The sequence below is a fragment of the Plutella xylostella genome, chromosome 28 (assembly GCF_932276165.1).
Source record: "Plutella xylostella chromosome 28, ilPluXylo3.1, whole genome shotgun sequence".
Taxonomy (NCBI): domain Eukaryota; kingdom Metazoa; phylum Arthropoda; class Insecta; order Lepidoptera; family Plutellidae; genus Plutella; species Plutella xylostella.
Window position 1 is genome coordinate 2,572,797 of NC_064008.1, and position 114,336 is coordinate 2,687,132.

General features: G+C 37.6%; 6 protein-coding genes and 3 long non-coding RNA genes across 10 annotated transcripts; 7 read left to right on the top strand and 2 right to left on the bottom strand.

Moving 5' to 3' along the window:
• Positions 1–9,343: 9,343 nt before the first annotated feature.
• On the bottom strand, positions 9,344–12,014 carry LOC119692852. The gene is made up of 4 exons (XR_005254367.2): positions 11,873–12,014; positions 11,403–11,536; positions 10,912–10,971; positions 9,344–10,572 (listed from the first exon to the last, which is right to left on the bottom strand). It is a non-coding gene; the product is annotated as an uncharacterized LOC119692852 (long non-coding RNA).
• LOC125490898 lies at positions 10,572–11,693 on the top strand. 2 transcript variants are annotated; one of them, XR_007267959.1, is made up of 2 exons: positions 10,572–11,181; positions 11,581–11,693. It is a non-coding gene; the product is annotated as an uncharacterized LOC125490898 (long non-coding RNA). The 2 variants fall into 2 exon arrangements; XR_007267958.1 differs by having other exon boundaries at positions 10,572–11,046.
• A 16,154-nt stretch (positions 12,015–28,168) lies between the features above and the next one.
• LOC125490899 lies at positions 28,169–29,780 on the top strand. Its single transcript, XR_007267960.1, has 2 exons — positions 28,169–28,588; positions 29,201–29,780. It is a non-coding gene; the product is annotated as an uncharacterized LOC125490899 (long non-coding RNA).
• Positions 29,781–46,069: 16,289 nt separating this feature from the next.
• Positions 46,070–58,969, top strand: LOC105385205 (trichohyalin-like). The gene is made up of 9 exons (XM_048631163.1): positions 46,070–46,285; positions 54,563–54,657; positions 56,147–56,332; positions 56,462–56,612; positions 56,911–57,094; positions 57,327–57,505; positions 57,853–58,029; positions 58,319–58,531; positions 58,796–58,969. The coding sequence occupies exons 1-9, from the start codon at positions 46,070–46,072 to the stop codon at positions 58,967–58,969; spliced, it is 1,575 nt and encodes a 524-aa protein (XP_048487120.1).
• A 1,555-nt stretch (positions 58,970–60,524) lies between these two features.
• On the top strand, positions 60,525–69,413 carry LOC105385187. Its single transcript, XM_048631164.1, has 13 exons — positions 60,525–60,763; positions 61,232–61,375; positions 62,009–62,575; positions 62,758–63,242; positions 63,675–63,820; positions 64,225–64,381; positions 64,822–64,868; positions 65,213–65,305; positions 65,741–65,835; positions 66,636–66,731; positions 67,357–67,469; positions 68,430–68,562; positions 69,221–69,413. The coding sequence occupies exons 1-13, from the start codon at positions 60,662–60,664 to the stop codon at positions 69,380–69,382; spliced, it is 2,340 nt and encodes a 779-aa protein (XP_048487121.1). The 5' UTR covers positions 60,525–60,661; the 3' UTR covers positions 69,383–69,413.
• Positions 69,414–71,243: 1,830 nt separating this feature from the next.
• On the top strand, positions 71,244–77,565 carry LOC105386017 (golgin subfamily A member 6-like protein 4). The gene is made up of 12 exons (XM_048631420.1): positions 71,244–71,350; positions 71,616–71,767; positions 72,381–72,461; positions 72,942–73,106; positions 73,610–73,772; positions 74,076–74,256; positions 74,637–74,824; positions 75,143–75,301; positions 75,838–75,918; positions 76,521–76,649; positions 77,093–77,184; positions 77,374–77,565. Exons 1-12 carry the CDS (start codon positions 71,273–71,275, stop codon positions 77,468–77,470), a joined length of 1,566 nt encoding a protein of 521 aa, XP_048487377.1. The 5' UTR covers positions 71,244–71,272; the 3' UTR covers positions 77,471–77,565.
• Positions 77,566–79,905: 2,340 nt separating this feature from the next.
• LOC105386014 (mucin-5AC) lies at positions 79,906–83,028 on the top strand. Its single transcript, XM_038111087.2, has one exon. The coding sequence runs from the start codon at positions 80,180–80,182 to the stop codon at positions 82,454–82,456; it is 2,277 nt and encodes a 758-aa protein (XP_037967015.2). The 5' UTR covers positions 79,906–80,179; the 3' UTR covers positions 82,457–83,028.
• On the bottom strand, positions 82,846–84,743 carry LOC105386015 (adenine phosphoribosyltransferase). Its single transcript, XM_038111104.2, has 3 exons — positions 84,428–84,743; positions 83,977–84,214; positions 82,846–83,700 (listed from the first exon to the last, which is right to left on the bottom strand). The coding sequence occupies exons 1-3, from the start codon at positions 84,514–84,516 to the stop codon at positions 83,476–83,478; spliced, it is 552 nt and encodes a 183-aa protein (XP_037967032.2). The 5' UTR covers positions 84,517–84,743; the 3' UTR covers positions 82,846–83,475.
• A 1,181-nt stretch (positions 84,744–85,924) lies between these two features.
• Positions 85,925–111,651, top strand: LOC105386013 (myb-like protein X). The gene is made up of 9 exons (XM_048631165.1): positions 85,925–86,237; positions 90,258–90,437; positions 104,013–104,189; positions 104,567–104,728; positions 105,320–105,431; positions 108,100–108,212; positions 108,572–108,666; positions 109,929–110,031; positions 110,265–111,651. Exons 1-9 carry the CDS (start codon positions 86,136–86,138, stop codon positions 111,099–111,101), a joined length of 1,881 nt encoding a protein of 626 aa, XP_048487122.1. The 5' UTR covers positions 85,925–86,135; the 3' UTR covers positions 111,102–111,651.
• The last annotated feature ends 2,685 nt before the right edge of the window (positions 111,652–114,336 follow it).

Consider the following 114,336-nt stretch of genomic DNA (forward strand, 5'->3'; position numbering starts at 1 on the left):
GACCCCCTGTCTCACTTGTTTTTACCCGACTGTCGAAGGAGGAGGGTAATATTTTTCGATTGTATGTTTGTAAGTATATTTTTTGGTGGCAGAATAATATTTTTTCATATTTTTAGAGTTTCGTACCTCAAAAGGAAAAAAGCAACCGTTATAAGATCTCTTTGTTATCCGTCTGTCTGACTGACTGTCTGTCACTGCCCTTTTTCTCAGAAACGGGTAAAGATATCAAGCTGATATTTCGCATAGATGAGGAGTACCCAAAAAAAATTGGGGTACTCCCTCTCCCATACAAGTAAATTGGGGCTGATATTTTTTCCGGTTATTTTGATGGTGTAGGTAGGGTATCGTTGAATAGGTCTTTTAATATAATAGGTATAAAAAAAGGTTAAAATATAATTATTTGGCTTTTACCCTTAAATTTGGGGACCACACCATAGACAAATCCTAATTTAAAAAATGATTTCAATAGATGGCGTGTTTTTATGTTGGGTAACAGAATAAGAAGTGATGATATCTCAGAATAATAATGGTTAATGGTGCTATTCCGCTAAGCATCGAAACTGGTGGGACGCTAATGAAAAGTGGTCATGGAAATGCACCAGGGTAGACCCTGCTCCTAGAACAAGGCATGAGTTTGTGATTTGTGTGCGTGAAAAGCGAGGATGGAAACTTTGAATATTTTCTTGATTTTTTTATTATTGATGCAATAACATATAATTAGTATTATTCTGAGTTACCCACCGAAGTCACCCCGTGGCAGGTTGACTAGATAGGTACTTTTGCAAATCACGCCATATATCGTTGTTGTTTTTATTAGTGGCTACTGTCTATAGAAGAAATTCCGTCATTGACAATTTTACGTTACGAATGAATTTAGTAAACCCAGTAAACCTAACTAATCCAGAGAAAACCTAAAATATCTTTCTCTCTCTCTTTGAAAAACATACTTAATAGCCCAAACTCGATTCTATTCTATTCTCTGTGGGGGTGTAAGTACCTGCACCTGGCTCTCTCGAGTGGAACCTTTGTTCATATCCCCAAGGTCTAAACTGCCTTCCTAAGCTTGAACCATTTCCCACCACGCTGGTCCACTGCGGGTTGGTGGGTTCACATATCTAGATGTACTAAATCTAGATATGCAGGTTTCCTCACGATGTTTTCCTTCACCGTTAGAGCGATGGTATACATTGTACTTAAGTTAAAAGAACTCATTGGTACATGTCAGCGCCGTGATTCGAACCCGCATCTCTTGCGTGAGAAGCGGGCGCTTACCCGACTGAGCTACCACCGCGCCCAAACTCGATGCTTTTAGCTATTAAATCTTTGAAATAAAAGTCAGTCACCTCCGTGTTACTGCCCTCATCAGATCCTCACGAGACCATGCCTCAACCAGCACCATGAGACTGTGTTTTTGAATCCTAACCTAATCTTCCTACATATTGTCATCACTTAGATCCATTCACTATATTCCTGCTCCTCATCTCAGGGCCGTGGGGACCGGAGGCACGTCAGCTTTTTAAAGACATCAGCAGCAGACTAATAGAAGTCTCAAGGGACCCTAGGGCTGGCACTTACCTATCACAAAGGCTAAGCATCGCTATATAGCGGGGTAACGCGGCCAGCGTCTTGGGTACCCTACCCGACAGTGGCAACGATCTGGCCAGCATCTTCTTTTTAGTTTAATTTTAATTTTATATTAGTTAGTTTTAGTTAGGCATTAATAATTATAATTTAATCAAGAAGTACCATGGACTTAACTAATAAAAACATTATCATTTAATTTATTGAATATAGTATAAGAATTATGCTTCCTCAATTTCAAATCAAATTATGTTGGTGTCATAAAAGTTGAAAAAGTGCAATGACAACCAATGTGCAGTGATTTTGTGTCTGTACACAATTAGATCGCGAGCTGTCAGTGCCGCCTAAACCGACGTGACCCTTCTTTGGAGGCCACCGGCCGACTGAGTCAAACGTCGCTTGTGTTTATGATTTTATAACACAGAAAGCCGCCATAGATATTTGTATGAAGATTTGAGGGAAAAAAATTGCTCAAGTTTGAGATTAATTTACACAAAATAGGTGTGTGTTTATTAAAAAACAAGGTATTTAGCGCCTAGTCCAAGCATTTATCTTTATAATTTGATAAGAATCATATGAAAATTTTTGATAATTACGACACAGTTGTTACAATACGGGAGTGTGATTTACTGGTTTTTCGTAATTAATTTACAGTTATCCATAAGCATTTACTTAAATTCGAATGATTCAGCACCTAGCTAGACTCTTCGGCTACCTGTGTGATTTTTTTCAAGGCTGTAGAGCATCATTTACTACATAATTCTATGACAATGCCAACCCTCGATTGCCTATTGCAGACCCTTAAATAAACGTTCTACTTGCGTTCAAAAGTCAATTATTTATTTTAATGCTTTTTTTAATCATTGTTCAGTTTTCTGATTGGTTAATTAATTAGACAGCTCCAGTCGGATTTAATTCACGACCCACAACGGGAAATTTAGACGGTAAGCCCCTTCTTTTACATCTATTGAAAACAAAAATGGCGTGTTTTACACGCAAATCCTTTTTAACGCAGTCTGTATTTGTTTATACAGGGTTCGATGACAGCGTCTGAATAATGTATGGAGATAATCCTATGTATGGAACAGCGTCCTTTTAGGCTTTGTGCCCAAATGTGTGTGTCAGAGAAATATACCAATAGGATTGACTGAATAGCTTTTACTAGGCTCTGGTATCCTAGTACCTATCACGTGAGTATAAGTAGTGCGTTGTATTGAACTAAGTATCCTGTGCTTTTCCGTAATTCTCACGTGAATTTCAGCACTGCAAAAAGGCTTGTACTGAAACTACAGCAATTTTTTATACGTATCACTTATTAACAAATACACATTTTACATATATTTTCTGTTTTATTATTACTTAACACCTCAGTCTAGCACACACTTCTCTTTTCACTAAACACCACTTTCATTATAACCCCAACAACCCCATCGTTACACAGGTATTAATATCTCAGGTACCAGGGGCGCAGAAAACAATGGAAGTCTGAGCTGCGGATTAAGAAGGGTGAAAGGGTCTAGGGCGGCAAAAGACGGCGTATGGAACCTTATGCCTCATAGCGCAGTATTACTTCAGGCAGAGTTTTATAAAAGTGAGATAAAACTTGTACCTACTCTTATATATATACTGACTAGCTGTACCCGCAAGCTTCGCTTCGTCTTAAAAAGTTTTCCCGTGGGAATTCCGGGATAAAACTAGCCTATGTTCTTTCTCAGGGTCTAGACTCTAGACCATATGTATACCAAATTTCATTCAAATCCTTTCAGTAGTTTTGGCGTGAAAGAGTAACAGACAGACAGACACAGTTACTTTCGCATTTATAATATTAGTTAGGATTACACCTACCGAGTAGAGTGGCGAGACAGTATTCTCGGCCGAGCACTCGGTCAATTTCCTAGCCGTTCATTGGCCAACGATCGGCGGAGGATACTGTCTCGCTACTCTACTCGTAGGTGTAATCAGGGTATTGCAGCCTTTGCCCTATTTAAAACTAAAGTCGATGTTAGATTTATATTTAAATATATAATAGGAATGATAACTATATTTAAATATACTTAGTTAAATAAGCACACTGTTGGCCAGTGATAATAGGGTGTCATTTGTAAATTAAGGGGTGAGGCTAAACCGTAGTTTATACACTTTTAATTAAGTTCCTACAATTATAATAATCTTTGTTAATAAAACTGTAGATTAAAGAAATACTCAAAAAAACTTTGATTGATCAATAATATTTATAGGTACTTATTCGAAGAAAAGGAATAATCTATCGAAGAATAATGTTTACAGATAGCGGCGAATTGCTGGCAGAAGCATTGAAATAGCTTTTGTTATCGAATGAAATATGTATTTGTATTGATCTAAGCTATTATTTTCTCAAAAATATTTTATCTGCTATGTCTTGAGAACATTTTTCTTTCTAGGAAAGCGTATTGTCTGATGTTAGTTACAAGTTATTATAAATACACCGGTAATATAATATATTCCAGTAGTTCCATAACCTATAGATAGGCCTACGCCGTGGTCGTAGCCCGTAGCAAGGCCGTAGCAATCTCGTAGCTCGTAGCTCGTAGCCCGTAGTAGAATAAAATAAAAAAAGACCGCCGTGAACATAGCAGCAGAAGCAAATTTTTTGTATGAGTGAATTTGTTTTCATGATCATGAAGAAATAAGAAAAAGTAGCAAAATTCTGTTATCACTACATGCTAGGGGATGCTGCAATTTATTTATTTATTTATTTATTTATTTGGCTAACAAAACGGTTTACAGACAAATTATGAGATAATTATGTATGTAGTAGTTGTGTACTGGCCTGTAGACCAAAGTATGAAAGCACATATATAATAAAAAATAAATGTTCTAGATCTAGACGTTAACAGTTATACAGTTTTAAGAATTATTCTTATTCTATCTTAAAAATACTTATTCTAACATGCGTAAAATTATACAAAAAAAAGTAAGTATACTATTATTGTTACAATTGAAATGTAATGTTGAAATTGAAATGTTGTTGAGGACATTAGGCAGGTATTATTTCCCTTATTATTTTAATAAATGCGGAAGGTCTCCTTTCGAAGATATCCAGCTCTTGGTGTTTTAAAGTCAAATCATTGTACAACCGACACATTCTACTAATAGGATTATAGAATGATGTGTTGTTTTTATAAACTTTTAAGCTAAATGTCTTGTATAGTCTGGTACGGGTAAAACAGTTAATATTTAGTTGTTGTAGTAAAGCAGGTGATTTTATGGCATAATGTAAAATTTTATGTAACAATTTAAGATCTAGGATTTTTCGACGGGACTCAAGGGATATCATATTAAATTTTTCGAGCCTTTGCGTGTAGTTAGTAAGAGAACGGCCAAGGTTGCAACGGTAGGATAAAACTTTTAACATTTTGTTCTGTATATTATCTATGTTTTTTATATGAACTTGATAGAACGGTGACCAGACTTGACAACCATACTCTAGGATGCTCCTTATAAGCGTGGAGTAAAGGTAGATGAGGCTACGTTCTTTTTTGAAGTTTTTAGTGGATCTTATGATGAAACCTAATAACTTTCGGCCTCGTTCTACTATATAGTCATAATGTGATCGGAATGATAACTCAGAGTCAAACAGTATTCCCAAGTCTTTTACTATGACTTTGCGCTCCAGGGTAATGTTGTTAATAGTGTAATCGTAAATAATTTTATGGCGTTTTTTTGTAAATGATATAACAACACATTTTTTTGCGTTTAGTTGCATAGAGTTATCTTTGCACCACTTCTGTACTGCCATTAGGTCAGACTGAAGTTTTATACAGTTCCGTATATCATATATATTAGTAAAAATTTTTAGGTCGTCAGCGTATAAGAGGCAGGGATTGTAAATATGATCCACCAAGTCATTTATAAACAAAATAAACATTAAGGGCCCTAAGTGTGACCCTTGAGGGACCCCAGAAGTGACAGAAATTGATGTTGAGATATATCCCTTCAGAGCAACTAATTGACTTCGGTTTTGTAGATATGATCCTATCCAACGTAGAAGAGACCCATGTACACCAAAGGATGAAATCTTTCTGTAAAGAATTTTGTGGTTGACTTTGTCAAAGGCCTTACTGAAATCCATGTAAATGGAGTCAACCTGGCCACTGCTTGCGAAAGAAGAGCATAGGAACTGTTTATATTCAAGAAGGTTTGTTATAGTTGATTTATTTTTGACGAAGCCATGTTGATTATCAGAAAGATATGGTTTGACGTGATTGTAAAGATGTTCATATACAAGCGACTCAAAAAGTTTAGCTATACAAGACAATATGCTAATTGGTCTATAGTCTTTGCAATTAGATTTGTCACCAGATTTAAAAACAGGAATTATGTGCGCTGTCTTCCAAACTTTAGGGAAAGTGCCGGACCTGAGAGATTTGGTAAATATAATATGCAATGGTGTGACTAGCTCTAATTGACATGATTTTATGAAACTAGGTGGAATGCCATCTGGCCCTGCACATTTATTTTTATCAAGTTCTTTAATTTTTATCATGATATCCTCAATTGTGATGGTAATCGTTGAAAGTACATTTTTACTATATGATTCGTTAATAGTTTTTTCGTTACTAGTATCAGATGCTGTATTATCGAAAACTGAGGCAAAATAGCGGGAAAACATTTCACAAACTTCTAACCCGTTTGAAGATGATTCTTGTCCAAGAGTCATATTCTGAGGGATCGATACGTAACCCTTTCTGCTATTAATAAAAGTCCAAAAAGCCTTGATACTTTCATCCAAGGAATCTTCCACTGATTCTATAAATTTGTCATAGCATTTTCGAGTTAAGAATTTACACCTAGCGCGCAGCATCGAGAATGTGTCATAGTCCCGAGGGTTACCATGCGTTTTGTATAGTTTATGGTATTTATTTTTTTCTTTTAGGCAATGTTTTAAAGAGCTATTGTACCATATAGGATATTTGTGAGAATCACAGTTAGACAACGGTGTATGCTTCTGAATAATACTATTCAATTTATCATAAAATGCATCGACACACTGGTCGACATCCTCCATGTAAAGAGTCTCATACCAGTTAATACTACGAAGCTCTAATTTAATTTCATTGAGGTTGCATTTCTGAAATTGCAAGCGTTTTTTTGTGTTATTTTTTAGAGCCTTTTTTATTGTAATTTTTGGAATATCAACTACAAATGATGGATGATGGCGATCTAACCGAGATAGAGCTTCAGCCCCATACACGTTAATACACTCCATGGATGAAAAAACCAAGTCCAAAAGTCGACCATTATGGTTCGGAATATTTTGGTACTGTTCAAGATTACAGGTATTTATTGTGTCAATGAGAAGATTTGATTTACGATCATGGTGATTACTGGGTAACAATACCGGACGATCCGGGGATCGGGTCCATGTGATCGGGGGGCAATTAAAGTCACCCAGTATTAGAAAGTTATCGATTTCATAAGAGTTAAGAATGTTATGTTGTACCTTTTTGTAAAATTTATTTAAGTCTTCAAATGGTAAATCAGGAGGCAAGTAACAAGTACAAATATGTAAGGGCAAAGCATTATTTTCGTCGCTAACAACACTAACCCAGATGTCCTCAACATCACTTTCCCAGGATTTCTGACGGACGACATTAATTTGTTTTTTGACTGCTATGAGAACACCGCCTCCGTCCGTCTTAGCAAGTGCCACCGAAGTTGAACATCGGTCACGTCGAAAAACATTGTATCTACTGTCAAACACTTCATTATCATAAATACTATCATCCAAATTAGTCTCCGTTAAGCAAATTATATCATAATTAGAGCTAGTTAAATTCAAAAGAAAATCATTCGTTTTAGATCTTATACGATTTACATTTTGATAATACAAATTAACCATTATAGATATTACAGGAGGGTTCCAGATATAATTGTTTTGATGTAGGATTACTTAAATTCTAATTTACAATCAGACCATCAAGAACAGCTTGATTTTTGACGTGAACTGGCTTGCTCTCGTCAGTTTTACGCAGGTATATTTGGCCAAATCTAACCCAGACAAATCTATAGTTATTGTCTTTCTTAAATCGTCTGGCCGCGGCATAGAGCTGTTTTGTTTCCGGAGACAGATGCTCAGACACATAAATACGCGTTTTGACATCTGTAATTCCAACGTGAGAGGTGTTCAACATATCAGATGAGCTATATTTCTTGTTAAATCGTGTAACAGCTGAGATGATGGTATCTCGTAGGCGCGGAGAGGTCAGCGTAATCAGTATATTTCTCGGGCGTTTTGATGAAGAGTCAAATTTGGCAGTGCGACGACAAGCTCTGATTTCGTTATCGGTAATAGGTACTTCCAGAGAGTCACATAATTTTTTAAATATACATAACGGATTTTCGTTTCGACTTGAACGTATGCGACGCAATGAACCTATATACATATTACACATTTAACAGTGTGCTCGAAATTAGTCAAAATTATTAATTATAAGGACACTCAATACGGCCAAATATTATTCATGATTATGAAGAAATAAGAAAAAGTAGCAAAATTCTGTTATCACTACATGCTAGGGGATGCTGCAATTAACTTACTAACTACTATTACACCATTCAGAGTGCTCCGGCAGATTAATTACATTACAAGTTAATGTCACTCATTAAAAAAAAAATTACAACTAAATCTACCCACATGAGTGTGTAAATAACGGATAGACGATGGTAAATACATTATAAATCTATATATGTCATCTTTGTGTTTGCTCAATTGACTTCAAAATAATCAATCAAAGAGAAAGCGCCTGAATACATTGTACAGCAAATTGCGCAAAGAAGCCGTAAATTTATCGTGGTGTAATTAATCTCTCGGAGCACGTTGGTAAATGTGATATATGTCTATAAGTTCATTGAAATATTCTCTAGCATCTAGTGCTAACAGAATTTGGGTAGATTTGCTTGTTCTTCAAAATCATGAAAAAATTGTCGCTCATATTTGCGGTTATGTCGCTAAATAATGTAATTGTGACGTAATTAATCTCTCGGAGCACGTTAGTAAATGTGTTGTATGTCTATAAGTTCATTGAAGTATTCTCTAGCATGTAGTGCTAACAGTATCCCGCCACAATGGGTTATTTCTTCATAATCATGAAAAAATAGTCGCCCATATAGGAAAATATTATGTTATGTTAATCAAGTTAAAACTTGATAAGAACTAAATCTACCACTCATCGAGTGTATGTAATGGATAGACGATGGTATATAGATCGTAGCAATAACTACTTTATGTACGTATATGGTCAAGGGACTTCAAAATAATGAAAAGTGTAAGCATCTGAAATATGTATTAAGTAAGTTGTCGGCTAGGGAAGAAAGTGAAGGAATTTTTCACTAAAACAATTATCAGCACCTCAGCCCAGTTGGTCACATCCTCGAACTAGATCCCTGTGGTCTGTGGATCGAATCTAACTAAAGCAACTAAAGATCTTTTTTCTTTTTTTTATTTTAATGATGGTTACTTTTAAAAATACATACAGTAATGAATGTAACCAGTTATATTACAGACTTATTTTGGGTTCTTAATATGTAGGTAAATAAAAGATGCCAAGACAAATTTATTTTATTTTAAGTATACAAATCCACATTAGAAACTACATCAACACAATCATGTTAAATTATTTTATATTGTTATAAGTAGGTATGATTAAAATCACAATGATATTTCTAAATTTATTATTTATCTATCAGAATATGGATACAAGTAACAGTTAAAATCGATAGCTTGAATTATATCATAGCTCTTTTAAGTAAGAGCATACTTTATTAAATAAAACAGAATAAAATGTGATCTACTAATAAACCTAAACTTAAATAGAACCTATAAATATTAAAATATATATAAATAATATAATTGTTACGTTCACTTCACTCTCACTGCACTAACTCATTGTTACTACTACTCGACAACAGGTGTCGCTATTATTACCGCTACTCGGCAACAGATGGCGCCATGTGTCCAAAGAGTTAAAATAAATACAGCTGTTTTCATTTTTATAAACATACGTATTCTTTAGGGTTTTAATTTCTGTCTTGTTAAATATTCTGCTAATTCAATTATTAAACTACAATATTGGAAATAATTAGTGCGCATGGCATTAATGAAGGTCAATGCGCATAGTCAAAACATTGCGCATTCGCATTCGAGTCGATCGACCTGCGAACGGAACGGAACTGTCAGTGCTAACAAGAGCCTCTTCGTTTCGTTGTGCTGTTTTTGGTGCTGAGTGTTTGTAAAAAGTTACTAGCTTTTGGTTTTGTTTTGGTGCTTGTGTACAATAGAATTACAGGTAAGTCAATACAAAACTTAATAGATAATATCCAATTTTTACATAGCATTGATAAGATCTTTGTAATTTCCCCCGGTTTAATTTTTGAGAAATGCCACATCAGTTTCGGCTATTGTGGTTATAAACAGTCATTCCCTTTCTTATATGACTGTCTCTGAATATGTAGGACTTGAGATATGTGTAGGAATTTGTTTACCTACGTTGTAAATGCTCCATCAATTCTGACTGTCCCTTTTAATTCCGTGCCTTATCATTAGCAAGCAATTTGTTCACCAACTATAAATACAGGCTACTCCCACTATTGTACCCATAGGTAGAAATACATTATAACAATAACATGCAATGATAAAAGATAGATAAATTATTTTTCATTATTACTTGCCTTATCTGGTAACCTGTATGATATATTTTGTTGATTATGTTTCTACCATTTCTTTTGGGATAGGTGTTGGTTTGTTTTATTTAACATGCTCTCGGTTTTATTTTCTAGTAACTGTTAAAATAAAACTTAGAGCTAAAAAGTTTTCTGGTAGTGATTCTAGGATTTTTAAAAAGTTGCCTATCCAGGTTGTCTGTTGATCAAAATCCATTTAGTAGTTTTGTCGTCACATTCGCTGGGTACTTCGACATGTCGATGTTGCATCGTCATCTTCACCCAGGTGATCTGTTGGCAAGAAACGATACATTAATAAATAGGCGTGCCAAATAAATAACATTGCTGTGTGAACTAAAAACTATAAAAGTTTCAGTTTTCTCGCAAACAAAGTGGCGCCTCTAGCGGAAACTATCATGAAACTTTTGACAGATAATCTATGCAGGTGACAGAAGAAAACAAAAAAATTTTCGTTTACGTAAATTGCAAAACCCGTACTAGAGGCCCTGATACAGGATGTGCTGCACCATGATTTTATTTATTTGGCTTTCCTATGCATTATGCTGGTCTTCAGTTTCAATATCATTTAAATGACTTTATTGTTTTAAAATAATGTATTTCTACACTTACCTTCTCATTATAGAGGCATGGCCCGGGGGCAGCGGCGGTATTCCCGAAAAAATAGGAAAGCTGAAATTTAGAAGAAAAAAAATATTAAATAAAGATATAAGAAGAGATGTAAGAAGGCAAGCTGACAATGGGATGGTATGTCTGCAAAGCCAATCATAAAGAACCAAATAAACTGCTTATGGGCTTATGGTTATATTAAACCGATTGCATGTATCTATATACTCTAAGCATGTATCATATTTGTTTTCTCAGCCTCACACTTTAACTCAGGTAAGTTCTGAAGCACATTTACTGATTCTACACTATGTTTGAATTCAGTTTCATGAAATTGATTATTCAGTAGACTGTGAGGATCTACACCTCTTGACAGACAGTCAGCTGGATTTAATTCAGTAGGAATATAGTTCCCTTTTTCAGGTACCTGCTCACATTCCCAGAACATATCTATTTTCCTATTTAAAGACTCTGTTGAGACAGCCTCAGATACTGACTTGCAAAAGTTACTTGGTAGTGATGAACATCCCTCGCTGTTCAATGGTGCAGTGCCAGCAACAATGTAGCCGAACTGAGTGTTGTGTAGAAACAGCTGACCTGGTATCACTGGCAGTCTCTCACGCAGTAGGATCTGAAACATGATGTCACACCCAAGTAAAATATCTATATTTCTAGGTTCGCTGAAGCATCGGCAAGCTGAATGTGAGATGGTATGTTGATGTCCTGTACATTGACACGGAAATGAGGCATTGAAGATGTTATGTTGGGGACAATGCATGATAGAACAGTGAGTTTATAATCACTGTTGGCTGACTGGATAGCAAATCCAAAGTTTGAAATGTGATGAATTGATGATTAGAGATGAGAAAGCGTTTAAACTGAATAATGGTTAATTGATAAAGGATAATATGAAATATTATAATCATTATATCAAGATTTATAGTCATCAACAAAAACTAGGAAATACCTGGATCCTCCAATCTCCATTGGCCCACAGACATCGGCATGTTTATTACATCCAGGGGTCCACTGCTCCTTGCACCGTTGTGACCAAATGGCAGACGAGACTGCTTTCCTTCACAGAATACAGGCATAATAATAAGGCATTAGTTTTCTTCACTTGCTGCCAACTTTTTTTTTTTTTTTTTAATCATTTATTCGCCGGAAACAAGTCCATAGGCATACAAACATACAATAAAAACAGAAAATAATAAACTAAACTAAAATAATTACAGATAAAAACACAACAACATTAAATTTGTTCAACAGTAGTTGATATAAAATTAAATAAACACTTATACAGTTTTTGGTTTGCTAAAATATCTTGAACGCGGCGGGGTACAGCATTCCGAGGATGACAGGTGTCAGCTGTCATTATCTGTGCAGGCAAATCAGGCATTGACATCAAGTTTGAATCAACCGATTCAACCGTTTCTTCCAAGGCATCCGAAGCCGAAGTGTTCGTGATCTCGTTCTCCTCCTCTGTATTTAAAGCTTCTCGTATATCAGCCACAAGAGCTAGTCTCTGCATGTTAAATTTGGGACATCTCATAACAATATGGGTCAAGTCTGCCCCATCAGCTTCACAGTAAGTGCATTTGTTATTGTCAGTTATCTTCATGCGATGTAAATGGGCAGGCGTTTGGCAGTGTCCAAATCTCAGGCGATTTATAATGGTTATATATTTTCTCTCATTGGCATCCTTATGGTTATGATACCATGGTTTGATTGGGAGTTCTTTTTGGATCTCTGCATACCATCTTCCTTTCATTTTCGAAATATCCTTGTAATATTCATTCCATAGTCGTCTTTTATCGTTCTTTAAATTCGTGTATAGGTCGGTAAAAGGAATCTTGCATATGTTGCTATGATCTTCATCGTGATTAGAATTGACTGCTTTGTCAACCACTTCATTGCCTTTGATACCTCTGTGAGACGGTACCCATTTAAAAGTCACACTAATATTCAGATTATATACAATATTTCTAATCTTATACACAATATAATTGACCTTATAATTAAAACTGAAATTTTGTAATGACAATAGTACACTTTTAGAGTCAGAAACTATTATTATTTCATTGTATTGTTCAATATTATTCAAGTTTTGTACATATATAAGAGTTTGATAAATTGCATATGCTTCTGCTGTATAAATACTACAATTTTGATTCAAGTTAAAACATTTAGTTGTCTTATTTTGAGGGTCATAATAACCAGACTTTACAGAATTCAAAGACTTTGACCCATCTGTGTACAAATATAAACTATTAGTTTTATTAGAACAATATTCTTTAAAATCTATTTCATCTAGAATAAAACTAGTATCTACATTTAGTTTACATATTAATGCTTCATATTTACATTCATATACTGGCCATAACTGACTCTTGTGCATATTTCCAGACAAATCAGTGACAAAACCCATAACCCGGGAGATTAAAGGATATTGACTGTTAAGGATATCCGCTGCCGAAACATAAGGTGTTGTTTGTAAAGACGATTGCAGAACCTCAGGTAAACAGATCCTACTACTAACTATATCATTATTTATTGCTAAGACTTTCAAACAGAATTTCTCTGTAGCATATAAACGCCTTATACATAAAGGTTGTATACAAGTCTCTGCTTCCATATTATTTATAGGAGTTGTACACATAGCACCACTAATAATGCGTAATGCCATATTTTGTATTACATCTAATTTTTTCAATAGAACTGGGCTTATGTTCATGTATACAATTGCACTATAATCAAAGTGGCTGCGAACTAAGCTTTTGTATAACATACTTAGGACTTTAGGGTCTGACCCCCAAAATGTACCAGCTAATGATCTCATAATATTTATACCCCTCATTGCATTTCTACAAATATAATTTATGTGTTTTTCAAATTTTAATTTTGTATCAAAAATTACACCTAGAAACTTTTTTTCTTCTGTTTGTGGTAATTGGATATTATTATATTTTATATTTACAGACCTATTGCTACCAAATACTAAAACTGAACTTTTACTTGAGTTAATACTTAGCTTTAATTCATTTGAGTAATAAGAATTAAGCTTATCTAAAGCTAAATTAATGTTTCTTTGAGCAACCTGTACATTACTATTTACACAATATATTAAAATATCATCAGCAAACTGTAATATTTTAACATCTTTGGGTAAATGATGGAGAATTTGTGAAGTATATAAATTGTAGAGTATTGGGGACAAGGAGGCACCTTGCATTAGACCTTTGTATGCGTTTTTTGGGCCATGTAAAATATTATTATACTTAACATATAATGTACGACCAAACGAAAAGTTAAACAGCCACTTTATTAATTTTCCAGGTAGATTCAACGAATGAAGAACCTTTGCCATTTGATGGAGATTCACATTGTCATAGGCTCCCTGCACATCAAGGAACACACACACTGCTGTTGACTTAGACAACAAACAGTTCTTCATATCTATCAGGTATGTAGTAAAACTTTCTACTGCACTTTTCCCTTTCCTAAACCCAAACTGGCATGAAGGAATTATATTCTTATTTTCAACATAATAGTCTAGTCTTATTTTTATCATCTGCTCACATAACTTTCCTATACAAGAGGCTAAAGAGATAGGTCTGTATGAATTAGGATCATCATCCGGTTTATCTGGTTTCAGTATAGGTATAACACACTGAGTTTTCCATGACTCTGGAATCAGTTGTTGTGACCATAGTGAGTTAAGAATCTGTAATATACTACTTTTAGCTAATATGTGTAACTTTTGTATCATAATATATGGAAAACTGTCTAATCCTGGAGTAGTGTTCTTTCTTAAAGCCAATGCTATATTAAATTCCTCATCTGTAAATGGTTGTAACAGAAAAATTGATGTATCATCCTTACTATCTGAATTAAAGATATACTCTAGATCTATATTAGTAGCATTATTTGCAGGTTGTGCCAATTTGTCTATGAAATTACCAATCCATTCATCATTCTTAGATATATTTCTATTTGTATTTATTCTTTTAAATCTCCGTATATAGTTCCACACTCTAGAAATTGGTGTATATCTATTAAAAGATGTACATAACTTTTTCCAACTTGAGCTTTTAGCTTCTTTAATAATCATTTTTTTCCTAGCATCTAATCTTTTGTAGTCAATATAATTTTCAATTGTCATATCATTCCTATACTTAGCTAACGCATCTTTTGATTTATTTACAGCTTCAGCACAGTCCTCGCTCCACCACGGCGCGGGAGCCCTACATGTTTTACCAGCATGACATCTATACACAGGTACACACACATTCCTTAAAGTATTAAGTATTTTACACATTTCATCATATTTTTGTAACGGACTATCTGAATTAGAATTAAAATCTGTAAACAATGCCTCTGATAAGTTATGGTAGCTTTCCCAGTTTGTTTTATTAAATAAAAATTTCTCAATATCATCATTTACTTGATAGTTTGTAGTAGATACAATAATGTCTGTAAATGTCTGTAGGTGATAGCTACCCATAGCATCATCACCCACGCGCCACTCACATAATGGAGCAAGGTCTGGGCTGACACAGGTCACGTCTATAGCTGATGCATTACATCCAGGTCTACCGACAGTGGTCGGTGCACCAGTATTTAGTAAACATAAGTTGCACTCATCAAAAAGGTCTAATAATTCCCTACCTCTAGGATTAGTAATTTCACATCCAAAAGTAATATGATGTGCATTAAAGTCACCAGATACTATACAAGGTTTCGGTAGTTGTTTTACAATGTTTCTTAGTTTATTTATACTAATGAGACTATTGGTGTTTTTTGTTTTAGGTGGGCAGTATACACACAGGATTGAAAGTGGACCGTTTGCTGTGGACAAAGAAACTGCTATGGATTGAATATCTTGATAAAAACTAGTCTTCAGATGTTTATATTTAATGGAGTTACGGATTAAAATACCTACACCGCCATGTTCATTTTTAGCATTTTTTCCTATATAATTATAACCAGTTATTGATAAATAGGGGTTTGAATCTTTCAGCCAGGTTTCATTGAGAAGACACACATCTATATTATTTTGAATTAATGATGATTTAAGTAAAGCCTTTTTATTATTAACACTCTGAATATTATGTTGCATTATTTTTAAAACAGCCATTATTTGGTAAGATTTTGAATCAATATATCTTTAATGTGTGTGGTTGTGTTGGTTTAATTTGAATTAGCTAACATAACTAAGGTCATTATTATTTTTTGTAAAAAGATATCATCTTTTACAAGGTAGTCATAGGACAAGGTGTTGGAGTTAGTAGTCGGTGTTGGAACGGTTGAAACCGGTGTTGTGATAGGGGACTCATGACTATTTTCAACTTTCTTAACTGGGGTAGACTTGGTTTTCAATGCAAATGTCACTGATTTGTCTGTTTTCGGTTTGGGCAACGCCGGAAAATCTTTGTCTGATACTACTTTTGAATACATCCTAGTCAGGTAATTTGATTCATGCCTTTTACGTTGTTCTATTTTAATGGGACAAAACTTAGATATAGCTAGGTGGTCCCCACCACAGTTGCAACACTTCAAGTTATCTGATGTGCACTCCTTGTAGGAATGTGCACCTGAACACCTTGAACATACCTCATCATTTCTACATATTTTTGCATTGTGTCTAAACTTCATGCACTTGAAACATTGCATCAGTGGTGGCACATAAGTGTAAACCCTGTATCTCCACTTGTCCAAAAAAACATACTGTGGGAGGGAAGTGCCTACAAATGTTACACTCACCGTAGTGAGAGGGACTATTTCCTGACCTACTTTCTTGGTGAACCGTCTCACAGCTATAATTTCAGCATCAGCCATCAGTTTTTCATACAATTCTGCATTGCTCGACTCCTTATCGACAAATCTAATGGTGCCGGTTCTCTCCACCGACGCCGCTGGTATGTACGCCTTCAAATTGTTCTCCTTAAGACAACTATGGCTTAGGAAGTCATTTGCTGCTACCGCCTGTTTGAAGACTACCATAATTTTGTTCGCATTCAATCTACGCTTTTCGACTATGCCCTTTACATTTTTGAAAAATTTTGAGAGATATAAAGGGTTTTTGTTCCCAATTTTCTCATTAATTCCTTCAACATAGATCGGGAATTCCTCCTTAGAGCTGTTGTCCGGGTATGACCTCTTATATTCAGGTTTAAAGTAGGGTTTGTACTTATCGTCCGGTGACGAAGCCGCCGCTGGAAGCTGCTCCTTCATTTTCCGCTTCTTTGTTGTCCGCGGTGTCGCCATACACCCATCGTCATCTCCGCCGCTCTCCGGCTCCATTACGATGAGCCCCAGATAGGTATTTCGTAAGTTTACCAAGTTATTTGAATTTATTTAAAAATTTGTTCAAAAAAGGCGCCCTTCCAGTTCCCGCCAAAAAAGGAAGTCCTGCTGCCAACTGATGATCCAGTGTTGCCGCAACGGAGTTCTCAAAACGCACATATCCAGCGCTGAAAACGTACATTTAGGGTTAAAACCGTACATGAGCTGTTTTTTTACTAACATCACTCAATTTAGCTTTTCCAGCTCTTTCGCACCTGCTCGTCAGCAGAAGTACTATATTTTAATAGATTTTAGTCGTGAGAAACGTACCTATATTTATTATAGCATTTTAAAAAGTGTTACAATGTCCTAAAACCTTCAGAGTAGGTACCCCGCAGTTTTATGTATGATATACTTATACTCATTGTAATCATGTAATAATCATATTGGTTGAGAAAATAATCATACAAGAAAATCAAAATCGTAACTAATTGTGGTTAATAATTTTTTTGCTGCGATTCCAAAAAAAATACGTAAAATAGTCCATAAACAAAGATTTTACACATGATAATCATGATATTGGAAGTTAAGTTTAAATGGTACATTACATGGACCAATTATATACACATTACACATGGGAGGCTAAAATAGTACGTCAAATGTGTAAAATGTACGCTAATGGCAACACTGTGATGATCTGCTTCGCCGCCATCTTGCCGCTATGATGGCATTTTTATGGCAATCTGTCGGGTGTGCCAACAATTTCTGCCAGTGTCATGTAATGACATTGCATGTGTATTTATTTATATTGTAAATATTGATACCCCTGTTCTTGAAAACTTTACGAAATGTTATATTTAAGCTGTGAATTTTATTCTTAGCAGTGCTGCAAACCTTATATTGTTGACTGTGCTACTCTCTGCTCAAAAAAGCACTTCCTAGCTCGGTACTATTGTAGTTTACTGCAAGATCTATCAACTTTGTCTTCACTACGTCATAATGTACTCTGTAACTACGTCACCCGTAATGGTGATTCCCGAATTTTCTATTACCATTATCATAGGGAAGTATTTTTTGGCAAACCCGCTAGTATTAGGCATCCAATCCACTCGTCATCCACTTTAAAACCTGTTCCAGACAATTTCTACGCCGCGCCGTTTCCATTATTAGATTAGCGTCACATAACTAATTCATAATTAATAAATAAGGTTGTCTGGTAGAGATTGCTATAAGCAATAAGGCCGCCTTTTTAATCTGTTTTTATTTTTAAGTTTAATTTTGTATGTTGATCTATTTTGGTGCAAATAAAGAGTATTGTATTGTATTGTATAATTCGTCATTGACTCGCTGGTGTCCAGACGAATTGATTTCAGGTTTCGCAATAAAGTTATTCTTCGAGAGAATCCGGAATCGTCGAACATAGTTCTCGACATCAGAACCATTAGGGCCGATGTAAAATTTTTGCGAAAATCACTTTTTTAAAGATCCTTCTTTCTTTTAGTCTAACACACGTATCTCTATCTCTTTTTGTTCAAAACTTCATTTTCCTAAAAGTGGTCGCATATCCACAGTACACTGGAACCATACGGACTTTTTATAATTTCAGACGTTATGGCTGTACAAATATGAAAATAATGTTATTTTATATACGGTCGGTTGTAAACAACAGTTCAAAAATACCTGCAAATAGTTCGTCCCATATCAATAACGTACCCTTTTGTCCAACTAAATATTACTTATATGCGGTCAAATTTTCACGTCAGACCTTATGGTTCGAAACACATTCAGTTAAGTTCATACAACCCCGAACGGCCCTCAGAGTCAGGTTCTGCTGTAGCTGGAGCTTCTTGCAGTTGGTCATCGAGCATAGTGCGTACCACGCCGGAGCAGCGTAGGTAATACGGAAACGCATGTATGTTTTAAAGATCCTCAGCTTCTTGCGCAGGGGGAGTCGGGAAGCCAACATGGGACAGAGCATAGCCCGTGCGGCCTTCGCCTAGTAGACTGAGTTGACCGCTTGCACACTCATGGTGAGCGTGCGCTCGATCGCCACCCCCAGGTACTTGACTGAGACGAAATGACTTCGGAGTTGCAGCTTCTTAGCCAGGTGCGGCGGACAACATCTCGGTGCCCACGTTGCCCACCACTTTTCCAGCCATTCCGGCAGGTGATCCAGTTTTGATACGGCCAGGTTTTCGCCGCCTTCTTGTTTTCCGAGTTTCGCATTAAAGTCTCCCATCACCACCGTGAAATTAGTAGTGAACTTACGCAGGGCAGACGATACGTCTTCATACGCAAGTTCGACCTCATCATCGGTGTGCTTAGATGTGGGTGCGTAAACCTGTATGACCTTCATTGAGTATCGTTTAGATATTCTCAGGATGAGGTACGCAACCCGTGTCGACACACTTCCGATTTCAACGATGTTGTTGACGAGGGACTTGTTGACGATGAACCCGACACCCCCCTGGGACAGTTGGTCGCCCTCCCGGTGGTACAGCACGTTTCCGGACTGGAGAATTTCCGTATCCTCTCCCTCTCGTCGGACTTCGGATAACCCTATAATTTCCCATTTTAATTTGTTGATTACCTCTTCCAGCTCCTCTATCTTCACGTCTTCCCTCAGTGTCCGTGCGTTATATGTTGCCAGGTGCAAGGGTCGGTTGGGCTGGTAGCCGACTCTCTGCCGGAGATTCTTCGCACCCCCTGCCCCGCCGTTACCGTAACCGCTACCGGAGTCCGGGATAGCGGGGCTGCCGGAGACTGGGGGCCGGGGCTTTGTTTGTTCCATCATAAGGAGGTGTGTTTGCCATAATCACCGCGCTTGGCAGGCGTGTTGGTGATTCTCCTTTTTTACGGCGGGAGATCGCCGCCTCTGCTAGGAGAGGAGGTCGGGTCGATTTACCGCCGCCCGACATTCGGCGTTGTCACTCGTTAGCACCACCCAGGGGACACGTGTAGGGTAACTAGGGTTTGTACCTACGGACGTGAGCGACAAGCCCCCCTATGTAGACATACACAAGCCAAAATTCAACTTGAATACTATTTTCCCCGAACCATACAGTCTGTTGTTATAATAGGTATACGCATTTTTTAAAGTTAATTTTATTTTCTTGACCAAAAGGTCCGATGTTAACAAAAGCCTTGCCTTTTAGTCTAAAATCTATACAGCCGTAAAGTCTTTTATTGACGTGAGCCTCTAAGTTACTATTTATATTTATAGTCGAAAAATGGGGCTGATATCCATACTCAAAGATACAAAACTAGATTTTTTCGCTAATATTGCATAAATATTGTCTTCAAATGAAACGATTTTGTATTTTCATTAACTAGCCGAGCGAAATAATGTAGGTATTTCGACTCCAAAACAAACATCTTTGTTTGTTTTAACGGTGGTAAAAGTTTATTTTGGCTCTACTGAAAAGTTTCAAAAATGGACATCGGCCCTCTTGGTTCTGATGTCAAGAGTTTGTAGTTTCTTCCACAAATCCTTCCCTTCGTACTAGGGTTTCGTTTTTCCCGACCTTTTTCTGTTCCCGGGAAACGGGAATTATTTTGAAGATTTCCCGGGAATTCCCGGGAAACGGGAATTTATTTTAAATGCTTGGTTTTGCTATTTTCGGGTATTAAAAGTCTATAAAATAGTCTATTAAAACTCTTACAATTAAATCAAATATACTTTTATCACTCGTATAGGTACAAAAAAGCAACAGTCAGATAAATTAACAAACAAAATTACATATAATGATTTGTTTTACATGCCAAATCATTTGTTTTTCTTAATTGTAAATTAAACAATAACAAAGGTATTATACTTAACAGTTTGAAAATAATATTATTATGACATATAAAATTAAAATAGAAAATTAATTACACTTGAGGTAATGTTTTAGAAAAATTAATTCATTCAACGATTTATCGCTCAACCTACTTCTTATTTTGTTTTTTTCTATGCGTTAGTAATTTTATAAAAAATAAACGCGGACATAAGACGGTGATATAAACAAAATATGACAGGTGTCACACTAGTGTTAGCTTTTACAGACTCTTTGGTCACATATGTAAAAGCCGATCAATGGACAACATTTCATTTTCTTTACCCTATATTTTTATTAGCTATTCGGAAAGTTTATACAAAATTAGAGGACCCGTATTTTTTATTTTGTATATATATTAATTTTTGCAAGTTATTTTTAACTTTATAGTTAATTATTTTAAAACCGGAAGTGACGTCACATTAGGCTCAATTTTTATTTTTGTCTTTTGCCTTAGTCTCGAAAAAAAACATAAATGACACTGACAAATGACATTTAAACTTTGTTTACATGCCAACCAATAAATGGGTCATTTTCAAATGACATTGATATTTCTGATGATACAAAGTACTTATCATGTAAAACAAATAAGCAGAAGCATTTTTCAGAAGAATTTTTTCAGCTGTGTAGGCAGTGGTATGCTCTGGGACATATTATATAGAGGCCATCTCTCAATATGTACTAACCATTTTATATGTGTAGGAATTAAATCAGATGTTGTATTTATCACTTTTATTATATAAGGGTCAAAATAAAATAAAGAAATATGAAATCGTCTTTACGTCTTTATACGTCTTTCACACTCTGCTTTCACTCTATGCTCCTCTGTTATTCGTCGTCATGGATACTTCACCTTGCGTTCTGTTCCACTCCCACACTCGGCCATCCTGACATTAAGGCTGTCCTCAGCCTTATTCATTACAATAACTGTAAAGTACAAGGTTACACACAATATAAAACATAGCATTATCAAACGTTAAAGATAATCTTCTTATTAAAACAAAAAAAAACTAAAAACCTAGCAACTCAAGTTAACAACCATTTAGATTAGTTAGATTTCAACTTAGGGTCTAGACAGAAAAACATAAACAACTATTCTATGCAAACAACATCTTGAAATACCTATTCAAAATACCTATAATACCCGTTCTGTTTAAACACACCTTTTGTAAAGAATATGAGCCTTAAGCCTTCAAGACCTAACCTTACAATCATTACAAAACCTATCTAGATTGACTTTATTTACTGCTCACACATAACTTATTTATTACCATCACTGACTTCTTCATTCATCATCACTATCATACCGACACCAATAGAATATTATGCAATAACAAAACAAAATAAGAACTTACTTACTCTTTATGGTCTGGCCACGGTTTCATGTGGTCTGCAGAGCTAGAAGTACGACCTGGACCTTCGCTGCTGGGATCTAATTTCTCTACATCATACCTGTCATTCCGCTTCACCTTCTTCACTACGTAGGGACCTAGGTACTTAGGTTTCAATTTAAGACACACACCAAATTGAGTCCTCTTAATTGCCACCAAGTCTCCCTCCTTGTACTTGTGACTCTCCTTCCTACCTCTGTCTTTCACCATTTTCCTATTTAACAATCCTATGTGTCCCCGTCTTTCTTCTTAACTAAAACTAAAGGGCTAGCATACTCTGAATAACTCACCTGAATAATGTTGTCGTCCAGCCACTCTCTTACTTGGTTTTCTACTACCTTTTGCTCTACTAGTGAAATACGTCTCGGCCGCTGAGCCACCGGGATATCATCCTTCAGCACGATCTTCATCTGTATGGGAGCCTCCTTGACCTGTAGGGGCTGGTAGTTCTCTACCATCTCCGTCAGCTGCTCCTTGTACTGGATATCACCAATGTAATCTACAACCACAGAATCACACGTATAACACCCTACTTGTTTCATCCATTCGTCATCTTTCATACGTAAACTCACGCGTCCGTCTTCCATAATCAATACCACTCTTCTCAAAAAATCTTGACCAATTATCACATCGTAAGGCAAACAACTTCTATTCACAACATGAAACAATACGTTATTATAATGTTCTTTATCTATCTTCACACTTAAAGTGACTTTCCCTAGGGGTTTCACTTCCAATTGTCCGAGTCCCACCAAAGCACTCACATGTCCCTCGTCAAACTTAGGAGAACCTATCAGTTTGTAGTATTCGTCGGTTAACAAGTTAACTTCACTGCCCGTATCTATTAAAGCAGTCATTTTGCAGTCTGAAATTTCAATAGTCTTCATCGGCTTTCGTCTTTCCGTCTGTTTGTTTACATTTGCATTCGCATCTGTCATCTTGACGTTGACGTCCATACAGTTTGAACTGTCACTGGCTGTCACGTTCTCACGTCGTTGGTTGCTCCGCCAGTTGCCGCTTCCGCCTGGCTGTTGACACTGCGTAGCAATATGTCCAAAGTCGTTGCAGCGGAAACATTTAATACCTCTCTGTCTGTACGGGCAATCTGCTGACATGTGTTGACTCTCTCCACAGTTGTAGCACAGTCGCACGGCCGTCGTCCTGTTGCCTGGCGCGAGTGCAGCTGCTGCGGGGCCTGCGGGTGTAGTTGCAGTAGGTAGACGATTGAAGACCGGTGCCCGTCTTCCACTCGACTTCTGCCTGATGGTCTCGTACATTTTCAACTTTTCTTTCAGATCCCCATAGGTCGTCACGCCGTACAGCATCACCTTATGTAACTCGTCGTCTAGTATTCCGTCCACGATGTATTTAATAGCGACGTAGTCGGGCATCTTGCCTCGCTTGCCGAGCTCTTTCATTAACAGCATGTAGTCTAGGCACGTCTCATTTGCTTTCTTCTTCCGGCTGCTCATTAACTCATGGATCGTCTTGGAATCTACGGTGTCTGGGAACTCCTTGGTGACCGCCGTCTTCAGAGCCTCCCACGTCTTGAAGGGTTTCTCTGAACGCAGCCAGAGTGCCGCCGTACCGGTCAGTGACCTGCGCCCCACGATCAGCCGCTGCAGCTCCGTCCACCCGAAGATCTCGGCGTTGTCATCGACCTCCTGCGCCCACCGTGCTGCGGAATCGGTCTGGTCGCACCCACTGAACTTAGCTACCAGCTCCTCCGTGTACGTGAGCGGTCCTGATGTTCCGACTGCCTCCCCGTCATCTCCCGTCGTCGTCCGTGGCATCTTCTTGTCGTCGTCGTTACGTCTTAAAATGGTATATGTTTAGACCTGAAGGCGTTGTGATGCGAAGAAAAATTTTCTTGTAAAATTTGCAACTGTCAGTCTTGTTCTTTTTATAAAAATCCGTCTTCATCCGCCGTAATCTCCGAGATTTTTTGAATTTTATTTATCCCGGACGAGCCCCCAATTTGTAGGAATTAAATCAGATGTTGTATTTATCACTTTTATTATATAAGGGTCAAAATAAAATAAAGAAATATGAAATCGTCTTTACGTCTTTATACGTCTTTCACACTCTGCTTTCACTCTATGCTCCTCTGTTATTCGTCGTCATGGATACTTCACCTTGCGTTCTGTTCCACTCCCACATATGATATATTAAAAAAATAGTCAGAAAGTGTCAGAACAGAATTTATTAAAATGACCCAAATAAACAACAACGTCACGATAAAACGTCAACGTCAATCAAAAATGAAAGTGACAGTTACTTTTTTTTTAAATCCATAGGCTTTGATCATCGAAATGCATCGCACCTGATGCATGACGTCATCAGAACTTTTTTACAATTTTATGATTTTCTCGAAAATGATACATCCAAAAAATACAAAACATTTTTTTTGTGGCCTTTAGAGCTAAATCTCGAAATGGTTTTCGATTTATAGCAGCTTTAGTTTTTTGAAATGTTGTCCATTGTTTGGTTTTAGGTAGGTGGATATATTTGGTTTTAGATATGAGGACCAACAGATAAATAAAGATGAAAATATTTAATCAGGAAGAGGTGAAACAAAGTGATGTAGATGATTTATTTATCTTTGCAATGCAGCTGCGCGAAAACAATAACACGTATGATTTTCCAATAATTTACAACAAAACCGAGTTTTTGATTGTAGACTACAAACCTGCCGATATTTTTTTTGGTTTAAGGTAGGAGAAACAGATAGATAAAGACGAAAATAGCATAAAATCGATTAAAAATCAAACCCGGGAATTCCCGGGAATGCTATTTTTTTCCCGGTTTCGGGAAGGACAAATTTCCCGGGAATTCCCGGGAACGGGAATTCCCGGGAAAGCGGGAACGAAACCCTACTTCGTACTCGTAGCACTTTTGATGTGGATATACAATGACGGGTCGATCATTAAAATTAACTTGGCGTTGGTGTAGGTAGGTATAGGTACAATGTACAATGGGGGTCGCTAAACATATCACTTTGGACTTATTTCGTTCGTTAAATAAATAGATCACCAATCGCATCACAAGATTTCTTATATATTATATACCTATGAATATGGTCACTACAAGCTTATGTTGAGTTAAGGTTTTTTTCATTACTTAAAATAGGAGAACCCTTTAGTAGGTAGAAACAGAAAAAAGAAACCGACTTTTTTACGTTTGGGAGACTTGGCATTTTTTACAAGTTAGGTATGTTTTTGTTTTGATGGCATTATGCTTTGTCCCGCTCATACTCTGTGGCCGTCTCTTTTTAACTCGGTTACCGCGCTATCGTTGTGTAAGTGAGCCTGACTATGTGTGCGTGGGCTGCGTGGCTATCGCGCGCCGCCGCCGCCGCCGCCACCACCGCGCCGCGCCGCCGCGCAGACAATGTATTTTGCCGAAATACCTACCTATAGTGCCACAATCTTATCTGTTCCGGTGGTCAAAATGTGCAACTAACGAAACGCCATTTCATACTCTGTGCGTTATTTGAGTTGTCATTGTCAATTTCAATTGTTGTTATTTAATTTGTTTTGTGATTTTCTGGGTGAAATACTACCAAAAGCGCTGTAATGTAATGCAAGAAAAGTAGTACTATATATATTGGCTTTTATGCAGGAAGAATAAAGTATTCATGCGCCTTTAATTCCGTTTGAAAAATTGGAAGAACGAGTTGCAGCGGCTACAGGTTAGTGTTGCCAAATATGACGAATAATTTTACCCATATACTCCATGTAATTTTATGTAATATTTTCCAGAGAGGCCCGTGCCCCAGCAGTGGGGACGGGATGAGTCGTGATGATACTCGTGATGAAAATTATATAATCTTTATTTTTCTTTGATTACAGGTGTGATGACATGACATGATACTTTAAATCTTAGGCAGTAGACCAAGAAGAATTTCGCGCACCTGCAGCGATTTTAGACGAAATAATGATGATTTATGATATGTCATTGTTTTCCCAACCAATAAAGAGTTGGCTGAAAGAAATTGCTTTTTGGCTATTAGCCTTTGGAAGGAGACCCGTGCCCCAGCAGTGGGGACGTGATGGGTCAAGATGATGATGATGATGATGTATTAGCCTTTGCACACTGTCTGAATTTATTTTAATTGTATGCTATTGTATCTTGTTACTTTAGAAAATGTAAAATAAAGTGTTCAAAAATAATAATAATAATAATACTTAATTAATAGTTTTTTTTAAGTCTATCTATCTCGTTATTCCCACGACCCACATATACCTATAATCGACTTTAGATTTGAATATGTCATTTTAAAGCTTATAAATTGAATATGTTTTTAAGCTGTAGTGCCTGAAAAATTTTCAGATAAAATTCTTTTTTAATTTAGCATTTTTGTTTTCACCTTTCGCTACATTTTCTTAATGTTTCAACTATTTTGAAGCACTTTGTCTTAATTAAGTTGAATATTCCGCATTTAATGATTATAATTAGTTGGCTAAGGTGTCACCAATGCAAAACAATAAAAAAAGTATTAAAAAAATGGTTAGTTTTTTTTAAATATTTTGCTTTTAAACATACATTTTGGCAAAAACCTAAAAAAACTTTAAAACTTAAATAACTCAGAAATGGTTGACTTTCGGATAATGCATTATGGGGTTCAATCGACTGGAAATGCCTTCGTCTATAACCCATTTGAAGGAATACATTGACTTACCAATCACCCTGTATAATAAATGTCCCAGAGCATGCCCCGGCCTACATAGCTGAAAAATTTTGGGGTATATTATATTTATTTTAAAATAGTAATATATTATGAATTCAATTATGCTTGACTTTAATGCTTAGTAAAAATATTATTTCATGATAAGTATTTTTTTATCATCAGAAATATCAATGTCACACTTTTTTGTCATTTGAAAATGACCCATTTGTTGGTTGGCACGTAAACAAAGTTTATGTCACTTGTCAGTTTTCAGTGTCATTAATGTTTTTTTTTCGAGACTAAGGCAAAGGACTAAAATCGAAATTGAGCCTAAAATGCCTACGTCACTTCCGGTTTTAAAATAATAAAGTTTAAAGTTAAATATAACATGGAAAAATAAATGTACATAAAAAATAAAAAAATACAGGTCCTCTAATTTTTAACAAACTTTCCGAATAGCTAATAAAAATATAGGGTAAAAAATGAAATGTTGTCCATTGAAATAAAATAATAACACAATTATTGATTGTGTGTTATACTTATTTATCAATTCATTATGACTGACAAGATATTTATCAACTATCTACCTACACACAAAATCAACACATCCGCAGTGAATTAACTATGATCAACACATAACTGTCAGCGGTCAACATTTATTATTTTCAACATTTATTCGCCATTTCTAACTAAATAATGCGGCAAATTAAAAAGCCCTAATGTCAGTACTTGTAGTTTGAAGTGAAATGAAGTTGTCATTTAGTCGGTTAACCAAATCACAGAATATTTTCATAAAAATTTTTCAACCTCTAGTCTAGTGTATCGATAAATCTCATACCTATTATTCGTTTAGTGATCATGACCGAGATAGCCGATGCCAAAAAATGGTTAGAAACCCATCATAGATTTATACGGTTAGTAATCGCGAATCTTTGACACCCGAGTTACATAATGGCCCGGCTGTTACCTATTATTCGTTTAGTGATCATGACCGAGTTAGCCGATACCAAAAGACGGTTAGAAATCCATCATAGATTTATACGGCAAGTATTCGAGAATAGTTGACACCCGAGTTAGATAATGTGGGTGCAGGCCATGTGCAGGCATAGGCACGTTGAAATGAAATCTCATCATAAAAATTGCCATGCGTAAAAAATCAATATCTACCATTAATTTTATCGCATTTTATGATTATAAAAGCAGTTCTTTACGAATCATTGGGTTTTATTTTTATTGATAAATAGGTACGAGAATTTTATCGATATTATAATAAATAAATGAAAATTTCAATAAACCAATTTATTCCAACAACTTATTTTGTGGGATTTAAAATCGATATTAATCTTATCAAGTATCGAGGAACGACTTTTTTATTCAACGTTGAAGAAAAAAACCATGTATGTGTGTAAGTCTTGTCACTTTTGACAGTTACTATTTTCTTTTTTCTGTTGAAAACTTTAGCCGAAATTGTCTGAACTGTTTGAACTGAAAAAGTCTCAAGAAGTTTCTTTTAAGTATCCAAAGTAAGAAAAATGTTGAGGATAAGTTGGGTCCATAAAGTGACGAACGAAGAAGTTCTGCGACGCGTCGGAAGATCCCGAGAACTCACCTTGACCATAAAACTGAAGAAGACAAGCTATCTTGGACATGTGCTCAGACACGATCGATACAGACTTCTTCAGGTCATTGTGATGGGCAAGGTAGAGGGGAAAAGACGTGTGGGCAGAAGGAGAAAGTCGTGGCTCCGTAACGTAAGAGAATGGACGGGAGTGGCCAGCGTAGAACAGCTGATGCGCTTGGCGAAGAATAGAGAGGAGTATGCAGAGCTGACTGCCAACCTCCTGGATAGATATAAGCCTTAGTATAGATAACAAAAAACTTTATTCATTTTTGCCTTATTCAGATTCTACTGAGAATGAAGAGAGCTGCAGCCCTACTCCCACTCCAGTCAAAAAAAGGGCGCCATGAGTATTAAAAATACAAATTATACATACCCTCTATGAGGGGCCTATGTCCAGCAGTGGATGAATATTGGCTGATGATGATGATACATACCCCTATATTCATAGAAATTAAAAAGTACATTATAGAATACCTATATAGTTACATCCATTAAACATCTTTCAAAATTTCAGGAACTCCCAGCGCAGAGGCTGAAGCCAAAGGAGACATGATGGTTTTGCAGTGCGAGCAGATACAATGCGATAGCAAGAAGGCGGACACCATGGAAATGGTAGCTGCAGCAAGAAATACACAAACTGCTGTAAATTAGGCCCACAATGCCAGATGAATGGCATTCATAGAAGCAGGACTTGAGTTGTGGAAAAATGTAGATAGTATTCCTAATCGTAATTCATTAATGAATCCTACTTAATATAACAAAAACATGTCTTTAAATGCATCAACATGGTACCTAAGTTATATACTTTTTTCTAGGCTCTTGAGAAAAAGGAGGAATAGTTCTAATTATGTAATAACTTGATTGTTACTGAATGATTATGAGAATACTCAAAGACTTATATGGGAAATAAGGCTTTTATCATTAATATTATTAGTTTTATTAAAGCTTTGTTGTTTTCCAAGATGATTTAGTCAGCAGTGGATATCTGACTTTAGAGAACATATACTTAGGTAATTTGGTTATTCTAGGAAAGAGACTTAAATAAACAAACTGTGATTAATTTGTTGTTTAAATAAATATAAAGTGAATGTGTATAAAATGTGTTTAATTTAACAACTTACAATTTGAGGGATGTTGAAGGAATGTGCAAGTATATGTTTGCTTTCGATTCATCATGCAATACACCCTTATATCTCTGACTACACTTAGGGTGGGTTGCACGTCAACTCAAATCCCTTGAAGATTGGTCTCTCTCGTCGAGAAGTAAATATCTCTAAATACACCATTTACGATACCAGTAACGCCATCTGTTGGTCACTAGCGTGCAACAACACTCATCGCAATAAAATAAAAATAATTTAATATGCTGATGTAGTTTCTAATGTGGATTTGAACAATATAAAAACATTTTGTCTCGGTAACTTTTATTTACATACACTGATAAATAAAATTATTTTAACTAGCTACTGGATCAAAGTAAGTTGTCATTCGGTATAGTTGATTTATGATGTTTATTGATACACTTAGTAGTTCATAGCATCATGATGCGTCATCAATTCATAATCAAATACGTAGGTTAGGCCTAATGCTAATTATCATTGCGTCTGCGTCATTTTACACACAATATGTATTAAAGAGTACAAGATAGTTAATTAAAATGTATATAGATGGCGCTTTTATGAGATGTGTCACCTATAAGTTATACTTAATATATAATTATGTTTGTACACACCCAGCTTGCTGATTTTTATTCTTATCAAGGTTTAACTTTATTTACAAAACATAATATTTTCCTATCTGCACCCATTAGCAAAATTAAATTTAATGTTGAGCAGTTTAACATGTCGAACATCCATCAAAAACATTAAACGTTAAATCCCAAAACACTGCACACTATCAAAATAAAATAAAAGAAGAAAAACGCTTTACACTATCAAAATAAATAAAATACAAAAAGAAAAACGCTTCACACTAATAACATAAAACAAAAGAAAGATCCGCGGTGTGTCGCGAACCAACGACTGTTAAGGACATACGTAAAGATCTCTTAACCAACTAGACCACGGTACTGATAATTGATTCAGTGAAAAACTCCTTGACATTCTTTCCTAGCCTGACTATTTTTCAGTTACTTACAATTTAATTCATTATTTTGAAGTCCCTTGACCATGTACGCATGTAAAGTAGTTATTGCTACGATCTATATACCATCGTCTATCCATTACATACACTCGGTGAGTGGTAGATTTAGTTCTTATCAAGTTTTAACTTGATTAACATAAAATTTTCCTATATGGGCGACTATTTTTTCATAATTATTAAGAAAAATACCAATTCTACACGATACGCTTAGCACTACATGATAGAGGACACTGCAATGAACTTATGGGCATACAAAACATTTAACAGCGTGCTCCCGGAGATTAATTACATTACAATTACTTCGGCGTTATTAAAATCGCTGCCAGCCAGCAGCGATTTTGGATGACATGACGTCATCGTCACACACCCGCGCCTTAAGACACGCAGCTAGCAGTTTAGCAAAACTGGTAACTGCTGCTAGCTGCACTTTATAAGGCGCACGCCACGCCGTAAAGTAATTGTGACGTAATTAATCTCCCGGAGCACGTTGGTAAATGTGATATATGTCTATAAGTTCATTGATATATTCTCTAGCATGTAGTGCTAACAGAATTCTGCTACAATTGCCTTTTTTTAAAACATATTCGGCCATACAAAAATTGCTGCTAGTTTCTGCTGCTATATTCACAGACCTTAAAAAAAGGAATAAGAATCCGTACCTATCTATATTCTGGAGGCTGATATGATATACCTACCTATTTACACAAAATAATACATTTATTTATTTCATTATTATAGATAAACCACTAACAGATACATGGGCAACACAATCCCACATAATTAAAATTACTCACTTATATTTTAAAATATGATGTAGAAAGAACTAATACACCGCACATAAGTAGAATTCAAATTAACAATCAACACTCACATAACTACGATTTGAGACCTATTAAATTTAGACATCAAAAGCCCTAGGAGTCTTATAATATTGAGCCATAAACGCTGAATGCAAACAAAAACCGAATTTAAATATATATACAGTAGAATGTTTGTCCATTTACCCCCCACTCTCCCATTTGGCAATGTTCCCAGTACTGAGCTAACAAAGCTGTAGAACATTATATTTGCCAATATTTTTTATTAAATTGAGGTAAGCGTCAGAGTCTTTTGTACTTTAATGGCGCTGTTTGATTCCCGACTGGAAAAGAGGGTGTTGTCAGTTTTGTGTGTGTGTCCTTCTTCTTCTTCTTCTTCAATCCCGCTATTCCCCCAAGGAGTCTGGGGCTTACACCAGGCGCTTCCATCCTTCTCTGTCGTGGGCCAGCAAGTTGAGCTTTGGCCATGACTTCCCTTTCTCTTGGGCCTCGCTGAATATCCGTGTGTGCCTTTTATTTTAACAAGTACTGGTAAATTTAGTAAATGTTCGGGTAAATTCGGCATTTTTCCATCTACGAACAATTATTTTATTTTAGTACTATTGCATGTTATAAATTCGGTACATAAATAACTATGTATCTATAAATAACTATATAATTCGGTACATAAATAACTATATATGTTTATTGATTTGATTACATTTATTACTCGTTTAATTGACTCTCTCAATTAAAACGGCCATCAAATGTGTATTTGCGTGTTGCTATTAAATATAGCCTATTTTCTATAATCACTGATTCCTATCCTATATCTATAGGATTTTCATAGGTCATAATAATATCTCTCAACAATAACGTCTAGTTTCAAGCTCAAAACTGCGACACTCATTACGCACTGACTGGTTCTCCATACGATATCTCAGAACAAACATTAGGCACCCTTCAGCATACATACATATTAAAGCTACTTTTACCGACGAGAAAATAATATTTCTTCTGCCAGCCCTTAGTGAAATGAAAAAGGGTCCTTTTCATAACTGGGGAATAATGGCCGGTCGTTTATAAAAACGCAATAAAAGCACCGCGATGGTTAATCAGAATCAGACTCATCCTAACTAATATTATAAATGCGAAAGTAACTGTGTCTGTCTGTCTGTCTGTCTGTCTTTTACTCTTTCACGCCAAAACTACTGAACGGATTTGAATGAAATTTGGTATACATACGGTATAGACCCTGGGAAAGAACATAGGCTACTTTTTATCCCGGAATTCCCACGGGAAAACTTTTTAAGGCGAAGCGAAGCTCGCGGGAACAGCTAGTATATAATATACTCGGGAGCAAAGAAAAGGTTCCGCTTACAAAATGCCGACATTGCCAAATGGCAATTTTTTTTAAAAACATTCAATTTAATGTTTGAACACAATGTTAACGTTATTAGTTGGTAGGTAGGTAATATTCTGAATGTCTAATGTGCTTTTAAATAAAAATAAAAAAAAAAAAAAACACGCACTCACGCCTTGTACTAATGTACTCCCTTGCGGGGTAGGCAGAGGTGCATTGCTGCACCCACTTTTCGCCAGAGTGTTATGTTAGTCCCAATGTAATAGGGGGCGGGCCTATTGCCATGTAACGGGCACATCCAAGACCCGAGAACAAATATCTGTGTTTAAACAAATATCTGCCCCAGCCGGGAATCGAACCCGGGACCATCGGCTCAGTAGTCAGGGTCACTAACCACTACGCCATTTGGTCGTCTAAATGTACTTCAATATTGCAGACGGCGAAATTACGATAGCCTTTTCCGTTAAAATAAATTCATAAAAGAGCGGTGGTGGCGTAATGGATAAGGCCTCCTCCTCTCAAGCGAGAGGCCGTGGGTTCAATGAGTTCGTGAGTGCATATGTATGTCATAAAAGTATATAGTCCTGAAAATACGAATCTTACCGGACTGTAATAACCAACTTTCCTCCCTCGTATCACAATACTATTGTTTCAACACTGTGACAAATGATCATCGGAGGCAGAATATTATTATTATACTTACTGTAGAGTATAATATTCTTTGTGTAAAGAATTTCAGCCGTAAGATAAATTACAGACATTACGGTTGGTAATGAAATCGTAAATTCAGTAATATTAATGTTGATTTCAACTGTTTTGTTTTTAATCCATTAACAAACATTTAATCACCATCTTTCATTTTAATTAAATATACAGGGTGTTGCAAAAAGGGTTAACCATAGAAACATTGTTTTAACTACTTAATGGAGAACCAAATCTTTTTTTGCGAAATTTTCAAAACTTTGAGAATTAAAGTTGTTTAGAATGACCCCCTGAGTCACCCCCTTTCGACTTAGTAAGTATATATTTTTTGCTTTAAGTACCCTTTTTACACATACCCATTTATAGGTACATATGTAGGTAACTAAAATATTTAAAATCTACCATGAGTGTCGGACAGCTGATATAATAAATATTATGTGTATCTGTCCCATCCGGAGATCGAAGTTGGGACCTTCAGCATAGCAGTCAGGGTAACTAACCACTACACCATTTGGACGTCAACATCTGTTAATATTCCAGTTTCTATAGATAAGTATCTAGATCATTATGGTATTCACACAGGCGATGAATTAATAATATCAATCAATAAATGTTTCGGGTAAAGGTTGGTAACGACTGGATATTTATTAATATTACACGACGTACTTTTTTTGTAGGTATGTGTTTGTTTAGCTACCAATGTTTGTATTGGATGCGTGTGCATCCAGTGCATCCAGTGGCGTGCTTTGGGAGAGGCTTACGTCAAGCAGTGGCCTGCTAAAGGCCGACAATGATGATGATGAAATTTCCAGGGGAATATTTATTTCTCAGTCATACCATAGACTAATAATACACAATTGTGTATTATACCATAGACATACTTAAGTTCGTAGTAAAAAAATCGGGAGCATGTAATTTGCCTGTAAAAAAGGTAAACTATGTAAAGTAAACCTTTCTTATGCCTCACTTTATAAAATGAAATATTGCAATATATTTCTATATTCCTGCAATATGTTTTTCGGTATCCTTTAGTTAGATAGATAAGTCCCTACAAGAATCCCTATAAACATATCCACGTAGGCACCTAACCTTAAAAGACTCCGGCGTTTCCCTTACCCTAAGACCCCGAAGGTGCAAGCCTATAATAAATAACACCCTGTAGACTTACGCAATAAAACTTACTACACCCTAGTGTTGCCAGGATTTGATTAAATTCCATGGAGCGGGAAAAATCACCCCTGAAACGAGGGATGTTCTACAACTCATTGAAAACTTTTCCCAAATCGATATACACACCTTGCCTACCGATCGAAATAGATTTAGGCAAGTAGCGGTTCTTTACGAAAACCTCTGTAGTTTCGAGAATGCTCTACTCAATCAAAAACTTGACAGTCACGTAATGTCTTATCTAAAACTACGATCTTGAACGGAACAAGCGAAACGTACTCACAATGCAGACTAATCCGGTTTTCTTTACGAAAACCCGCACTTTTCGTTTCCAATTCCAAATGCGAGTCACAAAAACCGTTTGTAAAAAACACAGAATAGTTTATCACACTTGTACACACTCGACACAAAAGCACAGACCACAGACTCGAGTTTGTATAGTTTTAATGACGCGATTGGGGGATTCTAAAATTCTGAATTTGAATTTTTGATTCCCGCGAACGGCAGCACACGGTTGGCGGCCAGGCGTATCGAACGCGACTGAGCGGCCATGACAGTTTTGGCTGGGCATTCGCGCATGCGCACTGCCTACCCTCACAATCTTACCCATTGTTCTTACGAGGGTAAAAAATAATGCCATTCAAAATTAAGGGTGAAGGTAACCTTATAAGGTTTCCCAAGAAGCAGCCCGGTTAATGTGGCGGATTATTTTTGAGTTGACGTTTTTGATGTTGATTGTTATAAATGGTTTAATTTAGCGATGTCTGTTTGTTTGCTGGGAAATTTGGTGGATCTTTCTTCAATTTAATGCTGCTCATATATTTCTGCCTAATTCAATAACTCAGCGTAAAGAAAGAAATACTTATGTAAGTACTTAATTCGAATGCAATCTTATGTAGCGGTACACTTTTTACCTTGTCAAACGAACAAACCTTCAGTGTTATGAATAGGGGTCTGTGAGTTTGACTGGGTACCCATCTACATAAGCTACTTACGATCCTGACCTACACCTTAATCAACTTGGCAACAAAATGAAACCAATTAAAATTGATAAGTGAAACAAAAGAAAGTCAAACAAATGAAAAGTGAAACAAATGAAACTCAAAAACAGTAGGTACCTATTACGAACATATAAAATACTTTCTTACATAGCTTTTTAGAAACTTTCTTTTCCATTGCCCTGACTTTCATCCGGACAGATAGACATCTAAAGAGAGCTCAAATACGCACTTAGACGTCTCTTGGCATCAGAGAGCTGTTTTCAGCGGGCTTCAGTGGATCATTGTCGTATTCAGGTTCGCCTTTTACTTAGTGTGGAATATTTTATTGATCTATTTCACGTTTGGACAATTTAAGGTTTTCCGACAGGAGTTTTGAAATAAAAAGGTACTTACATCAAGAGTGAAATTGCATTTCATTTGGATAAAATTTTTTAATTATTTCCACAATACATTACTTATATATTATACCAGGGATAACTGCAGGAATAAGATACATAATATTCTGCTAAGGTACATAAGTGTACCTCCAAAATATACAGACTCGAAAAAGTAATCTTTTCAAGTCCAAAAGAAATGATTAAGTAAATTCAGCACTCTCTGTAGATAATAAAATTATTATGAAATATAATCATTTTCAGTTTCAAAAGCTAAACCTATACCCCAGAGACTAGCTTTATAACTATTTAGAAAGGTATCTAGCTTGCTAATCTAGTTATCTTACGGACCTGCAACTGAGCTAAACTTAGGATGTCTAGAATTAGGAGCAGCTACTCCTGAACATCTAAACTTTAAGCTAGGTATCTGTATAGTATATTCTATGCTGCTATAATAACATAAAGATTGAAATCAGATCTTCAGTGGGTATGTAACTATGTATGTTTGTAACAATAGGCTCAACTCAAGACCGTTTCAAAACTATCGTAACAAAATTAGATTTCATATTTTCGTAAATTGCATATTATAAATTTTCTTTAAACTGATAAAATTAAGGCCTGTTACACAATGTCTGGATAATAGGATACTCCAGGTGTGGGATAGCAGATATGCTGTCACTCTCTGTAATTTTTATGTTTTAGAAAAACTGTTTTGAAGTAACACAACTTAGCGATTGGATATCAGTTCTCGTGCGTTGGTTTTTATCAAGCTAGAGTAAGCCTCCTGCGGTTGAAACCACGAACACTATACCTACGTCGTATAGGTATTTTGTCAAGCAAGACTAGCCCCCTGACATTAACGAATCAATTCCATTAGGAACATGCAACAAGAATTATTTACAAAGAATCACTGCACTAGATTATTCATTATTTCTAACCTTTGTCCCCCAACATTCACTTTTAATTCGAAGTCTTTAAAGTATACTAGCTTCTACAGCAAGGGAAATAAGAGTCAAGGGCTAGGAATAAATTGGACGGATTCAATGGATAACGCATGTAATGTTTTCCCCCAATTTAACAGAATGTCAACAGAAATCTGGGAGGGGTGCCACTTTATTTATAAGCTTAGTGCGACTTGGAGCTACGAAATTAAAACAAATAACCCCGAAAACTCAATAGGTTCTTATAAGATAACGCGACGATCGAATGGACGGTGTGGTGGTTAGTAACCCTGACTGTTATGCCGAAGGTCCCGGGTGCGATCCCCGGCCGCGGCAGATATTTGTTTAAGGACAGATATTTGTACCTACTCAGGCCTTGTGTGTCATATTAGTTATATTAGACTGTATGCATATAATATCTAAGTATCTATTTATATGTGTAGACACATCAGCTGTCCGATACCCATATTACAGGCTCTACCTAGCTTCGGGTCGGATGGCCGCGTGTGAGATAGGTATCTTCACATATTATTTTATCTTCCTAGCTCCAAAAGACCTCCCAAATCATTAGTGGCCCTCTGAGAAGGAATTCCCTGCAAGAGGTGTCGCGATACGTTTTATTACGAACATTCATCTCTCGCGACCCTCTCAGTGTTTCCTTACTTAGATTAACAATATACGAACAAGATGATGTGTCACGTGTATATGACGCAGGCATCTGGTTGAATCTCCTTTTTGGTTGAATCACTAGCGCGTTCATTGGATGGCGCTACTCAATTGTATGGCTAAAGGACAACTCGTCAAGTCGTTGAATGTAACGTTCGACGTCTTGACTGAACGTTATTCAGCGAAGTCGTTGAATGGGATATAGTATAGCAACTTTGTAATGTCTGGTTAGGGTGAACATGACCAGACAAGAGTCAACAAAAATACTATGTTTCAAAGCTCTTTTCTCACAAATTAAGTATACAATAACAATAAACGTATACACCTTGACATTGTTGTTCATATTTTTTCTTTGAAACTATCACATGGGTGAATAATATCGCAAATCTTCTAACCGAACTTTTTCAAAAAAGGGCTTAACGGTTGATTTGGGTGCTATTTGCAGAGACGTTTCTTTTGCACTGACCCTCTATCTCATCATAAACATCATCATCAGCCTACAGCAGTCCACTGCTGGACGTAGGCCTCTCCTAAAGCACGCCACTGGATGCTATCTAGCTTTCCGTCACTCTATCTCACTCACTCCCTCACTCCGCAGGCTCAGCGACCCGAAGTGGATCTTGGCCTCCGACATTAAATACACTCCATCTAGTCCGTATTAAAATATCGTAGTGTTCGACCCTCTCATTGTTTTCTAACGGAGTGGGTATAGCCATGGCGGATTATTTTTCTTTACCGCCAGTGGTCTATCTCTGTACGTCTAGTACACGCATGATAGTTTGTCGAAAAATATACATACATTTACGTTTTATCGCATAAAAAGTGGCGCCTCTAGCAGAAACTATCATGATAATTTATGCAGGTGTCGTTTTCGTAAATTGCAAAATCCGTACTAGAAGCCCTAGTTAAATAACCACTAAAAGTCGCATAACTTTTGAACCGCTAAGTAGATTTTGATAAAATAAGGTTGAGAACACTCGGCATCATAATACCTATGACTAAAAAAACACAAACCGAAAATCGGTTCAACCGGTTTTTTTTCCCTGGCAACACTGTAAGGCGAACGGTCGCTCCGCCGACAATATTGCTAAAGGGCTAAAAAACAATTAAAATCGCGAGTGATTAATACGGGAAAGTGAAGCTACAGTGTTGATTGTCCTGTGGGAGTGTTATCTCGGCGTAAAAACCGGGGAAAGTGCGATTACAGTGATAGTTAACACCTAGTGAATCAAGTGTAAACAAAGTACCCTCAATATTTACTATTGTAGGCTTGTGAATCTTAAGTGTATAATTCATGTTCTTTATTACATATATGTAATTTACAACACCTATTCATACACAAATCGCCACCTGAACGCTTCCCTTGTTTATATCGGGAGGGCCGGGTCCGGCTTACCGGAACCGGTGGAGTACGAGCGCGATGTCGGCCATCAGCTGACCCGCGCCCGCCCGTCCGTGGCAACAAATAGGCGACGGATAGCTGTGTCGCCGGCTGCTATTGTGACGGCGTTAGTACGTTCAACCGACATCTGGGATGGGGTCGCGTCTGGTGAAGGCGTGCCCGTGCCGGCGGCGCCCCCCGGGCGCCCAAGTTCCACCCGGCTGGCCCCTTCTCGAACTGTCTCTGCGGGGTGCTGGCCGCCCCCAGCTGACATTCGGATGTCGGTGTACACGCTGTCCATCATTATCGTTGTTGGCGTTGCCGCGCGGCCCTCGCCTCGCCCCGTAGGGCGCAGGCGTAGGGACGCTGCGGTGGCACTAGCTCAGGTTGACTCTAAGTTCACCACGGATCCACATAGGAACGGTATTGGCTTCTTAGCAGGCGACCCGATGATGAACAAGCGGCCCACACTGTTAGACCTCGCAGCTATTAATGAAACCATCACATTAACTTGTGATTGTAAAATAAAAACCTATCTTGTTACGGTTAATATAGTATTTGTATGCATGTGCTTACATCCTGTTTGCATAATAATGGAAGCGGGGTTTAGGTACTCATATTAAATATAAGTAAATATATCTATTATTTTTAATTAGTGATATAAACATAAATGGCGTCGATTAAAGTGATACAAGCGAATATTCAACATTCGTACACTGGAGCCGCGGCTCTGCGACGTAAACTAGAAGAGGAGCCGACCACCATTGCACTGGTCACGGAGCCTTTACTTAGGAGGGGTAAGCCGCTCGAACTTCATCAAGGTAATACTTTCTATTATAACTCTCTCTCCACTGCAGATAGTTTTAAAATAAGAAGTATGGTACTTATACCTAAGTGTTATACCGTTAACAAAATTACAAATCTTTGCACTCCGGACTTAACCGTGGTGGGGCTCACATTGGATGTGTCGCACGGGAATCGGGTGCTGTACATCGCCTCAGCGTACCTGTCCGGGGACGGGTCAATGCCCCCACCCGAGCTTATATCTCTTGTCACGGAATGTAAGATAAACAATATCCCACTCATTATAGGTTGCGATGCAAATGCACACAGCAGTCTATGGGGCTGTAGGGAAACTAACAAAAGGGGTGGGGAATTACTCGAGTTCCTATTATCCAATAATTTAAGTGTCCTGAATAGGGGATCCGAGCCTACGTTCGTCACGGCTCGGGCCCAAACCATTCCAGATGTCACAATCACTAACAGTCAGGCGAGGGACCTGGTGGTAGGCTGGAGGGTGCTTCCAGACGTGTCCTGTGCGGATCACAGATGGATATCTTTTAAGCTAACATCAATAATACCCTTACCTAGACAATATAGAAATCCGAGGAAAACAAACAAAATCGATTTTCACAATCGTTTGCATAAAGCTCTGGGAGACACTCAGCCGTATGACAACTTAAATAGCGGTAACATGATAGACAATGCTGTTGACGAAATAACAAACGTCATTGTCAAAAGTTATGAAGAATCATGTCCTCTAGTGACTGTGAGTGCGACACCTCGGAAGTGGTGGTGCACATCACTGGAGAAAATGAGATCAAATGTAAGAAAACTTTTCAATCGCGCCAAGAATACAAAAAAAGAAGAAGACTGGAAAGCATTTCAAATTGCTAGGAACAACTTCAAAAAAGAGACTAGAGCAAAAACCAGGGAATCCTGGAGAAATTTTTGCGCAACAATCCAAAGTGAATCGAAAGCCGCGAGGGCGAAAAAATGCGTATCGAATGATTCTCAAAATCAGCTAGATACATTAAAAAATCCAGACGGGACTTATACAAAAACCGAAAGCGAAAGGAACAGCCTCTTGCTGCGCACACACTTCCCTGGCTGTGAAATGTTAGCGGAGGCGTCGTGTGATCAAGATATGCTGTCACCGATTATGAATTCTTCTAGTGACGCTGACTGCATTGCAGCCGCCGTAATAAATGAAGAAAAAGTTAAATGGGCTATCTCTTCGTTCCTTCCCTTTAAGTCGCCGGGAGCAGACGGCATAGTGCCGGCTCTTCTACAGTGGGAGGTCGACATTATTGTACCAAGGATGGTAGTTATCTACCGGGCCTGTCTGGCCCTGGGATATATACCAAAGGGATGGAGAGAGGTGAGGGTAGTATTTTTACCTAAACCAGGTAAAGATGACTACACTTCTCCGAAAGCCTATAGACCCATCAGTCTGTCATCATTTCTTCTAAAAACTTTAGAACGACTTTGCGATAGATATATACGTGACGGTGCACTTTCTGTGAAACCTGTTCATCCTAATCAACATGCGTACCAACCAGGTAAGTCGACAGAGTCGGCTTTACACACAGTGGTAAGCAAAATCGAAAACTCAATATTGTTACAACAATCCTGCCTTGCAGTTTTTATCGATATTGAAGGAGCTTTTGATAAAACTTTGTTCAATAGCATAAGTAATAACCTTAAAAATCATGATGTAGACCCGGTCATCAGTGCCTGGATAACAAATATGCTTAAATCAAGAACAGTATCTTTTACTTCAACAAATACAATAAGATGCAAAGTAGCAAAGGGATGTCCGCAGGGTGGAGTGTTATCTCCATTGCTGTGGGTTTTAGTTGTGAATGATCTACTTTGCGATCTAAATAATAAAGGTTTTACAACAATAGCCTACGCCGATGACATCACTATTCTCATCGGGGGCTTGTTTGTTAACACCTTATGCGAAAGAATGCAACTTGCACTAAACATTATAGAGGAATGGTGCCATAAACATGAACTGTCGGTGAACCCGACCAAAACAGAAATGGTGCTATTTACTAAAAAGACTAAAATAGGCAATTTAAAACTACCTAAACTATTTAATACAACCTTAAAGTTGACAAATGAGGTAAAATATCTTGGCGTATGGCTAGACCACCGTTTAAGCTGGTCTAAGCATATTGACAAGACCCTGAGTAAAGCAACAATATCTCTTTATCAAACTAGTAAACTTGTTGGATCTAAATGGGGATTAAAACCGAAGCTATGCAAATGGCTGTACACAGCGGTGGTCAGACCTATAATAACCTATGGAGCAGTAGTGTGGTGGCAAAGATCAAACCTCACCACTGTGAAAAACAAACTACGACAGTTTCAAAGACTTGCATGCGTTTCAATCACCGGATGTATGAAGTCAACCCCAACAGCCGCCCTAGAAATAATTCTAGGACTTCCACCGCTCGATATTATCATCAAGCAGGAAGCTAAAGCGGCGGCGATAAGGCTAAGTAACCTGGGACTCTGGTCAACGAATACCACTGCACAGGGACACAGTCGCATACTTGACATTGCCAAGTTGTCGGCTCCCGGGTCCACTGAATGCAGCGACACTACTATAAAGACGTTTATCTTCAACAGAAGCTACACTATCCAGCGAGATCAGTGTGGCACATCAGACGAAAACAATTACGACATCAATATCTACATTGACGGAGCCAAGAACAAGAAGGGCAGCGGTGGAGGTGTCTTCTGCCCGGAACTTAATTTACAATACTCTGTCAGCTTCGGGAACAAAGCTACTGTTTTTCAGACAGAAGCTGCCAGCCTACTTGACGGAGCTACACAAATAAAAGACACAAAAAATAGCAATATCTGCTTCTACACAGACAGTATGGCTATTTTATGTGCCTTAGGCAGAACTGTAACAAAATCTAAATTAATTTTAGAATGTCACAGAACACTGGAAAACCTAAGCATTTCAAATAATGTAACAGTACAATGGATTAAAAGTCATAACGACAACATAGGAAATTGCGAGGCTGACCGACTAGCAAGAATGGGATCAAATACCCTACCAATAGGGCCAGAACCATTTATTAGTTTGTCATCAAAGGCAATAAGGCAATGTCTCACCGATAAAACACTATCTGAACACAATCAGGAGTGGAAAAATCGTGTAGATTGCAGACAAACTAAAGCGTTTATTGTATCACACAACCATAAACTTACACGCTACTTACTCAACCTGTCCCGTAGTAATATATCATTAATGGTAGGATTAATAACAGGACATTGTTGCGTGAATAAACACTTATATACCATAGGTAACTCAACTAGTCCCTTATGTAGGACATGTAAGGAAGTAGATGAGACGGTTGAACATATTCTGTTAGCTTGTCCACCTACTACAGAAACAAGATTATCTATTCTTGGACCAACAGAGCGCCTACCTCAGCTATTACAACACCCAGGCCTGCTACTCCAGTTTACTCGGGAGCTGGGCTGGCTGAGCTGAAATCAAGGGGATATGTACAAGGGTTCCACTCGAGAGAGCCACGTGCAGGAACTTTACCCCCTATGAGAATAGAATAGAATAGAATAGAATCGGTTCAACCGTTAGAAAGCACACACAGATACACAGACATACAGACACATTGACGATGCCAAAAGTAATGCCAAATTAATTCAACGAAGTTGGACCACTGCTAGCGCTAAGTGGGGTGCGGTGTGAATTATACATTTCTTGCGGTTCATAAAGCAAAGAAATTTGCGCCTGATGGGGCGGATACAAGAGGTTCAATTGCTTATTTTATTTATTTATTTATTTATTTATTAGCACAACAGAAGAAATCTTAAATTTATTACACATTTTGACACGAAACCTAAAAGGTTTATTTGTGTCCGTCTGGCGTTTAACATAATGTAGGTAGGTTATATAACAATTTATAATTAGAAAGAGACGGGAACCAACCCATGCGCTTTGAAGCGTCCTTAGTGAGAGCGAGAAAGATTATATTATATTACTTTATTGTTATATAGTACATGTAGGTATTTATCTATTCATGTATATCGTATTTCAGACGGTAAACGCTTACTTATATTTACGTTTTTAGTTGGTAATATTCGGATGCGCTGTTAGACGTATACTGCAATATTGCAGACTACGTTATTAAGCTGTATAGCCTTATCCGTTTAGGAGTAATTTAGAAGAGAGTGCATTACGTCTAGATACCTCTACTATATGATTGTGTGCCGGGCTTAAATTGCTTTCATTATAATTAATATATCTTTTTCTTAACCGGAATCAGCTAAAAAGTAATGAGTTTTATTTCAGTTCATAATTCTATCGCAAAATTATTGCTATAGGTATACAGTTTTCAGAATTAACGGGACTTCCGTAAACAGTCAATAGATCTAATGCGAATAATAGAAGCAATGTATTCGAATGGAAAGTAGAACTAGTTCTATTCACCATTTTGCATAAACCTCGCTATGATAAAGGCATGAATTATCCGTAGTAGCTTTGTAGATATATTTGCACATAACAAATAGGTTTATATATTGAAACCATTAACCCGTATACAGAAAACTTATACTTATTGCAAAAGTGGTGTAGCAAGCTATTATTTGTTGACTATTGGACATTTCACACACGTCCATCCAACCCAACCTAGGCAGAGCCTGATAGGTATATCGGACAGCTGATATATCTACCTCTACACAGATAGAGAAGTACATTACCCGATTACAAAATATGTATATGTCTTAAACAAATATCTGCCCCGGCTGGGCGATCGAAGGACCCTTCGGCATAGCAGCCAGGGTACTAACCACTACACCATTAAACCTGAACCTAGGATAATCCATTGAAATCCACTCGACCATTACAATCTATTTGACCGTAGCAATTCCTCGAAGGTGATGTCATTAAGGCTGATTATGCGATGCACATAGTGTGTGTATGCCCGTACAGACTGTATGTATCTTGATCAGCCCAGTACAAGACAATGCGCTCCTAATGCATCATGTTACTGGTTTACATGGGGGTGTGGGTGTGGGTGTGGGGTGGACGCAGCAAGCCTTCCCGAAGAGCACTCACGCATTGCCTCTCAGTGCTCGGGCCCTCCCCGTGAGTAACGGTAAACAAATCAGAACCGTGAAACCAATTGCTGCAAACCGAAAGTACTAAGCATAACTACCATGGACGTTACCTTAATAAGACCATCATTAACGATGATTTCTTGCAACATTGAAGGCTTATCGACTGAAAAACAAGATCTTCTCAGCGACCTGTGCAAATCTCACGACTGTGATATACTCTGTCTGCAGGAAACGCATAGGGCGAAGAACAACTGCCGCCCAAAAATTGCAGGCATGAAACTTGTTGCAGAAATCCCACATCGTCAGTACGGTAGCGCAGTGTTTACTAAACATAGCCTAGAAGTAACATCTGTACACTGTGACTCTGCCAACAACATTGAGATAATAACCTTAGACCTCCGCAACTGTAAGGTGATTAACCTCTATAAACCACCTCTGGCAAAATTTCAGTTTGAGGAAAGTAATCCTACAGCGGCCGATAAGGTAAAGTTTATATTGGGAGACTTTAATAGCCACAGCGAAACGTGGGGATACCAAACACGCGATGCTAACGGCGATTTGGTCGAAGCATGGGCTGAAGTTTGCAACCTTGCATTGATTCACGACCCATAGCTACCCCCATCCTTCAACAGTGGCCGCTGGAAGAGAGGATACAACCCGGATCTGATATTCGCTAGCAAAACAGTGTCAGACCGGTGCACTAAAACTGTCCTGAACCCCATCCCACGGACCCAACATAGACCCATAATGTGCCAGGTTTTTGCATCAGTTAAGCCTCAAGTGGTACCCTTTCAAAGGCGGTATAATTTTTCTAAAGCAAACTGGGAAGACTTCTCCAGGGAACTGGACTCACTCATCGAGAATCTTGAGCCATCACTGGAGAACTATGACGCCTTTATCAATAAAGTGAAACTTGCATCGAGGCGCCACATACCACGTGGCTGTCGAACAAGCTACATCCCCGGAATGACTCAGGACCTCATAACAATCATGGAGGAATACCGCACTTCATATGAGAGTGATCCATTCTCCCAAATGACAATAGACCTTGGGAATGATTTGCTACTTGCTATCGCCGAGAACAACCAACAAAAGTGGTGCAAGATGCTTGAAACCGTTGACATGACGCACAATAGCAAGAAAGCCTGGAAGTTCATAAAGAGGTTGGACAGTGACCCAACGGTAGCCAACTTGCACAGCAATGTTACGGCAAACCAGATAGCTCACCAGCTACTACTGAATGGGAAATCAACATCCAGAAGCCCACCACTCAAAATTTCCCGACAAGAGGATGAAGTTGAATTTCTTTCTGAGCCGTTCACTGGAAGGGAGCTCCAAACAGCACTATGCCACCTAAAAAATGGTAAAGCAGCCGGAATAGACAATCTATTTACGGAGCAGGTCAAAAACTTTGGCCCCGGGGCAAGAAGCTGGCTTCTGTCGCTGCTCAACCACTGTGTTGTCAATAAGTCCATTCCTAAAGCTTGGAGAAAATCACACATTATAGCTCTTCTTAAGCCGGGAAAAACACCAGACGACCCAAAGAGCTATCGACCAATATCACTGTTGTGTCACCTGTTCAAGATCTTTGAGCGACTTATTCTGAACAGAATGACTAGTACTTTGGATGATAAGTTAATCCCTCAACAGGCTGGGTTTCGCCCTGGAAAATCGTGTACAGGCCAGGCGTTATCATTAACCCAGTATATAGAAGACGGTTACGAGGAAGGTAAAGTCACAGGGGTTGCTCTCGTGGACCTGTCGGCAGCATACGACACAGTCAGCCATCGCCGCTTGATCACAAAAATCTACAACCTGACTAAAGACTACCACCTTACTCGTGTCATAGAACAGATGCTGAGTAATCGTAGGTTTTACGTAACTCATCAGGGAAAGGACAGTAGATGGCGACGTCAAAAAAATGGGCTACCACAGGGTAGCGTTCTGGCCCCTCTTTTATTTAACATCTACACCAACGACCAGCCGATTATCTCAGGTATGAAGCATATACTGTTCGCAGATGACCTCGCATTGGCATGTCAGCGCAAGACATTCGAGAGTGTAGAGCAGGGGTTGACATCTGCACTGGCGGAGCTGTCTGCTTACTATGAGGCCAACCAATTGCGTCCTAACCCCAGCAAGACGAAGCTATGTGCTTTTCACCTGAAGAATCGCGAGGCGACGCGCCCACTTCACGTGCAATGGGAGAGTCAATGGCTCGAGAACTGCCCGAACCCTAAATACCTTGGCATTACCTTGGATCGATCCTTGACCTACAAAGCCCATTGCACCAACACAAAGATGAAAGTGGTCGCAAGAAACAACATTCTTCGTCGCCTGACCGGTAGAACTTGGGGGGCTCACCCGCATGTCCTACGAACCTCAGCCCTAGCCTTGAGTTACTCCGCGGCAGAATACGCATGCCCAGTATGGAACAATTCGGCTCACGCTGGGAAGGTGGACACCGCACTAAATGAGACCTGTCGGCTGGTTACAGGCTGCTTAAAACCAACTCCGACTGATAAACTATACCTGCTCGCTGGAATAGCACCGCCAGCGGTTCGCAGACAGGCCGCTGCGGCTCAAGAGCGCTGGAAACAACTGAATGACTTGCGCCATCCTCTGTATGGTCATGCTCTAGTGCAGCAGCGCCTTAAATCACGCAGAAGCTTCGTCACAACCGAACCGCTGACTAACGAGACAGCGCAGGAGTTCAGGTTGAGCCGCTGGAGAGCCGATACTTCCCACCTGCGTCAGTTTGTCCAGCCAGCCGAGGAGCTGCCTGCTGGAGGGGGTGAAGAGTGGTCTGTATGGAAAACACTAAACCGCCTCCGGGCTGGCGTTGCCCGGACGAAGGACAATTTGAGGCGATGGGATATGCTCCCAGCCAATGCCAGCACTCTATGCAGTTGCGGAAGCCTCCAGACTACGTCACATCTTTTAGAGTGTCCTAATGCCCCAAAGTGCAGTCAAGGAGACCTGATGAAGGCCAATGATCTCGCAATAAGAGTAGCAAAACACTGGAGGAAGTTAGCTTAGTGCATTCACACGATCGAAGAAGAAGACTGGTTTACATACTAGATCGCGTGGGCTATTCCAATCTTATAGTAATTTTCATCTCTCGGAATCCACGATATGTTAATACAAACTAGATGGAGTGTCAGATTAAAAGAAACGTCTCGACAAACAACACCACACTGGTGCGGCTAGAGATCTTGACTTTATTCATTGGTGCAATGGTTGTCATTAGGTTGAACTTGAAACGAATTGTCAGTCTTCTCAGTTGTCTCAGTCTTATGTGATACACAATCTTGTTCGTATATTCTTAATCTAAGCTTGGAATAAAACTTTAAAAAACTGTTGATCACACGGGAAGCACCTGATCGGAAGGCCTTAGGACTTAAAACAAGGGCTCGATACGAAAGTTTCTTCACCACTATACCCACAAAGACTTAGTTCAGTGTAATATTTTTTGTATGTAAAGTTGTGCTTTGTGGAAACCACTTTTACATGTATGTATTACTAGAATCTAACTTCGATTAGACCTGCCTAGTTACTTATTTGCTTACTTTACTTATTAATTAAGTAAGTAGATATACAGTTGTTGCAAAAAATGTAGTTACTCGGGAGGTCATTCTAGACAACTTTGTGTTTTACGGCTTTTAGAAATTCGAACCTACTGAGTCACCCTTTTTTGGCTTTCAAGTCTTACAACTATCACTTTTGCAACATCCTTTATAAAATAATGAATAGGAATGATGTAACCACTCAAAACCGCTAATAAATACTTTTTTTCGCAGCTGGGCCTAACGCGAACCCCCTAAGATAATTAGTGTGAAATTCAATACAATTTCAATCCTAAAATCTTTGTGAATATAAGTTTGACATGGGCGGAGGTCTTCAGAAGTAAAGATCGTGGATAAAGCATAAATATAAGCACTCTATGAACCTACCATACCAACCTACCTATAGGTAGGTATATTTAGTAGGTACATGCCTATATATTTATAGCAAAGCCAGGTATATAGGCAATTACAGTAAAGCGGGGTGTTTCGGTCGATCTGCAGTCGGCTGTGGCACGCGAGGTCACTCACCCCAATCACATTAAAGGTTTCTGCTGGGGCCACGAAACTAGCGATGGATGTGTGGAAGGAATGGCCAGTATGCGTACTCTATACTGACGAAAAACGAACGAGCTATCGTGCAATCGGTACCTCTAATACAACGAGATAGAGTATTGGCTTGCAGAATGTGATAGGTAATTTAAATTATTGCAATTAGAAGGTGTTGAATTTTATCCGGTATGAAGCGTCCGTGGTAGAGCAAGCTTAAGGCTGCGGGTACGAAACAGTGGGGCGGGGCGGTGCGGCACGGGGCGACTGCGGGTATGAAACTTGCGACGGGCGGAAAGACGTTGGGTTGGTACGACGGCGATGTAATCAAATGGATTAAAAACATAACGCCCGTCGTAAGTTTCGTACCCGCAGACTAAGTGATCGTATAATAACTGATCAATGGGTCACCGATTTCAAGTGCTTGTTTTCTGGGCGCTGCCGATGCCGTGGGTCTTTGTTGCTGTTTCAGCAGCGGTCGTAAGCCTAGCCAGAGGCCTTCGGGCAGCTTGAAAACCTCTGACAGTCAGGTTGACCACATACCCGACAACTCTCAGCACAAGCTTGGTATTTTACCTACTAAGCTTACAGTATAATTCTAGGTAGTCGTCCATTCTTCAATGTTCAAATCAGCCGCACATTGCCTGGCCAAACTCGGAAGTCTTACAGCGCCCATCGCGATAATAAAACAATAGACGTAATATACGATAGTGTGCCTAAGAGAGTAATAATCATTATTAGTGTTGCCACGAATAGTGAATTGGCCGAATACCGAATACCGAATATTCGGCGACGCTGCCGGCCGAAGCGCCGAATATTCGGCCGCCGAATATTCGGCGCTACAACCTGTATTTTTTCAAAATCAAAATCAAAATAATTTATTTGTGAGTCACAGGTTAGGTTAAGATGGATTTTGTTCCTGGAACTGCTTTAAAGAAGTCGCTACAGATTATATGAGAAATGCTAATTATTAGGAGGCAGAATGCTGTGGCAAACGAGTTGAATTTTTATTTGATAATAGTTCGCCTAGATCGGATGGCCGATCCTTACAAGTGGTAGTCAGCAAACAAAAAACAATACCCGAACCTTTTGAAATTTGCAAAAACTTATCTTTCTTCACCTGGAAGTAGCGTTTATAGTAAGAGATTATTTTCTGAGGATGGTTACAATGAAAAGCGCAATAATGGGCTACCAAAAATGCTGTAATGCTCGTTTTTATCCAGCACAACTTACTACTGATTAATTTAAGTACTAAAATGTTGTGATTTGGAAATAAATACACAATTTTGATTAAAATAACAAGTCATTTTTACATGATTTACTATTCGGTATTCGGCCCGAATAGTACGCACTATTCGGCCGAATACCGAATACTGAAAAAACTGGCCGAATAGGCCGAATACCGAATAGTTGCCGAATATTCGTGGCATCTCTAATCATTATCTAACCTACCCCGGTGTGCCCCGTGGCATCACGAAGCGTTGTTTATCAAAATAGGCTAAGTAATATACCTACATACCTAAGACAGTGTTGCAAGGTATATTAAAGGAAAAATCAAGGAGGCTTCCTAAATTTGAAAGCCTAGTCACTGGGACTTTTGTCCTCTGATATGCCTCTAGATCTGGGATCTAAGTCTGATAGATCTAAGTATTATACTTATAAATTATTATATATTATGATGATAATAACAGTTGATATAATGTCACATACCTATCACTCGAACCAGTCGAACCTCCTTCCATCGTGAAATCAAAGCGAACTAACAATTACGAAGTAGTTAGTATCAAATTTAATACATTTTGAATCCGAAAATCGTTGTCATAACAAGTTCGCGATAGGTCCACAGGCCCGAGATCAGGTTACCAGTTATTAAGTACGTAAGTACATAATCATATTATGTATATATAGTCTTACACATCGCGTGTGGTAAGCGTCAGCATGTTACATTACCCTGATTTTATCACGAGACCGTCTAGACTGAACTAAATTAAAGAATACTTACGTGCTTACTTGTTTTAAAGGAATATTTAGGTATAATACAGGACCAAAATACTTATTAACCAACAAAGTTCGTCTGCAAGGTTCAATTTGTCTTGTCTTGAGTTTGTGTTTCTTTAATTATTGTGTTCTTACTTAGAGTAGCATTATCTACAAGCAGAGTAGAAAATTAAGTGGGGGATCAAATAATAATTTGCAGGAAAATGTGCGTTTTTCAACTTTTCACTTCGACAAATAAACCCGGATTAGGTATAAATGATACAGGAACTAAGTTTGAACGGCTGAACCAATTTTCATGATACAAAAACAGCCTCCTGTCTTCTCGTCGCCTATACCACAAAGTCTCAAGACAAAAGTCTTTGATCATGATCTACTGGGTCTGAAACGGACACTTACAGTAGGACTGGTCACAAACTGTAAGTAACTTAGTGAGCTATTGAAAGAGCTACTTATGTGTATATAGTCTGAAAGTCACCGACTCACCAAGCTAGTAAGCTACGTGAGTGGCAGTGGGCTGGTCACATCTGTCGAAGAACCGATGACCGATGGGGTAAACTTGTTCTGGAGTGGAGACCGCGACTATGTAAACTTAAGTGTAGGACGCTCTCCGGCTAGATGGGGTGACGACTTGCGAAAGGTGGCTGGTAATGATTGGAGGCAGAAAGCTATAGGTCGCATCGAGAGGCGTGCTTTCCGAGAGGCCTAAGTCCAGCAGTGGACTACTAAAGGCTGAAGAAGAAAGCAGCCTCAAGAAGGCCTAGCACGGGGCGCAAGACGTTACAAAATTTCTCCGTCGCGTTCGCTCTAGAAGCCGCTCGAAACGAGTATGCGCCATGAATAACTATTGTCACGTCTTGACGTGCGAGTCATGCGCCCCGTGCTATCCCTCCTGTAATCGATCGCACTTGTTGCTCGTGACGTCATCGCCGCTAATCGGTTTAACCGCGATACTGGCTCGTGTTTGAACTGGGCGTCCCGAGGGCTCTTCCTTCTCTATGCTCTCCTGGTAGATTCATATTTTAATCATTCAATTTATCTTCGAACATTCTTTGACCGACGGACAGGGGATTTTACTATGATGTTCTATTCTATGCTATTCTCTGTGGGTTTGTTTAGTGTTCAGGTGCAGGTAACTTACATTATGCATGAGAACAGTCCGGGTAACAATACCTACCTATAACCCAAACAAAGCAAATCGAAATTCGGTGCAGCCGCCTGGGAGCTAACGCTATCACACCCAGATACACAGACATGTTAAAGTTATAACACTCCCTCCATTTCGTCGAAGGGTTAATAAGTCTTAACATCCAACTAAATGACGGTTCTAAAACCTGTCTAGCGCGGAAGTACCTGAACTAGTTACTAAGCACACACACAGGACGTATTTGACAAGGGAATTAGGAGCAGAGTCCGAATAATAAACTTCTGCTACTTTTTCCACCGCCCCATTATTAGCGGAACAAAAGAAAAACCCCAAAAGAAGAAATAAAAGGAAATTAGGACTTGATTCCTGCCGATTTGTGTAAATAGTCAACCTTAGGGTAATATTTGCATGGGTTGGATTAAGATTTAGGCCCCTTTTGGGGTTCCGTAGCGGAATGACGTAAAGTAAAAGGAAAACTCTATTGGATTCGTCATGTTTGTCTGTCTATCCATCTGTCACATCTACTTTATTGCTGGTAGGTAAAAAGAGATATTCTGTTAAACGCTTTAATGTTATAGGTACATAGGATGTTTAAATAAACAGGTATCTCAGCTAATACAAAACCCAAGCTTGCTGCTCCAGTTTAGGTACTCGGGAGCTAGGCTGGCTGAGATGAAATTAAGGGGATATGTACAAAGGTTCCACTCGAGAGGGCCACGTACCTACAGGAATGTCCCCGCCTCTCAGAATATAATAAAATAGAATAGAGCTACTATATAGGTGAGTAGCATCTTTTATTAGCCAACAAATTATTCCAAATAGCGCTATACCGTCATCCATTACTTCTCGTTAATACATTTCAATCCGGACAGAGCTACATACAATTGCTCTAGCAATTAATCTTCTTCGGCCCTCCATCTGGCCATCTCTTGACAGGGACGGCTCTGTGATTAGGACTTATTAACGCCGAGAAATGTTTTGGCAGCAATTGGATGAGCGGAAATGCTTAATTTCACTTGCCCATAGTTTTTTCACAAGCCTAACTTTAGATGATATGAAAAATTTGCGGTTGGTTGATATTCTTACTAGATATCTAGTATTCGGCCTACTCGGCCGAATACCGAATACTTAAAAAAGTAGCATATAACTTACAAAAAGTAATAAAAAAACAATTTAATCGAAACATTTAACTATCAAACAATAATTAATTAAATTTTTCCTTTGAAATTCTTTAGTACACTTGACCCCTCTTTTATCAAAATATCCTTCCACCCTAAGGTTGTCTTGAAAAAATTGCTTTAAGCGATAAGACCGCCATTTTTGTACTTGTATTTGTTAGTATTTAAGTTTTGTAAGTTTCTTTTATGTGTGTGTGTACAAATAAAGAATATATAAAGTTTAAATCACATAAAAACCTGGTACCCTAGCACGGGGCGCAAGACGCGAGCGTGATGCAAAACTTTTGTCACGTCTTGATGTTCGTGTGTTGGGCCCCGTGCTACCCCTCCTGGTGAAGCTAATATCGCGGGCTTGCCATAATTTCATAAGTATTGCAACTATAGGTACTGTATCAACTGAACTGATAAAGTATTATTATCATGTTTGTATTCTGTTCAAAAACATTGCGTTTGTTTAAAATGTAACTGAGTATTACTTACTTGAGTTCATAGTTTACAATAAATGGGGCATGCATAGGCTCTTGCATAACAAAATTCCATAGTTAAGAAGAGCAGTTTTGCAATCAGTCCATTTAATACATCGTAATAGAGTCGTGGTTAGCGCAGCAGAGCTCCGAAACTTCGTTTTTCGTCACGCAAAAGAAGCCCTTCAGACATGAATAATTCAACGGTCACAATCGTCACCAAAGCAACAGTTAAATCGATGCCAATTTACTAGGAAACTATAGTCGTCTAGAGTTTTCAGTAACAAGATACAGCGTAATTACTTGTAAGTGTGATATTATACTATGGGTTTGACTAAGTTGAAGAATAAACATACACCAGTGTATTTCGGACATCCCTTGTCATTTTGGAGGGTAAGTTATATTCACTTCTTAGCGTTTCAGTGACGAAACTTAAGAAACACTTGAAAACACCGTTCACCATTCGTTTCAGTCCTACACTTGTGTACTTACATAATTTCTGACGGTGGATAGTATTCCAAGTGTTTCACTGATAAATTTCTACCATATCATCATTATTCCAGGACAGACATCGTAATGAGATGGAGACCAAATATCATGCGGAGGACAGCGACAGGCTCTTCGACATCGTGGGATATGATGCTCTGCACTTGGAGAAGTATGTAGAAAACATTATCATCTTAACCCTTTAACTGCCTAACTGGTAAAAAACTGGTTCGTTTTGGACCTTGAGTTAACTGCATAAAGTGCACATGGTGGCCATATGTTGACCCACTACTGAAGGCAGTCAGAAGAAAAAGCTTTAGTATCCAATGTGCAGATTTCCTCACGATGTCGCTAATTAGGTAATTAAGTAAGTAGGTACTTCAGTATCCGATGCCTAGGTACTTGAGTTAGCACTAACGACCATCACTGGTGGACATGTAGGTACATAAGTACTTTACCTATAACCTACAAACACAACCTACCAAGTAGGCCAAACAATACCACTTAGTGTTTGATTCACGATGTCCTAGTAATAGGTAATTAAGTGCGGCGTAAGATAATTATGTACTTACAGTCAGCAAAGCTGATACCTGACCAAACTCGATCAGATAACATAATTAAATAGCAAATTTGACGTAACAACTATAAATCACACAAAAAACAAACTTGCAGCAAGCTTACATGTTATCTGGGATACTCAGTAGGTAGATTTTCGCATCAGACTTTAGTTAACAGAGCTAGTCTAGCCGATAGTCATCATCATCACATTTGAATTACTTAACTCAAATTCATTAGACGAAATTAGTTTTTCTATGCTTTATCTACAAAGAGCCACTTTAACAAACATCAGAAAACTCCATTCTAACCCGAGTTCCACCGAGTAAGTTTAGTTAATTTAATTAAAATGCAAAGTGGTACCAACTAGGTACTACATTCTCCGCATACCATGTTTGACAATCTGCGAGCAGCCTGTATATGAGAGCTTGCGTAAAGCCGCGTACAGACGGGCCCAACGAACGCCAACGAACGGGTTTCGTTGACCTTCGTTGCTGCAATCTGCCCTGTACGAGTATTATGTATGATAAATATTCATCGTTGGGATAACCGTTGGCGTTCGTTGGGCCGGTCTGTACCCAGCTTTAGAGAGAATAATTGTAAGTTGGACAAGAAGGATTTAAGTGGGAAGGAATTTTAGTCCACTTTATGAGTTAGACGAGTGTGATGTTTGGGATTGTGATTAGGTACGCCGAATAAGATTAGGTACATTTTCTGCATACTGAGTATTTTGAGAACTTGTTTTTTTGAACAAAATATGGAATACATACCTACTTAGTTATTGATTGGTGAAGGGTGCCTTTCCATCAGAGGTGATATGCAACAGTGGAACTTTGCTATCGGTGTGAAAGAAATTTGTATCCTTCATCGTTTTATGTTATGCTATGTGGACCAATGAATATCATAGGTGGATATCAAACACATACGTATAACTACCAACGTAGCATATCATATCTCCGGTGGAAAAGCACCCTAAAGCTGAAATGGGGTAGGTCACAAAGCCAGTCAGATTTGTTGATTTCATGAATTTTCAGGGCTATAATAAACAGAGCCACCCAAAAACTAGAAGAACTGTTATCCAAAGAAGAATCACATATTTGACAAAGAAGAGAAAAGCTGCGTCAACTTCTAGAGGCAGAAGAAGAGGAACTGGCACATGAACTTGAGAGGAAACAGTGTAGAGATAGCTTTGACGTGAAGAAAGACAGAGACAGCAAGATAAAGGAGAGAGAAGAAGAGTTGGAGAAGATAAAAATTATCGAGATTCAAAAAGCGCTAGAGAGGCAGAAAATGTAAGCATATTTACGTCAGTATATTTTTATATATCTTTTAATATACTTAACTACTATAACAACATTACGGTGAAGGAAAACAGAAAACCTGCACATTTAGATTCTAGACATACGTGTACCATGTTCCAGAGCAAACGGCATAAAATGGACGAGAGAAGATGAGATGAAGCTGCGTCACTCGCAACAGATGCAGGTGCTGGAGAGACAGATGACGGAGGAACAGAACCAGATGGTGGACCGCATGTGGCATGACGTGCTGGTGCGTGATGTGAGGCAGAAGGTAGGTCACTTTTTCTACTTACGCTGAGTTGCAGAAATGTTGCCAACAACTTAAATCTATGTCTGTCTTTTTCTCACTGTCAAGCAAGGCACATTTAAGGTGGACATTAGGTTAAACCCTTTCTGTAGCTCAGTGTTAGTGACCTATGAAGGGATGTAACGGTTAATACATAGGTAAGTACATAGAAATCCCCGGAAGGGTAGTTACAGCTTTTCGCGTTTTGAAATTAGTACAATGCACTAAAAGTACACACATCTAGAATTAATTGCTTTACGAGTATTAGGTACCTCTGTTTCAGGAAATGAAAGAACAAATAGACGCTCGTAAAAGACATCAAGACATGGCGGAGAGACGCAAAACGTATGATGAACAGATAGCTAGCGCTAATAGAAGAAGAAACGAACTCATGCAAGCAGAGAGGGACAAGGAAAACAGAAGATTGGAGAAGATGAAGAAGAAAATAGAACAGGATCATGCAGAGGGTTTGTAAATAAGATCGTCATAAATGCTTACTGAAATAATTTTCATATAAATGTGTCAGTATTTTGTTTTGAGGATTGAAAGATAAAAGGATTTTAGTGTACTTACAATAAACAGCCTGAGTTCATTAAATTCAGTTTGTATTCAGTAGATTCAGGTAAGCTATAGGTATGTAATAAAATAAGCAGAAATTTGTGGGAATAACGAAAAAGGTATAAACCTCTATCATTACAGCAATACAGAAGAAAAAGGAACAGCAAATGCAGAACAAAATGAACTACATAGAAGGCCACGTGAGCAGGATGCAGCGATTGCAACAAGAGAGGCAGAAAGAGAAAGCAATAGATGAACACAATATACGTGTAGCACTGGAAGAACTAAGGGATGAGAGGATCAGACAGAGAATTCAGATGGTAAGGTTGAGTTAAAGAATAGAAAATCTAATATAGTAGTTAGGTGTATAACTATATTAATAAACCGGTACTAAAAATGGTATGTGAAATGGTGTAAGGTGTAAGTCAGCAGGTCATCCTAAACAACTTTTGTAAGTACTTACACTTTAAATTTTCAAAATTAGCTAATACTACCTTGGTAAAACATCTAAAAAGTAAAATAACAGCTTCTGTTATTTCAAACACACTTTCTAACTTTATCTGTCACTCCATATTGTGCCTTCCAAGTGGCAGCTTTCCAGCAAGGTAACTACTAGGGCCTCAGAAAATCTAAAGAGTATCCACTGAACACTTTCCTTTCCGTCCAGCAAAGACTCCAGCAAGAGAAGAAAGTATTCGTCACCAACGTGAGTAAAGAGCAACGCAATAAGTTGGAGATGGAGGAAGAGGCAGATAGAGTTGCGCAGGAGTGGAAGAGAGAAGACGAGAGACGAGCTGATGAGTTCGCCAGGAGTGTGGAGTTGGAAAGAAGGAGTGCGAAAGAGGTAGGTACCTACACATACATTTGGTATGTAGAATAATCTATGTGAGTAACCTCTAACCTAACAACTGATGTTAGGTACTATAGGTACAAGTCTATATAAGCCATCGGGTTTATCAAGGTAGGTACTCCTACCTTACCACCACCGGCACGCAGTGCACGAACTTTTGGCAGATAATGTTAATTGCTAATGTGCGGTGGTGGTAAGGTAGCTGTTACCGTGAGGCCCCAGGCCATAAAAGTACCAGGCTTTTATAAGAGCCAAAGAGTTAAAGAGTTCCCGCTCTCCACAGAAAGCCAATCACGAATACCGAATGCACCTAGAAGAGAGGAAGATGACGTTAGAAAGAGAAAGGAGAGAGCGAGCGCAGCAGATGGAGAGAGTAAGAAGGACAGCAACTAATGAACTGAAGAAGAAGCTATCTGATGCTCAAGAAGAGTTGCGACGGCAGACAGAGTATAGAAACAATTTGACCCGACAAATTAGTGATAATATGAAAGCTATGGTGAGTTGCATTTTCATAGGTACAGTCGAGTTCATAAATTATGTACCTACGAACCTATACCTACATTACTATACATACCTACCTACACTTTTGGAACTTGATAAATATATTAAATTCAGATAAGCTTGAAGTTTGGTATTGAAAGGTAGGTAAGTACAAAGATATTAAACTATGGAGTCGACTGTACAGACCTAAGTAGGTACTTAAAGTATACTTAGTATTGTTATGAGCCACCATTTAGATTCTTCAATCATATGATCGGAGTTTAGATTAGACAAAGACAACCCTAAAATGTTAATTAAGTACCTGTTTTATAATATTCAGGAAACTGAAAAATACCATATCGACAGCCGATTAGAGCCTTTCACGAAACGACCGATAATGTTCAAGCAAGCCGTGGAGGCCCACGTTGATAAATCACCCGGGAGACTCAGGTAGGTCTATCTAGGTAGGTATTAAGATACCTTAGGTAGGTATTTAGATACCTTAGGTAGGTATCTTGTGCTAATAGGGTTGCATTTCATCCCTACTTCTACTGGTATTTACGATGGTTTAAATTCGAAATAGATATGTCGCAGGCATCTGGTTTAATCTCCTGTTTGATTGAACCACTAGCCCGTTCATTGGATGGCGCTATTCAGTTGTATGACTAAAGGACAACTCGTCAAGTCGTTGATTGTAACGTTCGACGTCTTGACTGAACGTCATTCAGCGGAGTCGTTGAATGGGATATAGTATAGCAACTTTGTAATGTCTGGTTAGGGTGAACATGACCAGACAAGAGTCAACAAAAAGACTATGTTACAAAGCTCTTATCTCACAAATTAACTAAACAATATTGTTGTTTATAATTATCCAGTTACGCCACAATTTTTTCTTTGAAACTATCCGCCCGAGGCGTAGTAATAGGTAAATCCATGTTGTCACACTATTTTAACACAAATAACGCACTTTAAAGCTAATTTATTTGCAAAAAACTAACAATACATGTGCTTTTTGTGTCAGCTGTTAGCTGTTAGACGCCATATTTGTTTTGTTCACCACCTGACTGATTTTAAGTCAGCTAACTAGTTGGACGTTTTGTGACGCTTGTGCAATCAACGTTCGGCCTAGTCATACAACTAAGCAGCGTCATCCAATGAACGGGCTAGCGGTTCAATCAAACAGGAGATTAAACCAGATGCCTGCGACAGATACAAAATCTTGTTGAATCCTTGGTTAAACTTGCTTTTCTATTTGTAGATTTTATTATAGTTAATGCATATTTATTTTTCAGTACAAATCCAGTACACCCATTCAAAAGGATGATCGAAGCTCAACAGATATCAAGTCTGCCAAGTTTGAGAGGGCACACGCATAAATAAATAAGTAGGTAGGTACATGCATAGTGAATAATACTCATATTATTAAGTAGGTACCTAATTGTATCTACTTTAGTTACCAATAAATAATTTAAATAAATCGAGAGTACTTAATTCATTAAAACCCTAATCCTACTGCATTATTTAGATAATGTAGGTTGGTAGGTAGCATGTAGGTAGTTTTTGAAATAATGTAAATTATCTAGCTGTTTTGAAACTAGTAGCGCCATCTATGGATCAACCCGAAAAATTATCTTGCTGCTTCGAAACTAGTAGCGCCATCTATGTACCAACCGGAAAATTTAATTCAACGTTTTGTTTTTGCATTTCATATTATGTTTAAAAGAAGAACTTTTAATCAAATATTATAATGGTGATCATTAATTAAAATTAAAGTTAAATAAGTAGGTACCTACTTCTTATATTCAATTGAGGAAATATTACTATTTTGATTTTAGCAGTAGTTAAAATAAACATACTTATACTGAAGCTCACATCATATTTTTTCGGTAAAAACAAACAAAACGCAACTTAAAAAAAAACCGAAAGTTTTCTTTTGCTAAAGTTTTTTGTTCCGTTTTTCTTGAAGTTTGTTTAATTAATAATGTTCACATGATAAACTAATTAAGAAAAGTTAACAATCGAGGGTAACATTATATTTTTAGAATTGGTTATGTAGTAGCCCAACTGCGATTGCCGGCAAGGTCCACAGCACGTGTTTTCGTAGCATATTTTTTTCCGGTACATGTGAAAGAAAAGTGTTAAAAACATGGAAAGTACTGATGAATCTGAGCTGAGCAGGCTGGAAAACTGCTCCTACAGATACCTACAGCAACGGGCCAAATCTATGGCATTGCCATCCAATGTAAAGGTAAGCTATTGGAGATTTCACTACAGCGTCACACTTGCTGACCAATCAAAATGCTTTTGCTATGTATAGCTAGCAGTGGGTGGATGGATCAGGTAAGTCGACTCCTGCCTTAGGGGCCTTAGGGCTGGCTTCTGTCTAGCAGTGAATGTGATGCTGATGATTGATGATGGTGTTGTGATGCCATTGATGCCACATGTTGGGTACTTGACTAAGTACTTTCAATGAAAAAATAAACTTTGTACCTACTACTTACCTAACTTACTCAAAATAAACTCAATCACATTATAAAGTCTACAATTATAGTTAATTATACACATACTGTAGCACTGTTATAGCACCTAATGTTCCATGTCAATCTACATTGAATCCTTATAAAACTTAGGTAGGTTATAATGACATCAGTCTGTTAAACTAGCCACATTTTGCAGAACCACAAAAAATCTTAATTTTTTCCTCCCAATCCCCCAGAAAGTGTACCTCATAAAGCTGATCCACACCCGTCTCTTCGGCACGGAGCATGAAGTGGATCTGATCATTAACCAGGTGAAGCGTGAGCGCCTGCAGCTAGCACAGGTCAGGAAACGGAGAGGCGTGCGCCGGATGCGACTGCAGGTATGTGTGTGTGTTTGTTTGTGTGCAGGTCAGGAAGCCCTGCTTTTTAGGGCGTGCCCTGCATAGCCAAGTTTGTAGTTAAGTATGTGTAGTGTAGTCTACAAACATTTTCAGGATCTGCATTTTATGCAAGAACTGAAAGTTTGTGTAAAGTATGAAAACTTTAATATTATTCCAGTAACTTAAGTATATCAAGTGGTTAGGAAAATATTTAATGTTTTTTAAATTAAAAAGTTGTTAGCCCAAGTTTGATAGAGTTAGCCAGGGCTACTGGATGTGGACTGTTGTGTAAGTATGTTGTAGAGTTATTTCTATTACCATTGCAACAAAATTCCTTTCACTAAGACATATGAAATATGAAAGACTAAGTGAAATTCAAGGAATTAACTCAAAACTTTTTTGTCCTGGCAACCCAAAGTCATGGTGAGACTACAAGAAAAGAACCAACCATAGATAAGTGACTTATGAAGAAACATAATATTACTTAAAAAAATGCTATTAGTCTGCTAATTTAAGACCATTAGCATCAGTATCAGTTGTAGATATTTTAGAATAGAATAGTTCACTTCAAACCCTATAAAAATAGAGAAAGGAATAATACGTATTTTTTTAAATAAACCAATCATATTACAGGGAGAAGAAATATCATCAACAAGTGAACACATTCGGTCTCCACCAATCACAGCTACCCCAAGACGCGCCGGACCAATCATCGTGCGATGCAGCCCCATCATGAGAAGAAGCAACCAAAACCGAACATCCACCTACATCAGCACAAAAACTACCGAACCTACCAACACACATACAAATTCTACCACAAAGGCTTATATCCCACCGAAAAAGCCAGAGTGTGACCGGGTTTTACGGAACAGAACCTACCCTATTTGCAAGTTTAAGAAGCCGGACTCCTACCATGAGGTTCTGAATATAAACAATAGTGTGATTGGGTTGATTCGTGGGAGAAACATGGAAAGAGAGAATTCAAGCCGTGGTTTAAGAGAAATGAAGGTTTACCGAAGGAAATCTCAGCATTCCATCTTGAATAACCAGTCGGTACTGAATGTACAAAAGAATTGCATTGTGAGACATAGACCATCGATTCTGTCAGGCAATTCGCCGCAAAGGTTGATCCAGAAGATTGATGTAGCTTCGGCCAATGACTGCAGAGCTCAAATCATGCCAATGCTGACATCTAGTGTGGTAAGTTGTGAACTTTTTTATGCTGATTCACTAAGTTCTAGTGAATAGCTATTTGTCTGTTAATAGTCTACTTGAAAACTCGTCTATCCCAATATTCCCAATGGTTATTAGTTCTTCAGCAAATTGAATTTTTATATTTATGTATAAACTGACTATACTTATAAAAATCTTTTCCTTTCCAGGCTATGTCACCCTTACCAACCCCTGCTAAACGCAAGCGGACTCTAAGCGGTATCTACCCAATCAACCAACCAGAACCACCCAAAACCACATACGAATATATCCAAAGTGGCTTAGGAATACGCAACCGCGATGGAACCATCTCAAAAATCAATGCTCTAGTCCAAAAACCTTCCAACAACAACTATAACAATAGCAACCGAATGCTGACTACAAACTTCGATGCGACGATTCAAGACATAATCAACACAAACATTGACAATATGTCTTTGAACAATCAGTTTTGTAAACGGTACATAAACACAGATGTGTTATCTAAAACAACAATGGCTGAAAATACGTTTACACATACGGAGACTAATTCAACGATGGCATATGAGTTTGAGACTCCTGTTTCGATGGTGAACTATCAGTTGGATGCGACAGAAGAATTGAACAGTGTGTATTCACAGTACTGTCATAAGAAGATACGGGCGGAACAAGTGAGGTAATCTGATTTAATTTTTTAATTTCAATTTCCCGTGTGGCGTACACAATAGATTTCTACACCCACTTTTCGCCAGTGTTATATACAATTTTAGTTCCAATATTGCAGGGGGTAGGTATTGGATACATCGCTATGAATCGCACTGCTGAGATAAAATACTTACCTTTGTTTTAAGAAAAATCTAACAGGATTCGAATCTGGCTCTGTAGCACCATTAGTTCATATAAAGAGAAAACTTAAAAATACTGTAAGCACTAACTAATTAGTTCAGATGTTTGGAACGAGAGATTAGCATGGAGTATGGAATGGTATAAAAACCTTCAAATAATGTCCATTCTTCTCCTTAAAAAAGCCCATCCCAAACGTATTCCTTCTTTATTAAATCAACAATATTTTTACTACAACTAATCCTACTCCCATCTAACTTCCCAGGCACAGAAGGATATCAGCCATCGGCTACAAGCGCGAGTCAGTGAAGGTTGTAGAAGAGAGCCTGCCCAGGATACACGAGGTTTTCAGCAACTTCTCCGAGGTGACCCAGCCGATTTATGTGGGGTTTAATGCGGAGGCTGAGCCGAGTAAGTTGATTTATTTGCTTTTTCTTACTATTATAGCGACTATTTGTGGTTTCAGTATGCTGGGTGGTGTGGTTCAAAAAAATTTAGGTGTACCTAGGTAGTTTCATAAGTATTGCGAAAAGGATAAAAATATTACTTATATTTTGTCACATACAAAGTGGCGCCTCTGACGGGAACTAAATGAAACTTTAGGCTTAAAATGTATGCTGAGGTTAGAAAGAAAACTTTAACATTTTAGTTATTGCAAAATGCAAACTATAAGGCTCTTAGCGGAAAGTAGGTATCATAACGAAATTGTGTGTTGGATTAAGTTTTTTTTTGTTACTGTGTCCCTAGATTTAAACTACTAGGAACGCAGCCTTATACAAAATCAGTTCATAATGTCATGTTCTTTCCCATTCCAGTGCCAAGCTACGCAACCTACGAGCCTTCACAACCGACGCCCATGCTGGAAACTATATACAACATCAAGAACCAGTTCCTATACCATGCTCCCCTGGTACCAGTGCCCACTACCAGCAACACTAAGTGTGTGTTTAGTACACCTGTCGTTGCCACTGCGTGAGTATTAAGCTGTTATAAGTTTGGCGTGTCTTTGTGTATGTGTGTGAATGAATCATGAATTTTGTATTTGAAGCTTCCGTAGGGTCACCTTAAATTAAGTTGAAAAAATAATTAAGCTAAGTTACGTATTTCATTTTCTACTTCTGTCTTATAAGCATTACGTATTTTAAGCGCTGCATTACTAATCTTATTTATTTACATGTTTCTTATGGACCTCGACAATAATTACGTTAGCCAATACATAAAAAAACACACTTCAATACCTATATCCATGAATTTTGCCAATGAACAAATTCTAAACCTGTTTTTGTTCATATCGACTATTCCTATATCCTACGGGTGGTTCACTGACAAATTTCCCCCTCAAATGCCAACTAAACATTATTTTCACCTTCATTGCTCCTAACGCTTCTTGCTTGTTCCGCACTTGCTTACAGAAAGGCGCAATGCACCGCTTCAACTAACATGCAATATTCTGTTCCTTGTAAGTTTTGTTTGCACATATTCTACTTTTTGCTTATTATTTATGATACCTATAGCTACTTTTATTACGCTTGTCCATCGAGTTTGAAGGCATTCTATGGTTTTCTAAAGACACACAAAACCGTGATAACACAGTCATGGGTTTTTGCGCAACAAACTAACTATCGTTCGTATCTTCGCATTTCCTTCAAAAGTTCTTTTTCATTAAGGTTCTCTCACTTTTATGGTTTTCTGTGGAAGTTCCGGGATAAAAAGAAGCCTATGTTAAATCTAGTATTTTTTCCGTAATTTTAATTTACGTATATTGTGATCCATAATCAATATTGTTTTATAAATATTTCCCAGCGTACGAGGTGGTTAACAACGCAGCTTACAACTACATGCGGCAATACGAGCCTGAACCACGGTTCAATACCAATGTGATTCGACAGACACAAGGTAAAAGCATTTCTGTTGTATAACTCTACCTACTACAAACGCTTAGATTGCATGGGATTTTCCACTTATATTAGCCACTAAGTACAGATGGTAACCAACAGATGGCACTCAAAACACAAGAAACAGCAAAAATTTATGGAAATCGACAAATCTATGAAATCCTACATAGCGCTATTGAAGATAAAAATCTAATTCTGGCACCTCGATTGGCTATTCTTATTTGCAAGTTCCATTGGCTGCATTTGCCAAATGGGCATCTTGTAGGAAAATTAGGCAATAAGTTAGGCGAATATACTGACCACACATGGCAGTTTTGGCAAATACGAATAGCCAAGTGGGGTAGCAGCATAACTGCAACGAATATCAATTCTCAACGCTATGTGCAATAAATAGTATTCATCTATCTATCTAGTTTAAATCATCTGTTCATTACAGACACCACTCTCTCGTCGTCGTCCCAGGTTCGACCGCCGGCCGGCTCCGGCTCGCCCGACATGGATGACGCGCTTGAACTCATCAGTCAGGATACTGTGAGTATCATCATCATCATCATCATTGCATGATGACACTGTTTACTTTACTGTTAAAACTGCTAGACAACAAAAGAATACAGCAGTATTCTTACATTCAATACTTAATCCAGATTCTGAACGGTTCATCAACAGTCGATTTTCTCGCGATTGTGACGTAGGTATATCGGTCTATTGGCGGGACCATCGACTGTTGATGAACCGTTCAGAATCTGACAATTTAGTATCTGAGATTAAAAACAGACTTAAGTGAAAACTGTCATAAATCATATTGAAATTCTAGCTATGCTCTATCGTTTTCTAAAATATACTGCTTGGCAAGAAAGAGTAGAAATGGCGCCACTTTTCCCAATACGTGTCCACCCAAGTAGCTTTGCTATAGACGTCAGTAGGGCCGCTAGAAAAAAATAAAAGTTCCGTTTCTACACTAACTTGCTGTACCTATCCGTCAGAGCGTCCCTACCAAAGAGAGGCCTTTATTATTAACATTCCACTAATAGTAATATTTGTTTATTTATTTATTTATTATAAAAAGAAAACATTACAATACATGCCACAGTGGGCATCCAATTACAGAAAAACACAGCATTTACAACATAATCGAGCAAAACTTATGCACTAATAGCCGGCATATAGCTTAATACCAAATTTATACAAGTTAAAACTAAACATTTAACAAAAACAAAATTTACATTAATTTTTATGAATTACTTAATAAAAGTTTTTTTTTGAATTTTTCTTAACGACATGAAAACAGATCAAATTTTTGCGGGTCTTTTACAAAAAGTTGTTTGTACCAGGACTACATGGAACGGCTAGAGATGGATGTTCAGACTCAATGTCTGCTCTGCGCGTGGACCGGGCCCAGTGTGGTTTTGGAGCCACATATTAGGAAGGTAATAAAGATAAAGAAACATTTATTTGTCACACTAATATTTTAAACTACTATCGTTTCCAGCAAGTTTCGCTTTTACAAAGGTTTTTGTGGGAATCCTGGCATGAAAAGTAGCCTATTTTTTGTTACGGCAGGGATTAAGTTAATAAAATTAACCCTATAACCCTTGTCCCTAGTGGATAAAGAACCAGCTCATACTTATAAAATTCGTATCTATACGTCTATCTTCTACCACTTATTTACCAACATTTGCCTGTTCCATTTATAATCACACTATCTACTTCATTATTTCCTCTTTCTTCACACCTCAAAAACGTCATGTGTATTGCCTTATGCCTATATGCCTTAATTACCCTTGCGGATAAAGAACCAGCTCATTGTTATTAAACTCGTATGTCTAACTTTTCCCATTTATTTACCACCATTTGCCTATTAAATTTTTACCCACACAAAATCTACTTCATTCCTATTTCCTCTTCCTTCACACCTCATAAACTTCAGCAAACTAACTCAAAATTTTTGTACATACCTATGTGTTAGTATTCAAGTTATGTAAGTTTATTTTATGTGTGTGTACTTGTGTACACTGTGTACAAATAAACAATATTTCATCTATCTATCCACAGGAGCACCAACCCGAGATCCTCTCATTCTCGTCCACGGAATGGCACGTGCCCTTCACTGTCGGCGCCATGACGTCCCGCGTGATCCGCCGTGAGGCACCGCCTTCGTCACACTAGCTGTGAGTTCTTCTTCTTCTTCTTCCTTGCCTTATCCTTATTTAGGGTCGGCTTTGTTGGTCATGTCACGCCATTTTACCCTATCCTCTGTCATATCCTCATTCACTCCACACTCTCTCATATTTTCTTTCACGCAATCAAGCCACGTCTTTCTTGGTCTTCCTCTCTTGCGCCTTCCTTGCTGTGAGTTAAATAAATAAATATAAATATGTGGGGACATCTCACACACGGCCATCCGACCCCAAGCTAGGCAGAACCTGTGTTATGGGTGTCGGACAGCTGATATATCTACACAAATACATAGATACTAAACATAAATATCAACACCCAAGACCCGAGTACAAATGTCTGTCTTTAAACAAATATCTGCCACAGCCGGGACTCGAACCCGGGACCTTCGGCTCAGTAGTCAGGGTCACTAACCACTACGCCATTCGGTCGTCGTCGTCGGTCATACAGAGAGGTGTCTAGTATGTCTCTAGTATGGTACTAGCACGGAATGGCACGTGCCCTTCACTGTCGGCTCAGACAGAGTAGATTATACAGAGAGGATTGAATATTGGCGAATAACGCACTTGTGCTAGGTGGATTGAATACGAATAAAATTATCATGACGAATGTTGCACCTACCTTGTTTCTCTGAGCAACGTGTGTAGAATCGGGGAATACATTTATGTTTACGAATGTCACACTTGTCTAATGTTTTGCCTCACAGAGGAACTTTCGTCCTATGTCGAGTTAAGAGTAAAATTCATATAATCGAATGTTATACTTATCTAGTGTCTTGTAATCATCACAGATTTATGTAGATTTCATATTGACGTATTTCAGACTCAGTATCTTTATTCCTGTGTTGTCTAGGAGTAAATTCATATTATCGAATGTTGCACATACCTACAATCTACACAATTATCACCACTTTCATACCATTTCACATTACTCCCCATCTCATTTCAGAGCATATCAGAGCCAGACACCCCGGAAGTGGGCACCGTGACAATATACAACAAGGTGACCGGGGAACCCTTCTCTTGGGCCAGAGTGGTGCCAACACTGACTAGGCCGAGCCGCGTGGACTATGGATGTTTGAGGGTAAGTTTTTTTATGTACCATGTGTGTTTCCCGCTGCTGAGCAAAGGCCTCCTTGTAAAGTGACCACCGTTCCCGATCCTGTGCTTCTTTCGGCCATTGAGGTAAAAACCTGTCGAGGTCGTCCCGCCATCTCCGTCTGCGTCTTCCAAGACGCCGACGTCCATCAATGGGCACCGATTCGGTGACAATTCTGGCCCCCCAGTCCGGTTATATGTCTAGGTTTTAAGTAGCTTCACACTTATGTATCTTGTAGGTATTTTATCAAACTAACAAACCTTAAACATAGAAATAGGCGGAATAGTTAGTTTAGTCAAGTATAGGCACAAAGGTATACTGGGTATAACGCCAAAAAGAAACAATACGAAATCGAGGATAGACTCGAGTTTTCTTGCTATTCGTATTGTGGCCTAATCGTGTTTCCTGCTCTTACTTATGTGACGCTGGGATTTTAATATTGTTTCTTATACCGTATATTATGTCATCATCACCAGCCTTTATCAGTCCACTGCTGGACGTAGGCCTCTCCCAAAACACGCCACTGGATACGATCTACATATAGCTTTCTCAATAAATTGTGTCAGATTGCAAAATATTTTTGTGTATTCGTTTTTATTGTGTGTCTTTGTATGAGTGATTACGTATTGCATCTCACTTTCAGGTAAAACTATCCGATTTGGACCTGCTACCTAACAGTGCCAATGTGGACCTTATCGGCTCTCAACAAGTATCAGATTCCAACAGAGCCGTTTGTGGTCATCCAGTGTTGGATGATATCCACATCACGGTTTTTGTTAAGATTAAAATTGTTTTTTTTATGTAAAAGAAGATTTTTGTTATCTATTTTAGTAAGACTTTTTGAAGATGGTAAAAAATATTTGATTCCTTAGCGAGTGTAATAAGTGATGTGATAACTATTGCAGATCTCACTATTTTAATGTTACTTGTAACTGGCTATTACCACTAATATGTTGATCTGTAAATCTGCATGCACTAAGTTGAAACCTAAGGAAATAAATAAATAGGATAGGATACTTAAGGAAAGTTGGAATATAAATACTCTTTATTTACATTGCATCTTTATAACACAGACAGTAAAGACATAAGAGTTTAAAATGTTATAAAATGGTAAGATTATATTTTAAAATGTCCTACAAAGTGTAGGTATCAAAATTATGTTTGTAGAGGCGTTATTGTTTTTCTATCGTTGATTTTTTTATTATATTTATTTAATTTTAAGATTCCTTTGACTAATTATAAGAACATACATAACGTAATCACTACTAATCAGTATTATAAAGTCTGACCTAATATTACTTATATCAAGATTATTATCAAAAGTGCCTTATTAATGTTATAATAAAAAGTTAAGTCAGTGAACTGCTAGGTAACATGCTGTCAGTTTCACAATTGAGAACGTCAAGATAAGTAGAGTTTGAGTATGGAATGCAGCGCTGTGATTGGCTGGACTATCATTGAGAAGGTCTTAAGTTCATACTTAGGTAGATTTACTCAAATGTGAAACTGAGCATTAGTTACTAGGTTCTTACAAATAAGTCTAGTTTAACGTTGCAATTATTATTCAGTGGTATTAGTAAAAGACTGAATTACCGGGTACAACCCTTAATTCCTTAGCTATACTAAGTTTATTTTAATATACTAAAATTGTAGACTAACTCTAGTGTACTCGTAAGTACAAATTCAATCATGAAAAGACTAAAATAATGTACTCACTGAGTTTTCGCATTCCTGTTAATTATAATCTTTCTAGTTTCGTATTTGAGTAGAATCTCAAAATGGATCTCGATAGTATAGGAAAAATATTTAATAGAACGTAAGAGTGAGATTTGTTAGTTTTTAATTTGATACCAAATGTTTATTAGACTTGTTACACAGTTGTGAGATGATTTAGAATAAGATTCTAAAGTGGACAATTGGTCATTTTTCTTGAGGGAATAATTTATAAATGTTTAAGATGCTCTTGTAGTTGATTTGTACTTTCTAGTTTGATAAAACATATCGACATTTTGGTTGATTATATTTTTTGATCTCATGTTGTTAATTTTAAGGTTGATTCAAAGTTTAAATAAATGTTTCATCAAACTCGGTTTTTATGTGTATTTTTGGTTTGCTGTACGTATAAATAGCAAGTGAGTGTAGTCTTAGCTATTGGTAGTTAATAATTATGGGTATAATAATAATTAGACCATGGGTAGTTATATAGAGTCATGGTCTATTATTATTAGACCATGGGCAAGGACTTTGTACCTATACCTTTATACCTATGTAACTAACTCTATGACTCTATAGTCATGGTCTATTATGCCATGCATAGTGTATTTCAAAAGTGGTGTAGTAAGCGATGATAAAATACTCTACTATCAGTTAGTAAGGTAGTAAGGTACCCTTTCTAGTTCTAGTGTTGAAAACTCTGCACATTGTTAAAAATGCATTTTCTTTCTCAGAATATGAAATACTTTAACTTTGTGCAATACTCGGCTGCTGTCTATGGTTTCTTCCTATTAATCTATGTCTGGCGATTGACAAGTCTTTCGATGAGTTTTGTTATTGTTGATTTGTAACATTAAAATAAATCTATATTGTTTAAAATTTATTAAACTACCTAAGTAATTTGCATTTCATCCTTTCTTTGAAAGGAAATCTATATACGGCTTATCATTGTGCTAAAAATCAATTCTTGGGTGCACCATTTATGATGTGTGATCCAACGTTTAAAAGACAAAAAACTCCTTTGGAAGGATTTGGAGTAAAACCTGGAGAAATTTATTATGTAAGTAAACCTAATTAGAGTTTGTCCAAATATTTAGCTCACAGTTAGGCATTTCATTCCGGAAATTCCGGGACAGAAAGTAGCCTAACTATGAGTATGTATCCTTTTGGTCGAAGATCCTGGGTATGTATTACATAAGTACTTACCAAATGTACCTATATATCAACGTCAGTTCACTTATTTTTGCGTGAAAGAGTAACATAGATGTTCTATAGAAACTTTTTGCGTTATATTAGAAACACTTACCATAACCATTTATCTTCAGACGTCCCGCACAAACCGTGCAACAGCTCACTACAACCAGTACATCGCTAAACTTCGGGCCTCAGAAGAGGAAGAGAGACGGGGAGATGACCTGAACAAGACGGAAGAAAGAGACCAACAGCAGAGCAACTTCTTTATACGATGCGATCGCAAGTAAAGTATCTTTCTGTGTGTTTTTAGTTAAGCGTTAACATTTCTGTATCGTACGTACGCAACGGACGCATCGCATTCGGTATTCTTTGTATACAGGTGTTGCAAAAAGCGTATACTAAGCCGAAACCAGCATGTGCAGCATGTTATATCTAGGCCCGAATCTAAAATCAGAATTTCAAAATTCGCGAAAAAAATAAATCATTCTTCATAGTAAAAAGTCACGTGACCAACTTAGTTTCTATGGAAAATGAAATATTTTTTTCACGAATTATGAAATTCTGATTTCAGCTTCGGGTATACCCTTTTTGCAACACCCTGTAGAGATTCACACAAGTGCGTCCGCTTCATCGGAACTACCGCCGCCGTTTCACCATACATTTATGAAAATCTGTTTGGTTTAAAATACGTACGATACCAATAGGAGGCGGGCGACTAGAGGCGAATTAATATGGTGCGAGAGAGTCGCCACCTAGCGGTAACTAGTTGCACTAGCTTCGCGACATATCAATTTGTGTCGATTTTCAATGCTTGATCGTTTAAGAAAAACATATTACATTTTCTAGGCATATATCAAACACAAATTTCCCTAAAGTACCTACATTTGTATTTTCAGATCCCTTATCAAAAAAGTCGCCCAGCGTGTGGACCTGGCCATGGCTTCCTATCAAGACGACTTGAACAAGAAACGAGCCAGGTAATTTATAATTTGAATTATGACTGAATAGAACATCAATATTCTTTACTGATTTCTTAGTGGAAATGATAAAAACTTATTTGATTACTTATCATAAGTATGTTATTAGGTAAATAGGCTACAGAAAGATGAGACAGAATTTTTGCTATTGAGATTCGATTCTGCTTGACTTTTAAAACGAAAGTTGTAGAAATCACGTTATACCTACTTGGTTCACTGCACATCATAGGCCACCTCCAAGACTGGGCGGTGGTGGGTAGTAGATACATACACACATAAATACCTACATTCTTACATAATATGCTCAGGTCTGTAATCTTCGTAGGGGGTAGTCAGAGGTGACTCGCAAGCAAGTTACCCGCTTTTCGCTGTAAATTTGTCCTCATGTGATAAGTCGCGAGCCGTATCGCCGTTTTTGAATGAGAAGTGGTGGATAGACCTACCTACAAAATTACCAAATATGAAATTCATAATTTTCAGACTATCGGATCTCCTAACTAAAGAAGAAGAAGACAACATCCGTAAATTCGTGGTCCAAGTGCAGTCTGGAGCTGAACTAGCGTGGAAAGAGAAAGAAGACAGGCTCGCCTACTTACTCGCTAAGAGACAGAAGGAACATGAGGAGAAGTATAAGGATACACCTCTGTGAGTATCATAGAAGTTACTTACCACTAAGTTATACAGGGCGAATTTCCAAAACTTGTAGCACAAAAGTGGTTCGGAATGCCTCCCTGAGTCACCCCGCAACACCCTGTATAACTTTTTCTCGCATACAAAGTGGCGCCTCTAGCGGAATCTATCATGAAATTTCATAAAATATGTATATTTATTTTCTTATAGAATGTCCATAGGAATTCAACTATGCACTCCTATAGGTATATGTGTCTATGTTTAAAACCTGTCTTAGAGTTTGTAAAAAATCATTTTCTGACAAAAGATTCATGGTAAGTAAGAACTTTTTCCAGAAGAGCAACAGTATGATAGAAAACGTAAACTATTGTTCTCGGGTTTATAATTCTTAGCGGCCAAGGACTAACATATGTAACACCTACTTACTTAAAAATGGGTGCATCAATGCACCTATGCCTACCCGAGAGCCATGACTTGATTACTAACTGTTAATTTATGTTGTTTCTCCAAAATTTCAGCACAAAATGCACGCACCTAACGCCTCTCCTAGTAAAGCAGCGAGCTATAGAGACCCAAGAGATACAACTGTATCAAATGAGAGAGAAAGAGGCGAGAAGAGAGGCCGAGAGAGAGTTTGACATGATGTGGCATGAACTGACCATGAAGGAGAGTGAAGCTTTGGTTAGTTATGCCTTGGTTCACTGAAAGCAATAATGAACTTTTTTGAAGACATTTTGATGGTGATATTTTCATATGCTGGACGCTTTCATATGCTATTATTATGACTAACTTTAAGCCGCAGGCAATACATGATAACTATTATTGGCGTAGATTTCATAACATAATTTAAAGTAATGCTACTTTTAGTGCTGAATTTCGGGAATTTTTAACGTTGATTAGGTTAGGTTGTGGTAAAATTGGTGCATTTGTAGGCCTAGTATAAAAAGGTTTTTACCTTACCCAATTTTCACATTCTACCCACAGGCCGCCCGTTTAGAACACGACGCCATAGAACGCAAACGCCAAGACTATGCATGCGCGCTACACTCCGAGCAACAGAAGAGAGAAAGAGAGAGACTACGGGAGATAGAGAGAGAACGATTGATAGAGGAGACCAAGTGGCTGAGGAGTGTTTGGGATAAGGAGAATATGGAACAAGAACAAGGTAAGTGTAACACTATAAAAGGGATATTATAAGCCGAAAGTAGCAAGAACAGCTTTTGTACGACTTTGGGAAATCCGTGAAAAATCTGCCTATCCTAAAACTATCATTTGACCAACAAAGTTTCTATAGAAAAGCAATATTTTCTATCGCTGTTATGCTGCGTACAGACTGGCCCAACGAATGCCTAACGAACGCTCAACGATGGATATTTATCATACACGGTGATCGAAACCCGTTCGTTGGCGTTCGTTTGGCCGGTCTGTACGCAGCTTTATACAAACGTTTTATAAAACAAAAGTTGTCCCTCTGAGTCACACAACACTTAGCAACCCCCCTTTTATTTCTACTACAATAATATTTGCCTTTCTACCACATTTCAGCCGAAAAACAACGAGAATTGAATCGCATAGAAGCAGCCCAAGAACAGAAGCAAACCAACGAAGAGAATGCGGCCCTCAGAGCCAAACAGAAGTTAGAACAAGACCTCATCAATCAGACCTGGGACGCTTTATCTAGTCAGGGGAAAGCCGATGATACGGCTAAACTGGAGTTGATGAAGATTAAAGAGGTTGGTGTTGAGGTTTATGTTGCCTTGGTACTTTTGATGGAAATGTTGAATGAAAATTTTAATTTATGTATATGTATAAGAAGATAACTTATGGGGTTTTTAACAATACAGCCTGATGAAGAATAAAGAGATCTTTTGAGTTATGTTGCCTTGGTACTTTTGAGACAAATGTTGATTGAAAGGTCCAAAATTTATCACTTCACATAGTCACCCACCTCGTATTTTATAGTTAGATTTGATTGTAACGAATAAACTGAAAAACTACAGGTACCTACCTATTTAACCAATTTATTATTATTTTTAACTATTACCCAACAGAAAGAGCTAGTAGAATGCAACCGTCGCATGACACAGCTGAAGAAAGACCTACTACTACTGGAGCAAGCTTCAGACAAAGTGACTGAAAGCGACGCGGCGACGCTGAGGCAGATAGAACAACGGTGCAAGTACCAACGATGGGCTAATGAGTTGCATAAGGTTGGTTATACTTCTTCAGTGAATATGCTACCCTGGTACAATGAAATTGAAATGGAAAGGTTGTGGTTTCTACTCTACTTCTTCGATAAATATGTTAATCCGTACATTGGGTTAAAGAGTTTCATAAGGTCGGTTATACTTCTTTAGTGAATCTGCTACCCTGGTAAAATGAAATCTTAATCGAAAGGTTTGTAGAAGTTTCTGAGTAGGAACTAAGAAAATATAGTTAGTTCCTTCTGGTGTGGTTCCTAATATCTCATATTCAAGGCTTGTAAATGAAATGAAATATGTCGTTGGTAATAATTCTTGAATATCCATCCATTATTTTTACCCTTATACCACAGACACTCCAGACAGTAATTTTGTATGAAAATATGAACAGCGCCCCTGGCGGTCGGTAGCAGAACTACAGACTATAAACTAGTACCAGACAGAACTAAAATTTTCCTACCAAATTCATCTAGTAATTTTACTTCACGTACACGATGAAAATTCATGCTAAGGGGTCTGGTTTCTGAAAGACTAATTATTTCCAGGACTGCCGCAAGACTATTGTAGAACAAATTAAAGAGAAATGTGAAGCTAAACAACGGCTGAAGAAGAAATTGGACGAAGAGGTAAATAATTAATGTTTTATCATAAACTGACACAGACAGTAAAAAAATATTCAATGATATTGCCGAGCGCAAGTTGACCGATTCACAAATAAGTAACAATTGCAATACTTTGTCATTTATGTTTTGTGTAATCGTAGTCATGAATAATGGCAAAAAAGTACCTATGTATATTATTTATCACCTGTGAATCAGTAATTTGTTATTGATTACTAACAGTAGGTACTACTTATCACATTTAATAATATTATGCTATTTCTTAACTACTCACCGAGTTAGTAAGCTTGTCGAAGAACCGATGACCGATGGGGTAAACGTGTTCTGGAGTGGAGGCCGCGACTTGGCAAACGTAGTGTGGGACGCCCTCCGGCTAGATGGGGGACGACTTGCGAAAGGTGGCTGGGTATGATTGGATGCGGAAAGCTAAAGATCGCATCCAGTGGCGTACTTTGGGAGAGGCCTACGTACAGCAGTGGACTGCTATAGGCTGATGATGATGATTTCTTAACTACACATACTTAATTTTTCGTTTGCGTAAACAATCAAATATTTTCTGCACCAAAAAATAAAATTTATCCCTAAAAATGCATATTTTTTCCAAACAGAACGAATACTTCAAGCAACTGTCCCGACAGTTGGACGAACTGACCGATTATAAGCGGAAGAGCAATAACGCTAACAAAATACATCAAGGACACTTGGTAGAACAAATCAAGTACAACCAGCTGTTGAAGGTAAGTAGAGTATGTTATGGAGGGTGGAATTTTATCAGTGGACTTTGTGTCGGCAAGTGAATATATACCTACTATATTGTATTGCCTATTAGTTAGTTAGTTACCTTTGGTGTTGCAGTCATGAACCCATGGTAAGACCAACCCGTAACAGGTAGGTATCCTCTTGGGGGTTGACTGGTAAAAACGATTTTAGCTATAAGTCCACCCTTTGTACACGTATTTTACAGGTTTTTACAAAAGTAGTATAAGATTTAAGCCGAAAGACGGAGACTCTAGGGCTAGGGTCATTCTAAACCACTTTTATTCTACGACTTTTTTGAAATCCATGAATGAGACTCTTTCGGCTTACTATATACTTATGCCTTTGGCATCGCCCTGTATATTAATGTTATTTATACATAAGTACTTACTGTATAAATTATGATACTCTTTATACATTTCAGTTGCGAGCCAAACAGGAAGAGTTGTCACAGGTTGAGAAATGCAAGATGGCCACCAAAGAATACGAGGCTGAGATACAGAGGATGTTGAAGCGGTGAGTCTTTTTTTAATATTCAGGTTAACCCAATTTTGGCTTACTATACCGCTTTTGCAACATTCTGTATAATAGGTATAAAATTTTGATAAGATAGACCTTAGACTAGCTAACCCCATGCATTATAATATACTTACTTACCTTACCTACATTCCCGGTCTTTTTCTAACCTCGACCTTTGTCCCACAGTCCATTCTTCAGTGAACACGTGCACCCGTTCGTGCGGCCGATGCTACAAGCGAAGATCACTGACTGTCCCTGTGGAAAGCCTGACTGGTGCAAGTAGATGGAAGATTGGGGGGGTTTGATATTATACTCACTAGCTATGAAAAGGTCCAGTGTCATTTTCATTGCTTGTGACTAGTGAGTGTATAAGGTACCTACCGTATGGGTGAAATTCTATGCTGACCCGATTTCGAACTACTATCGCTCTACTGCATTAGAAAATTCGCTCAAAATTAATTAAGATGTTTTTTTCTATATCCTATGGTTTGTAAATAACTAGGTTTTCTTTTCTCTAGTTTCCAAAAGTGGTAGTACGATAATGGGAGATATTCAACTACTTATAGATAGCCGGCATCTAAAATAAATGCAGTGCTGTTGAGTATGAAGTCATCGATAATCTATAGTTGTTTGTCTATGGTTGAAAATCTCCCATTGGCCAGAATGTCGAGCTCAATCCCATTCGGCGTAGGTACTTTATCACTTTTCTGATTTTAGCAGGACCCAAAGTTTGAGATTTTTGGTCCTCATCGTTTTCTACTACTTAATTGTTATTTTAAAGCTTGAATTATTTAATGTTGTTACGTTCTAACATGAATTTTATTTAATAATGGCTTGAGGAAAAATGGCAAGGTTCTATTGTATCGACTTTGATTTGTAGTTTTGTGACATTCATAATATTTTATTTATCATAACATAATATTTTATATCATTGTGTAATACTACCTGTATACTTATTCTGTAGGATTACGCATAGTATTATTATATTTATGAAGTCATGAAATGAGACATGAGTACCTTTTACCACAATATCTACCTACCTACCTATCGGGACACACATATCAGCAATGACTAAAGCTAAGCCAATATAAAATCCAACGTACTTACCCAAAATTCATTCAGTCAAACATTACACCCAAACATCATGGTGTTAATAAAAATATTATTTCTCGTCATTTTAACTACTACAGTTTCGTGCAACGATTTGTACCTCGGTGAAAAATGGGGTGGTAAATTGATATTTAACGAGACATTCGAAGCTAATCCAGCTTTATGGACCAGAGAAGAAAAAGTGTTTGTTGACGCAAAGAGAAATATTGTAAACAAGATTGTAGTAGAAGACCATCGACCTAATAAAGATGGCGTGGCTTCAGTTATAGATGGAGGCATTAATTTCAACAATGTGACCATCCATTTGGAAAGTCCGTCTATTTTCCGAGGATACAGTTTTTCAGTGAAAGTTTACGCTGTTAATAAGACTGCGATTCCAAGCTTTGTTACTACGAGGAAACCCGGCAATGCTATTGCTACAAGATTACCAGTCCTTTCAACATCGAAAGCTCCTGACTCTTTGACTTCAAATAGTGTGACTATTTCTTCTACAACTAAAGAAGCATCTACTACAACTAAAATGCCATCTACAACAGTGTCTTCAACATCGAAACCTCATGTTTCTTCGACTACAAACAGTGAAACAATCTCTACAACGAAACTACCATCTACTGCAACTAGAATACCTTCTACAACATCTCCAAGTGTTAATACATCTTCAGCGAAAACAAATGAAACACTATTTTCTATAGCATCCCGATCTCCTACAACTTCAACATCAAATAGTGTTACAAAAGTACCCAAAACTACTGTAAACTGGTGTAAATTATTCGGGTGTGTATTCCATGATTCAAGAGGGACAAATGAAGAGCCTTCAACCACTGAAGACACTAATGGACTGAAGGCTAAACATAACTCAAGTAAAAATGTGTTTGATTCTCGGAAAAAAGAATTACAAGAAGATTATGAATTGGAGTTGATTACAGATCGTATTTATTAAGGAATTAGTTTTTGCTATTAAAGTGTAGCTTTTCCCTATTTTAACAGTGTTGTGATGTTACCCGGTTTATCACATTGTCACTTAAAAGCCTGGAAAATACCGGAATGTTACTAAATTAAAGTGATTTTAAAGCCATTTTCTTTACTTTTTCTGCAGCCGGTGCCGGTTGCTTCTTACACATCATAATATAAATAAGTACTAAAAAATACTAACTATACCTAAAGTAACTTGATACATAATGTACCTACCTACCTCACTACATCTTACTCACCTTGAAAAAAACTTTTTGATAACATCATTGTCCTCACCGAAACATTTAGTTTTCCTTAGATGTGCTCTTATAGTAGATAACTATCTGTCTTCCGAATTTTTACGACAAACGTGTTCAGAGAGGCAACTGGAAGTAAGATCAGCTGATAAATTGAACAGAAGTACAGTCGAGAGAAAAGGTCATATTTATGTAGGTAGGTAGTAGTAGGTTCTTGTGAACCAAAATGGCTGTTTTATTTCTGTAATTAAAGTCTGTTTAATTAATTAAATTCATAAAAGGAGTGGAAAAACTAATATGCCTTTATTAAATAAGGGTACTTGGTAAATTTTACTTAACCTTTTTAATTTATCTAAAGTCTTGTTACACACCAAAATACCCTATCATCACAATGTGTATTAAAGTACTAAATACAGTTTTCATGATGACTGTACAGCTGGTACTTAGGTACTTACCTATATTTTTCCTGTAAGAATAAAATCATAAAAACCCAACACAACAAACATATGACTCAATTATCCATGAAGTTACGCAATTATAGTTCTTATTATGATAGTCATATAGCCTAAGGATAGTCTTTAACATTGAAAAGAATTACTACTTATTCTATGGATTTCTTCAAGTATATAAACCTATGCTAACTAAAATTCATTCAGTCACACATCACACTCATAATGGAGCATACGAAATTTATTGTGCTTCTAACAATAGTTGCTTCCGCTAGCAGCAACGACTTAACCTTAGGACAAGGAGACAGAGGCCTTCTTATTTACAACATCACAGTCGAGGCAAGTCCAGCCATCTGGCGACAAATTGATACTATTGTTGTCAATGCAACTGAAAACAAAGTCATCAGCAAGATTGACATAACAGATTTAAGGCCAGAGAAGGATGGAGAAGCGAAGATTACTGACGGCGGGGTTGGACTTAAAGATGTGACGATTGAATTAAAGAGTCCCACAGTTTTGCGAGGATACAAATTCCTAGTGCAAGTGTTTGAAGAAGAACAGTCTACAAGAGGCATCAGCACAACCGAAGGTGCTAAAGGTAATCAAGAAAACAAACATCCCAGTATTGTTGGACAAGATTTTCCGAACTTTAAGCAAGCTAGAACAAACTTGGATGATACGAAGAGCCATGGACATATTCCGGTTTTGTCTACGTCGTCAACTACTGAAAGTTCAAGAAAATATCCGGAACATTCGTCCAGAAATACGAGGGATGCTATCAAGGCTGAGCCAAGTCCGCCTGTAGCTGGTGTTAAGGATAGCGATAAAGAACATGCGTCATCCACTCCCGCTCCTAAGAACAACAAGAATGCAGCAGACACTAAAGATGCAAAATCAATTGAGCCTGATGCAAAAAGCTTCGCTGAAATACCGTCGTCAAATACTGCCGACGCCCCGAAAACTAAATTGGATTCTGCCAAAACAACACCACATACAACAACGGCTCTAACTCCCGAAGCTACGACAAAACACAACGCAGACCATAAAAGAGATACAAAAGAAGCTACCGAAAAACCAGTGAAAATTAGTGCTGTTAAGAGTGACATGAACCTTGAACCTAAAGATGCCAAAGGAAATGATACTGGAGTGAAAATCCTTACCGACGCATCCATTGTAACACCAGCAACTCATTTAGCATCAACGAATGAACCAAAAACTAATATGGATGCTGCTAAGACAACACCTGTTAGTTTTTCCGATGAAGCCACAACAAAACATAGTGCTGACCATAAAAGAGATACAAAAGAAGCCACAGATAAAGCGGTAAAACTTCCTGTTTATAAGAATGAAAAGAGCCTTGATGCTAAAGATGCAAAAATAAACGATTCTGAAGCTAAAACCCCTACTGATATACCAGCAGCAAACCCAATAACTTTAGAATCTACAGAAGCACCAAAAACGAATATGGATGCCACCAAAACATCACCTCATCCAGTAGGTGTAACTCCTGATACTTCGACCAAGCACAGCGCTGACCACAAAAGAGACACGAAAGAAGCTGCTGACAAAGCCGTAAAATTACCTGAAATTAAAAATGGAAAGGGTCTAGAAGCTAAAGATGCCAAATTGAATGAAACTGCAGCTAAAAGCCTTACTGACATACCTATAATAGCTCCAATAAATCTGTTAGCTTCTACAAGCGTACCAAAAACTAATCTGGATAGTGCCAACACAACACCTGTAACTGTTCATAGTGAATCTACTACAAAACACAGCACTGACCATAAAAGAGACACGAAAGAAACATCAGACAAATTGGTGAAAGGTAGCGTAACAGATTTCACAACTGAAGCGGCAAAGAAACATGAAAATATTGATCATAAACTTAACAAAGATAATATTAAAACATCAGATTTACCAAAAGTTGATATGAAATCTGATAGCACAACAAAACATGATGTTGAACACAAAATGAACGAAGACAAAAACAAAAGCATGCCAAAGGCCACAGGAATCTCCGAAAAAGATCTAAACCCATATGGACCTGCACCTGTAATTGACGACTTCGATTTTGAGGCTCAACTTACTTCAATAATGACACGTAATAAAGATGCGAAAACTAAAGCAATCGGTTCAGATTTAAAACCTGATGCCCCAGAATCCACTCACGATGTAAAGAATGACGCTATGAATTTGAACAAGAATGGTCAAAAAACAAAAGATGACATTGAGAATACTAAGCCATATCCTTATTTATCTCGACCTCAAACTCCATCAGGAAATGCTAAACTAGAAAGCACTACTAAACATTCCGAACACAAGAGAGATACTAAGGACGATAAACATAAAGACACAAAAGAAAACAACCCAAAGGAAACAAAAGAAGACAAAATGGAAAAGTCTGAGTCCAAAACAGTTGATGAAGTGAAAAATGCGGCTCACGATAAGGCAACCGCTACAAAAACCGGAGCCGAGTTGAAACCAATCGTATCTTTGCAGTAAAAATGTTAACTTAGATATTTATTATATGTATTTGATATTATGTATACTTACTTGATTCTCGTATAATTTAAATCTGCACAAATTGCACATAGGTTCGTGTACAGTTTATCAGAAAGATATATCTTGGAACTCAGTATTTCTACCTCCTGGTTGAATATGCCTGAGTTTTTCGGTAAATATACTGTGTTGTAATAACTTATATTATTTGTAGTGCCACTAGCCATCATAATGATGATTAAGAAACGTATGAAAATAGTGGACTGACCCAAATGTTATCTCGCTCTAACCCTAGCTCTGTCTCTATACTCCTAGTAGTAAAACAAAAGCAATAATTGCTCAGTTTTATTCCTATTTATTTGCTACAACAATAAGTAATTTAAACACCTGAATATTAGTTATGTAAAGTTTATTGCAAGAACATTTCTTGTAAAACACATAGAAATACAATGAAACACTTACTGTAAAAGGAATGGATCACAATGTCTTTAACTTATTATATTACTTATTTGCCATCTTTAATATAAATAGTATAAACAAATGAAAGTGCCTAAATATAGTAATTTATCATATAACGTGTCCTTTATAACTCCCTATCTATGAAAATAAAGGAACATTTAAAATGTAACATAATTATATAAAAAGTATTTTATCACATATTGCTTTTGTACTTGAGATTTTCAATCTAAACGTACATTCTATTCTGAGACTGTGAAAACATGTTTTTATCACACAGTGCACAGGCACAAAATCTCTTATATTAAATTTATGTCTTTCAAAATCATGGAAATGAATATTTATAACTTTGGTAAGTAATTAATTTCTCGAAAAGTATTTTTTATATGGTCAAAACTAATGTGTTACTGGCAATTTATAAATCCCTTAGATTCTTACAAACCCTTTGTAAGCTCTACATATAAAATAGGTGAAATATTATTAATATTATTTGTACTTAAAATATTAACCGTAAAAAGTCAACTGGCAAGTATATATATAGCATTCTGTACTTTCTTACAAAAAAACTAGGCATACTGAATCAAGGAATGTAACTTAACACCTTTAGGTACCTTATTCCTGCCATTGAGGGCTTCCAGCTCGATGACCACCAGGGTCCCAGAGACCTCAGCTCCACAGCTCTGGAGCAAGTTAGCTGCCGCATTCACTGTGCCCCCGGTAGCGAGCAGGTCATCAATGATGAGGCACTTGAGGCCAGGCTTGACTGAGTCTTTCTGGATTTCTAGGATGTCCTGGAATTTGGGAAATGATTATATTGTTAGTTTTTATTTTGTTTTTATGAGTTTTTTCTTTGGATAAGGTTGATGTATTTTAGGTATGCAACACAATACTAAATAACCTTCAAAATCTATAGCAGCATACATAGCACAGTGAGGGACTGTGAATCAAAACTTTTACTACTCTTGTTATAAGCTTCTTGTGCCCCATGCTAGGTATGTAGGCCTTCCATTAATAATGGTCCCACTATCACAATATTATATCAAAGGTTTATTCAAAACAACACTCACAGTTCCATACTCCAGCTTGTACTCATAAGCGATGACTTCCCCGGGCAGCTTTCCCCTCTTCCTCACGGGCACACAGCCGATACCGAGCTCAGCAGCCACGGCAAATGAGAAGAGGAACCCTCGGCTCTCCAACCCGACCACAGCTTGTATGTCGGGGAACTCCCTACGAATGGTTTCTACAAGGAGCCCTTGTAGCAATGTGCATGTCTGGCCGTCTGATATAGCTGAGAAGATGTCCCTGGAATGCATAAGTTAAACAGAATTGTAATAATCTTAGAGCTTGGGTGAGTATGTAGGAATACTTGTGTACCTCCTATAAGTAGTTAAACTCATCACCAGATAGGAAATAATTCTACTACAAAACTTTGTGTTGATATTGTAAAAGGATAGCATGACAAAATTGCCTAATTTTTCAAACCTAACCTATTTATAATTGATATGATTTTCTTACCAGAACAATATTCCCGGTTTGGGAAAATCTGGATAGCTCTTAATTTGGCCCTTAAGTTTAGCTATTTTATTCTGGTAATCGTCACCCATTTTATGTACTTTTATAATTGTTTTTCAGTCTTTATTGCTAATATTTTATAACCTAACATATGACCGCACTTTACTGGAAGATTAACTCATTCAATTTATGTTGCTAGGAAAAGAATTAGATTAAATAGTAGGTATGTATTTGATAAGATAATAGCGGTAGTGATTTTATAGTAAATATTATTAAAATCGTAAATATTGAAAAATTATAACATTACGATACGAACGGAATGTCACATTTGTCATGTGTTTGTCAATGTCATTGTCAAAGTGACATTCAAAGAGAATTTAATGGTGACATTCTTCTGTCAAATGTGTCAAAATATTGCATGTGCGCAAAAGCAAAATTAGACTTGGCTAAAGCTGCGTACATGTCGCAGGCATCTGGTTTAATCTCCTGTTTGATTGAACCGCTAGCCCGTTCATTGGATGACGCTATTCAGTTGTATGACTAGGCCGAACGTTGATTGTACAAGCGTCACAAAACGTCCAACTAGTTAGCGGACTTAAAATCAGTCAGGTGGTGAATAAAACAAATATGGCGTCTAACAGCGAACAGCTGACACAAAAAGCACTTGTATTGTTATTTTTTGCAAATAAATTAGCTTTAAAGTGCGTTATTTATGTTAAAATAGTGTGACAACATGGATTTACCTATTATTACACCGCCGGCAGATAGTTTCACAGAGAAAAATGTGCAGAAACTGGATAATTATGAACAACAATATCAAGGTACGTTTATTGTTATTGTTTAGTTAATTTGTGGGATGAGAGCTTTGTAACATAGTCTTTTTGTTGACTCTTGTCTGGTCATGTTCATCCTAAACAGACATTACAAAGTTGCTATACTATATCCCATTTAACGATTTCGCTGAATAACGATCAGTCAAGACGTTGGAAGTTACAGTCAACCACTTGACGAGTTGTTCTTTAGTCATTCAACTGAGTAGCGTCATCCAATGAACGGGCTAGCGGTTCAATCAAACAGGAGATTAAACCAGATGCCTGCGACATACACACCGGCCCAACGAAGGCCAACGAACATGTTTCGTTGGCCTTCGTTGCTGCAATCTGCCCTGTATTATGTATGATAAATATCCATCGTTGGGATTACCGTTGGCGTTCGTTGGGCGTTCGTTGGCCCGGTGTGCACGCAGCTTAAGAATCACTAAGAATAGAGAGGAGTGGAGAATGCATGTGTATGTTGGGTCTATGAGTATGCAGAGCTGACCGCCAACCTCCAGTAGTGGAGAGGCACTAGAAGAAGAAGAAGAGACTAATAATCAAGCAGTTGCTCACACGGTCTAACTAACCTGTGGTCTTTGTGTACCACAGAACACGTTTATTCTGTGTGTCAAATAGTGACCAGCCAGTCCTGTCACTGTCACTGTCAATGTTTTTAAAATGTAACGTTCATTCAGCTAAAGTGTTAAAGTTCAGTTTTATTTTGTATTAATTAATTATTTCCACAAACATCCGTAATATGAAAACAATATAATTTCTTATAATTTAATCACCATTTAATCTAAATCTACCTCTATCACCGTTCACCGAAAACACCGCCAACTTGCTACAATAATCCGCGCGAAAGTGAAACTTTTCCCCGCAAACCATCAATTAAAATGTTATCGTCTACGGACTTAGAAAGGCTAATTACGGCTAAGAAGCGGCAGATACAGAAGGAGAAAACCGTGCTTGGTCTAGCACCGCCAGAACCCATTGTTGTGAGTTATTGCTTGTAGTTTTTATCACAAATCTCACGGTCCTCTCTTCACCCACTATTCAGTATACACCTGTTGAGTTTGCCGCTCTATCGCATAGTTTTATTGATTTTCTAGCATCGACGGTTGCCGGCGGCAGTGTATCGATTCTCGCCAGTGCAGTGGTGTGCCTAATTGTTTGTTTATTCACTATACAGTCTTAGCACACTGTTTTCTTAGTAAATAATAGAACATGGACGTTTTGGTGCTTTAACTTGGTCTAGTTTTTTGTTGTTGAGTTAGTGATTAAAGTTGTTTTGATCGTAAGTATGTTTGTATTGTTATTGTGCTTAGCGACCTTGTCTCCCAAAGTTTGTTTCATCTTGGATTATGTTTAAAATTTAAGCTTTTATGTTTACTTTGAGCTCAGATGTTACACCTTAAACTACTTATTTAATTTTGAATATTAACAGAGAATGTTCAGTGTGAGAACTTAAACTAATATTTATTGAAACATTTTAATTTAAAACACATACTCTCCATTTTTTATTAATAACCTCCTGACCCCGAGAGGTATATCATTACACTGTTATTAAATTGAAAAAATATTGAAAGTTTTAACTACTCCACTGTTTTGTCACTTTCTGGCAAAGAACAAATTGTTTAAGGGATAGGTACTCTATAAAACTTTAAAGGAATAACAGGGATACTCCATAAAACTTTTAATATAGGTTTTTTAAACTATATATAATATTTTTTTTCAATGTCCAACTCATAGCACGCCAGGTGTCAGGAGGTTAATAATATACCACTTTTAGCTTGGTAGTCCACTCTCTATTTATTGGGCTTTTAAAAAGCTTTTGATTTGCCCATATTATAAAAAGTTAGGATCATACCATAAATCTTCAAGTTCATTTTACAATAAGGATAAATTCCTTAATTTTTAGAAACAAACTTGCTAAAATTTTTACATGCATTTATGTTACTAACAAATAAATTGACTCTTTTAAGTATAATGATAATGAGATTAAAGGCTGTCTTAATTTTCGACCCCTTACACCACACATCTAAATAAACCAATGACTTTTTAAAAGCTGAACTCTTGTCTCAAAAGAAAACTTTTTTAGTCAAGGCTTAAATGGAAATTTTCTTTAAACACTACCATTCAAGATCTATTTCTAATACAAATTTTCTTTTAACAACCATGTGCCATGCCTCTGAGCAGTTAGTGCATAATTGAGGAAGTAGGCAGCTCATGTTTTTCTATGTACAGCTGGCTATGGCCAGTGGAGCACAGTTTTTATTCATTGTGGCCTATTTCTTTACTTCTCAGTGTGCTATGTTGCCCTTGTACAGAATTTCTTGAAGCTTGCAATATTTACATGTACTTTGGTATATTTTATCTAAAAAATAAAGTTAAACTACAAAACTTTATCATTTTTACTCAATCAAGGATTGTTAACCTAAACTTTCCAAGAACTGTACCAATTTTGTGAACAGTAATGTTAAAGGGAAATTACTTTTTAAATACAGGCAATTGAGAATCCCAGATTACATAGCTTTAAATGCTGGAAAAGAGGTTTTTACACATTGAAAAAAGTGGGTTAATATACTTCTATTGAATAGGGTTAACTAATAATAATTACATTTCTTGAACATGCTGTATAAGTGTGAATTATTATGGCCCAGTAATAGCTGTAATATTAGTGGGCTATAAAGCACCATTAAGTACGATTTAACATATTTTATAGGTACTGATTTTCATTTGCTAGACTTTTAAAAGCTTGCCTTGTGATAATAAAATATTTGCAAGGTACTTGCTCATTAAAATAGGTTAAGGTTTTATTAGCTACTAGCTGCTCCCCCGCGCCTTAAAAAGTTTTCCCGTGGGAATTCCGGGATAAAAGTTGCCTATATTCTTTCTCAGGGTCTCTAGACCATATGTATACCAAATTTCATTCAAATCCGTTCAGTAGTTTTGGCGTGAAAGAGTAACAGACAGACACAGTTACTTTCGCATTTATAATATTAGTTAGGGTTTCCGCGAGCTTCCTTTGTCTTAAAAAGGGTTTTTGTAGAAATATAAATGGGATAAAAAAACCCAACTAAATACCGATTTTCAACCTTAGTTTCACTGTGTTCTCATACATGATTTCTTCCAGACAACCTTTGGGTTAGAAGACAGTATAGGCATAAGCACCTGCAGTTAATTACCTACATATCATATTCCATGTCCAATTGTCCATGCATAGACCAATCATGGGCGTACCCAGGTAGAGGCAGGGGGGGGCAGCTGCCCCCCCCCTAGCCCTTTCAAACCTGAGATTTTTTTCTATCATACTTATGTTCAAAAAAGCATAATATCGCTTTATAGGTATATGCCTAAAAGTGCTAGGGAAAAATAATAAAAAAAAACATAAGTATATTTTCCGTTTTCCTGGAAAAGTCATAGCACATTCGTGCTATCTGGGTTTCAACACCACTAAAACACATTTGTGCATTACGATCTTTTACGTAGGATACCTACTTAATTGACTGAAATAAAAAACAAAAATATGAATTACTTAATCACTTTCTTAAATCAATCATTGCAACAAACTTAGCTTTTTGACTTATTTTTTTATTCTAATGAGATAGTTTTGACTTCTATCACAGAAATGACAACTTTAAAGGGTGAAATATTAAAATAAATCATTATTAGCTCAAATCTTCAGTTTCAGTCTCTTTACATAACTATTGAAAATAATAATAATGATAATCATAAAGGGGCAGGGCAGCTTCTGGCCAGCTGTTGGGCATTAGGGACTCCACCCATCAGATTCCAGAGGGAGGACCTCTGTTCCTCATCTCTGGCTTGCCTTTAATATCTTGATGTCCATGCAGAACACTGAAGAGGAACGGGATCTCCCACCTTTTGCTTGGCTAGCTTGAGTTGTGTTTCTCTAGAGCAAAAACGCTCGTAGAAGGATGTGATACCCAGTAAGGTATATATTATATAGGGATATATTGACCGATAACTCGATTATCCTGAGAGCTGTGGAATACATCTCCATCCATAGTACCTCATGACATGTTGCCCCTTGCTGCTACGTCACTGTAATGTGCTAGCGACTTTTTTGGGGGTTTACTGTGTCTACGAGTTACCCCCTGCCTTTTTATCCGTATGTGAATGTATAGGTCAGACAGGAGCCATAGTCCTTCCATAGTCCCAGTTACCCAGTCCATTTAGCACCCCATACCATAACCAGGTCAGGATCAATGTTCACCGCTATTTGTGACAAACTGACCTCAAATATCAAACCCACTAGAAGATAAAATAAACGTAATTTTTTCGGAATTAAAAACGTTTGTTACCTACTCTGCGCAAAATGAAACAGGTACCTATGAGCTGCCCCTCCCTAGCTGAAATCCTGGGTACGCCCTTGAGACCAATGCCAAATACTGCCCCTGACATCGTTATAGATAAGCAAGGTTTTAATCTGTATCAAATAAGTACCTACATTATGTGTATGAAATTATTAATAGGTATACTATATCTACACACACATACCATACCCCAACATAGGCCAAGGTCCACTTTTGGTTTAACGTGCCGTTTCGCGTTTTGCTGTAGATGTCGTGTTGTCGTGTGGGATCGACTTACGCCTTTTTCGTACAACCATTGTGTTTCGGAATTGGGATACCAGCGATCTACCCAACCCCCCAACACAACCTATTTATGCTACAAATAGGTACAATCAAGTCGCTCCTTCACGTAAAATTACTGAACGGACTTGAAATTTAGGCCTTGTTTCACAATGTCTGGTTAGTCAAAATAATAATAACAGATAGTGACAGCATGTATTTTATGTCACAGGTAGCCACTAACCATACAATGTGAAACAGGGCCTTAAATAGTATCTAGGTATACCGGAAGATACCATGGATAAACATAGATATATTATGAAGTTGGATACTTTTGGTTTTAAATTTTCCACAGTGAAGCTCGTAGACAGCAGCTAAATATGAATTTCAGTAGTCTTAATAAATTGTATTTTCTTCCAGCTACAAAATGAAAAGCAGACTCCAGCCCCGATCCCTTCAGAGGCGTCGCCAAAACAAGTGAAGTTCACACAGGACTGTCCACTTAACAAGCGCCATGAGACGACTGACGCCGCGGCTGGTGAGGCGGCCAGAGAAGACACTGATGAGGGCATACCACCGGACTTAGAGCGTTATATACGGGTATGTACCTATATTATGTACTTACAGTTAGTAGTTACTTAGGCGGGTAGGCAAAGGTAAATTGCTGCACCGTTGTTGCTTTAGGCCAATGTTATGATAGGCCCTGTAATAAGAGATGAGCCTATATTGCCATCCTTCGGGAACGTCTAATTTCTAAATAAATTTCTGGCCCTGTCGGAACGAAATAGGGACCCTCGGCGTAACAGTCGAAGTTTTTAAGATCGAGAAGTCTGTCAGCTAGATCCCTTAAAATGACGAAACTCTGATTGACTGTGAAGCCGGTTTAATGGACAATATAGGCTGTTAACAGTTCATATACTTACTAGTTATTATGCAGATAAGTTTTCCTATAAAACATAGGCATTAGGTTGGTACTCCGTAGTACCTAAGTCAAATAGGTAGTAATAGGTACATAAAATTACCGCGCATGAGCTCATCCCATCTTTCAGATGTCATCGATACCTCCCATCCGCGCATTGCAATCTTGCCTCTAAAAATATCAGTGCTAAAGATTACTCTTCAATGAGGATTATCAATGCGTATCCACTGCAGTGTGTGACATTGAGAAGTAAGCTTTGTTTTGAACCGATGACCTCGCGTAATAATTGTTCACGTATCCTTATACCCTAGTACCTACAAGAATACCATAACAATGCAATGATTTCCAACTTTTTAACTAAGTTTGCCAATATTTGCACTATCTTACGTCATACTGAACACTCAGCGGACAGACGAATTGAAAACCTGCTCCTTTTTTATGGTCGGTTAAAAAACAAACTGCTTGTAGCATAAAATTTAGGAACTACCTATTTAGTTTACCCTAGTCCTCAAATGTACAACACAATACTTCTTAATTAACTCAGTGTTATCAGTTTCAAGGTTACTAATAATATATATTACCTCATACCTCTGCCCACATCACATTCATACGTGTTACTGAAACTACCTTCAACAAACTAACTATGAAGTGCCTATAAATAACTTTATTATTTTTAATACTATTTTACCTACACTTACCTACTAGTTTTCTAGTTTTAGGGATAATGATAAGTCAGTAAGGCTAACCCGAGCCAGGCGTCAAAGTCGTCAAACCCGGAGTCTTTTGGTATTGTCATCAGCCAACCGTAGCCTACTACTAGATATAGGCCTCTACTGAGGTCTACTACAGCATCTATGTTTGGCCATCTATAAATCCATTCACATGCTAGAGATGGAGAGAGAAATAGCAAAAAATATTCCCCTCTCACACATAGCTATCTAGAGCAGTGTTTTTCAACCTTTTTCATGATGCGACCCCCCTGGTATAAAAAAAATTTTCGCGACCCCCTTGACCCTTTCAGTTTTTCTATCATGTATGTGTATGTTACAGTATTCCCAATATCCATTCCATACGACGTATTTATGGTCTGCATGATTAGGATTCGAAGTAGACATACTTAACGGATTTAAAAACGATTTATTTTACAATTACACACATCGGATACGTGTGGCCATTGCGACCCGGAATTTCTTTTTGGAAATTAGCTTTTTCTTTCTGACTTTTATGAGCATTTAAATATCTTGAATAAAAGTTTTCAAGGGTGAAATGAAAATGAAAAAGACAAAATAGTTACCTGGCTTTACTAAAAAATAAATACTTGTAGTCGTCGTCTTTGAACCAGGCAGGAAGGTCTCCCACGCTACGTTTGCCTATTCGTGGTCTGTACTCGAGAACTCTTTTACCCCAACGGTTATCGGTTCTTCGGTAGATATTACCAGCACACTACCACTTCAGCTTGCATATTTTGACAGCTACATATGTCAGTAATCTTAATCCTCTGACTGACGGAAAACCTCATTTCTGATACGATTTATCAGAGAAACCCCAAGCATAGCTCTCTCCATAGCACGCTGAGCGACTGGACTACTCCTAACGTCAGTGCCCACGTCTCTGCACCGTACGTCATCACTACCAGGACGCACTGGTTGAAATATTCAGGCTCTGAGGGATGGCCAAGGAGAATATGTACTGACGAAGTTTCCCGAATGGATTTCAGTTGGATGCGCCTTGCAGCCTCCTTGTCGAACTTGCTTCTGCCTAGCCGAATAGTCTGCCCGAGGTAGACATATTCTTGCACAGCCGGCTCCGGTTCGATGTGAGCATTGATGACTTTCGTCTTGTCCAAGGTTATAACCCAAGCCTACACGTTGGGAAGCAGCATTTAGGCCACTTCCATCATCCAGCTGAGTTCCTGCAGACATTCTGCCATAATAACGATGACGTCCGCGAAGCAGAGGTGTGACATGTACTTGCCATTTATACATATGCCATGTCCAGCGGCATCGTACAGACACCTCAACACCTCGATATACCGCCAGTCGATTTGAAATCTCTGCAACGCTTCCAAAATTGCGCATGTCTCGATGGAGTTGAAGGCGTTTTCATAGTCCAAAAAGGCTAGATACAGAGGCTGATCATATTCTTCGGTCTTCTGTGTAATCTGCCTTACTGTGTGGATGTGGTCTATTGTACTAAAACGCATTTAAGAAATTTTTAAGTAAAAGTATTTTTAAAGTAAGAGTTTTTCTTAATAAAATAATACTAATTGTCTTTATTGTTTTTTTACTAAAGTACCCAGTTTTTTCGCCCTTTGGCGACCCCCCTATAGAAGCTTCGCGACCCCCCGGGGGGTCGCGACCCACAGGTTGAAAAACACTGATCTAGAGGACTAGAGGTATATTTCATGTATAAATATGTGGGGACATCTCACACACACATGTATGTATGTTTAGTGTTTTAATAAAGAATACCATCCTATGTATATTTCTTGCTATAGCATAAGCAACTTGCAAATCATCGTATCAAGTCTAACTAATTCAAACAGATTGAGATCCACCCACACCCAATATTATTTTTGCCGTGGAGCTAAGAACAACGAACGACAAACATGTTTTTACCCTTCGTGAATACATTAATGTCAGTAAGGTTCTTGTCCCCACATTTAAAGTTCATTAGACTACATAACTACCTGCTTCTTTAAGGTAGTCTTATCTGGAGGTTTGCTCTACCTTTGAAAAATATAACGAACGAATGCTGTGGAAGTGCTATTTGGAAGGCTAAATAAGACGAGTCGTGGTTAGCGCAGCAGCGAGCGTTTTTAACTTAGTTTTTCGTAGGATACGAGTAGAGTGACCTCCCTGTCTACCAGTAATGTTAGGACAGTTTAGAAAATGATTCATTTATTTCTAGGTAGGTAGGGACTAATACAAACCTTGCTAAAGATGGGTGCAAAATTTATGTCTTGTTCCAGTTTAAAAAGGCGGACTATATATAAATTTAATATATATTTAATAAACTGGGCATAATCATGTTTCATTAAAATCAAATAATCCTTTCAATAACAATTTGATATAATTGCCGTAACATTTCAACGTCCATTAGTTTTTATAATAATCCTCCTAGATTTTCTGGTACTCTGGCAATCTCTCAACTCGCCTTCGTAAAGCTTTCAGAAGTATTTAATCTATTTATTAAGTTTTAAGCTTCACAGTCCAGTCCGCCATTGCGTTGCTGAAACTATTACTAGGTATCACAAAATAGGGTCAGACAGAATTAAATATTTATTAAGTATAGAATTCTCAAGAGGAGCCTAAGGATTTCTTAAGGATGCATACGTAAAACTACAGTATACGATAAAAACCTAGATTATTAAGATTGGTATTCCTACCTACGAAAGTCACCCAAACTTACCCATCAATGTTATCAATTGTCGATGATTAATTTGATACATACCCAATAAAGTAAAAGATTTTCGAAACCCAAAATTAAATTTAATCCTCCATAATTTTGCATATTTCCACGCATCCAGCGCAAAAGTACCAGGATCGCACGGATCCAAGGAGCCAAGGAGCCAGTCGCCCGAACCACAAGCGAAACACAAGCCGTATAGAGCAGTTGCATGTTTTGTTGCTGAAACTTTGCAAATTGCTGAACGGCGTTCTATTTTTGAAGAGCAATTTAACGGTTACGAAGAAATTCTTAGATGGGAATTTCGATAGTAACTAATAGTGGAAGTTAAAGGTTTTGTGGTGGTTTTTTTAATAGTGATATAAAGGTGTGTTGTGGTTTGATCTGTGAAGTAAATTTTGTGCTCTGAAAATTTTAACTTGATCCTTCATAGTGCTTCGTAATTCAAAAGGTAAGGTACAAATCCAGGATACTTATGTACCGTATCTTCCATCCAAAGTCCAAAGGTTGTCTGGAGATTGCTTTAAGCAATAAGACAGCCTTTTTGTACTATTATATTTGTAAGTTTTGATTTAATGGTGATTGATGTAATACTTATATTATTAGGTCGATTCAAAATCATCCTTAATTATTTCTGAGACGTAGAGTGACATAAATAGGCATTTCTGTATCCTGGCCCTGTAGCACGGGAAGCGATACGCGCACAATAAGACACATATACTTGATAAATTTTAAGCGTCTAAAATGCATGCATTTGTATCAATTTCCTGATCGCAGAAACAAGACTGTAGTGCAGTTATAATAATATCTATAGCAATACACAAAGAGCTTTTAAACCGAAAAATAAGATTTCCGTGACTGTATAGTAGAGTTTACTTTTCCTCATACAATATCAACAAGAAAACTATTTAAGGGGAAGCTAAACTCGCGGTAAAAATCTAAAAGTACCTACATAAGAGTTTCTGTTGCCCTATTTTTATGCGGTGACCTTAAAGCTATCCGAAAGTGTTGTATCATGGAATATAAAAGCCATATCATGCTAATATCCTGTATAATTTACCCCATTGTGGGGGCTTTTGTATTACAATCTCACATTAACCTTTTTTTAAATGACGACAAAATCCTAGTCCTAACGAATATTATAAATGTGAAAGTAACTGTGTCTGTTTGTCTGTCTGTTACTCTTTCACGCCAAAACTACTGAACGGATTGGAATGAAATTTGGTATACATATGGCCTAGAGTCTAGACCCTGAGAAAGAACATAGGCTACTTTTTAACCCGGAATTTCCACGGGAAAACTTTTTAAGGCGAAGCGAAGCTCGCGGGAACAGCTATCCATACATAATCCTTTGTCCTAAATGACTAAGATCAAAGCACAACCCAAACCGCTGAGTCTAGAAACTTTTATGTTATAAGTTTAACGTATCTGTCTGTAGTGTAGCTTCCAAACAGCTGAACCGTATTCCCTTTTGTTTTATTATGGTAATTAGTAATGTTACCCTGAGTGTTCTTAGCCATATTTTATCAAAATCAACTTAGCCGTTCAAAGGTTATGCGAAAAGTCAGCGTTGAATGTCGGGGGTTTTTAACGTTGGTTAGGTTATAGGTTAGTATAATGAAGTCCTTGACAAAAACATATTTATTTACACAGATTCAAAATAACAGATAAAAAGAATTGTTATCAACTTTAGGTCGTCAAGTAATTCAGTAAATGTATCCGTTGCAGACTGCTCCCTGCTCCCCTTCTTTACAGAATGAAACGAGGTCTTATGGCCTGGCGATAACGCTGATGCGTTTTTAAGTAGAACTGTGATACCATCTGTAGGTTTTCTTCAATACGTTAGGTACCTAAAAAGAGTTCTAGGATTTAAGGTTCTAAAAATCTCGTAATCTGAAGATGTAATTTAAGTACCGTAAGAAGGTTTTCGAATATTGAAAGGTGAGCTTAGCTTAGGTATGTTGAAAAGCCTAATCTTCTACATATGCGACAGTCGGTTTTAGGTACATAGTTTTATGTTTGTGCTGCTGTCCGCTGCGTAACAATTTACTTGATTGGTAGAACAGTAGGAAGTAATAATCGTGAGATCACAATTTTTTGTCGCCTCAAATATTGGTAACTGCTAAAGTGATTCTCTCTGTAAGCAATTCATCATAGGCTCATCGATAAGTCCACTATGATTCTATTCTTTGCCATTCTATCGGTAATCTAATACACTCACGGGCAATGAAAAAGTTCCACTCACAAAATGCCGACACCAAACCAAATTTTTCAAACATTTAATTTAAAATTTGAACAAAATATTAGCGTTTTTAGTTGGTAATACCCGGATGCTATGTTAAATGTACTTCAATGTTGCAGAAGTCGTCATTAAGCTAGCCTTTTCGGTTTAGGAATACATCGGTGCTTTTCTCAGTCGTACCTTTTCATAGCCCGTGATTGTATTTCAGCACTAGTGCCACGAGCCACTAAAATAACCCCATACCTATAGGCGGAAAATCTCATCTAAATAACACACCCTACTGAACTAGTCCACAATATTCAACAATTAGCCCTTCCACTAGATCTGCGTGTCTGTCTGTTGTCTGTGTGAATCAGGACACACCTTGTTGGTCTATAAACTGTGGCCATTACACCTAGCTACGTAGCTACAGTTTACATTGTAGGTCATTTCTGTACCTACTTATTTATACTGTACTTAGCTGTTTATGGTTAAATGAAGATGTATTTTTCATTTTTTTCTCGATTATCCAAAATATGAGTAGCTATTATAACATTTCACAAAGGCTCGGTCAATTAATTTATTATTAGAAGCCTAATCGACATCCATTGCTGGTCATAAGCATACAATAGAAACTAACTACCTACATATGGGTGATATAGGTATGCCTATGAATGTTTTTGTTAACTTACGGCTTATCTGTAACATCAGATACAAAACTTTACAAAATCAAGGGTGCACTTTTTGGCATCATTAACTTTTACTTACAATAACTTTTCAATTTTTAAAATCTTTGACTAGCTTATATTATGTTGCGTTTAATAAATGCCTCATCCTTCTACCTACCTAGGTAAGTATATTATAGAACAGTTCGATGAGGCAATAAAGGTGTAAATGGGCCGGCCCAGCCCACAGTTTGCCGCACCTTATCATACACACCCCTCAGGCGTTAAGGGTGGTTCGGTTTAATGAGAGCAATATAATTTGTAACACTTTTAATTGTAAAACTCACACCTTGTATAGATAGATAGATAGAATACACTTTATTTGTACACCAAAACAGAATAATAACTGTATACTGTGGTTCACGTAACTTGACCAAGAATGGGGATGGGACACAATGTTTTCAATGTGCTCATTAGATAAAAACCAAGCCCTGTTTGATTTATTAATGTAGCTGCTGCCTGAAAGTAACAAGCTTAGGTATGTGTATAATAAAATAGGAAATGAAACAGGAAAATTGATCAAGTTACATAGTCTGATTGATGGGTAGGCAGAGGTGCATATTATATGGATGGAACATTCGAGCACATCCAAGAATCGAGAACAAATATCTGTCACAACGTAAAGTAAAATAAATGGTTTAGCATTTTTCAATGGTCAGATAACACTTATCTGACCATTGAAAAATCAGCCCTAAGACATGTATAGTATCTAGACTAGACGAATCCTATACCTAGTACTGAAATGAATTTTCCCTTACCTAAAACGTATTTCGTCTTCCAACCCCTTGCCTCGCGTCTTCATTATTCAGCCCGGCTACCAGGGCCGCAGACTTATTGAGCAGTTTCGTGATCGTGACTCCAAGCTCCAGACGTGTGCTAGAAAGTTATAGACTTCGATGTTGACATTTATTGGTGTTTCAGTTACTTACGTGTTTTGTGAATAAAAGTTGTTTCGTGATAAAATTATAAAGAGATGTACAGATATTTTTTTGTGTCAGTAGTGTGAGTTTGCTGGTAAGTTTTGTATTTTGGAAAAAAACACACAGTCACGCCTTGTACTCCCTTGCGGGGTAGGCAGAGGTGCATTGCTGCACCCAGCATTTGGTGGAGAATTTTCATATCTTTTTCGTGTGTTGTCAATAGCCACTTATTTTACAATACCTAATTTAGATTCCATTTTGACAAATGCCCTATATGTTTATCTATGTCATTCGACGCAGTGGTTACAGAATCTGACATGCTGAAGGTCCCGAGTTCGGACCCGGCTCGGCTGTGGCAGTAGGTAATTTATTTAAAAATATTCCCTCTCGGATCTTGGATGTCTAAGTGCCAATTTCTCCATAGTCGGTTAGAGCATAACCAGGTATTAGTGGCTGACTTCTGACATATCTGTCAACAATTTTATATGGAGATGACGTATAAATGATTAACTAATCCCGTCGGTTAGATAACCGACTACGGACAAATTGGCACTAATGTCTATTGTTTTATAATCTCCCACCCGCCTTCCCAGCGTGGAGATGCCATATCCCTCTATAGTGTTGGAAGATGTCCATATTCTGTTGTTCACTTTTACGGACAGTGCCATTGCGTTTTTGCTATTCCGCCATTCGTTGTAGCCTGTAGCCTTTTGCAGATACCAATCTACAGCGGTGCGGTATTGCAACAAACAATGTATACCTACTTATAAATTTTACTTCCGAGACAGTACTATCTACTTCCTGTTTGTATAATTGTTGGTTTTTATATTTACGTTCTTACCAATTTAGTTTAAATAATTACTTATTAATTATGCTAATTATGGTGGCTTGGGGTTAGGAGACCACGAACGGGCAAGCGTAGCATGGAATACTAGCTGCTACCGCACCAAGACCGACACATTAGCAAATGATTAGGAATTAACAATCCATAAGCGGCGTCGCTCGACTGTCAAACATCTGTCAGATCGATACAGGTAACGTCAGATTTAACCAACGAGCGACGCTGCCGCTGCTTATGGATTGTTAATTTCTAATGTTCGATGGTGGTAACGCCACTGGACCGACGACCTTAGACAGGTAGCTGGTAGTGGCTGGATGAGGAACGCCGAGGACAATCCAGAAGTGGATGAAGCTGAGCTGATGATGAAGATAATTTTATATGTTTTCGAGTTTACAAAAAATACCTAAATGACATTTGTGATATAATTACATTACAATAGGTATGTTAAACTAAAACCCTTTGTCAATTCACCCTTTTTAATAAGAGTGTGTGACGACCTAAAAAAATAGGTTAAAATTTGCATTTACGCGTACACGTGGTAAATTAATATTATACAGAGAAAAATATTAATAAGTCTGCCATACATTACAGTTATTACATGGTCACGAGTTAAAGAAAAAGTAATCGCCCATATTTTACCCGTTGCCGAGTTAGCGTTGTCTATCTATGGAAGTTGTAACGTTTAACGACACTGTTTTACTTATTCAGTACCTAATTACTTAAGCTGTCACCCCCAATAGTTTCAGCTGATGATAATCTAGGTCATCTTTAACACGCCCTACATTTTAAACACTAGACAGAACTAGGCATTAAGTCCGGACACTAAGTTTCGTGTCGACAGGCGATTCCAGTATTCTTGAAACTGTTAAAATGGCACAAAGTTTGTAACGCCCCGCCCAAGGCTTTCAGTGTTTCGATTCTGGTAAACAATGGGGAATTATTGGAGCCTCTTCAGTGAAATAAGTTTTTTTTCTGCTCCAATACTTAGTGCAGTGGTAAGAGTCCTACAAATTAATAATATGAATGATTGCGATTTCACTGATTAACGATGATGGTAATGGTATTACAGTATCTAGGAAATTTTCCCTTAGGATATTTGGCATATTTGGTCTAAACTTATAGAAATGTATAAATTACGTACGTACATAATATATGTTTAAGCAGAATGGTCCTTCCGTATGAGGGTTAATTGTTTAAATATTTCGTGTTACTAAAGTTTGTTAATGTACTTTTGTCTGCAAATGAAGGTTACATTTGCTATTTGGCCTCGACTCGAATTTTCTGAGCTTTTCGCATGTGTTATAAAAATATTAGCTTATTTCCTTTATTAATAATATATTAAAATGGTCTCAAAACACGCATAAAGCTCAGGTAGGAGATGAAAGCTTAAATTCTGCAGATGTTATTGAACCTTATTTAACATTTTAATGCCTTTGATAAATCTGGTTTTAGGGATAATAATATCGGTTTCTGAGTAGGTATTTAGCTTAGCATAAAATAAATACACAGATCAATATTTATAAATTATATAGTCAGGTTCATAGCTAGCTTAGTGCCAATTTCTCCATTCTCGGTTAGAGCATAACCAGGGAGTAGTGGTAGTGGTTAACTTTTGACACATCTGTCATGAATTTTATATGGAAATCACGTTTAATTTATAAATCAATCCCTGTCGGTTAGATAACCGACAATGGAGAAATTGGCACTTAATATAAAGACACTTTTGTAATTTTCAAACCTTTACTTTTAAAATAGACTTTTGACAGTATTTTAGCTCACTAGAAAAATGGCAAAGCAAAGTCCAGCATAAAAACTATAATCGATGGAAAACGTCTATCACGTGAACCCAATACGCTTATCGCATCCATCATAGTAATCTGCATGTTTTGACACACACATTATAATTATAAACAGCGGTAAAAACTTGACTTTCTTCGTAGTAGGGTTCCGTGGTGAAATGTGCAAAATTTATACATTTCTCGTTCACCTTACGTACCGCCATCGGCATTAATGTGTGTGGGTGTTATAAATAAATAATAATAAATAATTAAATTTAATCATTATGAATCCACAGCGCTGACCATCCGTCAACAAGCATCTGTCAGATGCTAGAAAGTTATGTCAGATGGCAGCGCTGTTAAAAGATTGTCGATTGCTAATGTTGGATGGTGTGTAAAGGGTGTCGAGTGTGGTATTCATGAGTTGTTATTATGTGAAGCACTATCTATGAAATTGATGATGATTTGCCATTTATTTAACGCCACAAGTTTAAGATGTGTAGGTAGGTACTGAACTGAACTCATGTAGTTTTGTAAGACAACGATTGAATTGAATAAATTGTTTCAAATGAACATGGATTATTATGACCTCTGTTATCATCTTCCACGCATTTATCAAGTTTACTCAGGATCCTACTAATATTATGAACGCGAAAGTATGAGTGTACATGTTTGTTGCTCTTTCACGCCAAAACTACTTAACAGAATTTGATAATATTTCGCATACAGAAAGCTTACACCCTGGATCACCATATACCTAGGCTATTTATTATATTTATAGGAAACTAGCTGTTTCCGCGCGCTTGGCTTCGCCTTAAAAAGTTTTCCGTGGGAATTCCGGGATAAAAAGTAGCCTATGTTCTTTCCCAGAGTCTAGACCGTATGTATACCAAATTTCATTCAAATCCGTTCAGTAGTTTTGGCGTGAAAGAGTAACAGACAGACAGACACAGTTTATTTCGCGTTTATAATATTAGTTAGGATAACTAGTGATATACTCATCCTGTAGATAAACTCAACACTCTGGCCTCCCACATTCGCATCCAGACACTACCGGCTATGGTCTATCCAGTGGGCAGAAAGGCGTCCCACGCTAATTCCTTGTTTTCTATTTCAAAAGTAGTGTACCCAATAACGGCATTAGCTACATCTTTCTATCTCAGGGTCTAAATGTAATTTTACACTAAATACCTTATTGTAATAAAAATGAAATATTTTATTACAAAAACTATTTCACCATTACATACACATGTTGCTTGAGTGATATGTAGTCTAGAGTAAGCTATCCTTCCAACCTTTTCAAATTAACCCTTTTTAAATTAACTACAAAAGAGTACGGAACCCATTTCTTCACTGTGTGGCACACGCTTGACCAATTTCTGCTCTCCGTAGTATATTGTAAGTTAGTTCGTTAAACGTAATCAAGTTATTAACTGGAAGATAGATTAATAAGTCACAGGCACGCGACGTTAAGGGGAAGTTTGTGTGAATCTAGAAATTAGATACAATGGAAATGATTCAATGTAAAGTAGCAAAAGTCATTTTTTTTTAAGTTCATCCTCTTTCGGTTTACAATTACCAATTATCCTTACTAATATTATAAATGCGAAAGTAACTGTGTCTGTCTGTCTGTCTGTCTGTTACTCTTTCACGCCAAAACTACTGAACGGATTTGAATGAAATTTGGTATACAAACGGTCTAGACCCTGGGAAAAAACGTAGGCTACTTTTTATCCCGGAAATCCCACGGGAAAACTATTTAGGGCGAAGCGAAGCGCGCGGGAACAGCTAGTTTTGTAATAATCACTATTAAAAAGTGTGTAAGTCTAATTAATACCTACTTTTATCGTAACTAAACTGCGCAGTTTGTTTAGTGTTGAAATTCGAATACTTTGTTACGATATATTTTCATACACAGGTATGTACTAGGACTATTGTTATTTTACTTTCCCTAATCTTTAAAAATATCCCTGCATGCATACGTTAAATAAGTTAGGTCTTGGCGTTTCCCCTTAACATACCTACATAATAAATTAATAATCATAAAACACCTCAAACACAGGCCACATTCTCTTGTTTCTTGATTAACAAGACAGATTGAGGTGTCAAGTAAAGCTTAATTTCGTATTTAGTTAAAAAAATATGTTACTTATAAATCATTTAGAAGACCATATTTTTTTCGTCAAAATTAATATTTCCGACCTTGATTTTGTTATGGATCACCCACCTCCGTATACCGATTAATATAATTCCGCTGTTTGGTAAAATTTCGACGTTCGAGCAGAATTTCTTATGGCTTTCATGACAAAGGGCTGTTATAGCAGGGTGGATGTTCCCCTTGCTTCATTTGTTATCTGTTAGCTATTCACGCAATGGTTCAATCAAGGACGAATATTCGCAGTGTCTTAATATATCAATATGAACGATGGCTTTGTTTGAAATCTATAGATTCTGATAATACCTTATTTTTCGCGTACGCGTCCCATCGCCTTTTAAAGGTTTCCCATGAGAGTTCTGGGATGTAAAATACCCTAGAGCATTCAGGGATAATATTGCTTGGTAGGTACTGAAAAATAATCAATTTTTGAAATTCGTTCAGCAGTTTTTAGTTAATTTGATTAGCTACAAACATACAGCATAAGCATATTACTATGGCTACTGTGATAAATTTCAGAGCTTAGATCAACATTACCCCGCAAATGTACCAAGGCAGCATAACCCATAGACTATAAATTTCCTATTGCCCTCCAGCGGCAGCGCTACAGCGCTACTATCTGTCTGCCAAGGCAACATAACCCACCAGGCTACTCCTTCCAGCGCTACATAGGGCTGCCTGTCATGCTGAAGACAGGAGAGTACTCTATCAACAACTCTACATAATTAGAGATACAAACATATCAGTGATAAATTTCATAGCGTCTGCACCTCAAAGGTACCATGGTATCTTTATTGTCACTAAAATAGCAAAACTGACAAGAATTACGTGTAAACTAGGAATAATAAACAAGGCGCTACGGAAAAAGCTACATATTGAGTTAATTAATACGGTTTCTCGTGAAAAATACCGGAAAAAAATAGTATATACCTAAATAACCACTCGGTTTTTTTAAAGTTGAATGGTACCTACCTACCTCTACATACTTAGATATAAACATTTCAATGATAAATTTCATAGCGTCCGCACCTCAAAGATACCAAGGCAGCATAACCAAACAGCCTATTTCCTTCTTCTAGCGCTCTAAACTCTGTCTGCCCCGCAAAAGTACCAAGGCAGCATAACCTGACAGTATCTAATACCCTCTATATCCGTATTCCCTCGCAAAAGTACCAAGGCAACATAACCTACCAGGCTCCTCCTTCCAGCGCTACATAGGGCTGCCGGTCATGCTGAAGACAGGAGAGTACTCCCCCAACAACCCGGCGCTGCGCGGCGCGGCGCCTCGCCACAGAGACGCCTTCCTCGGACTAGGAGACTATGAGCAGAGGAGCAAGACGCTTAGGAGACTCCGGCAGAGGGAGTATAAGGAGTATCTGGATCAGGTAAGGAATTTGTATTCTTTAAGTTTCAGCCGTGGAAGTAATAAGTACTTAGTAAGTACTTATCACGTCCATGGTTTCAGCTATGTAATTCAGTAAGATTTTCTGCGCAAGGCTAAAGCGTATACGCAATCGAAAGATGGTGCCGTTTATTTCTCTTCTTATTTACTGTCTGTCGTGCGTGGCACTAGTGTTGTAAAATCATTTCCACCACGTCAATATTATGATATGATGTTTACTCAGCAGTTCGGTGTAAAAATAAATACCTACATATTTTCTTACACTAGAAGAGTAAGTAATAAAAAGACAGCTTAAAATCAGAAGATCATTTAAAAAATACCAGACACCCATAACTAAACTGACCATCTCTTCTATTCCAGCAAGCGAGAAAGAAGCAAGAAGAAAAGGAACAAGCGGAAAGAGAGCGGCGAGAGCGCGAGGAAAGAGAAAGAGACATAGAAAGACTGCAGCTAGAACGGCACAGCGATATCCGTACGAGAGAAAAACAAAATGCCTTCGCAGAAAGCTATGAGAGTAGAAAAGTTAGTTATAATAAAGTGGATACAGGTGTTCAGACGAATGGCTGGAAGAAAAATTACTCTGTTGGCGTGCAAACTGATGAGGCTGACTTCTTTCATGTAAGTTTGATTGATTAATTATATCCATAAAATTGGTGTTAGTTTAGTAACTTGTTCTGCCGTGTTTTTATGTATACCTCAGTGTAAATTGTGTTTTGAATCACACTCACACACAGGGTTGGCTCTTGTCTGCTTCGTTAGGGACCAGTCTTTAGCTTTATAGTTCTCTTTTACACTCTAGTAATAGGATCTTATAAACCATAAGGAATGTGTAAAAACTGGGCTACGCCATTGGTGCTAAAGGTACCGCTCGCACTCTTGTCGATTCGAAAGACGGCCATTTTGTTCATCTCTCATGATAGGATGTGTAGTTGTGTACCAGGGTCGCATAAAATACAGGCGCAATTTCGTTACAGTCACGCCAAATGCCACCAACTGAAGTTTAAATAATTCGCATTATGGTCGTGGGTATCAGGATCGCATAACTGAAATAAACTAATCATCATGAAAGAAAGTACCAGGATCGCATAACTCAAAGAAGCTATCTCGTTTCAGCTCCACAAAGAACACAAGACACAAGCGGAGAGAGAGCTCTCTCCTCGCACCGTGCAGACAGCAGAGCGACACATCAACCCGGCTGGGTGCTTCATTAGGGAACATTATGAAGGTAAATACATAATAAACTTACATAGAAAGCGAAAAACTGACTCATTGTATAGAGCGTTCCGATTGCAGGTACCTGGTAAGATTTATGTAGTGACCTCCCAGGGAAGCATAGATTTGTGGATATTATGTGTAATCAGCCAGATAGATATCTAAACAATCATACAGGAGTTGTGAATGAGCAGGATATAATTTTACATTTCAGAAACTAGGCGCTAGACTAGGTATATCTATTTATTTATTTTTAAAGTATAACTTAACTATCTTTCTACCTTTTTTGGCCTAAGATTTATTTGCCTAATCTCGTATTGCATAGTAACGTTTGGTCAAAATCTCGTTTCGCCGAAAATCGTATGGCATAAATCTCTTTTAGTAAAAAGTTATTTCGCAATGACAAATATGACTTTTAAAAAGCATTTGAGAAGAATTTATTTCAATATCCAAAATAATTGTTAAAAGCCGTATTGTTGAGAAAACTTTTATGGACACCTGATGTTATTATTATATTTTGATTTAAGCGATGCAATATACTGTTTACTATTGTTTATATATAGTGTGTTTATTACAAGTTCCGTTGTTTGTTTGCATAATTATGTTTAACGTAAGTGCATGCACAGGGACAGGCTGAAAAACAGCGTTGCGTTGCTGCCCTGCAGCTCGCAGCAGATGCTGAGTCTGCCCCTTTTTGTCTCTAATTTATTATTAGTTTTAGTTTATTTTCATTTTAATATGTGTTATGGAGACAAATAAAAATATTTTTCTTTCTTTCTTTCATAATATCCGAAGAGTATAATCAGCCTCTGTGTCTAGCCTTTGTTGACTATGAAAAAGCCTTCGACTCCATCGAGACCTGGGCAGTTTTGGAATCCTTGCAGAGATGCCAAATCGATTGGCGCTATATCGAGGTGTTGAGATGTCTGTACAATGCCGCTACTATGACTGTCCAAGTACAGGACCACAAGACAAGACCTATCCAACTGCAACGTGGAGTGAGACAGGGGGATGTGATATCTCCGAAACTGTTCACCAATGCATTGGAAGATGTCTTTAAGACGTTGGACTGGAAAGGACATGGCATATGTATAAATGGCGAGTACATGTCACACCTCCGCTTCGCGGACGACATCGTTATTATGGCAGAATCTCTGCAGGAACTCAGCTCGATGCTAAGTGGCCTAAATGCTGCTTCCCGACGTGTTGGCCTCGGTATGAACTTGGACAATACGAAAGTCATGTACAATGCTCACATCAAACCGGAGCCGGTCGCCGTTGGTGAGGCAACAATCGAAGTTGTGCAAGAATATGTCTACCTCGGGCAGACTATTCGGCTAGGCAGAAGCAACTTCGACAAGGAGGCTGCAAGGCGCATCCAACTGGGTTGGGCTGCATTCGGGAAACTTCGTCACATATTCTCCTCGGCCATTCCTCGGAGCCTGAAGACAAAAGTCTTCAACCAGTGCGTCCTGCCAGTGATGACGTATGGTGCAGAGACGTGGACACTGACGGTAGGACTGGTCCACCGATTTAAAGTCGCTCAGCGTGCTATGGAGAGAGCTATGCTTGGGGTTTCTCTGATGGATCGTATCAGAAATGAGGTTATCCGTCAGAGGACTAAGGTTACCGACATAGCTGTCAAAATATGCAAGCTGAAGTGGCAGTGGGCTGGTCATATCTGCCGAAGAACCGATAACCGTTGGGGTAGACGAGTTCTCGAGTGGAGACCACGAACAGGCAAACGCAGCGTGGGACGCCCTCCTGCCCGCTGGACTGACCACCTTAGGCGGGTGGCGGGTAGTGGTTGGATGAGGAAGGGCGAGGACCAAGTGTTGTGGCGCTCCTTGGGAGAGGCCTATGTCCAGCAGTGGATGATTATTGGCTGATGATGATATTTCGCATAATCTTGTTTAGCCTAATAATGGTATAGCCAAATCTTGAATAGCCTAATAATGCTATGGCATAGGTTATATAAAGTAATAATATTAGATTGGCTTTAACTTTGATGGAGCGTCTGCCTACTACTAGTCCCTACATAGCGCAAACTGGTGCCTTGTATTGTGGCCGCTAAGTGGGAAACGCTCCGCTCCGCTTCGCTGCGCTCCGCTTTGCTTTTGACGAAAATGTGCACCTAACACGCTCCTCCTCGCTTTGCTCGTCGTCGCACCTATCTTTAGGTTTCGATTCCATAGGTTTAATGGCGTTTGTAATAATTATAATGGTCATTCACTTTCGATATTTTGGTTCGGGATGTAGGAGAAAAATACCACAATTTGTACATTTAAAACATACTTAATATAGTATTTGTAAAGATAATATTAGGAGAAACAAGATTATACCAATACGAACAATTAGAGCAAACGAGACTTAGGTGTTTCAAGTTTGTGCCAAAAGAGTTTTAGACCAAACGAGTCTTATGCCACATAAGACTTGGCAAAGTGATGATTCTACCAAAAAAGTTTAGAAATTACGAGTTATGCGAAACGAGTTTAGGACAATAAAGATTAGGCCAGATGAGGGGAACCCCTATCTGACATCTATACCTACACTACAACTATAAATTATGTTTATCAAGTTTTCACCTATGGGCTGAATAGAGAATTTCCAAGTCATGACATTATTAATTTTATTCCTCCAATTTCCCCATAATAATAACCTATAACTTAACAATTCCTCAGACCGAGCCGGCAAGTCGAACCGCGCCAAGTTGATGTCGGACCTGACGCACACGCGCGCGCCCTCGCTTCTAGACGCCGACGCCATACAGATGAGGAACCAGAAGGCTGAACAAGTGAGATATACAGGGTGTTGTATAAGTGGTATAGTAAGCCGGAAGAGGTGATTGAGCTTACTCAGAATGATCGCCTATATCACCGCCTATCGGCTTACTATACATAATTGTTCTTTGACAGAGAGGGACAAAAAGTTCAATAGCTGAAATGTCCCATAAGTAACTTTTCTATGAACAAGGGGGATAGTATATTATATTCCTTGTAACTGGTAGAAAATTTAAAATATTTTATTGGTTTCGAACCTTAAGTGAATGGTGAAATATGTTTGTAAAAGTCTTTGTTTATTTTAAATAAATTATTTAAAACATAACATAATATTATGTTTCATTGTATAGAAATATAAATGTAAATTTTCCAGGAAGCAGCAAAAAGAAAACAATACTACCAGCAAGATCTCAAGAATCAGATCGAGGAACAACAGAGGATACGAGAGGAAAGAAAAGCGAGAGAAAAGTGAGTTAAAATGCATACCATAATGTACAGTTCTCCCATATTAATAATGCGCATGCAAATCTTCGCAAACTGTCGTATTCCCGGAAACACCCGAATCAGTGCCTTAAACAAAGCACTTGCATTTTGATCCTTGTTCGAAAGAAATAGTAGTCAGTATCATGTGACACATAATCGAAAACAATTTGGGCGGTCGGTGGCTGTCACCGATCAGTCAAGGGTCTCAAGGTCAAGATCAATATTACTTTTGTGGAATTATATAGAGCTGCAATTACACATCGTTCTTGTTATTTTTTTCAAATGTGAATTTAATTTCAACTTTAATTATTTTTGACGATGCCATATTATGAGGCACATTTAAGAATAAAATATGCGACACATTGATAGACTTCACTTTGCCAATAAAGCCACACCCAAAAGACCAAGTTTGTAATTGTAATATTATTGTGAATGATCAGCGCTGTAAATACTTTTGAACTGAGATTTAAATGTAAACATTTTTATTAATGTGAAATAATCAGTGCTGTTAATACTTTTGAACTGAGATTTCAATTTTTTTATATAAACCTGTGTTTGAAATCCATTTCTCCTTATAATATAAACCTTGTGTTATTCAAACCTTCTTTCATCCATCTTTACATCAGCTTCAGTAAGACACTTGAAAAGTACCTACTGTAACATTTTAGAAGTAAATTTTAATATTATGGAATATTATGAATTATCGAATCAAATGTCGTTACTGATAAATCAATTATCTCTTTTAGCACCAATTACATAATTCTACTAAAATTTCATGAAAAAAATGCACTTAACCACTCTAAATACATAATAGTTTTCTAACGCTCGGGAATACGACCGTTGCCGAACAATGACGAAGATTTCTATGTGCATTATCAATTTTGGGGAACTGTACAGTAGTAAACTATTTTTATAAATATTTAGTAGGTACATTGCTTTTGATGGTTTAACCATAGAAGTATACGAGCCACTTCCCAAACAAAAGAAGTTATATGACTACAGACATACGTAAAACTTATAAAACCTCTCTTTCGATGTAACCTATACGTTTCAACACTCGTCCATTATTTTAATAACCAATAAAGCTCTATCGAAATACTAAATGATACTTCGGTCGTCCGTCCATCGGGCCGGAGGCCGTCCCACGCTACGTCTGCCTGTTCTCTAGGTCACGCATCTACACCATGTCCTTATCCTCCAGATTGCTGGAATGTTCTCAGTCTCTCATCTATACTAATTCCTTACAGGTTGCTAGAACAAGCGGAGATGCGTCGCTTGGAGGAACAGCTCAGGATGCTGAGGACCGCTCAAGACAAGGAGGTGAAGAAGAACGAGGATGTGACGACCGCGGTGAGTGATAGCATCTTATAGACTGTACAGCACATGCTGAGTCAGAGCCATTTTGCTGGCGCAGTAAACACCACATTTTTTGCACTGAAATATAACTTTTTGGTTTTACTGTAATTGTATTTGCACTGTTATTTATTCGTGATGTGTTTATTTAGCAAGAATATGATGTATCTGTATCTAATAAGGCAATAATTGAATGCAAAACGTAATTTCAAATATTACCGTTCCCACAGATGAAAGAAAACGCCAAACAGTTTGAGAATAAGAGGACAACGCTACAGAAAGAGATAGAAACAGAACAGAAATCCTTATTCCGAGCGGCGTCGCAGCCCTCACACATACCCAAGAGAACGATATACACGTCCAAAAGCGAAAACACACACAAACTACCCACATTTTACTCTAAAGCACCAGAAAATAGAATTAGACCAACCTTTTCCACTAATATTCCAGATAACTCCATCTTTTCCCCAAACTACGATGTAGATAAATACTTAAGAACCAACCTCAATCCAAGCACAGAGAGTCTTATGTTCAACGGACTGAGCAACTACGCCAAATCTGAGGTCTCTAGCAAAGATTTGTTCAAATCGAACTCTGAATATTCGATAAAAAATCAAGAAGTGTTAGGAACTAGGCGGTTTAGTTTTGATCCAGATTTCGAAGACAATTCTACAGTTAATTCTAAAACGGTTGTTGAAAAAGCATTAGTACACAACCCGCCAAAAGACGTGAGAACATACGAGCCATCATTCCTAAGGAAAGATATAAAAGACTTGATAGTCAAAGAGAGGGATTTAGACGAAACGCCTATACCCGTTTTGAGGCATTCGCCGAAAATAATTATAGATGATGACGAAGTGGTAACTGCAGCTAAAACAAGCGAAGCGATGAAGAAATTAGAAAACAAATGGAAAATACCAGCGGTTAAAAAGAATGTGCTAAAGTCTTTGCCTACAAATGAAGGGAAAAATGTGAGTATTCTAACGCAACTCGGCTCTATAAGGAGACAATTACAACTTGAACAGTTGAAATTGGATAAAATGTTGGATAAGAAGAGTGATGTTTGAATTCATTAATAACCGTTATTGGTGATTTATCCAGGAAGGTGGGTTTGATTTGTCCCTTTTTGTGAACTCAGGGTGTGGGGTAGAAACCATTCTTATTATCTTTGACCAAGTTCTTATAGGGATATTTCTGAATGTGATGTCTTTTGAAGACTTATCATAGAAAGGTGAATTTGTAATGGATTCCTTCCAATATTGGATGTAAGTTTAGAGGTAGGTTGAATTTTAATGAGTATGTATATGATAAGTAATTTTTAAATTTTTATCATTTAGATAATTAGAATTAATAGGATTTAATCTGGGCAGTGATTAATTCATAAATATTTTAATTAATTTTAGTGCAATTCAGGTGTAAGTATTGTGATTTACGCCCCATATTTTAATGAATAAGTACATTTTAGAATAATTTTAAATATTGCATAATAATTTTTAACTATTTTATTGTACAATGCCAAAGTTTATATATCTGTTAAATTGTTGGTTTAGTATTTTTATCAGTTTATTTATTTGAAGCATGTTTATGTGGCATAATTTATATATTAAATTAATAAATTTAAAAAATATGTAGGTAACCATGGTAGCCAATTATGGCTGTGGGTGTGCATTTTTTTATTAAAATACGTTCAAGGCATGAAACTTGAATATGAACGAATATCTTTTAAGTGCCTATATATTTATTGAATAACTTTGTTGCGAATAAGTTTTTTGTCCGTCCAATCGCATGATTTTACTATAAAAGGTAATAAAACTAAAGTGTGCTATTCTAAGCTAAAATCCCACATGTTATGTGTGATAGTGAAATGATTCCTAGAATGCCCTTTGGGTTCATCCCTTCCTTGCACAATTTTTGGTTTCTTACTGTAGTGCCAAAAGTAATCTTCCCTAATTCGAATAGTAACCGATTTCAAATCGATAGTTAACTAATTAATTATACTTACATTAGTTTAGTTAATAGCATTAATGTTAAAAGTGCAGTTATCAATTTCATTCAATTATTATAATAGCATTTTTTTTATCACGGGTAATGTTTTAGATAGTGGGGTCTTTAATAATTAGGGGCCGTCCATTAATCACGTGAGGTCGTTTTTCTCATTTTTTGACCCCCCCCCCTCCCCCCTGGTGATATTTGGTGAGGTTTGGGACCAACCCCCCCCTCCCCCCTCTGGATCACGTGTATTTTTTTGGAAGTTTATGAAAAGGCCATTTTTTACTAGAAAAAATATACTTAACGAAAATTGCGTTTTGAAATAAAAAATATTTGTATATTTGCAATAAAATTTATTATTTTAATCCCATAAATCCTACCTACCGTTAAAATTTTTGGCCCGTTCAAAATTTCGGTTCAGAAATACCTAGCGCTTTTAGACAAAAAATTAATACACGTGATGTCTAACGAGACCCCCCCTCCCCCCTCGTGATGTTTCGTGAGGTTTTCCGTACCCCCTCCCCCCCCCCCTTTGAGCCTCACGTGATTAATGGACGGCCCCTTACACGGTCTACTATTTATGCCAGAAATCCCACGAGAAGGCCTAAGAACAACAATTCATACATGTAATATATATCTAGGTGCCTATTTTTATAACTTGATTAATAAATAATAATCGAACTGCAAAGAGCAATAAGTTTATAATAAGTTTTATAGCTTTTACCATTTAAATATTTAATATCAATTTTGTTGGTATTCCGTTAATGATGCTGCATATAACCTATTTTACTTTTAAATTGTGACAAAGATTTGTTGATTTAGGCACTTAAGTTGTTTTATAAAATTTTAAACTGTGTAAACTGTTTTTGCACATAATTAAAGTAACGAATTAATTAGCTTGGCACATACTAAATTTAATTAAAGCAAAGCCCTATTGAGCCGGTCATAGTAAGCCATATTAACGATGGGTTAAGTAAGATAGTGATCAATATTTCTGGACTTAACCCAGAGTTAATTGGCAAACAGTGGATTATGTAAAATGGGCCAAAAGTTTGTAAGACTGTAACTTGCTTGTAAGAATAGGAACAATGTTCAAAACAAAGTAACTATAAAGTATGGAAAGTGAGATTATGTAAGGACAAACTATTTTTATAGATGCTTAAAATGAGTTTAAGCTGATATATATTTTTTCACGCACACGCTTTGGTATACATCGATTGCATGTTAAAATAAGGTGTATTTTAATTTTATTCTTTTACTTTCATATGGCATTTAAATATTGATAGCCATTCAAAATAAATAGTTACTTTAAATTTTCCCGCCTATTTCATTCGCCTATATGTGTACATCAGCGTCCGCTACACGGGGTCGTTATCGTCGCGTCGTCGATTAATACATAAATAAACTCGTTTAATTCGCGTTCCACCCATCACAGCGCCGTATTTATGGCGAACCCATGTAGCAGCGGCAGGCAAAGAAACGTAGTTATTTCAAACATCCAACTTATACTTAAGAATTAAAAAAAAGTAGTAAATATAGACATCATTTTATTTCTTATGAATGAAATGTGTTATGTATCTTATTGGACATTATGTTTGGTAACTTATTTTGAATTTATAACTTAAGACCAATGACTCAGTGAATTTGCTTCTGTAAGAAAATATTTGTTTTCTTCATTAAAAAAAATCCTTTAGAGAATCAAGTGGACACATATTATTAAACCTCAAGTTTGTGGAATGAGTGATTAAGATCATATATGTATGTATAATAACTTTATTATGTTCGTAATTGCTATAACATAAAGCATATTAATGAAACCAGCGCTCATTCCACAAAAACGTAGATGTATCGTAAAAATCGAATCCATTAATAGTAAGGCATACCATTAAAAAAACTACGTAAGTACTTATACATATCAAATAAAATCTTTTTGGTACCATAGGAGTATAAAAAGTAAACTTTGTAAAATACAGCAATGTCCTATAACAGCTGTCAAATCCATATATGTTATGCATGGAAGTAATAATACAACAGGAATGCGCACTGCACCAAAAAAACGAGCCGACAGAGATAGTCAGCACGGAGCCCTCCATCTCTTTCTATTTTTGGTGACCATAATTTTAGGTAATTTATGAGACATCACTTCTAATCTATCATGTCGCGAATAGGTGTCGATGGTCTCAAAGTCACCTATTATTCGAATAATTCGCTTGCAATGTAGGTACGAATGTGTTTTGGTGATATGACAATTGAGTAAACAAATGGGGTGAAGGTAAAATTTGTATAGATGTGTGTTGTTGCAGCGCAAACTGC

What these genes read in the sequence shown, in the direction of transcription:
- LOC105385205 (XM_048631163.1), top strand. Translation starts at nt 46,070, where the DNA reads ATGACTCAGGACCTCATAACAATCATGGAGGAATACCGCACTTCATAT. An exon ending in GGTTGGACAGTGACCCAACG is followed by an intron (nt 46,286 to 54,562) that starts GTAGCCAACTTG and finishes TCATTATTCCAG; the next exon opens with GACAGACATCGTAATGAGAT. An exon ending in TCAGACAGAGAATTCAGATG is followed by an intron (nt 57,506 to 57,852) that starts GTAAGGTTGAGT and finishes CTTTCCGTCCAG; the next exon opens with CAAAGACTCCAGCAAGAGAA.
- LOC105385187 (XM_048631164.1), top strand. Translation starts at nt 60,662, where the DNA reads ATGGAAAGTACTGATGAATCTGAGCTGAGCAGGCTGGAAAACTGCTCC. An exon ending in CATTGCCATCCAATGTAAAG is followed by an intron (nt 60,764 to 61,231) that starts GTAAGCTATTGG and finishes CCAATCCCCCAG; the next exon opens with AAAGTGTACCTCATAAAGCT. An exon ending in GCACCGCCTTCGTCACACTA is followed by an intron (nt 67,470 to 68,429) that starts GCTGTGAGTTCT and finishes CTCATTTCAGAG; the next exon opens with CATATCAGAGCCAGACACCC.
- LOC105386017 (XM_048631420.1), top strand. Translation starts at nt 71,273, where the DNA reads ATGATGTGTGATCCAACGTTTAAAAGACAAAAAACTCCTTTGGAAGGA. An exon ending in TGAAGGAGAGTGAAGCTTTG is followed by an intron (nt 73,773 to 74,075) that starts GTTAGTTATGCC and finishes TTCTACCCACAG; the next exon opens with GCCGCCCGTTTAGAACACGA. An exon ending in AGTACAACCAGCTGTTGAAG is followed by an intron (nt 76,650 to 77,092) that starts GTAAGTAGAGTA and finishes TATACATTTCAG; the next exon opens with TTGCGAGCCAAACAGGAAGA.
- LOC105386014 (XM_038111087.2), top strand. Translation starts at nt 80,180, where the DNA reads ATGGAGCATACGAAATTTATTGTGCTTCTAACAATAGTTGCTTCCGCT.
- LOC105386015 (XM_038111104.2), bottom strand. Translation starts at nt 84,516, where the DNA reads ATGGGTGACGATTACCAGAATAAAATAGCTAAACTTAAGGGCCAAATT. An exon ending in AAACCGGGAATATTGTTCTG is followed by an intron (nt 84,215 to 84,427) that starts GTAAGAAAATCA and finishes TATGCATTCCAG; the next exon opens with GGACATCTTCTCAGCTATAT. An exon ending in ACAAGCTGGAGTATGGAACT is followed by an intron (nt 83,701 to 83,976) that starts GTGAGTGTTGTT and finishes CCCAAATTCCAG; the next exon opens with GACATCCTAGAAATCCAGAA.
- LOC105386013 (XM_048631165.1), top strand. Translation starts at nt 86,136, where the DNA reads ATGTTATCGTCTACGGACTTAGAAAGGCTAATTACGGCTAAGAAGCGG. An exon ending in CACCGCCAGAACCCATTGTT is followed by an intron (nt 86,238 to 90,257) that starts GTGAGTTATTGC and finishes ATTTTCTTCCAG; the next exon opens with CTACAAAATGAAAAGCAGAC. An exon ending in CATTAGGGAACATTATGAAG is followed by an intron (nt 105,432 to 108,099) that starts GTAAATACATAA and finishes ACAATTCCTCAG; the next exon opens with ACCGAGCCGGCAAGTCGAAC.